Source organism: Lepus europaeus, chromosome X (genome assembly GCF_033115175.1).
Source record: "Lepus europaeus isolate LE1 chromosome X, mLepTim1.pri, whole genome shotgun sequence".
In the NCBI taxonomy this organism is placed as follows: Eukaryota; Metazoa; Chordata; class Mammalia; order Lagomorpha; family Leporidae; genus Lepus; species Lepus europaeus.
The window spans coordinates 128,756,037-128,885,803 of NC_084850.1; the positions used below are offsets into that span (position 1 = coordinate 128,756,037).

Below are 129,767 nucleotides of genomic sequence, written 5' to 3' on the forward strand. Positions count from 1 at the left end.
TGCCGTTAAGTGGTTTTGAGACCAGAAAATTGGAGAATTGCTGTGGTAGCCTAACACTATACTATAAATGATATAGTAGGTTCTAAGACACTATTTAACTGTACCTACCGGTTTTTAGGAAGTTAGTATAATAGAAAAAAAAACCCAGAAAACTACTTAATGTCATTTTTTAAAAAAGGCTCAGATATCGTATTCATGAATAGTCTGATTATAAAAATGCCAGCTCTCCCCAAATTAATTTTTTACTTCAGTATAATTCAAATTAATACTACAGCCAGATCTTCGAGTGGGGAGCTAGGAAAACATTTGGGATATGGGAATTATGAATGTCTAAGACAATTTTTAAAGTGCAAAGAGGAAACTAACAGATAGTAGGTTGCTCTCTATAAGCCATAATAGATAGGAGGTCTACTCTGTCATTAAAAAAAAAAAAAACAAACAAACAAAAAAAAACAATGAAGGTAGATTTGTAAACATGGAGGAAAATATTGATGATCTTGGAGCTAAGGGGTGTGTATTAAACAAGACCTGTTAAAGCACAGACCATAAGGTGAAGATTTGATGGGTTTTTATCATTTTATAATTGTCATGAGAAAGATTGGATCAAGCGAGCCAACAGTGGATGTTCAGATTTGAGAAAAGTTTATTTTTTAAGATTTATTTTTTATTTTTTGAAAGGTAGAGTGAGAGAAGGTTAAAGGTCTTCCATCCACTGGTTCACTCCCCAAGTGGATGCAATGGCATGACTGGGCCAGGCCGAAGCCAGGAGCCTGGAACTCCATCCTATCCTCCCATGTGGGTAGCAGTGGCTCAAGTACTTGGGCCATTTTTGCTGCCTTCCTAGGCGCATTAGCGGGGTGCTGGATGGAAAGTGGAGCAGCCAGCACTGAAAGCAGTGTTCATATGGATGCCAGTGTCACAGGCTGACTTCACCCACTGCACCACAACACCAGCCCCAAGAGAAATTTTATTTATTTGAAAGGCAGAGATGTTCCATCTGCTAGTTCACTCCCCACATGCCCTCAACAGCCAGAGGTAGGCAAGGCCAACACTGAGAAGTGGGAACTCGGTCTAGGATGGGGGTGGCAGGAATCCAAGAATTGGAGCCATCACCAGCTTCTTTCCAGGGTGTGTATTAGCAGAAGCTGGATTTGGGAGAACAGGGCTAGAACCTGGGTGCTCTGATACGGGATGCATGTGTCCCACCCAGGTGGTGTCAACCATTGCCAAATACGCATCCCTTTGAGATGAAGTTTCAACAATGACTTTAATGTGCCTCCCCAGAGCTTACTTATTGCAAGGGAGAAACAGTACCTCTGCAGTGGAGACGCTGGAGAAGCTGGCAGCCAGTTTGGTAAGATTAGCTTTTTTTTTTTTTTTGACAGAGTTAGAGAGAGAGAGAGAAAGGTCTTCCTTCCGTTGGTTTACACCCCCCGCCCCCAATGGCCGCCACAGCTGGCGCACTGCGCCAATCCTAAGCCAGGAGCCAGGTGCTTCCTCCTGGTCTCCCATGCGGATGCAGGGCCCAAGCACTTGGACCATCCTCCACTGCCCTCCCGGGCCACAGCAGAGAGCTGGACTGGAAAAGGAGCAACCAGGACACAATCCAGCACCCCAACCGGGACTAGAACCTGGGGTGCTGGTGCCGCAGGCAGAGGATTAGTCTAGTGAGACACAGCGCCGGCTAAAATTAGCTCTTAAAATTTAGTGGAGTTGGTAAGTAGTGTGGTTGGTCATGTAAGACAATGTCTTTAATCTCAGGAAAAACACTTGGAAGTATTTGTATATAACATACTGTCAAAAATCGAGGATAAAAAAAAAAGACGTAGGTAGGTAATAGACCCAATGATAGAATTAAAATATTAAAATGATTTTGGATAAAAAAGGGAAATTTGCTGATCTTATAAAAGCTTAATTAGGGTGAAGGATCTGCAACACTTAGCCTCACAGGAAGTACCTAGAATATAGGGAACTCCTGGAAATCAACAACAAGAAAAAAAGTGTTAAACTTTTTACTTGGTGGAGCATTAAGCCCTTGACTGTAATGTAAATTAAAAATGTCACTGCAGGAGGACGGCCCAAGTCCTTGGGCCCTGCACTCGCATGGAGACCAGGAGAAGCACCTGGCTCCTGGCTGCAGATCAGTGCGATGCGCCGGCCGCAGCGGCCATTGGAGGGTGAACCAACGGCAAAAAGGAAGACCTTTCTCTCTGTCTCTCTCTCTATCACTGTACACTCTGCCTGTCAAAAAAAAAAAAGTCACTGCAAAAATTAAAGTGGGGGAGGACAGAGACCTGGAAGAAGCTCCTGGTTCCTGGCTTCAGCCTGGCCTGGCCTCCCCCATTGGGGCCATTTGGAGAGTGAAGCAGAGGATGGAAGCATTCTCTTTCTCTCTCTCTCTCTGGGTATCTCTGCCTTTCAAATAAATAGATAAAATCTTTAAAAAAGAAAACAGATGCCTATCTTCACAACACTGTCTTTCAAAACTAGAGCCTCACAAATATGAGAAAAGGTGTTTATGACTAGGGAGAGGGAGTAAAAATAGAAAGTAAAAGCAGATTATTTTTTTAAAGTAAAGCTAGGGAAGAGGATGGGTGGTTGGTCTAAGGATAAGCTGCTGGTTTGAGATGCCCATATTCCATATTGGAGTGCCTTGGTTGGAGTACCAGCTCTGTTCCCAATTCCTGCTCCCTGTTCTTTGGCAGGCAGCAGGTTAAGGCCCAAGAGCTTGGCTGTTGTAGACATGTGAGGAATCACATGGGATTAGCAGATGGGATATTCCCCGCCTCCCCCGTTTTCAGCTCCCTCTCAAGTAAGTAAGTAAATATTCTAAAAAGTATAGAAGTATTTACTGGGGCCGGTGCCGTGGTGCACTAGGTTAATCCTCCGCCTGTGGCACCGGCATCCCATGTGGGCAGCGGTTCTAGTCCCGGCTGCTCCTCTTCTGATCTAGCTCTCTGCTGTGGCCTGGGAAAGCAGTGGAGGATGGCCCAAGTCCTTGGACCCCTGCACCCTTGTGGGAGACCTGGAAGAAGCTTGTGGTTCCTGGTTTCGGATCAGCATAGCTCCGGCCGTTTCAGCCGTTTGGGGAGTGAACCAACGGATGAAAGACCTCTCTCTCTCTCCCTCTCACTGTCTAACTCCACCTCTCAAATAAATAAATAAAATCTTTAAAAAAAAAAAAGTATTTACTGAGATGTCAGCAGGCCATGAACTTCAGTTGAAAGAATTAAATTTAGTACCCAATATCCCTAAGAAAAGGAAGGTAACAGTGATAGTACCTATTGTCACATTGACTTGACTCTATCTTACTGGGTTAGAAACTGAACTGAACATTTCAACTCCAGGCACGAGCCCTGACTTGCCCGTTTCCCTGCTAATTTGTGTCTATCTTAACTCCCTTTTTGGCTTTCTCACTACAGCGCTCTATTCCAGGCACACCTCTGGGTGTGTCAGGAACACATTAATCACAGAAACATTTTTGTGCCAGAAAGGAACTGTTTCCAAGCTTTTTACTGAGAGTCCGAATGCTGGTTCCTGAGAGTTGCAGCTTCATTTTTAAGAAATTGAAGGGCAGGTGTTTGGCACAGCAGTTAAGTCATGGCTTGGCATGCCCATATCCCATATTGGAGTGCCTGGTTTGATGCCCAGCTCCGCGGCTTCCAATCCAGTTTCCTCCTGATGCGCACCCTGGAAAGATGCACCGGTGTGTATATGCACTGTGTTTGTTCGGCAGTGTGTCAGGATGCATGTGCGCGCTGTGTGAGGACTGCTGTGCCCACTATATATGCACGCTATGCGCGCGCTGCATAAAAACCCAGTACGCACATCGCACATGCACGGCCCGTGTGGGAAGCCGTGCGCATGCGGGTGCGCGAGGGTCCGGTGCGCCGCGGTGGGCTGGTGTAAGGACGGCGCTCACCGTGTGAGAGCGCTTGCGCATGCGGGCGCGCGCGGGTCCGGTGCGGCGCGGAGAGCCGGGCAGTGCGCCTGTGCGGCCGGCGCAGCCCGATGGAGCGCGGTGGCGGCATTGGGTCAGGAGCCCGAGCTGAGGTGGCTACGCGGGGCACCTTGCTCCTGGGAAGGTTGGGCGAACCCAGCGCGGTGCGAACCTCGCCTCCCAACCAACGGCCACCTGGTAGGGCCCTCAGAGTTCCCTGAGCGCGTGCGGGCTTCGGGCCCCCAGGGAGGCGGGGCGGGGGGGGGTCCTCGAAGGTTGGAAGCGGGGGCGGGGCGTAAACGTCCTTTCCCTGACTGGGGTCGACGGGGCGCGGGACCGAGGGCCCCTCTTGTCGCTGTGCGAGTCGCGCGGTCCCCGCCTGGGGTGGCTTGAGTGAGGGGGTGCCCTTGAGGGTGGCTTAGGATGGATGGGCAAGAGTGGGATGGAGGTGTCGAGGCCCACGCTTGGTGCCTTAAAGGTTTGAGGCGTGGAGGGTTGGCCCCGCTCCTCGAGGAGCAGCCGCCGTGTGGGGGGCTGGGATGGACCTGGCGGGCTCCAGGGGGTCGCCCCAGCCTGCGCGCGCCTTCTCTGCATCCTGGGAAATGCGAACGTGAGGCAGCCGCCGCCCGCCGCCCGCCGCGAAGGTGGCGCCCCGGGGAGCGGGGTGGGGGGTGGGGGCGCCACCGGCGCGGACGGGCGGCGTGTGCCCCGGGCTGGCGCTCCTCGGTCTCGGGTGTGATGCCCAGGTGTCTGGCCCGGCCGCGGCCCCCTCACGTGCAGCGCGGCGGAAGCGTCTCCCAGCCAGTGAGGCTGCAGCCATGCCGAGCTAGCTGGTCCCCGTACTGGCTGCCCAGAAACCTGCGAGGCCGGGGTGAGATTGAGATCAGATTCGATAGAATTTGTTTTGTAAATTTTTGATTAATAAGTCATACTTGGATGTTTTATGCGGTACAGTGCAGCATTTCAGTACATGTAAACCAAATTCGGTAGAATTGAGAAGCAGGTCTCCCAGTCTTTTGCTTCTCTGTAAAGTGATTGCAGGTAGTGTGGAGGGAAACCAATTTCATGCTATTTTTTTTTCCTGGCAACATTTTTTTTAAGTTAATGTGCACTATTTTTAAACATTGTTTTTACTTCAGTCTTAACATGCACCCCATCCAAAAAAAAAAAAAAAACCCTGCAAAAATCTTAGAAAATTGATGAATTATCACATAGAGAAGATATGAGTATTTTTTATAAAGTGAACGGAGTAATGGAAAGGAATCTAGGGAAATGTTTTTAAAAAGTAGATTTTGTAAGGGCTGGTGGGCATCCCACATGGGCACCATTTGGTGTGCCGGCTGCTCCACTTCTGATCCAGCTCCCTGCTAATGTGCCTGGGAAAACAGTGGAAGATTGCCCAAGTGCTTGGGCCCCTGCACCCACGTCGAAGATCCAGAAGAAGCTCCTGGCTTCTTTCTGGTCCAGCCCCGGTGTTGAGACCATTTGGAGAGTGAACCAGCAGATGGAAGACTTCTGTCTGTCTTTCCCTCTCTCTATAACTCTACCTCTCAAATAAATAAATGAATCTTTAAAAATACACTGTGTGAAGATTTATTTGTTTTACTTGTTTGAAAGGCAGAACTCTAGAGAGAGGGAGAGACAGAGATCTTCCATCTCTGCTTTACTCCCCAAAGCTCCACAACAGCCCAGCCCAGGGGGAGCCAGGAGCCTGGAACTCCATCTGGGTCTCCCCCGTGAGTGTCAGGGGCCCAAGCTCTTGGGCCATCGTAACCATGACTGCCTTCCCAGGTGCATTAGCAGGAAGTTGGATTGGAAGTAGAGCAGCGGGGCATCGAACAGGCATGGCAGCTTAACCTGCTCTGCCGCACCTCTGGCCCCAGGGAAGTGTTCTTTAGTCGTTTAACCTGTCCTTGCACCATTTGTAGAAGGAAGGGATGACTAAAATCACTTACAGTTTGTGTTTTTCGTTGCATTTTTTTTCAATGGCAGAATTCCATAAATACTACAGATACACATAGCTATTTATTAAATATGTACTTCTGTTTTCATCTGTTTTACTTGAAAAACTTGATCTTCATTTTGCTGGGGAAGAACCCAGAACCCACCCAGCAGAGCTAGCCCTCTCTGGCAGAGGGACCTTATAGAATAAAATATCAGGAAAGAGAGGCTGCAGTTTTGTTTGTTTGTTAAAGATTTACTTATTTTATTTGAAAGTTAGGGTTACAGAGAGGCAGAGGCAGCGGCAGAAAGAGATCTTCCATCCACTGGTTCATTCCCCCAAATGGCTGCAACGGCCAGGGCTGGGTCAGCCAGGAGCTTCATCCAGGTTTCCCACATGGGTGCAGGGACCCAAACACTTGTGCCACCTTCTGCTGCTTTCCCAGATGCATTAGCAGGGAGCTGGATCAGAAGTGGAGCAGCCAAGACCTGAACTGGAGACCATATGGGATGCTGGTGCTGCAGGTGGGAGCTTTATCTGCTGTGCCACAGTGCTGACCCTACAATTTTGTTTGGTTGAGAATTTAAATAGTAGGTTATTTAGATTTTTGTCAAACTAATGAGAGGAGGGGGCCTCTATGAATAGACTTTTAATATATCTGGAATTTAAATTTGTTTAAAGGAATTTGAAGGGGAATTCTTACTAAATTAGGTTTGAAAACTTTATTATAGAATCATTTAATATACTCTGCTGATCCTAAGATTAGCTTGAAGCTGTTTTCTTTCATTGAAATTGGAAATATGCAAGAAGGTGTGAAGGTATAAAGCATTAAACTTCTCTGTACATTAAGGTTGGTGTGGCAAAATTGGAGCATTGCATTTAAGTACCACAACTTGTTCTTTTGAGGGTTAGTGAATCCCAGGTACTTAGAAAAATGTAATCCTCAGAAAAATCTTGATTCTTCAAGTTTTATTATAATCTGCCCAGGATACTGATAATTTTTGGTCACCCAGAGTCTTACATTTGGGATCCATTACTAATGAGAATTAGCCTGTGTTTCTAGAGATCAGCTATTGTTTGTCAGGCTCTGCTGAGTGCTATAAGGGCTGCAAAAGACAGAAAAGCCTGAGATGTTTAGGCTGAATGACATATTGGTACAGTTTGGGCGTGTGAGTGGGTGAGTGATTTTCCTGGGTGCTTTTGTGGACAAGATTTTTTTCCTCTAAGAACAGGTTCTTGCCATACATACATATATACATACAGCTTGTTCCCTATTACCTCTGGGAGGTACCTATTATTTCCTTTTAGTTACCTATGGGATGGAAATTACTGAATGTGTCGTTCTTTTTAGTACTTGTTTTATATGCACAGTGTAACAAATGAACGAATGCTTGCTGTTTTGGTCTGTTTAAATACTTATAACCTGGGCCAGTGCTGTGGCATAACAGGTAAAGCTGCCACCTGCAGTGCCAGCATCCCATATAGGTGCCGGTTGGAGTCCCGGCTGCTCCACTTCTGATCCAACTGCCTGCTAATGTGCCTGGGAAAGCAGTGGAAAAAAGCACCCATGAGGGAGACCTGGAAGAAACTCCTGGCTTCAGACCTGACCATCTGGGGGAGTGAACCAGCAGATGGAAGACCTCTCTCTCTCTGTCTCTACCTCTCTCTGTAACTCTTTCAAATAAATAAAATAAATCTTTTTTTAAAAAAAAATCTATAACCAGCATTTAGGATTGCTAGATAGCAACTGTCCTATCAGACTACATCATTGTTACACAGTTCTTAAGCTCTCCTCAACCTGAAATGCCTTTTTCTCCCCTATCCCTTCAAGGGTTCACCTGTTCTAGGCTCTTAGTGACCCTGGAAGTGAATGAACTTTCTCCTGTCTTTGCTTGTAGTATCTCCAGGAAAATATGTTTTATTCTGTCTGTGTTATAGTAACGTTTGAGTTCTGCTAGGTGGGTGTTCATTGAGTGCCTACTGTGTGCCAGACTGTGCTGGTGGTTATCGCTGTCACTAAAGCTGAGTAAATTGAGGTCCAGCCTGTGATGCGAATGTCAGCTTTCCCCTTCTACTGTTTCAGACAGGGAGGCAGAGGAAGCAGGTGAATCACCTGGAGATAACACTTCCTGTTATCCAGCACTTACAGCCGGGTGGGGAACATCTGGCCTGCAGGCCATGTAAGGCCTGTGAAATCATTTGGTCTGGCCCTGCCATGACAACTGCCTGTGGAACTTGAAATTCAGTAAATCCGTAGAGGCTAATTTTTAAGTTTATAATTTTATATGGCCTGTGGATGATGTTATAAATATCTAAATGACCCTTGGCAGAAAAAGATTCCCCTCCCCGACCTACAGGATAAGGATTTGATTCTTGCTCTGAAGATAAACAGACACTACTCCCCCACCCCGCCTAAACCAGGCTTATATCACTTTAGGGGGCCAAGGCTGTTCTAGATTGACCTAGGGCTCATTATATGTTCATTGTAATAAATTAGCATGTGAAATGATGCACCTACCAGCTGCCATGACAGGAAATGTCAGAGCATATAAGGAGCGAAAAGGGGTGGGAGCTAGATTCCAGGAAATATTCCTCCCCCTCTATAGAATATACCTTCCATTATTAGAATATACCTCCCCTTTTATTGAGCAACTCATATAATAGTAAACACAATTTGCAGACAGGGCCACTTCTCTCCAAGTAGGCCCCACTCTGTGGAGTGAGTATGTTCTTTCTTGATAAAATGCTTGTTGCTTGCTATTCACTATTCTCCAACTCAGTCCTGAATTCCTTCCTGAAGTTGAAGTCAAGGACATGGGTGCCAGATGGTCCTCACTGTCCAGTGCCACCTGCAGGGAAGTTATTTGACATCTCTGTGCTTCAGTTTTCTCACCATTAAAATGAGCTTCAGAACAACACTGGGAAACAGAGCACTATCCTAAGGATAGGGAGTCATTATCTGTAAAATAGTGTGACACGTAGTAAGTGTCCAAGCTGGTTAACCATTATTAGCTGCGTGCATCTTCTCTATCAGATCATTAGTTTGAGGACAAGACATGGATCCAAGTTACAAGGGTCTCCCTCAGTGCCACCTGGTGCAGAGAGTGACTGGATCGTCATCCTATCTCTCTTCAGAGTTTCCGCACACAGTAAGTGTGCAGTGTTTGATAATTATATCATGGTGGGATATTTGCCGATTGCATTTTGCTAGGAGCAGCTACATTGGGTTGAGTACTCAGTAAATACCCATGAGTTGAACTAAAGAAGTGGTACCAGTCAAGAAGTTTGAGATAACAGAACTGCAGGCATGTTTTCTGAAGCCTGTTGAGCTTTCCAGTATATTCTGCAGGTAATTATTTTCTTTTCTTCTTTCTTTTTTGAGATTTAAAAGGACTTATTAGAATCAAAAACCTCCAGCCTGAGGGGCCTGGAGGGGGGATAATTTCTTACTGAGTGAAACTCATTTGCCCATTGTTTGCTAAAAAAGGAGGGAATTGCTTTGAGGCAAGATGAGGTTGCCAGTTCTCCTTCCACCAGCGTGTCTCTTATCCCCTGCCTTGGAGCCACAGGATGTAGGCAATACAAACGAAGTTCAGAAAAATCTCCCCCAGGAGTTCCAAGCAGGGTGGGGCCAGCAGCAAAGGCTGAGAATTAGATCTCTAAGAAATCAGAGTTCTTGGGGCCAACGCTGTGGCGTAGTGGGTAAAGCTGCCGCCTGCTGTGCCGGCATCCCATATGGGCGCCGGTTGGAGACCCAGCTGCTCCACTTCTGATCCAGCTCTCTGCTATGGCCTGGGAAAGCAGTGGAAGATGGCCCAAGTCCTTGGGCCCCTGCACCCACGTGAGAGACCTGGAAGAAGCTCCTGGCTCCTGGCTCCAGGCTCCAGATCGGCGCAGCTCCGGCCTTTGCGGCCATTTGGGGACTGAACCAGCAGATGGAAGCTTCTCTCTTCTCTCTTCTCTCTCTCCTTCTCCCTCTCTGTGTAACTATGACTTTCAAGTAAAATAAAATCAGAGTTCTTTGTCCTTTTTCAAAATTGTATTTAAAATCTTTCTTGGGGCCGGCACTGTAGCATAGCGGGTAGAGCTGCTGCCTGCAGTGCCGGCATCCCATCTGGGCGCCAGTTCAAGTCCCTGCTGCTCCACTTCTGATCCAGCTCTCTGCTATGGCCTGCGGAAGCAGTACAAGATGGCCCAATGCCGATTTGTGTCCCGGCTGCTCCACTTCCAATCCAGCTTTCTGCCATGGCTTGGGAAAGCAGTAGAAGATGGCCCAAGTCCTTGGGTCCCTTCACTCACTTGGGAGACCCGGAAGAAGCTTCTAGCTCCTGGCTTTGGATCGGCGCAGCTCCGGCTGTTGCCGCCAACTGGGGAGTGATTCAGCGGATGGAAGACCTCTCTCTCTCTCTCGCTGCCTCTCCTCTCTATAACTCTGACTTTCAAATAAATCATCTTTATTTAAAAAGAAGAAAAAGATGGCCCAGGTACTTGGGTCCCTACACCCACGAGGGAGACCTGGAGGAAGCTCCTAGCTCCTGGCTTCAGATCAGCACAGCTCCGGCCATTGTGGCCAGTTGGGGAGTGAGCCAGCAGATGGGAGACCTCTCTCTCTCTGCCTCTCCTTCTCTGTGTAACTCTGACTTTCAAATAAATAAATAAATCTTTAAAAAAAAAACCTCATTTTTTTTTTAAAGATTTATTTATTTGAAAGGCAGTTACATAGAGGGAGAGACAGAGAGAGAGAGGATGAGAGATCTTCCAACCGCTGGTTCACTCTCCAAATGGCTGCAACAGCTAGGGCTATGCCTTGCTGAAGCCAGGAACCAAGAGCTTCTGGGTCTCCTACGTGGGTGCAGGGGCCCAAGCACATGGGCCATTTTCTGCTGCTTTCCTAGGCCATAGCAGGGAGCTGGATGAAGTGGAGCAGCTGAGATTAGAACCAGCGCCCACATGGGATACTGGTGCCACAGTGCTGGCCTCACCCATTTCTATTTCTAATCCTTCTTCCTCTCAAAGGATGTTTTCCTATCTTTCAGGTGCCCCATCTTCTGTAATGGTTAGTTTTTTTAAAAGAATACTTCATCTTCTGTAATAGTTATACTGAGAGACTTAAGTGGAAGGATTCACGGCTTAATTTGGGCAGGAAGAGATAGACATTTCTAGGAGATGTTGTTAAATATTCCCCAGATACTAGGCCTTGTTGGCAGGATTTGGGTTCCTTTGATATTGATACAGTGGCATTGCCTGGTTTTAGGGGCCATGTGTGTGTTGTTTTGGGATTTTAGAACTTCCTGAGGCCTTGCCCTCCGCCTTCTTTTGAAAGGAGTTAAAACCAGAAGAAGAAAGAAGATAGTGGTTGAAGGTGGCTGCCCTTGGGGTCTCCTGGCTTAGGAGAGGGTTTGCACGCTGTCTACCTCACATAGGAGGCAGCCTTCGTCTGTGGAGGCTGCTGTCTTATCTAATGATCTGGGGTGGACTAGACGTTTGGATCCTCCACAGCTGCCTCTGAGGTCAGTGTGAATGCAAGCCTTGATCTACTTTTCTAACGGGAAATAATTGTTTTCTTCTTGCCTAGGACTATTTTGCCTCATTAACAACAACAACAAAAAGCTACATCTCCCTGTAACTCTGTCTTCCAAATAAATAAAATAAATCTTTTTTTAAAAAGATTTAAAGGCCTAGTATCTAGGGGATATTTAACAACATCTCCTTTTTAAAAGATTTATTTATTTGAAAGGCAGAGTTACAGAACGAGCTAGCGAGCGAGCAATCGAGAGGTCTTCCATCTGCTGATTCACTCCCTAATTGGCTACAACAGCCGGAGATGGGCCATTCCTAAGCCAGGAGCCAGGAGCTTCTTCTATGTCTACCACGTGAAAGTAGGGCCCCAATACTTGGACCATTTTCTGTTGCCTTCCAGCACATTAGCAGGGAGCTGGATCAGAAGAGGAGCAGCCAGGACTTGAACCGGCACCCATATGGGATGCTGGCGTTGCAGACAGTGACTTTACCTGCTATGCCACAGCGCTGATCCTAAGCTTTGTGATTTAAACAAAAGGAAAACAGACATGAGTAAGCTGTACACAAGGGTTTGAGGAAACAGTAGCCATGCCAAATGCCTAAGATCATTTAGAGTGGCAGGATCTATCCCTAGGATTCATAGCTTCTTGCTAGCACTGGGTTCATTCACCATCTGAAAATACCTACTTTTCCACTTGCTGCCAAATAGGATGGGGCCTTGTAACCCCAAGATAACCCTTTGGAATACTTTGTGCTCCTTTGTCATCTCAACCTGTTTGTATCTGTGCCCCCCCCCCCCCCCCGCTATTTCTTTAGTAACAGCCTTATTGAGATACAATTCATATTCCAATCATTTTCACCCATTTAAAATGCATAGTTCAGTGGTTTGTAGTATAATCAGAGTTGTACAGACATTACCATAGTTTTAGAATGTATTCATCATCCCACAAAGAAACCCATACCCATTAGCCATCATTCCTCATTCCCCATCACCGCAAAACCAGTGATCTACTCTGTATGTAGAGACCTCTAGGCTTCTGTCGCAGCAGTTTTCAGCCTTTCTTGCATACACACATTGCAGTGACCTAGAAGTCTGTGGCTCTTCATGCATCAGAGGTTTAGAAACCATCATTCTATACACCCTATCCTGGAGATCTGAGACTTGAATTCACCCCAAAGCCTTGCCTTTTCGCCTGCTTGCATCCTTACTCTTCAAGGCCTGCAAAATACTTCAAACCTGAGTGTAACTTTCCCCAGCAGTATGCAGTCATATGCTGCACATGTGTTAATTATAGCTCCCCAAGAACTAATGGCTGCTAATTGTTGAGCAATTGTGTGCCAAGCACCTTTATAAGCACTGGTCATACATTATTTTATTTATTTATTTATTTATTTATTTATTTATTTATTTATTTATTTATTTTTGACAGGCAGAGTGGACAATGAGAGAGAGAGACAGAGAGAAAGGTCTTCCTTTTTGCCGTTGGTTCACCCTCCAATGGCCGCCACGGCCTGCGCGCTGCAGCCGGCGCACCGCACTAATCGGATGGCAGGAGCCAGGTGCTTCTCCTGGTCTCCCATGGGGTGCAGGACCCAAGCACTTGGGCCATCCTCCACTGCACTCCCTGGCCACAGCAGAGAGCTGGCCTGGAAGAGGGGCAACCGGGACAGAATCCAGCGCCCCCACCGGGACTAGAACCCGGTGTGCCGGTGCTGCTAGGCGGAGGATTAGCCTGTTGAGCCACGGCGCCTGCCTGGTCATACATTATTTTACTTTCTTTCTCACAGCCACACTTTGCACACTATCCTCATTTTAGAGATGCTTCAGTTACCTATACTGTGTAACCACTCTAAAATTTATTTATCCCAATTCTATGGGTTGGCTGGGCTCAGTTGAGGTCAGCTGGAGTTACTCATGCTACTTACTGCAGTCAGCTGTGAGCTCATTTGGGCATGAAATGTCCCAGATAACATCTCATTATCCAGGTGTGTAATCATAGGAGGTCTGTCCTGGACTTCTGCACAGTGTGGTAGCCCTGTTTCAAGGCTAAGGAAGCAAGCAGAACTTGCCATTTGTCTTAAGGTCGGGGCATAAAAGTCCCAGAATGTTACCTTTGCTGTATTCAGTGGTCAGAACAAGTTACCATGGGGCAGGCATTGTGGCATAGCAAACAAAGCTGATGCCTGCCATACCAGCATCCCATATGAGCACAAGTTCATGTCCGGACTGCTCCAGTTCCGATCCAGCTCCCTGTTAGTGGCTTGGGAAAGCAGTGGAAGATAACCCAAGTCCTTGGGCCCCTGCCACCCATCTGGGAGACCCAGAAGAAGTTCCCAATTCCTGGCTTTGACCTGGTATGGCCACCTGGGGAGTGAACCAGGGGATGGACATTCTCTTTCTGTCTGTCCTTTTCTCTCTGTAACTCTTTCAAATAAATAAATAAATCTTAAAAAAAAAAAAAAAGAAGTAACCATGCCAACCCGGATTCAATGGGAGGTAAAATAGAGTCTACTTTTTGTTTTTAATTTTTCAAAAATTTTAATTGACATGACAGTTGTATATATTTATGAGGTACACTGTGATTGATGCATGTATATAATGTGTAATGATCAAATCAGTATAATTAACATTTCCATCTCCTTAAACATTTATCATCTCTTTTCTTTGGGAACCTTTAAACTTCTCTTCTAGTTCTTTATAAAATATATAACAAATTGTTGTAAGCTGTACAGACTCCACCTCTTGATGTAAGGAGCAGCATGCACCTACTGGGATAAGAACACTTATAGTGGCCCTTTCGGAGATTATTTACCGCAGCAGGTAAATGTATCAAACTATAGTGTCATGAATATTTGTAGAATGACTACAAAGTAAAAAAATTCATTCAAAGAAAAACACTACAGGGCTGGCGCCCTGTTGCAGTGGGTTAAGCCACTGTCTGTGGCACTTGCATCCTATATGGGTGTGGGTTCAAGTTCCGGCTGCTCTACTTCTGATCCAGCTACCTGCTAATGCACGTGGGAAAGCAGTGGAAGATATCCCAAGTGCTTGGGCCCCTGCTGTCCACATGGGAGACCCTGGTGAATCTCCTGGCTTTGGCCTGGCCCAACTCTGGCTGTTGGCAACCATCTGGGAAGTGAACCAGAGGATGGAAGATCTCTGTCTCTCCTTCTCTCTGTAACTCTGCCTTTCAAACAAATAAATAAATCCTTTTTAAAAATAGTAAATAATAGTGTAGGTTGCTGTTGGCTAATCCAAATAGAATGCTGGGGCTGGCGCTGTGGCGTAGTGGGTAAAGCTGCCACCTGCAGTGCTGGCATCCCATACAGGTGCCAGTTTGAGACCCGGATGCTCCACTTTCAGTGCAGCTCTCTGCTCTGGCCTGGGAAAGCAGTAGAAGATAGCCCAAGTCCTTGGGCCCTTGAACCCACGTGGGAGACCTGGGAGAATCTCCTGGCTCCTAGCTTCAAATTGGCACAGCTTTGACCTTTGCGGCCAATTGGGGAGTGAACCAGCAGATGGAAGACCCCTCCCTCTCTCTCTTTCTCTCTCTCTCTTCTCTTTGTGTAACTCTGACTTTCAAATAAAATAAAATAAATCTTAGAAAACAAATAGAATGTTGGCACCATATATAAATCTTAAATATTCTGGTAACCACATTAAAAAAGAAAAAAGAAACAGGTAAAATTAATAAATACAATGCATTTAACCAAATATATCTAAAATAGTATTATTTTAACATGTAATTAATATAACAAATCATGAAATAGGTTGTTTTTCATGCACTAAGCCTTTGACACCCAGTGTATAGTTTACTCTTACAGCATGTCTCCATTTGGACTAGCCGTGTTTCCATTGCTCAGCAGTCAGCTGCGGCTACTCTCTCTCTCTCTCTTCTTTTAATATTTACTATTTATTTATTTATTTATTTGAAAGGTGATTGTTGGGGTGGGGGGTTGTAGAGACAGAGACAAAGATCCTCCATATGCTGGTTCATTCCCCAAGTAGCCTCAATAGCCAGGTCTGGGCCAGGCAGAAGCCAGGAGCATGGAAGTCCATCTGGTTCTTCCACGTCAGTGTCAGGAACACAAGTACTGAGCTGTTACCTGCTGCCTTCTCGGGCTCATTAGCAGGGAGCTGGATCAGAAGTGGAGTGGTACATACTTGAACCAGTATTCCAGGATATGGGATGTTGGTGTCACAAGCAACCTCCTACACCACAGCACTGGGCAGAGTGGTTGCTGTCTTGTATGCACTCATCTAGAAAGTTTTCATCATGGCCAAGAGTTCAGTTCCCTAGATTGAGCCTTGTGAGCACTAGTGTACTGTGACATTTAAGTATGATTTCTGTGTTGTGGACTATGGTGTGAAGTACAGCATGTGCTGTTATAGCAAGTCAAACTTGGATCTCTTCTGTATGAGTGAAGTTAGTAGAAATGAAAAATTACTTTAATAGAATGGACTCCCCTGCAGTGAGACAATGCAGGCCTAGATCCACAGACTCCTGAGAGGAGAAGCAGGTTTTGGTTTCTCCATTGTGAGAAAAGGGAATGCACTAGCGCTTTGACTAGTAGGGTCCTTGGCACAGATGGTTGGCTTGGGGATCTGTCAGTGGGCTTGACTTCATGTTACTTGCTAAGCTGTCCTTTAAAAAAAAGATTTATTTTATTTATTTGAAAGAGTTACAGAGAGAGGTAGAGACAGAGAGAGAGAGGTCTTCCATCCACTGGTTCACCCCCCAGATGGCTGCAATGGCTGGAGCTGCACCCATCTGAAGCCAGGAGCCAGGAGCTTCTTCCCAGTCTCCCATGTGGGTGCAGGGGCCCAAGGACTTGGGCCATCTTCTACTGCTTTCCCAGGCCATAGCAGAGCGTTGGATCGGAAGAGGAGCAGTCAGGAATCGAACTGGCGCCCATATGGGATGCTGGTGCTTCAGGCTAGGGCTTTAATCTGCTGCGCGACAGCACCAGCCCCTAAGCTGTCCTTGATAGAAAGCATGTTATGGGGCCAGCGCTTTAAAAAAAAAAAGATTTATTTATTTGCTACTTGTAAGAGAGAGTTAGAGGCAGAGGCAGAGAGAGACAGAGAGGGGTCTTCCATCTGCTGGTTCACTCCCCCAATGGCCGCAATGGCCGGAGCTGGGCTGATCCAAAGCCAGGAACCAGGAGCTTCCTCTGGGTCTCCCATGCGGGTGCAGGTTCCCAAGCACTTGCACCATCTTTCACTGCTTTCCAAGGCCACAGCAGAGAGCTGGATCGGAAGTGGAGCCAGCTAGGTCTCGAACCAGCACCCTTATGGGATGCTGGCACTGCAGGCTGTGGCTTTACCCACTATGCCAGAGCACTGGCCCCTAAATAAATAACTCTTAAAAAGACAAAAAAAAGAGCATGTTATAAAAAACTGTGGGACGGGGTCGGCACTGTGGCGTAGCAGATAAAACCGCCGCCTGCAGTGCCAGCATCCCATATGGGTGCCTGTTCAATTCCTGGCTACTCCACTTCTGATCCAGCTCTCTGCTATGGCCTGGGAAAGTAGTGGAAGATGGCCGCAGTGCTTGGGCTCCTGTACCCACGTGGGAGACCCGGAAGAAGCTTCTGGCTTCGGGTAGGCCCAGCTCTGGCCATTGTGGCCATTTGGGGAGCAAACCAGCAAATGGAAGATTCTCTCTCTCTCTCTCTCTCTCTCTCTCTCTCTCTCTGTCTTTGCCTCTGTAACTCTTTCAGATAAATAAATAAATCTTAAAAACAAAAAAAGAATTGACTATTGGTTAAGCAGGTCAACCAGTGTGGTATCTCAATTACTATGGTAGATACATTGAGTTAATTTCCTTCTCAGCTCAGTTTTTCTTTTCTTTTGACATGCAGAGTGGACATTGAGAGAGAGAGAGAGAGAAAGGTCTTCCTTTTTGCCATTGGTTCACCTTCCAATGGCCGCTGCAGTAGGCGCGCTGCGGCCGGCGCACCACGCTGATCGATGGCAGGAGCCAGGGGCTTCTCCTGGTCTCCCATGGGGTGCAGGGCCCAAGCACTTGGGCCATCCTCCACTGCACTCCCTGGCCACAGCAGAGAGCTGGCCTGGAAGAGGGGCAACCAGGACAGGGATTGGTGCCCCGACCGGGACTAGAACCCGGTGTGCCGGCGCCGCAAGGCGGAGGATTAGCCTAGTGAGCCACGGCGCCGGCTACAGCTCAGTTTTTCTATCCCTACTCTTTTTTTCCCTTACTTGCCCACTTTACATATTTATTTCTGTTTTATTTATGCAGCAGTATTAATCCCTTGTTGAAGCAAGGAGGGGGGTGAGCATAACGAATACCTGAAATTAATAAATACAGACCAACAAGTGTTCTTGGAGCTGGAGTCTGTCACTAGGATGCCCAAGTCCCTTTATTAAGCAGTTCTCTGTATCTCTGCTTTAAAACTGCACCTTAATATGTGCCATTAACTTGAAATAACCATCTAAATTGTAAAATGGGCAAAATAGAATTCTGCTGTGTTTATTTTTTTAAGTTCCCCACCATGTCTCCCAATGTGATTCCTGTATGTTTTTTTCCTTCAACAGCTAGGTGTGCATTTTCAGAACTTCACATACTAAGGAGGGAAGCATTTATATTTTTTAAAATTTTTTAAAAAATAATTTTTAATTTTAATTTTTTAGCATTTACGTTATTTGAAAGGCAGAGTTAGAGAGAGAGAGAGAGAGGGAGATACACACACAGACACACACACACTCAGAGAGAAAGAGGGAGATCTTCCATCTGTTTCTCCATTCTCCAAATGGCTGCAGTGTGCCACGCTGAAGCCAGGAGCTCAGAATTCCATCTGTATCTCCCACATGATGGCAGGGCCCAAGTGCTTGGACCATCCTCCATTGCTTTCCTAGGTACAGTAGCAGGGAGCTCGATGGGAAGTAGAGTAGCTGAGACTGGAACCAGCACTCATATGCATTGCTGGTGGAGGCTTAACCTGTTGTGCCACAGCACTGGCCCCAGCAGGGAAGCACTGTATATGGGAGTAGTATCACCTCTTAGGGGGTTTGCTCTTTTCTACCTTATTGATCATACTGTTCAGTTTTCTTAGTGCCAGTCAGAGATGACATTTGGTGGTAAAATATCATGACAGATCTCAATGGTTGCTTTCCTTGCACTTGGGTAATTTTTCCTCCAGTGGAGATAGATATTTTTAAATTATTTTTATTTTTTAAAATTTTATCTAATAAATATAAATTTCAAAAGTACAACTTTTGGATTATAGCTGCTTTTCTCCCCATAACCTCCTTCCCACCCACAACCATCCCATCTCCCACTCCCTCTCCCATCCCATTCTTCATCAAGATTCATTTTCAATTATCTTTATATACAGAAGATCAACTTGGTATATACTAAGTAAAGATTTCAACAGTTTGCACCCACCCAGATACACAAAGTGTAAAGTACTGTTTGAGTAGTAGTTTTACCATTAATTTGCATATTACAACATATTAAGGTCAAAGATCCTACATGGGGAGCAAGTGTACAGTGACTCCCGTTGTTGGAGATAGGTATTTTGAACAAAATGTAATGGTGATCATTTTCCTTAGCTAGATAATCAATAGTATTTAAGCACTTTTAGTTACTGCTTTTGTACTACTAATTCTAATTGCCATTTTCTTCTTTTTTGAGGTCTAGTTATTTATTTGAAAGTCAGAGTCATAGAGACAGAGGGAGAGAGAGAGAGAGACTTTCTATTTGCTAGTTCACTCCCCAGATGTCCGCAACAGCCAGGGCTTGATCAGGCCACAGCCAGGAGCCAAGACCTTTATCTGTATCTCCCATGTGGGTGGCAAGGGCCCAAGCACTTGAGCCATCTTCATCTTCCACTGCTTTTCCCAGACCATTAGCAGGGAGCTGGACTGGAAGTAGAGCAGCCTGGACACAAAGCAGCACCCATGTGGGATGGTGGCATTGCAAGTGGCTAGGCTACACCACCAGTCCTCCCATTTTCTTCGTAGAAAACATTTTCCTGCTGTCCTTTACCTCCCCTCTTCACTCACCGAAGTTTCCACTTCACTTGATTTTATTTTTGTCAGAATTTTTTTCTAAAGAATAATTGCGTCTTACTAATGGCCCATTAATTTCCACATACACTTAGTCTTCTGGGATGAGATTAACCCTTTTATTAGAACAATTAAGTGAGAAAAATGGGCTGTTTCACTCTACCTTGTTTAGCTTTAATTTCTCTTAGTTTTACAGTTTCTCTCAGTTTTAACCAAGAGGCCCAAGGGGATTCTGTCTATCTACTGAGGAGTGTTGACTGTCCTTTGTAGTACATAGTATAGTCTTTACTACTTTAGCATTGAAAAGATTCTTTGTACTTTTGCATGCAAAGATGATTTCAGAGTGAGTTGCTCTTATAATCAATTCAGGTGGGAAATAAGACATACAAGGTACAGTGCTCTGCAACAGAACATTCCATGATGATGGAAATGTTCTTGGTCTGAACTGTTCCATATGGTAGTCATTAGTGGTTTCTGAGCACTGAGAAACTGAATTCTTACTGGTCTCTGATGTTTAAAAATATACATTTATATAGCCACATGTGGTATTGGCTCCCATATTGGGCTGTGCAGTTAACTAGATGTTTACTAAACTTGCCAGATTAAGAAGATCAGACATGAGAAATTAGTTTAAGACCTCAAACAAGTTACTTCAGACCCATCTATTCTTGGTTTCTCCCGTATGACTCTGGTAGTTGGCACTTACCATTCAGCTTCTTGCAAATACTCATAGACCATCAAGAACAGAACTGGCAGTTAGCTCCTGAGGTCCATATCAAGTCTGTAGGGTGATGATGGGACTATCAGACAAGATGTATTTCTGGCTCTTTCTGACTTTGGGGTGCCCACAGTCAGCCAACCTTTTTCTCTCCCTGTCTCACCTTATCAAGTTGGCGTCACTGAAGAGTAAAGACTGAAAACAGGTTCTGTGGTTACACACATGGACTTGCAGAGCCTTACCAAACCATTAGATGAAACCATTGACTATATGGGATTTGAGTAAGCTGTGGAGAGAACTTTTCCAGCAAAATGTTGGCTGGGACAGCTGACAAAGACCGGACCATGGGCCTAGGCCAGAGAACCCTGGGGTGGGAAGTGAGATTGGTGAAGGCATTTGGAGTCGTTGAGCACCACAGCTGAATTAGTCATGTTCCCTGTTCTTTAGGATGTGCTTCCTAAAGTAGATAAGCCTCAGCCTCCTCCTTTCAGCTTGCTCCTTACACACTGTGGCCTCAGGCGTGGCCATTTTTTTTTTTTTTAAGATTTATTTATTTACTTGAAAGAGTTACACAGAGAGAGTAGAGGTAGAGAGAGGGAGAGAGAGAGGTCCTTCATCAGTTGGTTCACTTCCCAGATGATCACAACGGTTGTGCTGATCCGAAGCCAGGAGCCAGGAGCTTCCTCTGGGTCTCCCACGTGGGTGCAGGGGCCCAAGGACTTGGGCCATCTTCTACGGCTTTCCCAGGCTGTAGAAGAGAGCTAGATCGGAAGTGGAGCAGCTGGGACTCGAACTGGTGTCCAAATGGGATGCTGGCACTGCAGGCAACAGCCTTACCCGCTGTGCCACAGCACCAGCCCCCATGGCCCTTCTGACTCAGCTGCTTTTCTAAAATGAGATGGTGCAAAAGGTGATCTCACTATTGATTACCAAGTCTGTGATGCTATGATCTGTCATGCCAGCCTTGAAGACTGAGGAAGGATGTATGTTAACACATCATGTTAGTGGAATTAGCAACCAAGTAGGTTTGGAACCCCTAGCCCTCTTCCTTCTCACAGGCAAGCAGAGAATTCTGCCTCTTTGTCTCTCATGAGCTCATCTCTGTGGCCAGTGCCATATATCAGACACTGTCATCTTGAGCGTGAGCAATATCATAAGAATTTTAGGGATCTTTGCCCCTTTGTCCTGGTTACGCTTCCCTGTCTTGGATCAGTCATGTCATTCTCTTTAGCCTCCTCTGATATCCACATGATGCTTTCTAGAGAATATAGTTAAACTATGGGGTATTGTCTTACCTGCTTATCTGTCCACAAAACACCCCCAACTCATAGTGTTTAGTGTGCTTCACACCCACTTATACATGACTGTCCATGTGTGCTATTCTCTTTGCCCAGAATTCCCTTCCTCTCTCTGTGTCTGCCATCTTTGTCCTTGTTTCCACTTTTCATCTTTCAGTACTTGGCTCACATCTCACCTCTTCCCTGAAGCCTTTTCTGATCACATATACTTCTGATTTTTTTCCTCCATCATTTTTCATTATAGTTTTGACTATGTTAATACAAGTAAAGTAAATCATGTGCAAATAAAATTGGGGCTGCCATTTAGAGGGTAGAGTGCATAAATCCTACATGTACAATCTAATGAATTTTTGTATATATCCATATAACAACCCCAGATGAAGGAATTAAATTTTATAGTACTCAGAAGGCTCCTCCGTGCCTACTGCAGGACAGTGTTTCCTTTCAAAGATAACTACTGTTCTCACTTCTTTTTGTCATAGATTAGTTTTGCTTGTTTTTGAACTTAATTGAAATAGATTTGTATAGTACATACTTTTTTTTTTTTTTTTTTTTTTTTTTACAGGCAGGGTGGACAGTGAGAAAGAGAGAGAGAGAGAAAGGTCTTCCTTTACTGTAGGTTCACCCGTTCACCCTCCAATGGCCGCTGCAGCCGTTGCACCGCGCTGATCCGAAGCCAGGAGCCAGGTGCTTCTCCTGGTCTTCCATGCGAGTGCGGGGCCCAAGGACTTGAGCCATCCTCCACTGCACTCCCAGGCCACAGCAGAGAGCTGGCCTGGAAGAGGGGCAACCGGGACAGAATCTGGCGCCCCGACCGAGACTAGAACTCGGTGTGCCGGCGCTGCAGGCAGAGGGATTAGCCTGTTGAGCCACGGCGCTGGCCTAGTACATACTTTTTTTAAAAAAAGGTTTATTTATTTGAAAGTCAGAATTAGAGAGGAGGGAGGGAGAGAGAGAGAGAGAGAGAGAGAGAGAGAGAGAGAGATCTTCCATCTACTGGTTCACTCCCCAAATGGCTGCAGTGGCCAGGCTGAAGCTAGGAGCCAAGAGCTTCAACAGGGTCTCCCAAGTGGGTGCAGGGGCCCAAGCACCTGGGCCATCTTTCACTGATTTCCCAGGCACATCATCAGGGAGGTGGATTGGAAGTAGAGAAGCCAAGACTTGAACCAGCACCCATATGGGATCCCAGCACTGCAGATGGTGGCTTAACTCACTGCACCACTCTGCCAGCCCCCATACTTTTTATTATTATAGAATATGTATAATATAAAATTGACCATTTTTAAGTGTACAGTTCAGTGGCATTAAGTGCATTCAGATTGTTGTGCAACTGTTACCACATAATATCTCCACAACTTTTTCATCAAGTATATGCTTTGATGTGTGTGTTTAATTTTTATTTATTTATTTTCACTGATTTGAAAGGCAGAGAGACAGAAACAGACACAGGCACAGAGAGATTTTCCTTCTGCTGGTTCACTCCCCAAATGCCTGCTGAGGCTGGGCCAGGCCAAAACCAGGACCAAGGAACTCCATCTGGGTCTCTCACATGGGTGACAGGGAACCAAGTACTTGAGCCATCACATGTGGTCTCCCAGGGTATACATTAGTAGGAAGCTGGAATCAGTGGTGTCTTTAACTGCTGTACCGAATACCTGCTCCTCCTTCCCCTTTTTTTCCCACTCAGCTTTATGTCTGTAATATTTACCCATGTTGTAACAAGTATCAATGGTTCATTTCTTTTTATTTCCTAGTGTTAGTATAATGTGACTGTAGCACAGTTTGTTTCACTGAATCTCTTGCTGATGGGTTATTTCAAGTTTTTTATTCTTTTGATTAAAACTGCTATGAACATGATGCTTGTATACATCCTGGTGCCTATAAAAATGCATTTTTTAAAGATTTATTTATTTGAAAGGCAGAGTTACAGAGAAGCAGAGAGAGAGAGAGGTTTGCCCCTCTGCTGGTTTACTCCCCAAATGGCTGCAATGGCCAAAGGTGCGCCGATTTGAAGCCAGGAGCCAGGAGCTTTTTCTGGTTCTCACACGCGGGTGCAGGGGCCCAAGGACTTGGGTCATCTTGTACTGCTTTCTCAGGCCAAAGCAGAGAGCTGGATCGGAAGTGGAGCAGCCAGGACTCAAACCAATATGGGATGCTAGCACTGTAGGCAGTGGCTTTACCCACTACGCCAAAGCACCGGCCTCACAAATGCATTTTCTTAAAAAAAAACTTTATTTAAGAGGCAGAAAGAGAGACAGATGAACAGAGAGTGAATCCCCAACTTCTGGTTCATTCCACCAATCCCTGCAGTGGTCAGGGCTGGGTCAAGGCTGAAGCCAGGAGCTGGGAATACAATCCAGGTTTCCAGTGTGGGTGGCAAGAACTAATTACTGAGCCTCACCACTGTGTCCCAGGGTCTGCATTAGAATAAAGCTGGAGTCAGGAGCCAGAGGCAGGTGTCAAACCCAGGCACTCTGATGTGGAACATAGACATCTTAAGTGCTAGGCCAAACTCCCACCTCCATAGAAACACATTTTGGTTGGATATTTATGTAGGAGTTAATTGCTGGGTCATAGAATAGGCATATGTTAGCAGATGTTGCCAAACTTTTCCAAAGAGGGTTATATTAGTTTCCTATTGCTGCTCTAACAAATTACCACTAACTTAGTGACTTAAAGCTAAAGAAATTTATTATCTTAAAATTCTGGAGGTCAGAAATCCTAAAATCAAGGTGTTAGCAGAGCCTTTCTGGAGGCTGTAGTGGAGAATCTGTTTTCTTGCCCTTTCCAGCTTCTGGAGGTTACCTGCGTGCCTTGACTCATGGTCCTCTCCCTCTGTTTTCAAGGCCAGCAGCACTGTATCTTCCGATCTCTGTCTCTGACCTCTGCTTCCATTGTCACATGTTTTCATGCTTAACTCTCCTTCTTCCCTTGTGATTACCTTGAGCCCACCTAGAAAATCTTGGATAATCTCCCCATCTAAAGAGCCTTAACTTAATCACATCTGCAAAGGACCCTTGTGTCACAAAGTAGCATAGTCATGGGTTCTAGGTACTAGCATGTGGACATCTCTGCGCAGCCATTATTTTGCATTCTTACCAGCAGTGCTTGGGAGTTCCAGTTCTTCTGCATCCTTGTCAGTACTTGGTATTGTCAGTCTTTGAATTTGTTTTTTATTTGAAAGAGAAAGTGACAGAGGAGAGGCACACAGAGATCTTCTGTCTGCAGGTTCACTCCCCAGATGGCCTCAACAGCTAGATCTGGGCCAGGATGAAGCCAGGGGCTAGGGACTCCATCTGGGTCTCCCATGTGAGTGGCAGGGATCATAGTACTTGGGCCATCTTCACTGCTTTCGCAGTCACATTAGGAAGCTGGATTGGAAGCAGAGGAACTGAGACTCAAGCTAGCACTCCAATGTGGGCTCTATCATTGCAAGTGGCGGCTTAACTCTGTGCCACAATGATGCCCCCTTCTTAATCTGTTTTTTAAAGATTTATTTATGTATTTTCAAAGTTACAGTTAGACAGGGAGGGCAGGGGGAGATGGAGAGAAAGATCTTCCATCCACTGGTTCACTTCCCAGATGGCTGCAATGGCTGGGGCCAGGCTTGGCTGAAGCCAGGAGCCAGGAGCTTCTTCCAGGTCTCCCACGTGGATAGCAGGGGCTCAAATACTTGGGTCCTCTTATGCTACTTTTCCCAGGCCATTAGCCTGATGCTGGATTAGAAGTAGAGCAGCTGGGACATGAACCCATGCCCATATGGGATGCTGGCATCACAAGCAGCAGCTTTACCCACTATGCGACAATGCTGCCCATGCTGCCCCCCTTATCAATCTTTTTATCATAGTCACCCTAGTGCCCAACGTGGGAGCACATCCATGGCCACAGTCCCAGGCAGTGTATCTTCCTTTGTTGCAATAATAGCATTATTGGCGGTTATCAGCATTCTATTATGGATATTTGTTTACATGACTCTGTCTTGGTCAAGGTGAACCTGCTTCATGAGACAGGGTATATGGTAGCTGATTTAGTAAATATTTCTTGGATGCCAAGCTCTAACTGAGGGCAGTTTTCAGCAGAGCTAAAGATGTAAATTAAAGCCCATGCTTACAGTCTCATCTACTTCAGTCACCTGGGTCTGAGGTAAACAAGGTTTTTCCCAAATAAAAATAGGACCAGAAAAAAGAAGCTGGTTTCTTGCTTTTGCACACTTGTTATATTTCACAAGATAAGTTAATGTATAGATGAGTAATGCCCTAGAAGGATATTCGGGCCTCAATTCCCGAGGGCGTTGGTTGGAAATGACTTCACTGTATATGTAAATGAGTGGAAAATGCAGTTCTGGCAGGCTTCTGGGGAGCGTGATCTTGGACCTTTCTTAGGGACTCAAAGTTTCCTTTTTGCTGAACTCTGCTCATGTAGCAACACATTGCAGCTTTTCACTCACAGAAGAAAAGACTGCAAGGTAAGTAATACTTTTTTTGATTCTGGGAGTTTCATATGTGTAGATTTAAACCCATCTTGGAAACTTAGGGCTGGAATGTCTATGAAAGGTGATACCAGAGTAGAAGTGAATTTCTGATGTCCCTGTATAGTGGTGGGTGCAGATGTCTTGGTGTTCAAAAGAGAAACCTGGGAGGTAGGATTAGTGTTAGACAAAAGGCAGACAAGATCATGGTTTCCTTTGGGAACATCTTGATGTTAGAAATCATTTTCCATGTCCGTTTTCATTCCCTAGTTCAACTTTGCTGGGCACACACCTGGTTTCATGAGGACTATAAGGTTTCAGGGCTTTAGTCTTATCTTTCCAGGCACAGAGGTGTTGGCAGTGTTCCCTGGCTTGGCATTACTTTGACCCTTCAGGGTGTGGTTGTGTGTGTGTGTGTGTGAGAGAGAGAGAGAGAGAGAGAGAAAGAGAGAGAGAGAAGGAGGGAGGGAGGGAGGGGGAGAGAGAGGGAGAGAGAGACTGCAGTATGGCAGGGGACTTCCTTCCTTCCTCACAGGAAATCTGTGTGGTAGACCAAACCTGGCTGGTTGGTATTTGAAACAAAAGGGAATAAATCTTTGGAGAAAAATATTTCAGGTTAGGAGATTCTATGATGGGTCTATGCAGGGTTATTATTTTTTAAAATTAAATACTTTTATTTGTAAAAGCCAAAATGAACAAAACAACCAATATTATGTGTCAAAATTACCAAAGCAGATAATCACTAATAAATGGTGTGCATCAACACAAAAGTTTTTTAATGAATTGGGCAGGGTTATTGATCTCTCTTTAAAGACATTGACAGTGTCATGGCTTTAATGATCTGAATAATTTACGTGTATGACTCACACACAGAATGATCCGAAACATGCCAGAATGGAGGCATGGCTAGACCTTGCGCTGTGTAGTGGGTACACATACCACAAGGGTTGGGACAGGCTGAGCTGGACTGTGGCTGTGTGTTTGTGAAATCCTTATGACTTATACGTTCATTCTTCTCAGTGTATTGTATTTGACTTGTGAAGGTCAGGTGGCTGCATTCATCAGGACAAGGAAAGGACAGTGGGGAGACGCCTCTGAGAAGGATCATGTCATATGCAGAACCTTTCTGTATGTGCAATGCCTTTAGCCTTTATATGTTCCTCTATGGGTTCCACTCTGCATAGAGTGGGTTTTTTTTTAAGATTTATTTATTTATTTGAAAGGCAGGGATACAGAGAAAGAAGGAGAAGGGGCGGGAGGAGAGAAATGAGAATGAATCTTCCATCCACTGGTTCACTCCTCCAATGGCTGCTCTGGCCAGGGCTGGACCAGGTCCAAGACAGGAGCTTCTTCCAGGTCTCCCATGTGGGTGCAGGAGCACAAGCACTTGGACCATCTTCTGCTGTTTTCCCAGGTGCATTAGCATGGAGCTGGATTGGAAGTGGAGTAGCTGGGACTTGTACTGGTGCCCATATGGGATGCCAGCACTACAGGCAGAGGCTTGACCTTCTATGCTACAGTGCTAACCCCTAGAATGAAGGTTTTAGAGTAAATTGGGCCAACTAGAAAAAACTCAAGAAAGTATTTTACTCCAGTAACTGTTTTTATCTTTTTTTCCTTACATTCGGTGACCATCTCAGCTATACATGGTGTATGGAACCATCATGCCCTTTCCTTAGCAAAGAGCTCCCAGTTTTGAAATGTCAGAAGACTGATACTATGCTTAATGGAAGTATTTGCTTTATTGATGAGCAAAACCTCAGGTTACCTTGGGAACATATTTGCCCTTCCTGTTACTATAAAAAGGGATGCAGTGACTACAGTTGTGAAGCAACCTACATTTTACCTGTTCTTTATGGTAAAAACATTCCATAGGGGAAATGCTATACTTTTTAATAATTTTGATCACTTAAGACTTCCTTTTCATAATAATCAAATAAAGTAAACCCAGTTTTCAAATGCTTATGGGTTTTTAAAGGATCAAAGCTGTTTCCATCCCTTTCTTCTCTACAGTGCCCAAAATAAGTGGACAGGATATTTGTTAGAACACACAAAGTGAATTGTTTCCATGTATAGGGTTTATGACTAAGGATATAATTTGTATTGATATCCTTCATTGCAGTTTCTTACCATAGTTTTACTGTATTGCTATCTAGGAAAGTGGAGTTGGGGCAGTTTCTTCCATAATGATTTTTTAAAGATTTATTTATTTATTTGAAAGGCAGGTTTACAGAGAGGAGAGTCAGAGAGGTCTTCCATCTGCTGGTCACTCCCCAATTGGCCACAACGGCTGGAGCTGTGCTGATCCTAAGCCAGGAGCCAGGAGCTTCCTCTGGGTCTCCTACGTGGGTGCAGGGGCCCAAAGACTTGGGCCATCTTTCACTGCTCTCCCAAGCCATAGCAGAGAGCTGGATCAGAAGTGGAGCAGCCAGGACTCGAACTGGCATCCATATGGGATGTCAGTACCGCAGGTGGTGTCTTTACCCACTACACCATAGTGCCAGCCCCCATAATGATTGTTTAAAAAAATTACCACTACTGTTAAAGCATTTAGTCATAGTCCTTCCTAGGGGAACAAATTATGCCCATTGGTGTTATCAAACACTTATGTGAAATTTATTAATTCTGTCTTTTGATAAAGAAATTAAAAACATGAGGATATTTCTATGAATTGCTACTGTTTTAGCAAAGTTGTACTAATGGAAATAGTGTTTATCATTTTCTAGCCTTTCTGCTTACCACTGTGATAAGATATATTTGCTATAAAGAAGATTTTCTATTTGTCACATGCAGTATGGCTTACTACAGCAGGCTTTGTCACCTTTGGCACTACTGATTTTGCAGGCTGGATGATTCTTTGTTAGTGGAGGCAGGACTGCCCTGTGAATTATAGGATGTTTAGGAGCATCTCTGGCCTCTACCCACTAGATGCCAGTCACACTACCCCCTAGCAGTTGTGATAGTTTATTTTTTTATTTTTATTTTTTTAAAAATGGAATACTTCATGAATTTGCGTGTCATACTTGCGCAGGGGCCATGCTAATCTCTGTATCATTCCAATTTTAGTATATGTGCTGCTGAAGCAAGCACAGTTGTGACAGTTTAAAATGTCTACACAATCTGGGAGAGCAGCAAGATGGCGGAATAGGAAGGGAGCACATTGATAGTCCGGGCAGAGACACTTTAATAAAAGTGGAGATACTGCAGGTTCAAGGAAGAGTAGGGAAAGAAACAGCAGAGGAAACTCTTCCGGAACTAGTGATTCACAGTGGACCTGCGTGGAGAGCGTGGGAGCCCAAGTTCGGGACACCAGCGGCAGACTCAACACACCAGCGCTGGAACGCGAGGTGAGCCGAACCTCAATAGCCCGAGACACCAGCGGGCAAGCGGAAAGAGGAGACTAGAGGGAACGAGGCTTGAAACTCTGTGGGGAAAAGTTCACCAGGCTAACTAGAAGAGAGAGAGAGGGAAAAAAAGTGACTGATACGGACACAAGTTTCTCTCTCTCCGCTCACCTCTCAAAGGCGAGCAAGACAAAGAGCAGGTGCCATTTTGGACATACGTCATAAGCAGGGCGACCTCAGGTCTGTACTGGCCTTGAGCCTAGCAGAAAAACCTGACTCTGGGGGGGGGGTGAAATAACAGGAGATTAGGATCTAATGAATGTGTGGTGCTAATGAACTGAGACTGAGAAAAAAGAGACGGTGGGGGAGAGAACTCACGGAATTCACGTGAGTACTCTCCAGAGACGCTACAATTCGGTAATCTTGGCAACCCAGTGGGAGTCTGTAGGAGAATTGGAGCCTACACTGAGGGCAGCACAGATTCCCTGTGTGGCCCTTGGGAAAGAGCTTCCGATCTCTGGCACCTGTGGGTATATCATTCGCCTGCTAACTACCTCCAATTCCATTCAGCTGTGTGGAATTACTTCCCTTTTGAATAAAAAAAAGAGAGATTTACCACGCCTAACCTGGGAGTGTCACCTTTGACACACCCTCAACCCTGAGGAACCAAACAGAGCTCTCAGGCCACACCCATCTCAAGTCTCTAAGGCTCCATCAAAAGCAGACAGTCCACTTATTCTAGGGTCACAGTATAAAAAGAAAAAAACACCACAGTGAAGAAACCAAAGAATATCTCCAGTATGTCAAACAACAAACACAAAAACCATGGTAACAAGAACAAGGAAGACACTATGACGCCCCCAAATGAAAAAGACACCCTAATTCAAGATTATGAAGATGATGAGATAGAAGAAATGCAAGAAGCGGATCTCAAAAAATTGATAATAACATTAAGAAGTTCTCAAAAACAAATTCTTGAACTACAGAAATCCTTAATGGACAAGATAGAAAATCTCTCGCATGAAAATGAAATATTAAGGAGGAATCAAAATGAAATGAAACAACTAGTAGAACAAGAAACTGTGATAGTGACGAGAAATCATAATGAAATGAAGAATTCAATAGATCAAATGACAAACACATTAGAGAGCCTTAAAAACAGAATGGGTGAAGCAGAAGAGAGAATATTGGACTTAGAAGACAGAGCACAGGAAAGTATAAAGTCAAACCAAAGAAAAGAAGAGGAAATTAGAAATCTAAAAAATATTGTTGGGAATCTACAGGATACTATTTAAAAACCCAAAATTCGGGTTCTAGGAGTTCCTGAAGGCATGGAGAGAGAGAAAGGATTAGAAGGTCTTTTTAGTGAGATACTTGCAGAGAACTTCCCGGGTTTGGAGAAGGACAGAGACATCCTAGTACAGGAAGCTCATAGAACCCCTAGTAAACACGACCAAAAGAGATCCTCACCACGACATGTTGTAATCAAACTCACCACAGTGAAACATAAAGAAAAGATTCTAAAATGTGCAAGAGAGAAACGTCAGATTACTCTCAGAGGATCTCCAATTAGACTCACAGCAGGCTTCTCAGCAGAAACCCTACAAGCTAGAAGGGAATGGCAAGACATAGCCCAGGTACTGAGAGAGAAAAACTGCCAGCCCAGAATATTATATCCTGCAAAGCTCTCATTTGTGAATGAAGGTGAAATAAAGACTTTTCATAGCAAACAGAAATTGAAAGAATTTGTTGCCACTCGTCCTGCCCTGCAAAAGATGCTTCAAGATGTGTTACACACAGAAACATGGCCATCAATATGAAAGAAGGTAAAGGAAGGAAACCTCACAGCAAAAGATCACAGGAAGCTCAATTTCTCTTTGACATAAAATTAAAATCTGATTCTCTGTTAAAGCAATGTGTTAAAGTAATCTATTAGGTTCTCTTGATGTCTGTTAAATTCTAATTGTTCAAAATCAGCTGAATTTTTATTAAGAGCTATGGATTATTTAAATATGTTCTTATTTTCAAAGATTTGAATAATCACCTTGTAACAATGATCAGATTTGGTCTATGTTATGTCATGATTTTAAGGAATCTTATTTCAACCAGATATTTTGGATTTTGAGCCTTCTTGGCATTCTTGACAGGCATTCAAAAAATCAAAGTTTCAAACAATCTGGACTCTAAAATTTCCAGTAAATCTTGGACTTTGGTTTTTCCAGTTTGGGCCCAACTGAAAAAATCGAAGGACCTATGTCTCTCATCTTATAGAGACACCAACTAATCAGGCTATTTGGATTATATTAGAAGGACTGTCAAGATGTGACGTGGTACTAAATTTTAAGTTTCTATAATGGAAAATGCTATTAATACAAATGTTTGAGAATTAAAACGTCTAATGATCTTGTGTTACTAGACATGATAGTTATCTTAATGAGAAAGCCCCAGAGGCCTAAAGGGTTAAATACTTGTAAAATCCTACAGGTGCTTTCAAAAATACTGTGAAGTAAGCAAGTGCCTCTTGTTGGTTGATGCGTTTATAATTTTAAACATGGCAACTTAAAGTCTTTTGTCATCCACAGTTATATATGATTTGCTGCTCATAAAACTAAAGCGTTGTTGGTTCTGTGTTTGGCTGTCCTCCTATAGGTTCCTATGGACTTTTTCCAGCCACTTCTATTGTATTCAGTACTTTGGGATGGCTCTGTAAACAGATGAAGCCAATAATGTATTAACAGTACCAACTGAGAGAAAGTATGGTTAACTGAGGTTACTAAAAACAAAAAGCAATTCAAATCAATTGGCAATCTACAAAAAGAGTTAAAGATTTTAAAAGCTATTATTAAAATTGCTATATCGGTCTATTATGTTATGTTATATGTGTGTACATATTGTATGTCCACATGGGAAAATTTTATTAAGAGTTTTAATTGGCTTATAGATAAGATTGTCCATAAATTTAAGCTGCTAAAATTAATCAAAGATATGTTTTAATTCGTGTGACCTGAATCTCTGCATCATATGTTTTATATTTGTTGGTAAAAAGAAACTAAAAACATTTTATGTGGTTGTGCTTAAGTTTACTGGTTAAACAAACTACACCATGTTAGATATTTAAGAGGTGTTTCCAAATACATGATTCTTAAAATTTATAGAAGGCATTGGACCTTCTGGTAAATGTTTTCTTAAGTTGTTATCTAATGGTTGAAACTGTTTGCTAAGTTTTCATGTGATATTGCTATTGTCAGCAAGTGATCTAGGACTTGCTCCCTCATTTAAGCCCAACTTGTTCTTTCATTTCTCTATTCTCCTAAAGGTAGGAAACTGATTCTATTATGAAGGAATCTGTAGGACGCACAATTAAATCTTTAGACCTTATAAAAGAGATGGCTAACATTTTTCTGTAATAGCATAGTCAAAATAAGAGCTTAAATTATAATCTCATAGCTAGATTTACTTCGCCATCAGCGAAGTAAACAGTAAGTAGAAAAAAATACCTCCCTTTCAGACCAAAGGGAAAGAAAGTTTTAAAGTGAGAATATAATTTTCCTCATGGGCATTGTCTACCTTAGAAAAACTACTACAGAACATGCCTGTGACTATAGACTTGTAGTTCAGGCCACCGAAGATTAGAGATGGGACTTGGGCACTCCCTTGACTTGCATCCTCTGGTCTGCTTGAACACAAACCAGGAGGAAAAGAAAGCTCGGCATCAGAAGCAATGGGTGGCAGGCCTATTAATGGCTGATCTGTACAGTGATCTGCCCTGAAGGAGACCCAACAGGCCAGTCCACTGCAGTGGCTTTCAATGTGGTAAGCCTGGGCTTCAGCAGAAGTCAACTTTGAAGAGCCCTGGCAGCTCTGCCAAGAGTTGGATCACTGGAAATGGACCTGCCCTGGAGTCGAAGGATGCCCAGGTCAGAGCCACATATCTTATTGGCTCTAAGCTGAAAAGCCCTTCACTCGGCCCAGCTTCCAAAGTGACCACTGCAGCTGAGGGGATGGCCAAGTAGGGTCAGCAACATTGCAGGCAGAACTGTAAATTTCTTGTTAGAGATGCCACCTGCCTTTACCTGGCCAGCTCTCCTCCCAGGCCAGCCAAGTAATGAAAGTCAACAGAGTGCCTTCCTTCAGGTGGTTCACACCTCCCTTAGGATGTACCCCATGTGAAGAGATAGATAGGTCTGGGCCTCTTAACTTACAAGGCCTAAAGCCCAACAGATTATTATCAAGCCCCTTCTGTCAGGTTCTATTTGTCTCTCAATCAGAAAACTTAATTGTAGCTTAGTACCTTTCTTAGCTCCTCTAATAATGACTGTGTCCTTTGTTCTAGACCCTGTCTAGCGTACTTTGGCCTCATTCCTTTGTAATCACAACCTCTCCTCTACCACCAGTGGCTCTACTCCCAACCTGTGTGTACTGATGGTCCTCTTCCCCATTAATGCTGTATAATTGTTCAAAATTTCTCTACAGACAAACTCCTCTACCTACAAAAGATGAGTGACTTTTCTCCCAGTCTTGGCTGGAATCAGCTTTCCGGTCTGTTGGGTGTTCCCAATAAACCCTTTCCCTTAAAAAGAAAAAAAAAAAAAAGAGGGAGGTGCCTTTCTCTGAAGGGAGGAGAGAACTTCCACTTTGACTATGACCTGTCTAAATATGATCAGAGTCGGCGAACTTGGAAGGCTTCCGTAGCCTTGGCAACTCATGACAGGAGCCTAGGGTGGTTACTGGCGCCATAAACTAGAGTGTCAATTTGTTGGGTCAACAACAGGAGTCACTGTGCACTTGCCCCTCATGTGGGATCTCTGTCCTTAATGTGCTGTACATTGTGATTTAATGCTATAACTAGTACTCAAACAGTATGTTTCACTTTGTGTGTCTGTGTGGGTGCAAATTGTTGAAATCTTTACTTAATATATACTAAATTGATCTTCTGTATATAAAGAGAATTGAAAATGAATCTTGATGTGAATGGAAGTGGAGAGGGAGTGGGAAAGGGGAGGGAAGGTATGGAGGGGAAGCCATTGTAATGCATAAGCTGTACATTGGAAATTTATATTCATTAAATAAAAGTTAAAAAAAAGTTGTGGGAGGCTTTCTGGGGGAATTTTGTGGCCTTCTTGGGCAGATGGAAGTGACTCTGTAGCCTGGGACTCAAGGGCCCAGTGAGCATGTGCCACACCTTGTTTGGTGTTCTCATATGTCTTCAGAGGAAGGAAACCAACTATGAATTCTCCTGCAATGCCAAGCATTTTTACAGTGTCCCACCCAGTCCTGGAAAGTAGATAGTAATGTTATTGTTTTGTAGAAGAGGAACTGGAAAGCTCTGATATGTTACAGGACTTACCCAAGGTCCCTTGACTGGGATACAGGTGGGTATAGGCCATATAGTTGGAGCTCACAAGAGGCCCTCAGAGCCAAGGGAGCTGAGTTTTATGGGTTAATGGAGAGGCAATTCAGGAACAGTTTAATGGAAGCTGTAGCAAGAATGAGACTGGACATTTGCAACTGGAATGTAGTATGGGGATAGTCATGGGCATGAGAAAGGCAGATTCACAGTGGCCCTGGAATACAGTGGTTGTGAAGGAAGGGTTCAGAACCAAGAAACCAGCTTTTTTAATTAATTAATTTGAGACACAGAGAGAGGGAAAGACAGAGAGTCTTCTATCTTCTGGTTCACTCCCCAAATGGCTGCAACAGCCAGGAACCAGGAGCTTCTTCTAGGTTTCCCACATGGATGCAGGGGCCCAAGTACTTGGGCCATCTTCCACTGCTTTCCTAGGGCATTAGAAGAGAGTTGGATCAGAAGTGGAGTAGCCAGTGCTCAAACCAGTGCCCATATGGGATGCTGGCAATGCAGGTGGAGGCTTAACCTACTACACCACGGCAGTGGCCCCAAAACCAGCTTCTAAGACCTCCTTATCTCCTGGATTCTACCAGCAAGGTTAGGGCTTTTTGCCATACTCTTCAAGATCACTGCAGCTAGGGCCAACATTGTGGCACAGTTTTTGGCACTAGCATACCATAAGAGCTCTGTTTCAAGTCCTGGTTGCTCCACTTTAGATCCAGCTTTCTGCTGATTCACCTGGGAAAGCAACAGATGATGGCCCAACTGCTTGGATGGAGTTCTAGGCTCCTGGCTTTAGCCTAGCTCAGCCCCAGCCATTACAGTCACTTGGGGAGTGAACCAGCAGATGGAAGATTCATATTCATTCTCTCTCTCTCTCTCTCTCTAACTCTCCCTTTCAAATAAATAAAATAAATCTTATAAATCACTATAGCTCCAACCAATCCCTGGCCTTTGTAGATGAATTTAGTTCCCATGCTGACTCTGGTGAGGCGCAAACCTCCTGTTTCTCAGTCTGGTCTTCAAATCTGAATCCCCCTACCTCTTCATAGATCCACGATAAAGACACGCTTACCCGAGAGATGCAGGATTATTCTTTGTAGCTTTGGGCACTAATGACAGATAGTAGGTCACCTGCCCTGAACGTTGCTTTCTATCTCTCTCTCTATCTCTATCTCTCCTTCTATGTATTTGAAAGGCAGAGTTAAAGACAGATCTTCCATCCACTGGTTCACTCCCCAAATGGCCATAACAGCCAGGACTGTGCCGGGCCAGAGCCAGGAGCTTCTTCCGGGTGTCCGATGTGAGTACAGTGGCCCAAGCACTTAGGCCACCTTCCACTGCTTTTCGCAGATGCATCGGCAGGAAGCTGGATTGGAAGCAGAACAGCCGGGACTTGACCTGGCTCCCATATGAGATGCTGGCATTGCAGGTGGTAGCTTTACCCACTGTACCACATTGCCGGCCCTGATTTTTGCCTTTTCTACTTGTTGCAGTTGTCCTTTTTTTTTTTTTTTTTTTTAATTTGAAAGGCAGAGTTACAGAGAGGCAGAGGCAGAGAGAGAGAGAGAGAGAGAGAGAGAGAGGTAGAAGTCTTCCATCCACTGCTTCACTCCCCAAATGGCCACAATGGCCAGAGCTGGGCCAATTTGCAGCCAGCAGTCAGGAGACCCTGCTGGGTCTCCCACACAGGTGCAGGGGCCCAAACACCTGGGCCATCTTCTGCTTTCCCAAGTCATAGCAGAGAGCTAGATTGGAAGTGGAGTAGCCGGGACTTCAACCAGTGCCCATATGGGATGCCCACACTGCAGGCAGTGGCCTCACCTGCTTCGCCACAGCACCAGCTTCTGTTGTAGTTGTTAATAGCTTTACAAATAGGTATAATTTATGTATTCTACCATGCACAGATTTTAAGTGTACCATCTCTTGAGTTTTATTTTTATTATTTTTATTTTTTGACAGGCAGAGTGGATAGTGAGAGAGAGAGAGAGACAGAAAAGTCTTCCTTTTTGCCATTGGTTCACCCTCCAGTGACTGCTGCAGCCGGCGCATCTCACTGATCCGAAGCCAGGAGCTTCTCCTGGTCTCCCATGCGGGTACAGGGCCCAAGGACTTGGGCCATCCTCCACTGCACTCCCGGGCCATAGCAGAGAGCTGGCCTGGAAGAGGGGCAACCGGGATAGAATCCGGCGCCCCAGCCGGGACTAGAACCCGGTGTGCTGGCGCCGCAAGGCAGAGGATTAGCCTGTTAAGCCACGGCGCCGGCCAATCTGTTGAGTTTTAGCAGATACTTTTGTTGCCTTTGCCCAGGCCCTCATGAACACATTAGTCCCCAAACTGTTGGGAGCCCAACCTGCCAGGGCCCTAGGCAGGAAGCAGAAATTGAGATGCCTGATGAGTCCTCTCACTAGAGGCTTGGGGCAAGTGAAAACAATGCTGAATGAAAGCAGGATTTAAATATCAGGGAAAGTCAAAGGCTAGCTCTCCACTGTAGTATACATGGTGGTGTGATAATGCTAATGGTGTTGCTTTCTGAGTGCTTGATATGTCCTAAGCACTTGGCATATATGTTGTCATTTAAGAACCTTTTCTGGGCCGGCAGCACGGCTCAATAGGCTAATCCTCTGCCTGTGGCGCCAGCACACCGGGTTCTAGTCCCGGTCGGGGCGCTGGATTCTATCCCGGTCGCTCCTCTTCCAGGCCAGCTCTCTGCTGTGGCCCTGGAGTGCAGTGGAGGATGGCCCAAGTGCTTGGGCCTTGCACCCGCATGGGAGACCAGGAGAAGCACTTGGGTCCTGGCTTCGGATCAGCGCAGTGCGCCGGCCACAGCAGCCATTGGGGGATGAACCAACGGAAAAGGAAGACCTTTCTGTCTGTCTCTCTCACTGTCCACTCTGCCTTTAAAAAAAAAGAACCATATCTCAACCAGTAGTGATGGCGATGATAATGATAGCATTAGCATTTATTTGGAATTTAATATGTGCAAAGAGCTTTACATATATAGTTGGCCCTCTGTATCCACAGGTTCTACAAACACATATTCAACCAATTTTATTTATTTATTTTTTGACAGGCAGAGTTAGATAGTGAGAGAGAGAGAGAGAGAGAGAAAGGTCTTCCTTCTGTTTATTCAACCAACTTTAAATCAAAAATATTTTTACTGTGTCTATAATAAACATGTACATATTTTTCTTGCCATTCTCTAAACAGTATCTTAAAATAACATGTATGTAGCATTTATATTGTATTAGATATTATAAATAACCTGTATATGATTTAAAATATACAGAAGGATGTGCATACATTATATGCAAATACTGTATCATTTTGTATGAGAGACTTAAGCATCTTCAGATTTTGGTATCCACAGAGTGTCCTGGAGTCAATCTGAGTGATGATTATCTTCATTAAGCTCCACATTACTCTATGATGTAGGTTTTATTATTATCCCTGTTTAACAGATGAGAAAATTGAGGCTTAGTACCTTTCCCAAGAGTCACACTGTTAATACATGTTGAGCAGGGATTTGACTGAGCTGGGAAGGGCCCATTCGTTTTTCTTAATATCTTCCTTTGTGCATTCCTATAAGAATAGCTACCAGTTTCCAAACACCTAGATCCCTAGGTCAGTGCTCCTTCCTTTAGTCAGCCTTCCTTCTCAGTATTGATCAGCCAGACTGGCCTCAAATCCAAGCTTTGATCTTAATGGCTATATGACTTTGGACAGATTTCTTAACCTCTCTGATTCACAGCTTCCTCATCTATATCATGAAGGTACGTCCTACATCCTAGGATCATTCTGAGCATTATATAACATTTGTAGAGCTAGCACCTAGCAGGATATATATATATATATATATATATATATATATATATATATATATATATAGGAGTGATACCTTTGGATTAGAAAAAGACAGTTTAGGGGCCGGCACAGCGGCATAGTGGGCTAAACCTCTGCCTGCAGCCTGAGAATCCCATATGGGTGCCAGTTCATACCCCAGCTACTCCTCTTCTGATCCAGCTCTCTGCCAAGGCCTGGGAAAGCAGTAGAAGATGGCCCAAGTGCTTGAGCTCCTGTACCTGCGTGCAAGACCCAGAAGAAGCTCCTGGCTCCTGACTTCAGATCAGCCCAGCTCCAGCCATTATGGCCATCTTGGGGCTGAACCAGTGGATAGAAGACCTCAGATGGAGGTCTTAAAAAAAAAAAAAAAAAGGTAACCTGATTGGTTTCCAAGCATGTGTGCAGAAGACTTATTGGTGGAAGATGGAGAGTAATGAGTAGGAGTATGTGCACTGGAAGAGCTCCATTTGTTGAGATCCTACTGTGTGCTAGATACAGTTAAGCAGTTCCTAAGCTATCTCATTTATTCTCACTCAACACTCTTATCTCTGATTTATTGAAGAGGAAGCTTAGAGCAGTTCTTGGGGGGCTTTGCTGTTATGTGTTTTTCTAACAACCCTATACAGAGAACTTTGTGGCAGATAGGCAATGATTGCATGCCAGATTTGGGGGCAGGCAGAGTGGCCCATTCTTGTTATTATTTGACCTTGATGTCAAAGTGCTGTGCTCTTTGTATTGTTTTGACTTGACTCACTTTTTACTTTTGGGAGGAAAAGGCAAACCTCATTCTTTTCTTAACTGTACAATTATGATTTAAGAAAAGATTTAAGAATCATTTGAATTCTTAGTAATACTCTTAACACATCTGAATTTTTCTGGAAAATAATTTAGTTAGCTGTTTTCAAAGGAAACCTCTAAGAATTTAGTGAGCATATTTTATTAACCATAATGTTATAGATCTGTGTATATTTTAAATTAATATATTCTGTTTATTAGAGAGAGGGACAGACAGAACTGCCATTTGCTAATTCCTCCCTAAATGCCTGTCATGGCTGGGGCTGAGCCAGGCTGAAGCCAGGAGGTTGGAATTCAATATGGGACTCCTGTGGGGTGGGTATCAGGGTCTGGACTACTTGAGCTATCACTGTTGCCCACCAAGGTGTGCATTAGCCTAAAGCTAGAATTGTAAATGGAGCCAGGACTCTTAACCAAGGCACCCTTGTATGAGATGTGGATGTCCCAAGTGGCATCTTAACTGCTACTCCAAATGCCTATTCTGATTTGTGTGTATATATATATATATATTTTTTAAATTAATATATCATTAAAAATTTATTTTCATTTTATTTGGAAGGCAGACAATCAGAAATCTCCCATCTTCTGGTTTACCCCCAAGTGCCTGTAACAACCAGGGCTGAGCCAGGCAGAAGCCAGGAACATAGAACTCCATCTGAGTCTTCCACATTGGTAGCAGGGGGCCAAATACTTGAACCATCACCTGCTGCCTCCCAGAGTGTACATTAGCAGGGAGCTGGATCAGAAACGGAGGAGCTGGGACTCAAACCAGGCACTCTATTATGGGATGTGGGCATCTCAAGAGGCATCTTAACTGCTGTGCCAAATGCCTGTTGAAATGTGTTTTCTTAAAGTACTTCCCTATTTCTCCAATTATTTGTTTTCCAGGACTTTTTGACATCTGTATTCATGTTCACAAAAATGCATTTTGATACCTCAGTGTCTACACCTTTGTTTTAGTAATTAGTAACTACTGAACTCAACTGCAGATTGCAGTCCTGCTTCATTCAAAAGTACAAATTACGACATCTTGCCTGAAAAGAGGTATGTTGGAAGTAATGAACTGAGTGGTGATAGTGCCTTTTTCTCAAAATCAATTAGAGAATTTAAGCAAATATAATAGATGACAAATAGATTAATGGTTCTCAAAGTATGGTCCCCAGATCAGCAGTATCAGCATTACCTCGATATTTAGAAATAAAAAGTCTCAGGCCCCACCTCAAAACTGCTAAATCAGAAACTCTTGGGGGTAGAGTCCAGTATATGGTTTTGGGCTTTTGTTTTATTTTTTATTTATTTGAGAGACAGACTGTGACACAGCTGGTTCATTCCCCAAATGCCCACAACAGCCTGGCTGGGCCAAGCCTAAGCCAGGAGCTCAGAACTCAGTCTGGGTCTTCCACGTGGGTGGCAGGGTCCTAAATACTCATCACCCGTTGTTTCCCAGGGTACACATTAGCAGGAGGCAGGAATTGGGAATGGAGCTGGGATTCAAACCCAAGCATTTCAACATAGGATGCAGGCATTTCCAGTAAAGCTTTAACCTCTTGGCTAAATGTCTGCCCTCCGGTGTCTGTTTTTCTCTCTTTTTTGGTTTTCATCTTTTTAAAAATTTTTTTAGGGAATTTGTTAATACATTAGAGTCCCCGGGCCACAGCAAATGAATGATTACTGCAATATAATTCTCATAAAATCTCACATTAATGTAACATTAATACAAAGAGAACAAAATCAATGTACTTCATAAATACAGTTATAAGAATATAGGGCCGGCGCCGTGGCTCAACAGGCTAATCCTCCGCCTTGCGGCGCCGGCACACCGGGTTCTAGTCCCGGTCGGGGCACCGATCCTGTCCCGGTTGCCCCTCTTCCAGGCCAGCTCTCTGCTGTGGCCAGGGAGTGCAGTGGAGGATGGCCCAAGTGCTTGGGCTCTGCACCCCATGGGAGACCAGGATAAGCACCTGGCTCCTGCCATCGGAACAGCGCGGTGCGCCGGCCGCAGCGCGCTACCGCGGCGGCCATTGGAGGGTGAACCAACGGCAAAAGGAAGACCTTTCTCTCTGTCTCTCTCTCTCTCACTGTCCACTCTGCCTGTCAAAAAAAAAAAAAAAATTAAAAAAAAAAAAAAGAAAAAAAAGAATATAGGCTCACTTGGCTAATCCTCCGCCTGCGGTGCCAGCACCCCGGGGTCTGGTCCCGGTTGGGGCGCAGGTACTAGTCCTGGTTGCTCCTCTTCCAGTCCAGCTCTCTGCTGTGGCCCGGGAGGGCAGCGGAGGATGGCCCACGTGCTTGGGTCCCTGCACCCGCATGGGAGACCAGGAGGAAGCACCCGGCTCCTGGCTTTGGATTGGCGCGGCGCTGGCCGTAGCGGCCATTTGGGGAGTGAACCAATGGAAGGAAGAACTTTCTCTCTCTCTCTCACTGTCTATAATTCTCTATTTCTCTCTCTCACTGTCTAACTCTGCCTGTCAAAAAATTTAAAAAAATAAAAAATTAAAAACAATATTAAGTCTTTCTATCCTATAATCAGAAATAGTTGGGCTGGCGCCGCGGCTTACTAGGCTAATCCTCCGCCTGTGGTGCCAGCACCCTGAGTTCTAGTCCCAGCTGGGGTGCTGGATTCTGTCCCAGCTGCTCCTCTTCCAGTCCAGCTCTCTGCTGTGGCCTGGAAAGGCAGTGGAGGATGGCCCATGTCCTTGGGCCCTGCACCAGTGTGGGAGACCAGGAGGAAGCACGTGGCTCCTGGCTTCAGATTGGCGTAGCTCCAGCTGTAGCAGCCATTTGGGAGGTGAGCCAACGGAAGGAAGACCTTTCTCTCTGTCTCTCTCTCTCTCTCTCACTGTCTAACTCTGCCTGTCAAAAAAAGAAAAAAAAAGAATAAAAGAATATAATGATATGTCTGTCATTCTGTTCTCCTTCCTTCCTTCCATTCTTTTTTAATTTTTTGAGGTAACATTTTTAATTTATATTATAGTCAAAGGCTTCATGCTCCACTAAATAGAGAGTTCAACAAGTAAAAAGTAGAAAGGCCTTAGTTCATTGGGAATATAGGCAAAGGCTATAAATAGGAATCAAATGAAACTATGACTTTCATTCATATATATTAAATTGCAAAATAGTCACATATCTCCAAAACTGTAGTAATGTATCATTCTTAAACATTGGCTTGACAAAGAAAAAGCAGAGTTTGACATACCTAAATTTGCAACAATACTGATACACACAAGCATTTCTCTGTTTTTGTTTTTGATTCTTTTTTTCTCTTTAAATTTTAGCTCCCACATAAAAGGGAGAACATGACGATATTTGTTTTTCTGTGTCTGGCTTATTTCACTCAGGATCTATTTTTAATAAGATCTCCAAGGGTTTTCTGATGTTTGTTCAAGCTTTAGAATAGCTGGTTTAGAATCTACCCCCAAGAGGCTGGCGCTGCGGCTCACCTGGCTAATCCTCTGCCTGCGGTGCCGGCACCCCGGGTTCTAGTCCTGGTCTGGGTGCCAGATTCTGTCCCAGTTGCTCCTCTTCCAGTCCAGCTCTCTGCTGTAGCCCGGGAGTGCAGTGGAGGATGGCCCAAGTGCTTGGGCCCTGCACCCACAAGGGAGACTGGGGGAAGCACCTGGCTCCTGGCTTCGGGTCAGTGCCGTGCACTGGCCGCAGCGGCCATTGGGGGGTTGAACCAACAGAAAAGGAAGACCTTTCTCTGTCTCTCTCTCTCACTGTCCACTCTGCCTGTCAAAAAAAAAAAAAAAAAAAAGAATCTAACCCCAAGAAAAAATTATCAGGAGAGTTATTAACCTATGGTAAAAGAAAAATGACACCTTCTGAAACACAAAATTTTTTTTTTAATCTGAAACACAAATTTCAAGTGGAAGCCATCTGTACAGACAATGGACTGCATGGCTACTTGCAGTTCTTTATAACCCTGAGTCTCCTAAGGTTAGTTTCTGTCTTGGTGTTTGTTTCTAAAATAAATATCCCAAATAGATACTTCCTTCTCTCCTCCACCCATGCAGCAATTGCTTAAGCTGATTCACTTCTTGCAGTCCTGAAACTTTCTATCCACATTATCTGTTTGCATAGTAAAAGCCCAAGAATGATTCACCTTCCTAGATGGGCATAGTGGAAGAACCCAAGAAGATAAAGGTGGAGTTCTCTTTTCTTAAAAAAGATTTATTTATTTATTTGAAAGAGTTACATAGAGAGAGAGGGAGAGACACAGAGAGAGATCTTTCATCTGCTGGTTCACTCCCCAGATGGCCACAATGGCTGGGGCTGTGCCAAACCAAAGCCAGGAGCCAGGGGCTTCTTCTGGGTCTCCTATGTGAGTGCCTAAGCAGTTGGGCCATGTTCTGCTTTTCCCAGGCCATTTGCAGGAAGCTGAATTGGAAGTGGAGCAGCCAGGACACAAACCAGTGTCTGTATGGGATACTGGCACTGCAAGTGGCTGCTTTACTAGCTATGCCACAATGCCAGTCTCTGGAGTTCTCTTTCTGATGGGGAGAGAGATGGAGCAAACTCATCTCTCTGGCTGAACAGAGCTCCTGAGTGCTCTTCCTGGAATTCTGAGATTTGAGATTTTCAAAGGATCAATAATATATTAAATTGACTTCCTAGAGTTTTCTTTTTTTGTGTATTGCACATTGGTATGAGGAAGCCCTGATTTTATTATGATGAACCAGCATATAGAATATCTCTCTCTCTCTCTTTCTCTAACTCTGCCTTTCAAATAAGTAAATCTTTAAAACAAGAAAAGGTTCATCCGTTGACAGGCCTTCTGGTCATGCTGCTGTGTAACAGACTACCCCTGGTTCAGCAGTGTGCAGTAGCACATTCTTTCTCAGGGTTCTGTGTGTTGCCTGCACTTAGCGGGGTAAGTCTCACTGGGGTCTGTCCTGAGGTGGCAGTGGGAGTTGGACCGTGGTGGTAGCTGTTGGCTCAGAACTCAGCTTTGGCTGCTGATGGAAGCTGTTCTCCCAGACCTGCAATCCCACAAGACCTGTGGCACGAGGCCTTCTCACAGCATAGTGATGCATTCCAGAGGGTAGGTCCCAGAGCTAGTGTTTGAAAGCAGCACTGTCATCCTTCTTTTAAATATGGAAAACTGAAGCTTCAAAGATTTAAATAAGGGGATGGGGTTATACACATGCGGTGGGGTAATAGTGCTTGTCACAGGATTGTGGGAAATAAGGAAATGTGTCTGAATACTTAACTTTGGGCCTCGTACATAGTAGCTGCTCAATGTGTGTTACTGTTACTCCTTCTTGACCTCAGCGTTTATTGAGTGCTGACTGTATATAGAATACATTGCCAGGACTTTTAGGGACTCCAAGAAGAAACGGGACATAGGCCCTGCCCTTACGACGCGTTTGTCCTGATGGATCCGTGAACTCTATAGGAGGGTGCGCAGAGAGAGCTCACGGAGCACGGCGGTCTCTGTGTTTGAAGACCACGAAACAGAGAGAAAGGACCTCAGTGCGAAAGGGAGAGGAAAGAGGGCTGAGTGACGGAGTACCGTGCGAGAGATTCAGAGATAAGGCAAGAGCTTACAGGGCAAGGGTCAAATGAACAGGCCCTGACTGGAGCATGTGGGGCAGGAAGCACTGTGACTACGTATGGGCAGGAGGTGGGTTGATCATTCCTTCTGCAGACAGGTTTGGAGACCCTCGCTGTTAGGCTCTGGACATACAGAGAGGAGCTGTGGGAGAAGGGCTTGTTCTCTAGAATCAATGAGGGCTGAAACACTTGTCAGCCAGCTATAGGCCCTGGACCAAGAGCATCAGCCTCACATGCTAGCTTGTTAGGAAAGCAGATTTTCAGGGTGGCCCTGTGGCGGAGTGGGTAAAGCCGCCGCCTGCAGTGTCAGCATCCATATGGCCGCTGGTTTGAGTCCTGGCTGCTCTGCTTCTGACCCAGCTCTCTGCTATGGCCTGGGAAAACAAAAGAGGATGGCCCAAGTCTGTGGGCCCCTGTACCCACATGGGAGACCTGAAAGAAGCTCCTGGCTCTTGGCTTCGGATCGCCCCAGATCCAGCTGTTGGTGGCCATTTCGGGAATGAACCAGCAGATGAAAGACCTCTCTTTCTCTCTTTCTGCCTCTATCCCTATAACTCTGCCTTTCAAATAAATAAATAAATCTTTAAAAGAAAGAAAGGTAGGGACTGGCGCTGTGGCACAGCAGGTTAATGCCTTGGCCTGAAGCACTGGCATCCCATATGGGTGCCAGTTGGAGACCCGGCTACTCCACTTCCTTTTTTTTTTTTTTTAATTGACAGGTAGAGTTATAGACAATGAGAGACAGAGAGAGACAGAGAGAAAGGTCTTCCTTCCTTTGGTTCACTCCCCAAATGGCCACTACGGCCAGCGCTGTGCCATTCCGAAGCCAGGAGCCAGGTGCTTCTTCCTGGTCTCCCATGCGGGTACAGGGGCCCAAGCACTTGGGCCATCCTCCACTGCCTTCCTGGGCCATAGCAGAGAGCTGGACTGGAAGAGGAGCAGCCAGGACTAGAACCTGGTGCCTATGTGGGATGCCGGCACCGCAGGCGGAGGATTAGCCAAGTAAGCCTCAGCACTGGCCCCATATGGGCACCGGTTCGAGACCTTGCTGCTCCACTTCCAATCCAGCTCTCTGCTATGGCCTGGGAAAGCAGTAGAAGGTGGCCCAATTCCTTGGGCCCCTGCATCCACGTGGGAGACACAAAAGAAGCTCCTGGCTCCTGGCTTCAGATCTGTGCAGCTCCGGCTGTTATGGACAATTGAGGAGTGAACCAGCGGATGGAAGACCTGTCTCTCTCTCTGCCTCTCCTCTACTCTGTGTAACTCTGACTTTCAAATAAATAAATAAATCTTTTTTTTTTTTTTAAAAAGGTAGATTTTCTATCTTGTCCCACACTCATTCTGTCAGGAACTGTGGGTGATGTTCAGAAGTCTGTTTTCACAAGCCCTCTTTGTAGTTGTATTGCACACTCAAGTGTGTGGAGCAGTGGACTGGGACCGTTTTTTATTAAAAAATATTTATACATTTTATTTGAAAAAGTTACAGAGAGAGGGAGAGACAGAGATCTACCATCTGCTGGTTCACTTCCCAAATGGCCACCATAGCAGGGACTGGGCCAGGCCTAAGTCAGGAGCTTTATTTGGGTCTCCAAGGCGGGTGCAGGGGCACAGGGACTTGGGCCATCTTCCGTTGCTTTCCAGGCACATTAGCAGGGTGCTGGATTGGAAGTGTAGCAGCAGGGATTCGAACTGTCACCAAGATGGGATGTTGGCACTGCATGTAGTGGATTTACCCTCTATATCACAATGCCAGCTCCAGGACAGTTCTCAGGCCTGGCTATCCATTAAAATTCCATGGGGCACTTTTAAAGCACTAAGGCCTAGGCTATACCTGTAACTGAAGAGACCAGAATCTGAAGGAAGACCCAGATATCTGTATTCTTTTAAAGAAAATCTTCCCATATGTAGCCAGAGTTGAGAAATAGTAATCTCCATATGCTTAGAAATATCGTCATAGTTACAAACAGCATCACTGCTGGATGACAGAAAGTCAGTGTTCAAAGCCTGGGGCTTGAGTGTGGTTGGCAGCTCCTGAAGGAGCAGGGGAGGGCGCCCCAGATGAGGTACATGGCTCTCATTGCACTTCCTACTGGATGAAACTCTTCACCATTGGTTTCCTTCCTTTTCTCTGGACATTGCAGTTGCACACACGTGAGTGTGACTGGGAAGATTTTTCAAGTTAGTCACGTTTAACTCTTAAAGTTAAATACAGCTGGCTTCCCTTGAAAACTTTGTATTTCAATAATTTTTTACAGTACCATGAATAATTGACTAATATTATCAGCTCATTAATATTCTTTTTTAAAATATTTGTTTATTTACTTGAAAGAATTACACAGAGAGAGAAGGAGAGGTGGAGAGAGAGAGAGAGGTCTTCCATCCACTGGTTCACTCCCCAGTTGGCCTCAATGACCAGAGCTGTGCCAATCCAAAGCCAGGAGCCAGGAGCTTCCTCTGGGTCTCCCACATGGGTGCAGGGGCCCAAGGACTTGGACCATCTTCTACTCCTTCCCAGGCCAGAGCAGAGAGCTGGATCGGAGGAGGAGCAGCTGGGACTTGAACCGGCACCCATATGGGATACCAGCATTCTAGGCAGTGGTTTTACCTACTACGCCACAGCGCCGGCCCCAGCTCATTAATATTCTAATAGGAGAAACCTTCAGTATAATAAAATTCATTTAAAAAATTAATTTAAAAAGTGTTGCCCAAGTATAAACAGGAATTCCAACGAGAGCAACTCAGCAGAAGTATGAGATATGCTGTTCTGTTAACATAAAATGTTTTTTGCCTACTCAGTATCCCTGTTTTTTTTTTTTTAACTTTTATTTAGTAGATATAAATTTCCAAAGTACAGTTTATGGATTACAGTAGCTTTCCCCCCCCCATAACTTTCCACCCACCCACAACCCTCCTATCTCCCGCTCCCTCTCCCATTCCATTCACATCAAGATTCATTTTTGATTATCTTTATATACAAAAGATCAATTTAGTATATATTAAGTAAAGATTTCATCAATTTGCCCCCACACACAGAACACAAATTTCCAAATACTGTTTGAGCACTAGTCATATCATTAATTCACATTGAACTACACATTAAGGACAGAGATCCTACATGGGGAGTAAGTGCACAGTGACTCCTGTTGTTGACTTAACAAATTGACACTCTTGTTTAAGATGTCAGCAGTCTCCCCAGGATCTAGTCATGAGTTGCCAAGGCCATGGAAGCCCCCTGAGCTCGCCAACTTTGATCTTATTTTGACAAGGCCATAGTCAAAGTGGAAGTTCTCTCCTCCCTTCAGAGAAAGGTACCTCCTTCTTTGATGGCCCGTTCTTTCCACTGGGATCTCACTCACAGCAATCTTTCATTTAGGTCCTTTTTTTTTTTTCCAGAGTGTCTTGGCTTTCCATGCCTAAAATACTCTCATGGGCTCTTCAGCCAGATCCGAATGCCTCAAGGGCTGATTCTGAGGCCAGAGTGCTGTTTAGGACATCTGCCCTTCTATGAGTCTGCTGTGTATCCCGCTTCCCATGTTGGATCGTTCTCTCCTTTATAATTCTATCAGTTAGTATTAGCAGACACTAGTCTTGTTTGTGTGATCCCTTTGATTCTTAGACCTATCAGAGCCATCGAATATGACCTGAAATTGATCACTTGGACTAGTGAGATGGCATTGGTACATGCGACCTTGATGGGATTGTATTGGAATCCCCTGGCACATTTCTAACTCCACCATTTGGGGCAAGTCAGCTTGAGCATGTCCCAAATTGTACATCCCCTCCCTGTCTTATTCCCACTCTTATATTTAACAGAGATCACTTTTCTGTTAACTTTAAACACTTAAGAATAATTGTGTGTTAATTACATAGCTCAACCAATGGTATTAAGTAGAACAAACAAAAATATTAAAAGGGATATAGTATTAAATTGTACATCAACAGTGATGATAAAGGCTGATCAAGTCATTGTTCCTCATAGTGTCCATTTCACTTCATCAGGTTTCCTTTTTGGTGCTCAGTTAGTTGTCACCGATCAGGGAGAACATATGATATTTGTCCCTCTGGGACTGGCTTATTTCACTCAGCATGATGTTTTCCAGGTTCCTCCATTTTGTTGCAAATGACCGGATTTCATTGTTTTTGACTGCTGTATAGTATTCTATAGAGTACATGTCCCATAATTTCTTTATCCAGTCTACTGTTGATGGGCATTTATGTTGATTCCAGGTCTTAGCTATTGTGAATTGGGCTGCAATAAACATTAAGGTGCAGACAGCTTTTTTGTTTGCCAATTTAATTTCCTTTGGGAAAATTCCAAGGAGTGGGATGGCTGGGGTGAATGGTAGGGTAATACTCAGGTTTCTGAGGAATCTCCAGACTGAGTTCCATAGTGGCTTAACCAGTTTGCATTCCCACCAACAGTGGGTTAGTGTCCCTTTTTCCCCACATCCTCGCCAGCATCTGTTGTTGGTAGATTTTGGAATGTGAGCCATTCTAACCGGGGTGAGGTGAAACCTCATTGTGGTTTTGATTTCCATTTCCCGGATTGCTAGTGATCCTGAACATTTTTTCATGTGTCTGTTGGCCATTTGGATTTCCTCTTTTGAAAAATGTCTATTGAGGTCTTTGGCCCATCTCTTAAGTGGGTTGTTTGTTTTGATGTTGTGGAGTTCTTGATCTCTTTGTAGAGTCTGGTTATTAACCCTTTATCTGTTGCATAGTTTGCAAATATTTTTTCCCATTCTGTCGGTTGCCTCTTCACTTTCCTGTTTCTTTTGCAGTACAGAAACTTCTCAATTTGATGCAATCCCAAATGTTAATTTTGGTTTTCACTGCCTGTGCTTCTGGGGTCTTTTCCAAGAAGTCTTTACCTGTCCCTATATCTTGCAGGGTTTCTCCAATGCTCTCTAATAATTTGATGGTGTCAGGTCGTAGATTTAGGTCTTTAATCCATGTTGAGTGGATTTTTGTGTAAGGTGAAAGGTAGGGGTCTTGCTTCATGCTTCTGCACATGGAAATCCAATTTTCCCAGCACCATTTATTGAATAGACTGTCCTTACTCCAGGGATTGGTTTTGGATCCTTGATCAAATATAAGTTGGCTGTAGATGTTTGGGTTGATTTCTGGTGTTTCTATTCTGTTCCATTGGTCTATCCATCTGTTTCTGTACCAGTACCATGCTGTTTTGATTACAACTGCCCTGTAGTATGCCCTGAAATCTGGTATTGTGATGCGTCTGGCTTTGTTTTTATTGTACAGGATTGCTTTGGCTATTCGAGGTTTCCTGTGTGTCCATATGAATTTCAGCATCATTTTTTCCAGATCTGAGAAGAAGGTCTTTGGTATCTTGATTGGTATTGCATTGAATCTGTAAATTGCTTTTGGGAGAATGGACATTTTGATGATAGTGATTCTTCCAATCCATGAGCATGGAAGATTTCTCCATTTTTTGGTATCCTCTTCTATTTCTTTCTTTAAGATTTTGTAATTCTCATCGTAGAGATCTTTAACGTCCTTGGTTAAGTTTATTCCAAGGTATTTGATTGTTTTTGTGGCTATTGTGAATGGGATTGGTCTTAGCAGTTCTTTCTCAGCTGTGGCATTGCCTGTGTATACAAAGGCTGTTGATTTTTGTGCACTGATTTTTATATCCTGCTACTTTGCCAAACTCTTCTATGAGTTCCAATAGTCTCTTAGTAGAGTTCTTTGGATCCCCTAAATAAAGAATCATATCATCTGCAAAAAGGGATAGTTTGAGTTCTTCCTTCCCAATTTGTATCCCTTTAATTTCTTTTTCTTGCCTAATAGCTCTGGCTAAAACTTCCAGAACTATATTGAATAGCAGTGGTGAGAGTGGGCATCCCTGTCTGGTACCAGATCTCAGTGGAAATGCTTCCAACTTTTCCGCAATCAATAGGATGCTGGCCGTGGGTTTTTCATATATTGCTTTGATTGTATTGAGGAATGTTCCTTCTATACCCAGTTTGCTTAGGGTTTTCATCATGAAAGGGTGTTGTATTTTATCAAATGCTTTCTCTGCGTCTATTGAGAGAATCATATGGTTTTTCTTCTGCAGTCTATTAATGTGGTGTATCACATTGATTGATTTGCAAACATTGAACCATCCCTGCATACCAGGGATAAATCCCACTTGGTCTGGGGGGATGATCTTTCTGATGTGTTGTTGCATTCTATTGGCCAGTATTTTATTGAGGATTTTTGCATCTATGTTCATCAGGGATATTGGTTTGTAATTTTCTTTCAATGCTGCATCTTTCTCCGGCTTAGGATGGTGGCTTCATAGAAAGAATTTGGGAGGATTCCCTCTTTTTCGATTGTTCTGAATAGTTTGAGAAGAATTGGAGTTAGTTCTTCTTTAAATGTCTGGTAGAATTCAGCAGTGAATCCATCTGGTCCTGGGCTTTTCTTTGTTGGAAGGGCCTTTATTACTGTTTCAATTTCTGACTCAGTTATGGGTCTGTTTAGGTTTTCTATGTCTTCTTGGTTCAATTTAGGTAGGTTGTATGTGTCCAGGAATCTATCCATTTCTAATAGATTTCCCTGTTTGTTGGCATACAAGTCCTTGTAGTAATTTCTGATGATTCTTTTTATTTCTGTAGTGTCTGTTGTTACGTTTCCTTTTTCATCTCTGATTTTATTGATTTGAGTCTTTTTTCTTTTTTTTTAGTTAGTTGGGCCAATGGGATGTCAATTTTGTTTGTATTTTCAAAAAACCAGCTCCTCGTTTGGCTGATTTTTTGTAATGTTTTTTTGGATTCAATCCTGTTGATTTCTTCTTTGATTTTAATTATTTCTCTTCTCCTACTGTGTTTGGGTCTGGTTTGCTTCAGTTTTTCTAGATCCTTGAGATGCATTGAAAGCTCATTTATTTGGTGCCTTTCCAATTTCTTAATATAGGCACCTATTGCTATAAATTTTCCTCTTAACACTGCTTTTGCTGTATCCCATAAGTTTTGATATATTGTGCTGTTGTCCTCATGTACTTCCAGAAAGTTTTTGATTTCTCTTTTGATTTCTTCTATGACCCAGTGTTCATTCAGGAGCTTGTTGTTCAATCTCCATGTGTTTGCACGTGCTCTAGGGATTCCCGAGTTGCTAATTTCCAATTTCATTCCTTTGTGGTCTGAGAAGCTGCATGGTATGATTCTAATTCTTTTGAATTTGCTGAGACTTGCTTTATGGCCTAGTATGTGGTCAATCCTAGAGAAGGTTCCATGTACTGCTGAGAAGAATGTAAAGTCTTTAGATGTAGGATGAAATGTTCTGTAGATATCTGTTAGATCCATTTGGGCTATAGTGTCATTTAAATCTGCTGTCTCCTTGTTGATCTTCTGTCCTGTTGATCTGTCTATCTCTGAGAGTGGAGTATTGAAGTCCCCCAGAACTATTGTATTGGTGTCTAAGTCTCCCTTTAAGTCCCTTAACAAGTCTTTTAAATAAACTGGCACCCTGTAATTAGGTGCATATACATTGATAATCGTTATATCTTCCTGTTGAATGGATCCCTTAATCATTAAATAGTGCCCCTCTTTGTCTCTCCTAACAGTTTTTGCGTTAAAGTTTATTTTGTCTGATATTAAGATGGCTATGCCCACTCTTTTTTCATTTCTGTTTGCATGGTATATCTTTTTCCAGCCTTTCACTTTCAGTCTGCACGTATCTTTGTTGGAAAGATGTGTTTCTTGTAAACAGCAAATAGATGGGTTTTGTACCTTAACCCAATCAGCCAATCTGTGTCTTTTAACTGGAGAGTTGAGACCATTAACGTTCAATGTGACTATTGATAAGTAGTAACTTTGCCCTGCCATTTTCCCAAAGATATTTTCTAATATATGCTTTGAACTTCCTGTGATCTTTTGCTGTGAGGTTTCCTTCCTTTACCTTCTTTCATATTGATGACCGTGTTTCTGTGTTTCTGAGTGTAACACATTTTTAAGCATCTTTTGCAGGGGGGCTGGACAAGTGGCAACAAATTCTTTCAATTTCTGTTTGCTGTGAAAGGTCTTTATTTCACCTTCATTCACAAATGAGAGCTTTGCAGGATATAGTATTCTGGGCTGGCAGTTTTTCTCTCTTAGTACCTGGGCTATGTCTCGCCATTCCTTCCTAGCGTGTAGGGTTTCTGCTGAGAAGTCTGCTATGAGTCTAATTGGAGATCCTCTGAGAGTAATCTTGCACATTTTAGGATCTTTTCTTTATGTTTCATTGTGGTGAGTTTAATTACAACATGTCGTGGTGAGGATCTCTTTTGGTCGTGTTTACTAGGGGTTCTATGAGCTTCCTGTACTAGGATGTCTCTGTCCTTCTGCAAACCCAGGAAGTTCTCTGCAAGTATCTCACTACAAAGGCCTTCTAATCCTTTCTCTCTCTCCATGCCTTCAGGAACTCCTAGAACCCGATTGTTGGGTTTTTTAATAGTATCCTGTAGATTCCCAACAATAGTTTTTAGATTTCTAATTTCCTCTTCTTTTCTTTGGTTTGCCTGTTTCCTTTCCTGTGCTCTGTCTTCTAAGTCCGATATTCTCTCTTCTGTTTCACTGACTCTGTTTTTAAGGCTCTCTAATGTGTTTGTCTAATGTGTTAAGTGGACTTTCTGCTTTCGGAGGAGCCTTAGAGGCTTGAGGCTTGAGGTGGGTGTGGCCAGAGAGCTTTGCTTGGTTCTTCAGGGTTAAGGGTGTGCCAAAGGTGACACAGTCAGGTTAGGCGTGGTAAATCTCTCTCTCAATTTAATTATTTATGTATTTTTTGATTCAGGAGGGAAGTAATACCGCACAGTTGAGCAGAATTGAAGGTAGTGAGTTTCCAATCTCTGCCTTCTGTGGATATATCATTCGTCTGCTTTTCCCCCAGGACCACACAAAGAATCTGTGCTGCCCTCAGTATGGGCTCAAATTCTCCTGCAGTCTCCCACCGGGTTGCCAAGGTTACCAAATTGTAGCGTCTCTGGAGAGTACTCACGTGAACTCCGTGAGTTCTCTCGCCCACCGTCTCAGTTCATCAGCTCCACCCTTTCACTAAATCCTAAACTCCTGTTATTTCTCACACACACACACACACACACACACACCCGAGTCAGGTTTTTCTGTTTGACTCGGGGCAGGCGCAGCTCTCAGGTCATGCACAGCCCTGAGGTCGTTGGCCCACCTTTTATGTAAGTCCAAAATGGCTCTTGCTCTTTGTCTCCTGCTCGCCTTTGCGAGGTGGGCGGAGAGAGACTGTACTGGTCCTTTTTTTTTTTTTCCTCTCTCCTGTAGTTAGTCTGGTGAACTTTCCCCAGCGGGGCTTCAAGCCAGTTTCCCCGCCGATGTCTTGGGTTACAGAGCTCACCTCCCCTTCCAGTGCAGATGCGTAGACTCCGCTGTTTGGCTTCCGTGGGCGTCCTTGCTCTCCCCGCAGGTCGTCCTTGTCACATCCACTAGATCCGGAAGAGTTTCCTCTGCAATTTTTTCCCTGAGCCTTTCATGAGATTACCGTAATTCCACTTTTATTAACCTATCTTTTTCCGGACTATCAGTGCGTGTCCTCTCTATTCCGCCATCTTGGTTCCGCCACCCCAGTATCCCTGTTTTTAATTTCCTGTAGAAATGAATTTCCCAGGAAAAAAACCTCTACTTCAGAGGTGACATTCATCTGATTTTTTCCCCTGGAAGGCATTATCGTGCCAGTTGTGGTACAGGTGTGGCTCTGACATGGCTTCCCAGGTCCCTTTCCTGGGTTGGGAACTTCTGTGACAATGTGCCCTACTGTTTGTGTTCAGGTCCTCCCAGGGTTTCACACTTGATCCTGTTTTTTTTTTTTTTCCAGTTGATGGGGGCAGGGGGAGGGAGAAAGGAAGAAAGCGAGCTCCCAGAATTTCACACTTGATCCTGGCTTTTTTTTTTTTTTTAAGTTGATGGAGGCTGGGGGGGGGGAGGAGAAAGGGGGAGAGAGAGAGAGAGAGAGAGAGAGAGAGAGAGAGAGAGAGAGAGAGAGAGAATATCAAGCAGAGAGCTCCCACTCATTCGTTTACTCCCCAGATGCCTACAATGACTGGCTCTGGGTCTGCTGAGGCTAAAGCAGGGAGCCAGGAACTCAATCCTGGTGTCTCATGTGGGTGGCAGGAACCCAGTTGTCTGAGCTGTCATCAGCTGCCTCCATGATACATGTTAGCAGGAAGCTGGAATTGGGAACTGGAACTAAGATTAATACCCTAGCACTAGGATAAGGGATACATGCATCCCAAAGGGTGTAGTAACTGCTAGGCCAAACGTCTACCCCCCAAGGTGTTTTTTAATAATTTTCTATTTTGAAGTCATTGTCAATTCACATGTACCTATAAGAAATATTAGAGAGGGGGCAGCCTTTGGTACAGTTAAGATGCTACTTGGGACACCCTCAGCCACCCTCATCCCAGGAGTACTTCGATTCAAGTCCCAGCTCTGTGTTGATTCCAGTTTCCTGCTAATACATATCTTGGAAGGCAGCATAGAGTAGTTCAAGTACTTGGGTCACTGCCACCCATGTACGAGCCCTCTATTGAGTTCCTGGCTCTTAGCTTTGGCCCAGCCCAGCCCTAGCCATTGTGGGTCTTTGGGGAGTGAACCAGCAGATGGAATAGCTCTCTTTTTCTATCCTTCTGTCTATGTCTCAAATGAAAACAGGTAATATAAATCTGAAAAAAAAAATAGATCTCTTCTCTGCCTCTCCTGTCCCCTTGACCCCTGCAAGCATGAATGTATTCTCCACTGGTTCCCAGGTTCAAAGACAAAATTGGGTCCATGGTTTAAAAAGAGAGCATATGAGACAAAAATGATTGGGTAGGAAAACGAAACCCTTTGGAATTTCAGGCTATACAGAAAGAAGGCTTCCTTTGGAACCAAATTCAGCATTAATGCTGGAGTATACTGTATCTGAGAGGTTGCCTCCTGGTGTTAGTGCTCATGATAGTCTGCCGCACTTCCTCCAGTATAAGTCAGGCTATGTTGTGGTAATTGGCAGTAGCTAATCAAGGTAATGTCCCCTAACAAATAGGGGCTGTCCTTTTTGAACTCCAACCTTCTGTGCCTCCAAGTGAGTCAGGAGCCTCTCTGTAACCTCCAGAGGTCATCAAGAATCAGAAGTTAAAAGCTGAAAATGTGATTTAAATATTTGGCCCTTCTTGGAATGGACATTCTTGGAATGTTAGCTTGACAGTTCAGCATGAGAGGCAGTTGCTATAAGGAAGAAAGGAGGAAGCCCTACCTCAGCTGTACGCACGCAGCAAAACTTAATCCTGATGGAACTCTGTGATCTTCTTTATTCACATCTTCCCCAGAGCAGCCAAATGTGAAGGGAGAAAGTCACGTGAGTGAGCTACCAACTTCTCAGTCAACATTGTGCAGTATGGTAGCCACCAGCCCCATGAGGCTAAGGGCCTGAAATGTACCTTACGTGACTGAGGAACTGAACTGCTAATTGTATGTAATCTTGATTACTTTACATAGTCTTGTGTGGCTCACGACTGCCACATGGACAGCACTGAGATTCGTGGTTACCCGTGTTGCGTTGTTCAAGTCTCTTGACCCTTCTCAGTGGGGCAAAGCTGAATTGCTTGGCATAAGCAAGAAGAGGCCTGTAGTTTTCCCCAGGGTCCTCTGGCACTATTCTTCACGACAAAACATCAGCCTCTCTCAAACAATTATTGAGCATCAGTTTGAGGAAGAACAAATAATTAGCCTGCCTGGGAAGTTCCTGGCATCTGTGCCCAGCTGGGCCAGTGCTTAGATCACAGTACTGCTTACTTCATACTTATCTAATGAGTTAGACTTGTACTTCTGCTTTCCAGATTTGCATGCTCATTTTCAAAAGAGTTATTTGTTTATTTCCATTTTATTTGAGAGGGAGAGAGAAAACTTCTATCCACTGGTTCACTCCCTCAAATACCTGAAACATCTAGGGCTGCACCAGGCCAAAGCCTGAAGTCCAGAACTCAATCTGGGTCTCCTTTGGGAGTGGCAGGGACCTAATCACTTGAGCCATAACCTTCTGCCTCTCAGGGTGTACATTGACAGGAAGTTGGGCTTAGAAGCAGAGCTAGCACCCAAACCCAAGCACTCTGACAAGGGATGCAGGCTGCTGCTTCCTTTTGTTTAAGATTTATTTATTTATTTGTTAGATCTTCTATCCACTGGTTCACTCTCCCCAAATACTTGCAACATCCAGGGCTAGACCAGGCTGAAGCCAGGAGGCAAGAACTACATATTGATTTCCTATATGAGTGGCAGGGGCCTAAGTACTTGGACCATCTTCTATTGCCTTCCCCGGCACATTAACAGGAAGCCAGATGAGAAGAAGAGCAGCCAGTACTCAAACTATCTCTCTGATATGGGATGCCAGTATCGCAAGCAGTGGCTTAACCTACTATGCCACAATGATGGCCTCTGATGCATGCATATCAACCACAGTGCCAAATGCTTGCTCCTGCAGTCTCGTTCTTAGGACCAGGATGGAATTTGTTCCCTGTGTGTACTATGCGGTTATAACACAAATAAAAGGGTGTGACACTTCTTGCTTTGATGAAGAATATCCAAAGGAAAGCAGCAGTTAAGAGTGTAGGGGCAGGCATTGTGGCACAGTGGGTTAAGCCACTGTTTGGGACACCTGCATTCCATATTGGAGTGCCAATTCAAGTCCTGGCTACTCCATGCTTCTGATTAAGCTTCCTGCTAATGTGCATGGGAGGCAGCAGATGATGGCCTGAGTGCTTGGGTCCCTGCCACCCATGTGGGAGACCCAAATGGAGTTTCTGGCTCCTGACTTTGGCCTCTCCCAGCCCTGGCTGTTGTGGCCATTTGGGGAATGAACCAACAGATGGAAGATATTTCTCTCTCTCTCTTTCTTTGTTTCTTTCTGCTTTTCAAATAAAGAATATATATTTGTTTAAAGAATGTAGGTTCTAGACTCAGATTCTTATCTTGACATCTGGCTTTTCTATTTTCTCACAGAGTAACCTAAGACAAGTTAATTAATCTCTTTGTGCCTGTGTTTCTGTGACTACTTATCTAAGACAAGGATCATATTAGTATCTCTGTCATCATAGGGCAGTTAAGCTGAGCCACAATAACTACTTGATTGTTACCTCCTATTGTTATGCTACTGATGATGACATGTTTGAGCTGAAGCCAGGAGCCAGAAGCTTCATCCAGGTCTCCCTCATGGGTGGCAGGGGCTCTAGAACTTGAGCCATCTGCTGCTGCTTTTTCCAGGCCATTAGCAGGGAGCTGGATTGTAAGTGGAGTAGCCAGGACTAGAACCGGTGTCCCTATGGGATGCTGGCATTACAGGTAGCACCTGTGTCATCGCTAGCGCTGATGGTAAGGATTTTCTGGAAATGATTTGAAGGTGTGACTCTTCCATTTGCCACAAGGGGGCAGCCTGAAACCATGCATATCTGTGGAATAAGCAGCCTTCTCTTGTAGGAGCCAGCATTGTAGCTTAGCAGGTAAAACTGCCTGAAATGCTGGCATCCCATATGGGTGCTGGTTCATGTCCCAGCTGTTCCTTTTCCAATCCAGCTCCCTTCTGATGGCCTGGGAAAGCAGTGGAAGATGGACCAAGTGCCTGGGCCCATGTTATCCACATGAGAGACCTGGAAGAAGCTCCTGGCTCCTGGCTTCAGCCTGGCCAAGCCCCAACTCTTAAAAAAAAAGACACCAAGGTAGTGTGGCAGTTTCAATTGTGCTTGACTATTTTTTCTCTGCTTTTCTTTTTCCTGCTTGAAGAACACTCTCAGCAGTTCTCAGGCTTACCTTCATTATGGAGTGAGCCTATTAATATCTAGAGGGTGCGTGGGCAATACAGAGCAAGTTCAGGTCCTACTTGGATGGGCAAGTTCGTTTTGGTGTTGATGAGAGCATACGTCCAGATGTCCTAGGCTTTTCTTTCTTTCTTTTTTTTTTAAGATTTATTTATTTAAGAGGCAGACAGAGGGAGGGAGAGACATAGAGGTCTTCTGTGCACTGGTTCACTCCCCAAATGGCCACAATGGTTGGAGCTGGGCCAATCCGAAGGCAGGAGCCAGTTGTTTCTTCCAGGTCACCCATGTGAGTGCAGGCACCCAAGGACTTGGGCCATCTTCTACTGCTTTCCCAGGCCACATCAGAGAGCTGGATTGGAAGTGAAGCAGCCGGGACTCAAACTGGTGCCCATATGGATGCTGGTGCCACAGATGAAGGCTTTAACCTACTACACCATAGCACCAGCCCCTCTTTGTAGCTTTTCACACAGAGGTAATTCTTACTAATCAGACTTGAAGTAGATACTAAAACTAGTAGATACTAGAAAAGAGAAACCTAGTCTTCGCTCCAGGCTCCCCTTCCACTGACTTTGTGCCTGCCTTTGAGCATTGTGCGTACCTTGGGGCCACCATGTGAGGGCCAGTGGCTGGAGCTCTCAGGCAGATCCAGAAATGTGTCAGCCACACATTCTAGATCCCCTTGGGGGAGGCAGAGTTACAGAGTGGCAACTCTTTTGGAAAGCAGAATGAGTATGGGGGACTTGTGGGGTTTAGGAAGCAGTGATATGAGCCAGTAGGTGTGTGGGAGAAAAGGCAGTGCTGTGGTCAAGTTGGAAGGTTTAGAGTCAGATTGTGGGTGACCTGCAATGAGCTGAGTTCTTGGGTCTTTAAATTCTTTTTTTAAAGATTTTCTGTATTTATTTGAAAGATAGAGTTACAGACAGAGAAAAGGAGAGACAGAGGTCTTCCATCTGCTGGTTCACTCACCAAATGGCCACAATGGCTAGAGCTGAGCTTATCCTAAGCCAAGAACCAGGAGCTTCCTCCTGGTCTCTCGTGGGTGCAGGGGCCCATGCAGTTGAGCCATCTTCCACTGCTTTCCAAGGCCATAAGCAGAGAACTGGATCAGAAGAGGAGCAGCCAGGACATGAACTGGCGCCCATAAGGGATGCTAGCACCACAGACAGGCTTAGCCTATTACGCCACAATGCTGCCACACATGCCTCCGCCTTTTTTTTTTTTTTTTAAGATTTATTTATCTGAAAGAGTTACACAGTGGAGGGGTGGGGAGAGATCGGAGAGAAAGAGAGATCAACCTTCTGTCTGCTTGTTTACTCCCCAGATTTCTACAACATCCAAGGCTGGGCCAGGCCAAAGCCAGGAGCTAGGAGCTTCTTCTGGGTCTCCCATTTGGGTGGCAGGGGCCATAGTAGTTGATCCATCTTCTGCTGTTTTCTCCAGGCCATTAGCAGAGAGCTGGATTAGAAGTTAAGCAGCCAAGATTCAAACTGGTACCCATATGGGATGCTGGCATCACAGGCAGTGCCTTTACCTGCTGTGCCACAATGCCAGCACCAGGGGTCTTTAAATTCTTGATGACATTCATATTATTGGTAGCATCATAATTATTAATGGTTGACTAAAAACAAATATGAAGAATGGCACCAAAGGTTGATTTTCTTGTACTTTTCTCTTGAGGTTTAATATCCATACTATGTAGTCCTGGCTGTAAAATGAGAGACATCTGGGAAATTGTGACAATCTGGTGTTTGTCATGTCATTCCCTTTCCACATTCCTACTGTTTACAGTGTAGGCCAGATTTCTGGGCCCCTCTCCTGGACATGGCATGAATCTCCCTGGAGAGGGAGTGCAGGTTGCTATGACAGCAAGGCACACTGTGAAGTCAGCAGAAGATGCTTCCAAAGAGGAAAACCCGGGTGCAGGGAAAGTGAATCTGATTGTGTTACACTAAAATTGATTTCTCCAGAGCAATTTGCTTATACATTATGTAGATAATCCTTGTGAATGACCAATTATAACAGAGCACAGTAAATTATCTCTAATCCTAAAACTACACGAAGAGGGGCTGGTGCTGTGGCGCAGTGGTTAAAGCCGCTGCAGGCAGTGCCAGCATCACTTACAGGCGCTGGTTCGAGTCCTGCTGCTCCACTTCTAATCCAGCTCTCTGCTCTGGCCTGGGAAAGCAGTAGAAGATGGCCCAAGTCCTTGGGCCCCTGTGCCGGTATCAGAAACCTGGAAGAAGTTCCTGGCTGGCTTCATATTGGTGCAGCTCCGACCGTTGTGGCCATTTGGGGAGTGAACCAGCGAATGGAAGACCTCTCTTTCTCTTTCTCTGCCTCTACCTCTGCCACTCTGAAACTCTGCCTTTCAAATAAATAAAGGAGTCTTTTTAAAGAAACTACATAAAGATCCATTTGATTTTTTTTTTAAGATTTTATTTATTTGACAGGTAGAGTTACAGACAGAGAGAGGGAGAGACAGAGAGAGGTCTTCCATCTGCTGGTTCACTTCCCAAAATGGCTGCAATAGTCTGAGCTGGGCCTATCCAAACCCAGGAGCCAGGAGCTTCCTCCAGGTCTCCCACGTGAGTGCAGGGACCCAAGCAGTTGGGCCATCTTCCATTGCTTTCCCAGGCCATAGCAGAGAGTTGGATCCCAAGAGGAGCAGCTGGACATGAACCAGCACCCACGTGGTATGCTGGCACCGCAGATGGAGGTCCAGCCTACTAGGCCATAGTACCAGCCCGATCCATTTGATCTTTGAAGGTCATTTAGAGTCCCGCAGTGGTTCAGTAGAGATGTGGAACTTCAAGGATATTTCCTGGACATTTTGGAGGAAGTTGCCATCTGTTCCATTTTACTTGTTGCAGACATTTGATAATAAACAGGAGTATATTATATTGCTATCTTCTTAGCAATTTTAGCATAGTAAGGTTGTCTTCTTCGTGATTTTAGCATACTGAGATTAATGTTGGAGGGAACTTGGCAGATTGGGTTCAAACTTTAGTGTTAAATTTCACAGTATTCACCTTAAGAGCCTTTGTGTATCTACCTGTATTTTCCTCCTTTCAGAAAGTGAAATGTTTTGTATCTGTGTATAATTGATATTTAGAATTTTGTCTACTTGTGTGCCTCTCTGCTCCCCAAAGTGGTCCTGCCTCAGGTCTGGGCACCAAGCTGAGGGAAGCCTGGTGAGGATCTTTATACAGTCAGACTTCACTATCCCTTTCTGTGCTTTCTGACCCTTGCAGGGTTAGGAAAGGGGACAGAGAACTAGAGAAAGAGCTCGGTCCTCTGGGTCTGGTCTTGGAATCACTACAGCACAACTTGGCAGGTATGGAGCCCTGGCTGCTGCCTCTTGGCTATTGGCTGCTGACTATGTGTGATGGAAGGTGTTAGACTGGACTTCCTATAGGTGAAGTGTTCATGATGGATGACATGTACTTGCGGCCAGACCTAGAGTACCTGCCCAGCTACCTGTAGCATTCAACATGTAGGGAAAAGAAAAGAAAAATCATCATATTTTCTCTCTTGTAGGTATGGATGGATTTTTAAAATCAGATGAGAGACAAAGATTAGCCAAAGAAAGACGGGAAGAAAGAGAGAAATGTCTGGGTAAGTTGTGCGCTTTGTTTAAGTCCAAGGGATTTGAGATGTGGCAGTGTCTTTTCTAAAGATCCTTAGATTAATGAATGGGCAGAGAACTAGGGTAATTGCTGGATGAATATGAAGAGTAGGTGATCCTATGCTGCAAATGCCATATTTATACATAATTCTCAGAGCAGTTTCTTCACTCACTTAGCAAGCTCTGAACCTCAGCTGTGTTCTAGGTACTATGTTTGTCACCATGGATGTGGTGGCAAAGAAAAAGACACAGTTGGTTCCCCTAAGCTAGGGAAATCGTGGTGCCCTCAGGAGTCTACTATGTGCACTCACTTGGATTCTCTCTTGGGCACTAGAAAGGCCATCCTTTGGAGAACTGAGAAAGTTGACACTTAAGTCCATTTCTGTATGAGAGCAGGGAGCCCTGTTTGAAAAAGGCTATCTTACCTTCTGCAAGATATAGGCAGATAAGTAGAGTGTTCACCACATGGTACTGTGAGAAAAATAGTGATTTTACCACCATGCCTGGATCAGTGTCTGGTGCATGGTGAAGTCACAGTTATTGATATACTCTTACAAATATTTTTCCTCAATCCAGCAATTGTTTTGACTTAATGATAGCAGTAGTCATCATGGTTCCCATATATGGGAGCACTTAATCTGTACTTTACATGAGTTGTCTTGTTCAATCTTCGCAACACTGTAATGTAGCAGACATGGCTGTCTCAACTTCGTAGAGTAGCAAACCAAGACAGAAGGATTATATAGTTCACAAGACCAGGATTACCCAGCTAGGAGCAGAGGTGCCAGAGCCCTTTATCTTAATCAGTGCATCCTAGGATCTTACCAGGCTCCTTTTTGGTCTACACTGTTGGTTCTTTGTTTCTGATCTTAATCCAGACAGCATGGGATGCTCTGAGAGTGACACATCTCTTTGGCTTTCCTTTTCCAGCTGCCCGGGAACAACAGATTCTGGAGAAACAGAAAAGAGCCAAGCTCCAATATGAAAAACAAATTGAGGAACGATGGCGAAAATTGGAAGAGCAGCGTCAGCGGGAGGATCAGAAGAGGGCTGCTGTGGAAGAGAAGAGGAAGCAGAAGCTCCGGGAGGAGGAGGTGAGGTCACTGGAGCTCCCCACCCCCACTCCAGCCATCTCGCAGCTCACACCACGTTTAGTGCTCAGGGTACCCTGCATGGCTCTGGGGTTTGGGAAAAACTCCCACACCTTCTCCCCAATGGCTTACCATGCCTTCTTTCAGCAGCATGATCCAGGAAATTGGAAGCAGCGCTGTAATAGGAACCTGTTCAGCTCAAGTGCTAATTTGCCCTGTAACCTTGGGCAAACTGATTGACTTCTCTGGGCCTTGATTTGCTTGTCTTTGAAGTGAGGGGGTTGCATTTGTTGGTCTCCAAGGCCTTTTGGGACTAACCTATACTCTAAATTAAGGTTCATAGGGAATTATGAATAGGGACTGGGTGGTGTAGATGTAGACCTGGAGGTGGCCAGCAGTCTGTGCCTCCAGGGCAAACACAAGGTCAGAACAAGAGCTATGAAGGTTGAGAAGAATATGATCCTGTTAATCACCACTGGAAAATAAGTCTGTCTTCAGATACAAAGATACTAGTGTATTTAAATTTTAATGCAGTTTCTTGCTTTAATCATCTTTTCTTTCTAGTTACCTTTCTAACAGGAAATGAAATGCAATTACCTCTACAAAATCCTATTATTACTAAACTTTCAAAATTGTATTTAGAAAACATATTTAGATAATACATTTTCTTTTTTATCACTTTAAGTTTTAATTAATGAATGCATTTTTTCATAGATAAAACTTTAGAAATATAGTGGTTCTTTCCCTCATATCCATCCTCCCACCCTGACTCCCATCCCACCTCCCTCTTCCTCTCCCATCTACTTCATTATGGTTCATTTTTAGTTTGATTTTATATACAGAGGACCAACTCCATGCTAAGCACAGATTTCAACAGTTTGCACCCACACAAACACACAACATATAGAGTACAGTTTGAGAACAAGATTTGCAGTCAATTCTGATAGTATAACTCATTAAGGACAGAGGTCCTACATGGGGAGTAAGTGCACAGTGACTTCTGTTGTTCCTTTAACAATTAACACTCTTAGATAATACATTTTCTTAACAAGTACATTTTAAGGATAGGATCATATCTTGTATCCGATAATGATCATTTTTATTCATAGGTATGACTCATCTTTTAGTATGAACAACAGAGCAGTTGGGTAATCTACAGCACCATAGAATATGAACATGCTCATATAGATTTACTATTTTTTAAATCTATAAGCAGTTGTTTATCACTACTTAAGGGTACTTTAAAAAGTTCATGGAAAATGGAATTAGATGATATTTGTTTTGGTACAAAAATATTTGAAATCAGTACATACTTTTTTATAGTATGTATTTCCATAACCTTTTTGAAGAACTCTCATATATGTTTACTCCTTCCTCTTTCTTAATTTAAAAAGTAGATACACAAAATTAGGCCCATCTTTTCCTAGGAAGCCACCCATTTATAATCTTTTTTTTTTAAATCTCTTAGTGAGTAAAGGACTAAACAAGAGTCTTAGCTGTGATTTGCACCTACTGGCTGCAGTCTGATTGCTGTGGCTTCATCTCTCAGTTCACATCCCAGCTCCACCACTAAGCACCTGGTGGCGTGGGGCAAATCACACAACCCCTCTAACTGTCCTTAGCCCCAGACAGAGTTAGTTACAGGAATTAAAGAGGGTGACTTTTGTGAAAGCATCCAGTAAAGCACCTAACACAGAGTAATCACACAGAAATATTAGATGGCCTTGAGTTACTTCAGCTGACCTTGATTGAGGCAGGATTAAGAGGTGGCTGCCTGAGCTGGCATTGTTGTGTAGCAGGTTAGGCTGCTGCTTGGGACGAGTGCATCCCATATCTGACTGCCCCCACTTGAGATCCAGCTTTCTGCAAATGCAGACCCCAGGAGGCAGCAGGTGAGGACTCAAGTACTTGGGTTCCTGCCACCCCCATGGGAGATCTGTATGGAGTTCCTGGCTCCTGGCATTGGTCTGCCCAAGCCCCAGCTATTGCAGGCATTTGGGGAGTGAATCAGCAGATGGAAAATCAATTCCTCTGTCTGTCTCTTGTTCCCTCCCTCCTCCCTCTTTTTTTTTTTTTTTTTAAGCAAAGAGGAGTGCTACCTAGAAAAGATAATGGCACAGCCTATAGAGAAGGGTGGGGACATTTGATGTGATTAAGATACTGCTTGAGATGCCAGCGTCCCATATCTGACTACCTGGATTTGAGTCCTGGCTCTGTTACTGATTCCAGCTTCCTCCTAATACACACCCTTAGAAGCAGCAGATGATGGCTCAAGTGCATGGGTTCCCGCCACTCATGTGAGCAGTAGAGATTGAGTTCCTGGCTTAGGCCTGTCCCTTCCTGGCTGTTGTGGACATCTGAGGAGTGAACCAGTGAATGGGAGATCTCTGTCTCTCTGTATGTGTCTCTTTGCTTTCAAATAAATTTTTAAAATATTTTTAAGAATTGGTAAGAAAAAAGTCATAGTGTGATAGATGATTTCAGTACGTTGGGAAAGATTACCTCTTTCCCGGTCTGTGTATTTGTCATGAATCATTGGACTTGCCCATTTTCTTCCCATCTTTTCTTCCTTGATGACTTAGCACTTATCTTCTTCATCTCTTGTGTTTCCATTTTGATTCTTGACATCCTATAGAAATTGCTGATTCAAGAGGAAGTTTGTCACTTCTTCCAGGAAGGGGCACTGTAAAGTCATATAGGCACCTCCTGTGCTCCCACACATCCTACAGTGTCCTAGGGGTCTCCTTTTTAGGTAGTTCCTATCTGTTCATTTTCTTTTATAGAATATTAGTAACTGAGGCATGTTAAATTAAGCAGGCAGACTCCCCCTTCTTGCAGATGATTGGTCCCGATGCAGCTGGATCCTTAGTGCTTTGGCTTCTAGATAATTTTCGTTTTGGTGCTGGGCTTCCTTGCACCCTTAATGTGGTGATGGTATTGGTGTGGATGCTGCCTGACTCGTATCAACACACACATAAGCTGAGCTTGCTTTCTTCTCCCTGGGCACAGCAGGGCAAGACTGAGAGCTGGGGCCTCGGGAGACTCAAAAGTAGCATAGGAATTTTATACATACAGGCTTGCCTGTTTAACTATATTGGCGTGGGTATTGTCAGTGCAGAGGCCTGTTTGGCATTATCATAGGTGATATTTAGGAAGGAGAGATAGGTGTACACTGTGGAAGTCCTTCGCTGAGGTTGTCCCCCTGGTTCTCGGAGAGCTCTGAGAGGGCTGCTGCCTGCTCAGCAACTGGCTACGGAGTTTTTCAATCATGTCCATGCCAGATTTGAGTTCTTTGTGTCACACTGTGTCTCTGTCAAGCAGAGAAAAGCTTCAGCAGGAAGATTGTGCATCTTGTTTGGGTCATTTTCTTCTCTAGCCTGTTGGCTATTGTTTGTGTTGCCCAGTAAGTCCTGCCTCTCTTGCATCTGATATTTAGGTGCCCCTAAGAGGGCAGTGACCCCACTACCACCACTTCTAACTACTACCACTACCCAGCCCTGTCCTGCCTTCATGTCATTATGGTTGCCATGATGTCACTCTTGGTAACCCCCTATGTCTGTACTATAGCAGAAGTGAGTATCACCTATGGCATGGATCCCAGAGGTCTTAAGAAGTGGCAGTAACATAAGCTGGTCAGGCCTATACCAGGGAAAGGGTGTCCACTATCCACTTGAGACCTGACCTTGAACTCATTCTTTTGCTGAAATTCTCTTCTCCTTAAGATAGATTCCTACAATCCTCCCATGTCTCAGAGCTCTCCAGTATCAAGGTACTACAACAAGCTCCTGTCTGTCACCTAACTGAATTAATGCTGACAACACTGTGCTTACATGTTCTCCACTCAGCCAAATGTTGCTTTCTAACCGGTGGCCTAGAAGTGCAATTTGGAGAAGCCACCTCCGTGTTCTTCAAGGGGTAAAACGAGAAATTTCTGAACTCAAGACAACAAAACATCACTCAGCTTAAGGCTGACTGTCTCTGAGGACACTGGCTGGCGAAGTACCATACTGAATAATTAATAATTGGCCCTGTGCTCAGGTATGGAGGTCTGTGGAGAGAAAGGCTCCTCATGGAGCTCTCCTGAGGACTACTGAGGGCTTATGCTGGGTCTTAGTCCACCCGAACGAGGATGGACTGTACACTCATCATCAGTTGTCACCTCCCCTGATGCTGCGCGGCCAATCAGCTTTGGTGGTAAGCAACTTTGGGTACCGCCCACCTTACTTCCTTTGGGCGCCATCTTTGAATTTCGACGTGTGCCTAATTTCCCTGCAGGTGCCATCTTTGAATTGCCTCCTGTGCCTAATTTCCCCACAGGCTTATCACTGCAGTGTCATCCCAGAGCATGTATAGTAAATGCAGTGGAGAATGCACAGCCACTTCTACTCTGCTCTCCTTCCAGGGAGTTCTGTCTGGAGAACTGTGTCTAAGGCTATGCCCTGTTGGAGGCCTTTTATACTGCTTGATCACCTCAGTGGTCACCCTTGGTTATGATTCTGCAAGTTCAGCCAGAAAGTTGGAGATCCAGAGCTCAAAGGGTAAAGAATGAGACCCTCTCATTCTTTCCACTAAGCCTCATCCAATGGAGGGAATTTTAGGAACAAAAATTTGTCAGGGGCCAGTGCTGTGGCACAGTGGGTTAACGCCCTGGCCTGAAGTGCCAGCATCCCATATGGGCGCCGGTTCTAGTCCCGGCTGCTCCTCTTCCGACCCAGCTCTCTGCCATGGCCTGGGATAGCAGTAGAGGATGTCCCAAGTCCTTGGGCCGCTGTACCCACCTTGGAGACCTGGAGGAAGCTCCTGGGTCCTGGCTTTGGATCGGCAGAGCTCCGGCCATTGCGGCAATTGGGGAGTGAACCATCAGATGGAAGACCTCTCTCTCTCTGCCTCTCCTCTCTATGTAACTCTGACTTTCAAATAAATAAATAAATTTTAAAAAAATTGTCTTACCCTTCCCTCATCCTTTCTTTTGACAGGAAGAGTTAGACAGTGAGAGAGAGAGAGACAGAGAAAAGTCTTCCTTCCACTGGCTCACCCCCCAAATGGCTGCTACGGCCGGCGTGCTGCACAAATGCGGAGCAAGGAGACAGGTGCTTCTTCCTGGTCTCCCATGCGAGTGTAGGGCACAAACACTTGGGCCATCCTCCACTGCCTTCCTGGGCCACATCAGAGAGCTGGACTGGAAGAGGAGCAACTGGGGCAGAACCGGTGCCCCAACTGGGACTAGAACCCGGGGTGCCGGTGCAGCAGGCAGAGGATTAGCCAAGTGAGCCGTGGCGCCAGCCAGTACAGTGTTCTTTCCTCTAAGTTGCCAACACATAACAAGACAGCAGCTAGCTTTATAAACACTGGTTATCTTGTCAAAGTGGCACAGCTCTCTGCTGTGGCCTGGGAAAGCAGTAGAAGATGGCCCAAGTCCTTGGGCCTCTGCACCCACGTGGGAGCCCTGGAAGAAGCTCCTGGCTCCTGGCTTTGGATTGGCGCAGCTGTGGCCATTGGCGGCCATCTGGGGAGTGAACCAGCGGATGGAAGACCTCTCTCTGTCTCTACCTCTCTCTGTAACTCTGTCTTTCAAATAAATAAATCTTTTAAAAAAGTTTAACAATTAAAAAGCAAAAAGACCTTAGTTTAGTAGGACCATAGGCGAGGCCTATAAATATTAATTGATTGGAAAAATGACCATTTCACCCATATACAGTAAGTTCTAAAGCATTCACAGACCACTGAAGCTGTAGTAGTATAACATTATTAACCATTGGTTTGACAAAGGTCTAAAACAGAGTTTTGGGGCCAGCGCTGTGGCGTAGCAGGTAGAGCCACCACCTGCAGTGCTGGCATCCCATATGGGCGCTGGTTCGAGTCCCGACTTTTCCATTTCTGATCTAGCTCCTGCTGGTGCACATGGAAAGGCAGTGGAAAATGGTCCAAATCCTTGGGTCCCTGCGCCAATGTGGGAAACCTGGAGGAAGCTCCTGGATCCTGGCTTCAGATCAGCCACGCTCTGGTCATTGTGGCCATTTGGGGAGTGAAGCAACGGGTGGAGGATCAATCGAGGATCTCTCCCTCCCTCCCTCCCTCCCTCCTTCCCTCCCTCCTTCCCTCCTTCCTTCCCTCTGCCTCTGCCTCTGCCTCTCTGTACTCTGCCTTTCAAATAAATAAATAATTCTTTTTCAAAAACAGAGTTTTACAAAATTATATTTGCAGCAGTATTGATACATATAGGCATTTCTTTCTCTTTTTGTTTTTTGTTTTTCTTTTTTGCTTTTTTTTCATTTTAGCTCCTACATATAAAGAACATGCAATTTTTTTTTTGGACAGGCAGAGTGGATAGTGAGAGAGACAGAGAGAAAGGTCTTCCTTTTTGCCATTGGTTCAACCTCCAATGGCCGCTACGGCCGGCGCATCGCGCTGATCCGAAGCCAGGAGCCAGGTGCTTCTCCTGGTCTCCCATGCGGGTGCAGGGCCCAAGCACTTGGGCCATCCTCCACTGCCTTCCTGGGCCATAGCAGAGAGCTGGCCTGGAAGAGGGGCAACTGGGATAGAATCCGGCGCCCCGGCTGGGACTAGAACCTGGTGTGCCAGCACCGCAAGGTGGAGGATTAGCCTGTTGAGCCACGGCGCCGACCAAGAACATGCAATATTTGTCCTTCTGTGTTTGGCTTATTTCCAATGTGGTGTCCTCCATTTGCATCCATTTTGATGCAAGTGGTAGAGTTTTATTGTTTTTTTGTAGCTGAATAGTATTCCACTTTGCGTATATTGCACATGTTCTTTATCTGTTCATCTGATGATGGACATCTTGGTTGATTCCAAATTTTGGCTGTTGTAAACAGTGCTGCTATAAACATGGTGGTGCAGGTATCTCTTGATACCACATGTATCACATGGAAAGTAGAGCAGCCGGGTCTTGAACCGGCACCCATATGGGATGCCGGCACAGCAGGTAGCAGCTTTACCCACTATGCTACAGCACCGGCCCTTTTATTTTTTTTTAAAGATTTATTTATTTATTCGAAGGTCAGAGTTACACACAGAGAGAAGGAGAGTCAGAAAGAGAGAGAGAGAGAGTTCTTCCATCCATTGGTTTGTTCCCCAGTTGGCCGCAGTGGCTGGAGCTGCGCTGATCTGAAGTCAGGAGCCAGGAGCTTCTTATGGGTCTCCCACGAGGGTGCAGGGGTCCAAGGACTTAGGCCATCTTCCACTGCTTTCCCAGGTGCATTAGCAGGGAGTTGGATCAGAAGTGGCGCAGTGGAGACTCAAACCAGTGCCCATGTGGGATGTCAGCACCGCAGGCGGGGGCTTTACCTGCAGTAAAGGGGGCCACAGTGCCACCCCTCTATTTCTAGTTTCTAAGAAATCTCCACACTGCACTAATTTACATTCCCACCAATAGTGTATAAACATTCCCTTTTGTCCACATCCTTGCCAGCATTTGTTACTCTCATGTCTTTTGGATTTGAGCCATTCTGACAGGGGTAAGGTAATATCTAATTGTAATTTTGATCTACATTTCCATGATGGCTAGTGATGTTGAGTATTTTTTCATATATTTGTTGGCCATTTGTATTTCTTCTTTTGAGAATTGTCTATTGAGGTTCTTTGCCCATTTCTTAACTGGATTGGTTATTTTTTGTTGTTGTTAAGCTTTTAAAGTTGCTGAGATATTCTAGATATTGTCAGATTGATAGTTCAAATATTTTTTCCCATTCTGTTGTCTGTCTCTTCACTCTATTGATCCTTTCCTTTGCTGTGTATAAGCTTCTGAGTTTTATATAGTCTCATTTTTTTTTCTGCTTTTGTTGCTTGTGTGTGCTTTGGGAGTCTTGACCAAGAAGTCATCCCCTACACCAGTGTCTTGGAGTGTTTCCCTTACATTTTCTTCCAGCAACTTCATAGTCTCAGGTGATAAATTTAGGTCATTGATCCATCTGGAGTTGACTTTTTTTATATGGTGAGAGGTGTGAATCTAATTTCATTCTTCTACATAGATACATTCAGTTTTGCCAGTACCATTTATTGAAGAGATAATCCTTTATCCAATACATAATCTGGCACTTTTGTCAAAAGTGGATTAATTTTTGTGCTCTGTTCTGTTCCATTGATCTATGTGTCAGTTTTTATGCCAGCACCATGCTGTTTTATTTGCTATAGCATTGTAGTATGCTTTGAAGTCAGGTGTTGTGATGCCTCCAGCATGATTTTTCTTGCTCAGGATCACCCTGTCTATTCTGGACCTTTTGTGATTCCATATGAATTTTAGGATTGTGTTTTCTAATTCTGTAAAAAATGTCACTAGTATTTTGATAGGTATTACATTGAATCTGTAGATTGCATTAGGTAGTATAGACATTTTAATTATATTGATTCTTCCAATTCATGAACAAGGAAGATCTTTTTTGTGTGTCCTTGATGATTTCTTCCATCAATGTTTGATAATTTTCATTGCAGAGATCTTTCAGTTCCAAGAATCTGTTTTAACAAGCCCTCCATGGGATTCTGATATATGCATGTTCAGGTTTGAGAACCACTACTCTAAACTGTCTTTTTTAATCCTCCTCTTCAGATTCAATTAGCATTGGTTTAGGGCCTGAACACATCAGGTACTGTGCAGAGCCTTAGAGTGATCTGGTGATGTAAGTACTATGTGGGGTCTTCAGAAAGTTCATGGAAAATGCACAGTATCTTTTAAATTCACTTTTTTTGAAAAAAGATTTATTTATTTTACTTGAAAGAGTTACACAGAGAGAGGAGAGGCAGGAGAGAGAGGTCTTCCATCTGCTGGTTCACTCCCCAATTGGCTGCAATGGCCCGAGCTGCGCCAATCCAAAGCCAGGAGCCAGGAGCTTCCTCTGGGTCTCCCATGTGGGTACAGGAGCCCAAGGACTTGGGCCATCTTCTGCTGCCTTCCCAGGACATAGCAGAGAGCTGGATCAGAAGAGGAGCAACCGGGACGTGAACCGGTACCCATATGGGACACCGGCACTGCAGGCGGCGGCTTTACCTGCTATGCCACAGCGCTGGCCCCTAAATTCACTTTTCGAAGTATCTATGTATCATCCCATTTTATAGGTGAGAAAACTGCAGCTGAAGAGTGTAAAATGACTACATCAAAGTTATGGGCAAAAAAGTGGCAGACAGAGATAGAATTTAAATCTGATCTCCTGACTCTAAATCTATAAATATTTCATTTCATCACATGCACAGACAGAAAGGTATGAACATTAAGCAATATTGACCTATAGTGGACTGGCCTCTAATAGGAGTGTAGAGATGAGTTTGAATCACTCCATTCTGACTTCTTTAGGTTCCCTAAGTCCCTTCTCTTAGAGCTTGGTTACCACTTGTTTTTCATCATCTGTCCAGAAGTAGGTGATACAAAATGATTGTATTTATACCCCTTAGATATGAAGCTACTCAGTGGTAAGACTGGCTCCATGAATTTCAGTCTTTGTTCTCATTGATCTCCTCATAGATGAAGGACTATCTTGTGAGGTCCATCTGGCACATAGGAAATTGACCATAAACTACCTCATGGTAAAACCATTCCAGGGTGAAAGATTTCAACATTTGTGTTAGGCCATTCATTAAATACTTTTATGTTAAATCCATATAATGAAGTACCATTCTGCTCCAGTCTTGAGTGACCCTACTTCAGGCATCAAATGGTGGAGAAGTTCTGTTTACTCTAAGCTCTAACTTTTTCTTATTTTTACTTTTAAAAAATTTATTTATTTGTTTGAAAGGCAGAGTTACAGAGAGAAGAGGGGGAAGGAAAGAGAGGGATATCTTTGATCAGTTGGTTCACTCCCCAAATTGCCACAATGGCCAGAACTAGGCTGGGCCAAAGCAGGAGCCTGGAACACTATCCAAGTGTCTCCCGTGGGTGGTAGGCCTAAGCACTTGGGCCATCTTCCACTACTTTTGAAGGCCCATTTTCAGGGAGCTAGATTGGAAGTAGAGCAGCCACAACTGTAACTGGTGCTCATATGGGATTCTGGTACCACAGACAGCTTGACCCACTGTGCCACAACACAGGCCCCCAGATCATAACTTTTATCTGGTAGACAACCAGGGTTGGTCATCAGAATTTAATGGGCCAGGATCTTGAGGAGAGGACCCTGTCAGGAAATGCAAACTCATGGTAGGTTCTTCAGCCCAAAACTAGAGCACAGGTAATAGCCAATAGAAATCTGAGACTTACCAGAGGGGGGAAAATCCCCCTTCCTGCTCACAAGCTCCTGGGCAACTCTTGGCAAAAGTCTTTTAGCAAAGTGCTGTTCAGAGGAAAATTATGCAAAAATGTTCATCTTATCCTTCTAGTGTAGATAAAAGGGGTAAATCCAGACAATCCAGATACCTGATGAGTGGCCTTTATGTGTTTCTAGTAACTGAAATGAAAGAACCTTTTCCTGGTCCTTAAGTCATGGTTACCTAGGTGATATTGTCCTGAATTAACTTGGCTTGGTTAGTTTTTGAAGCCTTGAGCAAGTTGTAGCTTTTTGTTTCGGAGTCAGGCCAGAATTAGCCCAGTTCTGTAGCACCTCAGGATTTTTTTTTTGGACAGGCAGAGTGGATAGTGAGAGAGACAGAGAGAAAGGTCTTCCCTTGCCGTTGGTTCACCCTCCAATGGCCGCCGTGGTAGGCGCACCACGCTGATCCGAAGCCAGGAGCCAGGTGCTTCTCCTGGTCTCCCATGGGGTGCAGGGCCCAAGGACTTGGGCCATCCTCCACTGCATTCCCGGGCCACAGCAGAGAGCTGGCCTGGAAGAGGGGCAGCCGGGACAGAATCCGGCGCCCCGGCTGGGACTAGAACTCGGTGTGCCGGCGCCGCTAGGCAGAGGATTAGCCTGTTAAGCCATGGCGCCAGCCAGGATTTTTTTTTAAGATATTTTTTTTTTATTTGAAAGGCAGAGTTATGAAGAAAAAGGGAAAGAGAGAAGAGAGGCGAGAGAGGAGAGATCTGGGACTCAAACTGGTGCTCATATGGGCTGCCTGGCATTGCAGGTCGAGGTTTAACATGCTGTGTCACAACGCTGGCCCCAGGATTGGGTTTTATGAAGACTAAATGGTGTCAGTGAAGCTTCTAGCCCTGCTTCAGGCCTTCTCTAGTGGAGGCCCAGAGAGGAACTGGTATTTGCAGTGTCATTAGGTGGTGGAAATGCAGAATTAGAGCACCTTCACTTCAGTGCCAAGGACAACTTTATGAAAGTAACGATTTGGCTAATGCAAGAGAGTGCTTTTGATAATTCCTGTTAAAAAGCAAGCTTGATTGTTGTTTTTCTCTTCTGATTAAGATTGTTTGGTTCTTCCTTCAATCCTCAAACCTACCCAACTCTGGAAAGCATGAATGCTTTATTTTGTGGCCAGAATGTTCTGTACTCTTGTATCTTTTAAATTTTGAAATGTGCAGTGTCATCCCCAGAAAACTATGTGGCAGAAAAATGTTACAATGTATAAAACAATTGATTCCCCTTTAAGAAGTTCTAAGATGAAAATAGGGCTTTGCAAAATAGATTTCAAAGTCAGTATCACCCCAAAAAGTTAGGTTTAAGGCTATAAAAACTGAAACTATATTATAATTTAAATTTTCTCAGATCAGAATGTTCTGGGCTTTCACCTAGATGGTATGCAGTTCATTTTGGAGCAAAATGCCAGTTCTGCTGAATGGTGAAAAACTGGCTTGAGACAGGCCTCAAGGAGTTAATGCTTGTCCAGCTTTATTCTTAAACAAATCAAGGCCTGGCTCAGCGGAAGCTTCTCTCTAGGGAGGGAGGGGACAGAGAGGGGGGAAAGGACAGGACCAGGACACAGCGTTCACATTGAGGAGCAGTGGCTAGCCTAACTGCATTGTTTATTCTCCACCCACTAAGAAAAGGAGCTGGTGTAGCAGAGGGAGCACGTGTGCCTGGGTTTGGAGGCTGAGCACAGAAAGCTTCATTTGGTGACTCATCCTGCGCAGAGGCAGCAGTGCAGTGTTGGGGCTGGGTGATTGATCTGGTTCTTCGTTGACACTGACGCTTGGCGTGAACTGGGCAGGAGCGGCTGGAGGCGATGATGCGCCGGTCCCTGGAGCGCACACAGCAGCTGGAGCTGAAGAAGAAGTGTGCATGGGGAACATCCCTGGCTGCAGGGCCTGGAGGACGTGATGGTAAGTTCAGGGCTATCCCTGCATTGCAGGACCCTGGTGTGGAGAACATAGGCACAGCTCGGGTCTGGGGATGCTTTTATACAGTTCTACAGAATCATTTTCAGGTGTGATATTTAAAACTGCCAAGCCTCCTGTGTATACATTTCTATAAAATGGAACTATGCATTTCTTCTTGCTAGCAAACAGTGGTTGATATAATTACTGGGCTTTGAGGTTGAGCCAAAACAAAGAAAAAAATGTAAAGAAAGTGAATGCGGAACCTGGTTACTCAGTGGGCAAACCCGGGGGTGATCTGATTTCAGGGAAAGGAAATGGCAGGAGGCTCAGTCACCGCTCCAGCCATGCCCAGAAACAGCAGAGCAAGGAATAGGCTTTTTCCTTTCTCATTATGAATTTTTGTTGCCCTTTTGATTTTTGTTTTGAAGGTGACTTATTTATTCATTATCCAGTTCATACTCATCTTTAAATTTTCAAATGTTTAATTTACTGTAAGTAGTTTCTGTGTGGCCTTTTCCTCTTTTCAGTGTTTGACTACGTTTCAGTGATCTCAGCGTTGTATTATGCAGGAGTTATATACTAGCTCTTTCTGAGAGCAAATGTTTAGAGTCCAGTTTTTTCACTTTGCTGAATTGTGCTTTTAAACCTTTTGGCAGTGAAAAGACTTTAGTTCTTCTTCTTTGAGAAGTTAACAATCCATTTCAGTTACTTTTCTAGTTTACTAATTAGAAACTAAAATACAATAAATTGGAACATTTTTCTTTTACCTCTCTTTGCTCTGATTTTTTGCTGTGTAGGTGAATCAGAAAATACCCCACCCCCTCCTCTAGGTTTAGCAGCCAGCACTGTCTCTCCGGATGCAGGGACTACTGCCACCGCTGCCGAGTCCGCCAACGGTATATCCGAGCATCACCATGCCATGGCGTTTTGTGATAACTGTTCTGATCGCCCTCTTTCATCTCTGTGTCTGTCTAAAGCACTTGTACAGTTGGTTTCTTAGTCTGATCTCTTAAAACTTTTTTCTAGAAATGTGAATGACATGCCCATATTTCTTTGTTCTTCTGTCATTATGGAGCTGTGCATGCTTTACATCTTAGTGCCCTGGAGACATTTCATCCTCAGCTCGATAATTTCTGCCTGGAAAAATCTTGTCAGTATTTGATTTTTATATATTTAGCTCTTTAATAATCTCATTAATCATCTGTCTTAGGCATTAAGTAGTAGGACATTCCCATCACTTCTGGTTACCAAAACTTGTCATCACAGAGTTCTGAATGGAATACATGGGCTTGGTGTTAATGTAATGAATGAAGAAGTGTTTGAGAGGGAGTGATAGGGAGACTATCACTACTAAACTGGGAATTCAGTAGTTAGATAATTTGGCTTTGTATTTGATTTCATCTCTCTAATAGGCTATCTGTTTTGGATACAGACCTGGGAAGTTCTTAAGGTCTACATCAAGGACAGAACTGGCAAAACTTTGTTCCTATTTAATAATGACTTTAGAAATGCAACACATCTTCAGGTGGCAATGAGAAAATAATATGTAAAATTAGGAATGCAGTATTTACCAGCAATGTAGGTCATATTGGCAGTGAGAATAAATATCCTTAGTTTCTGGCGTTCCTTTGACAAAGAATAATTTGTTTAGTAACAGATTTTGCTGCATGGGCCAAGTTAAATATAGTGTCAGCCCTGGCTTTCCCCTACAGAGGAGTGCAGGTAGAGTAGAATTGCTGGCTGGAACAGGGTGAGGTGAGTGTTTAAGGAGGCAGCAAAAATACAGTAATCAAGATCAAATAAATTTTGGTGTGATATTTTTCAAAAAGTTAATGCAAAACAACCAATAACAAAATACTGAATTTCAGCAGACCAATCCTGTGCAGATCAGAACTTGAGTCAAAAGGGAAAATGTGCATTCCTGTATACATATTTTTGTGTCATTTCTAATGATTAATTTTTCCCCAGAACATCAAAGTAGTTAAAAATATTGGAAAATTGAAAAGTAGGAATGTTAAATTCATGACATTTTTTAAAGATTTATTTATTTGTTTGAAAAGCAGAGTTACAGAGAGGCAGAGGCGGGGAGGGGGGAGAGGTCTTCCATCCACTTGTTCACTTCCCCCAAATGGCTACCTGGAGCTGTGCCAATCCAAAGCCAGGAGCCAGGAGCTTCTTCCAGGTCTCCCACATGGGTACAGGGGTCCAAGGACTTGGACCTTCTTCTGCTGCTTTCCCAAGTGCATTAGCAAGGAGCTGGATGGGAAGTAGAATAGCCAGGACTCGAACCTGTGCCCACATGGGATGTCAGCATTGTAGGCAGTGGCTTTACCTGCTACGCTACAGCGCTGGCCCCAACCCCATCTTTTATAAGAGAAGGAAAACCAACTGCTAAAGGTCATTCTATTGTAAATACAGCTTCTTGCATTACAAATTACATCTCTCTCCAACCTGAGATAACCTACAGGAAAAGGTCAGTTTCAGCTGTCTCAGGCCATAGAATGTTTTCCGTTATTTATCTCTGGGTCCAAGTTAGTTTCATTTTTGTGTATTGTTAATATATTACAAAATCCTTGGACACAAGGGAATGATTTGCTGGTGGGATCAGCATGTCTTCAGTTGAACTCTCTAGCAAGGTTGAACATTTGAAATTGAAGAGATTTACACAGTGGAGAAATTACAGAGAAGATCTTGCTGCACACCAGGGGACAGATATGGTGGAAGCAGAGTGTGCTGCTGTGCGCAGATATGGTGGTTAGAGAGTGTCTGGATGAGGACAGGAAGGACACTCGGAGATGTGTGTTTCTCAGTCCACAGTGCTACGAGTATCAATGTTTTCAATGCATTTCTCTGCAGCAGGTGACAAACTTTCAACATCAACTATGAATTTGCCAAAGCAGACGGAGCCTCCCATGAGTAAGCGCCTGTCTTCATCCACTGCGGCAATATCCTATTCCCCAGATCGAGGCAAGTGAACGTGTAGACCTGGTCTCTCCAGTTTGCTTGGTGTTAGCGTCTTAACGTTGGCTTTTGTGAGAGCCCTCTCTTGAGCTTTCTGCAGATACTACCCTTGTGGTTTGAATGTGGGAGCCCAGGGTCTCACAAATAGAACTTTGGAAAGTGGCATTGCTCCTTAGATCCAGGTCATTGTTAAATAAGGACAGTAAATAGTGATGCTCTCTTGGTCTGAAAGAGATAGTTTTACTTTCCACAGTGCATTTGGGAGTAATCCTGCCCAGGAATTCATTAAGCAGTGGGTAGGTGTGACTGTTAATAAAGTAGCTGGTCAGTGGCAGAATATAGTTGATTAGCCAGAAAGAGCAGAATTTATGAGTCAGTTACATGGGAGATATAGATACATGAAAAATTGGGGATATTGCCTGTGGTTTGTAGCTGTTTTATAAATGAAAACACAAGCACAGAACTGACATAAGGCCTCTAGAGGAGGACAAAGATAGGTGGCCATTTCAGGCACTCTGTTTTGAGGTGGGACATGATGAGAATAGGACATGTGCCAGTTCAGAACCTTGAATGGATTTGTGTTCCAATGGAGGCTCAGATAAGCAACTGAAAGTCTGGATTTATCCCTTTCAGAGTATGTAGGTTAAGGAATGGAGGAAAGCTCTCCCACCATTAAATATATTTTTAAAGTATCACCAAAGGTGTATCAAGTGCCAGTGGAGAACTTAGCAAATGAAGCTGTCACCAAGGGCACACAGGAGGATGTTTGTGGCTTGGAAGAGGCCTGCGTTTCTTCCTGGTTGTTGTTTACTGGCACTGACCTTGCCCCTTCATCCCAGCCAGAGGCATGACATGTATGTCAGATATTCTGTGAATGTCACAGTGCTGCTGATCTCAAATGCACTTCATAAGTAAATGCTGGGAACCTTGAAGTAATTAAAAGCTGGATGAGAAAGCACCTACATACTCTTAATTCTATATTCCATTAATGAGTGTATGCCAGATATTTTCATTAACTCACATGGCTAAAGATTGACATTAAATTCATTTTTCATTAATTACTATGGAAAAATGATGCTGTTAAATATTATTGAAAACTGAATTATCTACTTGTGGATGATAAATTGAAAAATCTTAATCCTCAACTATTTGCTAGTTAATAGGCACTCAAAAAAAAAGTAATGGAAAAGTTAATCTGTTGCCATATAATACATTCCAAAGCCATCCAAATATTTTGGTCATTGAATTTTAGATTAGGAATATTACTATCTTCCACTAAGGCTTATAGTCAGTTGGCTGTTACTAGTTCTGTGCTTCTCATTTTTTGCCCTTATTTACATGGGAAAAGTATGAAAGAGTATATTTTGGTGCTATTATAAGATGACACATTTCATTTTAGAATTTTATGTTATAAATATTTCTTAACAGAGGACCTAAAATAAGGGTTTTGTAGGTATAATCTTTTTTTTCAATGTTAGATCTGGTTGGTGAGTAAGTGGTTTCATGAGTTTGTGTTACATCTAGGGAAGTAGGCTAATTCTCTTTGATTGATACAGGTCACTGTACTTTAATAGCGTATTGTATGGATTCTAGCATCCCAAGAGAATTAGTGCACTCTCCCAAACTCTAAATAACATATCATTTGTCTTCTTTTACTATGACAGACTCCATAGCCATCCTTCATTAAGATATTTTTATTTTCTACACTTGTTTTGCAACCTCAAATTTAATTTGCATCTTGCACTATATCATTTAAACATTTTGTTTTATTTTGATTTTGCTTTTTAAAATTTTCATTTGATTCCGTCCCTTAGCTCATCGCATGCACCTTAGTTCCATGGAAAGCTTTCTTGTTATGCGACTGTTGACACCCACACAGGCTTCTTTAGCCAGAAGCAGAAGTACACTCATGTTCTCTGAGCAGGCCAGTGATTCAGGTAAAAGAGGCCAAGCTGGTGACACCAAGGAAAATCCCCAAAGCGGTGTTGGTGGGCCTGGGGTTTATTCCTCAGTTTTTTCTTTTGCTTCCCATTTGCTGGCTTTGTGAAATGTCTTCATTGATTAATAACATTTTTTACCCAGCAGTATTTTTGCTGTTGCCATTTCTTTTAAGTGTCTCAAAGGTGAGTAAACTCTTTTGTGACTGAGGGCATGTATATTAGAGGAAAAATTCACTTGATAAGCTGTGGAAGTTAGTATATTTTTCTTAAATTATTTGGCTGTATAGCCTTTAGACCAGTCTCTGAAGTCCCATAGACAATTGTACCATTCACAAACTTTTACCAGTTTCAGTAAGTTAATTAACTTCTCTAAGTCTTTTGCTCATCTGTAAAATAGAGTTATTTTAAATTATTGTGAAGATTAAATTATCTAATGTATGTAAATGAGATAACACAATGATTGGCCCAGAGTAAGAGCTCAGCAAAGGTCTAGAGCCTTATTACTCATAAAGTGATCTGTGGGACAGCAGTGGTGGCATCCTCTCAGAGCTTAGCTCGGTAGGATGACTTGCTTTCAGACCTGCACACGAAAGTCTGAGAAACACCATCGAAGCCCTTCCTTTACCAAAGTGGATCAAGTGAGTATGTTGAGATTAACAAACGCTGGCAAGACACATCATATTTAGGTATTAGAACAAAATCCTGAAGTTTCAAAACATTTCAAAATAGATTTTAATCACTTTCCATTCCTTTCAACCTGATCCATTGATCCAGAAAGTAGAGCTGGACTCTTAGTCCGTTGTTATAAACTGCAGCTACTCCAGAAAGTCAAACACAAGATGTCAACAGCAGGGACATGTTCCCCAGAAAGGGTGGAGTTCAGTCTGTGAGGAGTGCATAAAGGGATTGCATTGCCTGCGATGTTCCTTGCCTAATTTGCAGCTGTTCCAAGAATTGCAAGCTGGGAATCTAATAAGGATCTGCATCAGAAATATAGGGCCAGTGAGCATCTTGATTTCTGATGAGTCCATCAGAAGACAAGCCCTTTCCTGTGAACACTTACATGTGACCTAGACAGTTCAGCAGCATCCAGGATGTTTTCACAGCTTACGGACCTGTGGAGAGGTGTTCTATATCTGCAATGGTCCCTAGTTGATTTTTAAAATTCAAAGTGTATCTCTGCCTGGAAATTGCCTGACTTTTCATATCTCCCTTTTTCTAGAGGTTCTATTAGGCCAGAGTCATCGAAAAATATTATCAGTTATGGAGACTTATTTGGGTTGTAATACTCGGAGTTCAACTTCCAGCCCACCCACTGATGGCAAAAAGCCAAGAGGGTGTGTCCCACTTTTACTTGGAGGACAAAACAAAAACCAAGGGCATTACGAGGACTGCACTTTTTGCTCATTTTATCTAGCATTGCCAGTATCAACCAGTGAGTCGCTTGAACCAAGTCTCTTGGAGTTTCATCAGATACCCTCAAGTCCCGTAGCTAATTTTACCTCTCAAAACAGACAGTAAATTGGCTTCCATTTTATACCATAGATGGCTCTAGGCACCCATGCACCACAGGTTCATTGTCCTCTGCCCTTTTATCATTTCTTTTCCCAAATAATTCTCTAGGATCATTTCTAGTGATTCACTCTCCTGACATCGTTTGTGTAAGTGATTCCTCAAGACCCCTCTTCCCAGGGTTTGATGGTTCACTAGGAGTGCTCAGACAACTCACCATAGTCACACTCGTGGCTGTGAATTATTATAGCAGAAGGATATACAGCAAAAGGAAAAGGCACATGGAGCTAAGTCCAGAGGAAGTCAGGTGCAAGTTTCCCAGAGGCCTCTCCCAGAAAAGTCACAGAAGACATGCTTAATTCTCCAGCAACGAACTGTGATGTGTGTGGACAGTCGCTAACTGAGGAAGCTCATTAGAGACTCAGTGCCCAGGGGTTTTACTCAAAGCTGGCCATGTGGGCCCTGCTGCTAGGCACCTATCTAAATTCCAGACTCCCAGAAGCAAAGCAGGTATTCAGCATAAACCATTTATTTACACCAGCAGTTTAGGCACTTACCAGTTAATAGTGGAAACCTCCCAAAATGGAAGTTCCCATATGCCAGTCAAGGGCCAGCCTTGTAAGCAGACCTTGCCAAGGAGAATATTCAGGCCTGCCGTGTTAAGTTTTCCTGCACAAGGAAATTGAGATTTAGAGAAGTTAAATAACCTGTTCAAGGTGATCCAGTTATGATGTGACAGTGCTAGGTCTGTCTGGCTCCAAAGCAAAAGATTTTTACCCTTGAAATGAACTTGACTTTAGTATTGGGAACCTTTTTTAGGGTAGGATTAATTTCTATCATATGCAATAGAAAAAGTACTGAATTTTGAGAATGTGGATTGCTCATGTCACATTTTAATAAAGTGCCGATGTTCTTCCCAACTACCCCTGCTTTGTCCATCTGCACTCCCTGTCTTTCTGGCTGCTTTACTGTAACTCTCTAGTGTTCCCTACCTGTCCTCGTTTAGCTCCTGCTGGCCCTTTAAAATCTTCTTACAAATATTCTCCCACTCGAACAATTGAGAAGAAGGCTATATCTACATCTGGCGTTGGAGATGCTGAGAAAGGAGCCCCCGCGGGAGCAGAGGCCTTCCCGGTAAGGTTTAAATCACCTGCTCACCCTTCTGGATTGTGGTTTATATGGGGAGTGAACCAGCAGATGGAAAATCTCTTTCTCTCCCCCTTTCTTTATGTCACTCTGCCTTTCAAATAAATAAACTTTTAAAAAAAGTTTTGGTGAAATGCTGGCACTGTCAGGTACAATGGATGTTGAATAAGTACCTCCAATTATGTATACAAGTATGCATACTTACTTAGAAATTCTGTGTGCCATAACTACTTTTGTTATCAGTTGCTACATAACAAATTACTCCAAACCTTGGCAGATTTAAGTAACAGACACTTTCTCAGAGGCTCTTTGGTTCAGAAATTGAGAGTGACCTAACTGGGAAGTTCTGGTATAGGGTCTTTCATGAGGGTGTGGTCAAGATGGTGACCCAGGGCTGCATCCAGCATCTGAAGCTTGGCTGGGCCTCCTCTGAGATGCTCACTCAAATGGCTGTTGGCAGAGGCTTCAGTTAGTGCCTGGATGGGCCTTCCATAAAACTTCTTGAGTGTCCAAGTGACTTGACAACTGGCTTCCCCCAGAGCAAGTGATTCAAGAAAGGAATATGTGGGAGAAGCAGTAATGCCTTTTTTTTTTTTTTTGCCCACCCTGTCACATCTACCACATGCTATTAAAAACAAGTCACTAAGGTCAGCCTACACTCAAGGGGAGAAGAATTAACTTCTACTTGTTAAAGTGAGAAGTATTAAGTAACACGTGGACTTATTTTTAAACTTCTGTATCACTGTACTATTGAGCATTTTATAATACCAATTTTTTCCATTGTGGGCCTGCAGCTCTTCAAAGAGGAGTGAATATTCTGACTTAGATTTTATTGTGGGATAGAAAGCTGCAGAAAGGGGCTGTGGAAGTGGATGTGGGATCAATTAAGGGTTTTTTTTTTTTAAAGATTTGTTTATTTATTTGAAAGGCATAGTTACAGAGAAAGAAAGGAAGAAACGGAGCTTCCGTCCTCTGGTTTACTCCCAAATGGCTGCAATGGCCAGCGCTAGGCCAGGCTGAAGCTAGCAGCTTCATCAGGATCTCCCATGTGGGCAGCAGGGGCTCAAACACTTGAGCCATCTTCTGCGTTTTTTTTTTCTTTTGACAGGCAGAGTGGACAGTGAGAGAGAGAGAGACAGAGAGAAAGGTCTTCCTTTGCCGTTGGTTCACCCTCCAATGGCCGCCGCTGCTGGCGCGCTGCGGCCAGCGCACTGTGCTGATCCGATGGCAGGAACCAGGTGCTTCTCCTGGTCTCCCATGGGGTGCAGGGCCCAAGCACTTGGGCCATCCTCCACTGCACTCCCGGGCCACAGCAGAGAGCTGGTCTGGAAGAGGGGCAACCGGGACAGGATCGGTGCCCCGACCGGGACTAGAACCCGGTGTGCCGGCGCCGCAAGGCGGAGGATTAGCCTGTTGAACCACGGCGCTGGCGTCATCTTCTGCTTTCCCAGCTGCATTTGTAGGGAGCTGGATTGGAAGTGGAGCAGCCAGGATTCAACCCAGTGCCCATATGGGATACTGACACTACAGGTGGCAGCTTAAGCTGCTGCAATAGAGAGGGAAGGGGACTAACTATATGGAATGCCTTTTCAGGCCAGGCACTGATGCCCATGACCTTCTGCCTTCTGCTGAGGGAGGCAACAGGAAAAACAGGAATGGGTGGACTTGGAGTCCTCATTATATCATGTGTGCTAGTCAGGGTGCACAGCTCACTCATTGTTTTGCATGTTATAACCACACTTTCACCCATCTGTAATTTCCATGGTAAGGATTGTATCTCTTCGTATTTTTTCTAGTTCCTATATTTCTTGGACCATAATATGGTTCTATTGTTACTTCTTTGCAGCATAACAAGGAGAAGGAAATCTTTTCAGTTTGAGGCTCAAAAGAATTAAACTGGGTAACATAATGTGATGACCCCATGGTGCCTCCCTGCAAAGATCCCCATTATGTGAAGCTTCATATGGAGGCCTATAAAAGAAAGCTAAGTGGGCCGGCACTGTGGTATAGCAGGTAAAGCTGCCGCCTGCAGTGCCAGCATCCCATATGGGTGCCAGTTCAAGTCCTGGTTGCTCCACTTCCTATTCAGCTCTCTGTTATGGCCTGGGAAAGCAGTACAAGATGGCCCAAGTGCTTGGGCCCCTGCACCCACGTGGGAGACGTGGAAGAAGCTCCTGGCTCCTGGCTTCAGATCAGCACAGCTCTGGCCATTACAGCCAGTTGGGGAGTGAACCAGCAGATGAAAGACCTCTCTCTCTCTCTCTCTCTGCCTGTCCTCTCTCTGTGTAACTCTGACTTTCAAATAAATAGAAATAAATCTTTTAAAAAAAGCTAAGCACCATTTTCATTGGGAGTATTGTTAAAAATTTTGAAAGTAGTATCAGTCATGGGAAATGACTGTCCTGTTCTTTGTCCTGTACAGGTGGACAAGGTGAAGAGAGGGCAACGAGTGACAACTTCGGTTCCCACCAGTGGCCATGGATCCCCTCTGAGAAGATATGATTTTCCAAAAGGAATTTCTGAGAGGCCATCTTCTCCTGTGATATCCAAGTAAGCATCTTTCCCTTTGCCAGTCTGATGACCAAGAATGATGATGGGGCTTGTGTTCTCCAGTATTGCAGCTCCTGCTTCCTCATGAGGCATGGCCAGGCAGAGGAGGTGAGCGGGAGAAATGCTGGCCTTTGAGCCATCTCCTTTGACTCTGTATCTTCTGGGTAACTGGTAAGCTGCTAATGGGTTTATTGCCTGGTAAATATAGGACTCTTACTTACTGAGATGGTGTACTCAGCATTTTCTCTTTAGGTTTGTGAGGATTTAATTGATTGCACTGTGTTTGGGCACCTGCCTGTACTACCCCATCACCTTGGCTGTCTTTCAGGCAGACAGAGAAAATAATAATTTGTCAGTTGTGAACAACACTATGGTTTTTGTTTGCTTGTTTTTTATTTGCATTTATTTGCACATTTTTATTTATTTGAAAGACAGAGAAAGGGAGGGAGGGAGAGGGAGGAGAGGGGAGGCGAGTAAAGGAGAAGGGAGGAGAGATATATTCCATCCACTGGTTTACTTCCCAAATGCCTACAACCACCAGGGCTGGGCCAGGCAGAAGTAGGGAACCAGGAACTCAATCTCCTAAATGGGTGACAGAGACCCAACCATTTAAGCAATCACCTGCTGCCTTCCAGGGTATAGATTATCAGGAAGCTGGAGTCAGGAATAAAGTCAGAACTCGAATCTAGATGTTCCAGTGTGGGATGCAGATATCCACAAATGCCCAACTACAAATACCTGTTATTGATGTGTCCATCTCCCAAAAGGAAAATCCTCCCATTGCACATCACTGAATTAATAGTATGGTTTGTTTGTAGTTCATTATATCTTTTCTGGTCTAGTATTGCCTGTCTTTGTTTATGGTATCACTCTCATGCATATTGTTTAAGTTTGTAATGTTGGTTCAACAATCTTTACTTTTCATTGTCTTATTTCTGAGCCTTTTCAGCTTCTAGCTGTATTCTGTTGTTAATCTGGGACCTTTATATTAACAGAAAGGAAAGGCTAGTTTATCCTGGGGCTTTTTTACACCTTCTCTTTTTCTGGAAATTGATTCAGGATCCCAGGGTGGATAGTAGCTTGCAAATTTCATCATTATTGTTGTAAATTTCACTGAATTGAACCATGGGTGTTATTGCCTTCAATAGAGATGAGAATTTGAAATTGAAAATCTTAAGGAAGATTGTGTTTCTAAAACTATCTTGTATTTTAAAAGACATTATTTTTGCCACAGGTGGCTTACCTCAGTTCTTTCTCCCCAGCAGAGTAATGAATTACAGTTTGGAGAGATGAAAGTAGGGATAGTAAAGCAAAGTTTATTCAAGTATATTCCTGGGGCCAGCACTGTGGCACAGCTGGTTAAGGCACTTCCTGAGCCAACAGCATCTCGTCTGAGCACTGGTTCGAGACCTAGCTGCTCAGCTTCCAATCTAGTTCCCTGCTAATGTGCCTAGGAAAGCAGTGGAAGATGCTACCCATTGTGGGAGACCTGGATTGAATTCTAGGCTCTTGGTTTTGTCCTGGTCCAGTCCTGGCCGTTGCATCCATTTAGAGAGTAAACCAGCAGATGAACAATCTCTGTCTCTCTGCCTCTCCCCTCTCTCTGTAACTCTGCATTTCAAATAAAATAGATCTTGAAAACTAACAAACAAACTAACTAAAGTACGTTCCAAGGGACAAATGGACCAGTTGAGAAGAAACATGGCAATATTTTCCCCTGGTTTGGGGCTTTATCCCCAAAGTGTGAGTGTTGACTGGTGATGCAGCTCTGATGCCTGTAATTGGCATTTTTCATTTACATCTGGGGATTACATACCTTGAGCTCTGCAGCTCTCTGTGCCTGTGGCTTCACAGCATGCATCAGCAATGCTCACAGGGGTGGGTGGGTAGGGAGTACCTGGGGCAAAACCGCAATGCCCAGTGTCAAACTGGGTCTCACTGCACGTGTGCCATCCTAGACTTTTCTGGTTTGGCTGAGTTCTCGTATTATCAGAACACCTTAACCGCAAGGTAAACCGCCAAGTGGGCAGTCTTGGGTAGATCCCTACAGAGAACAGGGTCCTTGATTTCACCCCTGGATGAGGGTTGTGTAGCCCCTCCCCAGTCACTCATGCCTGATTATCTGCCTGACAATTTGAGTTTTTTTTTTTTTTTAAAGATTTATTATTTGAAAGGTAGTGTTATAGACAGACAGACAGAGAAAGGTCTTCCATCTGCTGGTTCACTCCCCCAAGTGGCCACAACAGCTGGAGCTGGGCCGATCTGAAGCCAGGAGCCAGAAGCTTCCTCCAGGTCTCCCATGCAAGTACAGGGGCCCAAGCACTTGGGCCATCTTCCACTGCTTTCCCAGGCCATAACAGAGAGCTGGATCCGAAGTGGAGTAGCTAGGACTTGAACTGGTGCCCATATGGGATGCTGGCACTGCAGGCGGTGGTTTTACCCACTACACCACAGCACTGGCCCCCAACAATTTGAGTTTTATCAAAGCTCTCCCTGTCCAAAGAGGCTTCAATAAAATCCCAAATTTTTCTTACACAGTTTAGGGAAAATTTTTTAATTTCCATTGTATCTAGTAATAGTAATCAACACATAGTAGGGTCTTTAAATATTTGTGGAATTAATGAGTGCAAGTCACTGTGCTCAGTACTGAGAATCCCCAAATGAGTGAGAACTATTTCTGCTTGAAAGAATCATGAGTGAGGTAGGAGGGAGATATGTACACAATGAATATAATGGAGGCCCCAGCCCAGAGGGCTTCCCAACTTCTTTTTTTGGGGGGAGGGGTGGTTAAAATAACCTTTATTTTCTCAGACATAGTAAGTGCACCACAGGAAACTTAAAAACACAGGAAGCAAAGAACAAAGTCATCCACAATCACAAGCAGTTGAGTTCAACACGTCCTTCTGGGTCCCGTGTGTGCACACACAACATCTGCTTTTATGTGGCTGAGATATGGAATACATGGATCATGGTTTTTCATACTTCATGAATATTTACCAATTCAAAATCCCAAAGCTGTATGAGTATTATGATAACCAGAAATATACATCAACTCAATCTGTTAGGAAAAATGTAATTGATTTTCTTGGAAACAAAAATTTTGTAAAAGACAAAAATAGTAACAGGACTCTAAATACAGGTTCTATCCGAGTTACAATTAAGACACTGCATTCCCTTATTGCCCTACACTGACACACACAGCAACGCTGCATACTAAGTGTTCTGTTTCTAAGAGAATTCGTGACCACATTGGTGTTATCAAAATATTAGCAACAAGGCATGTTTGCATTCACTTACTTAATGTACTCCTACAGCGCAGCCAAAAGAAATGCACATCCACCAGTGGCTATCATCAAAATGTAGATAGGCTACCTCTCGCTTTGTACTTCCTTCTGCCCCTCTGCTGCCAGCCCAGTGAGGAAGTTCTGATACACGCTGACTGCTCAGAGGTGGTTTAACGATTCCAGGTCCAGGAGGCATCTTTTCTATCAATTATAGCAAAAAGATACAAACTGCCTAATTCACCATCTCTGCTTTTTTTTTTTAAGATTTATTTATTTATTTGAAAGTCAGAGTTACAGAGAGAAAAGGAGAGGCAGAGAGAGAGAGAGAGAGAGGTCGTCCATCTGCTGGTTCACTCCCAAGATGGCCACAATGGCTGGAGCTGCACCGATCCAAAGCCAGGAGCCAAGAACTTCTTCCAGGAAGCTCTGCTTTTTATCATACATTGCCACCCCAAGACATCTATAAGGTATAGCTGTTGTAAAGAATGAACTTTGTCCACAATAAAGATGGGTATTTACCAAAAAACGCACATATACACCTACTGGCCTAATCTAAAAGCATCTTCTAGATATGGAGATACTAGTAGTAATGAGCCCTTCCCTTCACCTTCCCCTTCCACCATTCCAGTGACCAAGCCCAGGACTGTGACATCTCCCTCCCAGAGGAGGGCTAGCAAGGGTCACTCCCAGCAGATAGTCCTTCCTAAAAACTACCAAAAGGGCCATTTATATAGGGATTATCTTATTACCTCTGCCTTTAACATACTTTGGACACTAGGACTTATGTATCTTTTTTTATTTAAATTGTCTTGTTGTCATTCTGTTTTTTTTTTTAAGACTTATTTTATTTGAAAGTCAGAGTTACACAGAGAGAGAAGGAGAGGCAGAGAGAGAGGTCTTCCATTCGCTGGTTCACTCCCCAATTGGCCACAATGGCCGGAGCTGTGCCGATCCTAAGCCAGGAGCCAGGAGCTTCTTCCAGGTTCCCACATGGGTGCAGGGGCCCAAGGACTTGGGCCATCATCCACTGCTCTTCCAGGCCACAGCAGGGAGCTGGATAGGAAGTGGAGAAGCCAGGTCTTGAACCAGAGCCCATATGGGATGCCGACGCTTCAGGCCAGGGCGTTAACCCTCTGGCCATAGCACCGGACCCAGGACTTATGTATCTTTAATACACAGCAATAATAACTAAAATGTATGTATATGACAATGGACAATCGGAGAAATCTAACAGGAAGGTAACCCTTCTATGCATACTTCCTCACAACCCTCCCCACCCCTGCCACCGCCGCCCACCACCCAGTGACTTTAGCATTCTCTCCAAGATGTCGAGTTTAATGCCATTCCAAAAATGCAACCACTGCGATGACGTAACAAACTACTTAAACAGGTGTTACTTTTAAACTCCTAGAGACCAGAGGTTTCCAGTATGGACTTCAGTTTCCCACTAAACATGCAGTAGCCCCTAAAAAACCCACACATGTAACATGTCTTCTCAACAAGAACATTCTGGCCTAGAAGCCTTTCCCTTCCCATCTCTACCAACCCAGTGGACAGGTAGAAGCACCTGTAATGCTTACAGGGAATTTTAGCAATTTCACTTCCATAAGTGGTTGTAAGAACAGTGTTTCCTTTGAGTTTTAACGTAAAGTTACTAACTCATTTACTAACTTTACTTTTGTCATACACCAGCAACCTTTTTAACATCTAGGGAGGCTAGATGTTGTAAATAGGACTTGTTTGCCCTTTATGTATACATTATGCACACAGCGAAGTAAAACAGCATGACAAACAGGCTGCCCAACTTCTAATCCCTCAGGACTCACACTTTCTAAAGCTTCCAAATTTGAATTTACCCCCTTCTCTGTGTTCACATAGCATCATGTGCATACCTCTACCATTCATTCACTTGACCTATAGAGTGCCTTCTCTGTGTCTGGTGCTCTTCTAAAGGCTGACAATGCAACAGTGAAGGTGGCAGGTTTCTGCCCTTGTGGAGCTTACATGACAATGAACAGCAAGTATAATATCAGGCGATAAGTGCTATGAAGAAAAATTAAACTGGTGCAGAGGACACAGTGGTGGGGGGGAGTGAGTAGCTAGCTGCTGTGATCAGCAGACTTCCCTGAAGGGATGGGTGATGTTGGAGCAGAGTCCTGCATGTTGCGCAGGGTAGGCTACACTGATCTGTGCCTCATCGCAGTATACCGATATTAGCATTTTACATTCGCTTAGTGGTCCTGCTAGATTGCCTTGAAGATCAGGACTGTCTTGATTTATCATTGCACAGCAGGTGCTCAATATGTGTCTGTCTTAGTAAATCCAGGCTACTATAACAAAATGCCATAACCTGGTGGCTTATAAACAACAGAAATGAATTCCCATAGTTCTGGAGGCTAAGAAATCCAAATCCAGCAGAGTTGGTGTCCTGTGAGGGCCTGTGCCCTAAGGGCATAATTGACCATGTTCTTGTTGTATCCTATTTGGAGAAAGGACCAAAAGAGTTCTCTGGGGTGTCTCTCTCTCTCTCTCTCTCTCTCTCTCTCTCTCTCTTTTAAAGATTTATTTTACTTGAAAGTCAGTGCTGCAGAGAGAGAGACAGACAGACAGACAGAGAAGTCTTCCATCCTCCGGGTCAGTACCCAAATGGCCGCAACAGCTGGAGTTACACCGATCCGGAGCCAGGAGCCAGGAGCTTCTTCTGGGTCTCCCACACGGGTGCAGGAGCCCAGTGACTTGCACCATCTTCTGCTGCTTTCCCAGGCCATAGTAGAGAGCTGGATTGGAAGAGTAGTCAGTACTCGAACTGGTGCCCATATGGGATACCAGCACTACAGGCGGCAGCTTTACCCGCTACGCCACAGTGCCAGCCCCAGTGTAGTCCCTTTTATGAGGGTACTAAGCTGCATTCATATGTGCTCTGCCCAATGATAAAGTCATTTCCTGAGGGTGCCACCTCCTAATACCATCACTGTAGACATTAGGGTTTCACACAAGAATTTTAAGAGGCACAGACATTCAGATCAGGGCAGTGTCTGCAGGATGAAAGCAAGAAAGGAAGGAGAGCCTAGGGGGTGGGAATGAGGTCAGCTGCCAGATAGGGGAAATGGCGGGGCCCAACCTGGGCTCTGGCCCTTTGCCTTCCCTTGTCGTCTGGGCCATCCGTCAGCTTATTCTGCTCAGCAGTTCCTTACACATTCTCTTTTCTGGGCTTAGTATTTCACCTAGGGACTTTTTAAAGAATAAAGGTTCTGGCGTCTGTTCTGTGCTGCAAGGTTTTCCTACCACTTCAGCAAAGAGATGTTAATGGAATGGCCTTTATTTTCAAAGCATGTCGTCTTTGATACAAGCAGGACAAAATAGTCATTGAGCTGGCTTCCTTGTATACCATGAAAAACACGAGAATCTGGGGATAGAAGTTGCTATATGACCTCTAAATTAGTATTACTGAGTTGAGATGTCAGAGGAGAAGCAAATACTTCTTGATTTTAAAATGTTCAGAAAGAAAGACAGTTTCCTCCTGGGTAAAAATTAGTGGTTGAACCACATTGAGTATGGACCAGTTCTGAGAAACATGGGATCTAAATAGAGCAAATGTCAATTCTGAAAAATTTCCAACTCTATAGTGGTGAAAAACAGTGGATTGCCAACAACTTACATGGGTGGATCTCAGCAAAGTAGTGTTGAGTAGAAGAAGCAAGTTTCAGAAGTTCAGCAGAATCATTACATTTATGTTGAGTTTTCAGTTGTGCAAACCTAAATAATGTGTATTTAAAAATATAAATGTGATTAAGTTATTTTTATAAAAAGAAAGGAAATGGGGCAAATGAAATTCAGGGCATTAATGGCCTCCAGTGGGGAGAAGGGGATTGAATAAAGGAGGGACACAAAAGAGATTCTGGAATAATGATAATGTCTTTGTTTTGGATTAGGTGATGGGTGGACATTTGTTATATCATTCTTTAGTCTTTTGCATACTCGATATTGAAGAAAGACAATAAAAAAGATACACTTGATTTTTAAAATGGTGTCACAAAAAAATAAACCCCACCCAAACGCGTTTTTGATGCTCCCTCTCTGCAAACAAAGTGTGTGATTTTTAAAGCACACTAGAAATGATGTGACTTTCGAAGAGGGTGTAAATAGCCCCTTTAAACTTTCATCCAGAAGCCTAGATGGATCATGTGATTAATGATCCCTTTACTGTGAACTCCAGTACATTGTTCTCCCTGATCTCAGATATATTAAGCCACAGTTGGGTGGCTGTGCATATTAATAGCATTGCTTTTTTAAGCATTGTAGTTTATTTTCATTGTTTGCATTGTTGGGTATTTGTATGGGTTTTAGAAAACTAGCTACAGCAACACTCTGAAAGACATGGATGGAGCATAGCTTTCTTCCTGTAACCTAGAGAGAAGAAATCAAGTGTAGCCAAGTAGATGTACCCAGCCTGCCTCTGCCTTTGAGTGTTGCTGCTGCCTTGTCCCGTTAGTTCTTCAGTGTGAACTATTCTCTAATAGTTTTTCTTTAGAGATTTATTTATTTATTTGAAAGAGTTGCGCAGAGAGAGAAGGAGAGGTGGAGAGAGAGAGAGAGATCTTGCATCCGCTGGTTTACTCCTCTATTTGCCACAATAGCCAGAGCTGAGCTGATCCGAAGCCAGGAGCCAGGAGCCAGGAGCTTCCTCTGGGTCTCCCATGCAGGTGCAGGGGCCCAAGGACTTGGGCCATCTTCCACTGCTTTCCCAGGCCATAGCAGAGAGCTAGATCAGAAGTAGAGCAGCTGGGCCTAGAACCAGCACCCATATGGGATGCTGGCACTGCAGGTGGTGGTTTTACCTGCTACGCCACAGTGCTAGCCCCTGTCTAATAGTTTTATATTCTTAGAAACAAATTCTAAGTCAGTTTGGTCATTTTGATGAGTAATGTTTCAGTTATCTATTGATGGTAAACTACCCCTCCCCCAATTTAGTGGCTTAGGATGATAGCTTATTGTTAATTATCACAGTGCTATGACTTGGCTTGACAGAAAGAGCGCCTCCTGGGGTCTTTGGAGCAGTAGTTCTGCGGGTTGACTTGGGCTCATTAGTAGTTCTCACCCAGGATCTTCCTTGCTGTTGCAATCCAATGTCAACTGGGGCTGCAGCTGAGCTGGAAATCCATGCTGGCCCATTCACCTGGCTGGCAGTTGATACTGGCTCTTGGCTGGAAGCTCAGCTGGGGCTGTCAACCAGAGTGCCTGCATGGTCTCTCTATATGGCTTAGGTGTCTCACACCAGTGGCTAAATTCCAAAAGGAAGTGGTGACTCCAAAGGTGAGCATCTCCCAGGACAGAAGCAGAAACTGCCAGGCCAGTTAAGGACTGTGTCCTTATAGGCATAGCATTACTTCTCTGCTGTATATTGTTATATTATTATTGGTCAAAGCAGTTGGGCCAACCCAGGTGCAATGGGATGGAGAAATAAAAAGATTACTTGTGATTGGAAAATGCAGTGTGCCAAAGATAATGATTTATGGAGAGTGTTCATAGCTGTCATCAGTTTTGTATCAGGAACCAAGTTTAATTTCATTTTATCATGTGCTAAAGACAAAACAGATACTCTATTTGAGGGGCAAAATTAGAATGAAGTTGTCTGGATGGCTCAAAATAAGTATCTCCTACTTTGCTTTAAATCACAGGCTCATAGAAGTTTACCAGACCCAGCTTCTTCCCTTTGTGGCTCAGGACATTTCATCACTTATTGATGGGTATCCTTCTCATAGGCTTCTCTAGTATATACATGGTATGGTTATTGCTTCCCTGAGATGAGCGGCTATGGTGGTTCAGGTCTTCCTATGCTAACAACTTGCTGGTTTTTTCCCACCAGTTTTATCAGAAGATAATTGAGTTTAAATAAATTGAGTTTAAGTAAATTTTTGGGCCTCTTTATTTTATTTTTAAATATTTTATTTTATTTATTTATTTATTTGAATGGCAGAGTTAGAGAGAGGCATCTTCCATCTGCTGGTTCATTCTCCAAATGGCTGCAATGGCCGGGGTAGGAGCCTCAAATTCCATCTGGGTCTTCATGTGGGTCACAGGGGCCCAAGTACTTGGGTCATCTTCTACTGTCTTCCCAAGCACATTAGCAAGGAACTACATTGGAAGTGGAGCAGCTGGGACCCAAACCACACATATGGGATGCCAGTGTTGCTCCCCAGTGCCAGTCCTGAGCCTTTTTATTTAGAACCTTTCAGTCTCCCAGAAGTGTAAGACTAGACCCCAAGGAACTCCTGGAACTCCTGTACACCTTCCATCCCCTGTGAACATTTAGCCACATTTGCGTCGTCATTCCCATCTTCCCATTACTCATTCATAGTCTATCACATTCACCCTCCATAGATGGACACACATACTTATACAGAGTTGTCCTTGGACTGCTTGAGAGTAAGTTGCAGGCATCATGCCCCTTTACCTCTAAGGACAAAGACTTTTTTTTTTTTTTTTTTACAAAACCATAGTAAATTATAAAATCTGAAAAATTTAGCTTTGACATGATATTGTTACTTAATTTATGGACTGTAAGCAACCTTTGCCAGTTGTCCCAATAAGATCCTTTTTGGCATTTTTTTTTCTGGTCCAGGATCCAACTCAAGGATCAACATTGCATTTAGTTGTCTAGTTGCTTAGTCTCCTTTAACCTTGGAACAGTTCCTCTTTGTTTTTCATGACTTTGACCTTCTTAAAGTACATAGACCTATAGTTATTTTGAGGACTGTCCTTCAATTTGGATTGGTCATGATTAGATTCAGGTTGTGCAGTTGAGGCAGGAATCCCCTACTACAGATGTTGGGTCCTTCTCATTGCTTCATGTCAGGAAGCCATGATATCAGTTTGTTTGATTACTGGTGACGCTAACTGTGATCTGGATTAAGGTGGTACCCAAGGTTTCTCTGCTATGAAATTGCTTTTTCTCTCTGGAAAGTAGTAGACTTTCAGAATGTTGGCTGAGCTGTGTTGGTAAGGCCACAGAACCCTCCCATCAGTGGGTGGTCTTTCACCGAGCATGGAAGGAAGCATGTTGCTTTGGAGAACACAGAACTAGATTCTAGGATATGGAGGAAGAAAGGCTTTTTGGGTTCCACTCTTTAGTCTGCTCACGTTTAAAAGCGTGATAGCCTTCTCCCGAGAGTCTTGCCACTCCGTTTACAGAGGTGTTTGTTCATACTTTCTGCTGGTCATGGAACTTAAAATGATATAAAATCCTTCTTCATGCTCTTGGAAGGCCTAGTTCTACCACCGCAAACTAACCTTATGAATCCTCTTTGTTATATTTCTAATTGAACCTGGAAGAATTAAAATGGAAAAGCCAAAAAAACCAAGGCAAAGGACAGATGGGTTGGGTGCCAGCTCTGGCACTCTTGCCTATTTGCATCTCTTAGGGAAAGGTTATTTAAAGCACTTAGGACTTGGTTTTTCTCATCAAAAATACAGTTAATAGTAATTTCCTACTTACTTTACTGAGTTATTGTGGCAATCAGAAAGACAAGAAGGTACTTAAAAATAAAAATCTATAAAAAGCACAGTGATTTACCCTGATTAATTTACATCTTATTTCTTTCATTAGCCAAGATACCTATTTCCGGCAAATTAAAAAAATTACTTTGGCAGACTTCCTTTGCTCACGATGGGATGAGCAGGGCTGGCTAGAGAGCCATGGGGCCTGCCAGACCCACATTGCCTTGTTCAAGATGCCTGTCCTAACAGCTCTTACAAGGCAGCTTGCACAGTGCTGAGTGCATGTAAGCAAATGACAAGGCAGGAGGAGCAGGAAACTACAGATAGGTAGCTAAAATTTAGAACTTTGAAGATTTTTAGTCATTCCCTGTTAGAAAAAAATCTATGACTTGGTGCACATTTCTCTAATTTGAAGGTCATATTTGTTCAAGGGGACTTAACATTAAGTTCGTGGAAAATGAAAATAAAAGATAAGTTTAGTTTGGTGCAAAAATTTTACATCTATGTGTAATTTTTCCATTATATGCCTTTTCATGAGCTTATGGAAGACCCCCTCATATTGTATGTAAGAGTGATTGTGTCTATACCTTTCTGTGTATTTTCGAATTTATTTTGTTATTCATGGGTAGGGGAATGTAAACACTTCTTAATGAGTTTTATCTTGAATAATCCACCATTACTTCTCAGTGAGAAGTTATTCTTAAATGTGTGCTCATGAGTCATTGGCCTAGTTTTATTTGGAATAGAACTTTGCAATATGGTAGAACTGAACCTACATATGACTATTGTGTTAAAGTAAGTCGAAGCAAAGCTGCTCAGGGCCATAGTGACTTGAGGCTGTCAGAACCTCCCCTGCTCAGGCCAACCTGACCTTTTCTCCCTAGAATTATCCTCCTGACGTTTCCATCCATAGGCGTCTTCAAAAAAGTTCATAGAAAATGCATATTATGAAAAACCTGTGCATGGGTATAAAATGTATTTTGTACCAAAATAAACTTATCTTTTAATTGTATCTCACCACAAACTTTTTGAAGTACTCTCATCCTTAAATGGATCTAACAGAACCTTCAGGCTCCCACCACACTGACTGAAGATGTGAGTTCATCACGGTCCATTACCTTCTTCTTTTTTTTTTTTTTTTTTTTTTGACAGGCAGAGTGGACAGTGAGAGAGAGAGAGACAGAGAGAAAGGTCTTCCTTTGCCGTTAGTTCACCCTCCAATGGCTGCCGTGGCCAGCGTGTTGCGGCCGGCGCACCGTGCTGATCTGAAGCCAGGAGCCAGGTGCTTCTCCTGGTCTCCCATGTGGGTGCAGGGCCCAAGGACTCAGACCATCCTCCACTTCACTCCCTAGCCACAGCAGAGAGCTGGCCTGGAAGAGGGGCAACCAGGACAGAATCCGGAGCCCCGACCGAGACTAGAACCCGGTGTGCCGGCGCCGCAAGGCGGAGGATTAGCCTAGTGAGCTGCGGCGCCAGCCCATACTGGGAATCTTGAACACATTACACTAAGTGGAATAACCCTGACACTAAAAGACAAATACTGTATGATTCTACTTACATAAAGTACCTGGAATAGGCAGTTTCTTTTTTTTTTTTTTTAGATTTATTTATTATTTATTTGAAAGTCAGAGTTACGCAGATAGAGAAGAAGAGGCAGAGAGAGAGAGAGGTCTTCCATCCGCTGGTTCACTCCGTAATTGGCCACAATGTCCAGAGCTGTGTGGATCTGAAGTCAGGAGACAGAAGCTTCTTTTAGGTTTCCCACGCTGGTGCAGGGGCGCAAAGACTTGGACTATCTTCTACTGTTTTCCTGGGCCATAGCAGAGAGCTGGATGGGAAGTGGAGCAGCCAGGTCTCGAACCAGCGCCCATATGGGATGCTGGTGCACTTCAGGCCAAGGTGTTAACCCGCTGCGCCACAGCACCGGCCCCTGGAATAGGCAATTTCATAGAGACAGGAAGTAGGGGGAATGAGGAGTTTATATTTAATGGAGATGGATGGTGGTGATAGTTGCACAGCACTGTGTATGTCCTTAATGCCACTGAACTGTCCAATTAAAAATGGTTAAAATGGGGGTCCAGCATTGTAGTATAGTGGATTGGGCCGCCTCCTGAAACTCTAGCATCTAATGGCCTGGGAAAAGCAGCAAAAGATGGCCTAATTGGTCCCCTGCCACCTATGTGGGATTCCTGGAAGAAGCTCCTGGCCCCTGGCTTCAGATTGGCCCAGTGCTGGCCATTGTAGCCATCTGGGGAAGTGAATCAGTGGATGGAAGATTCTCTCTCTCTCTCTCTCTCTCTCTGTCTCTCCCTCTGTCTCTGGAACTCTGACTTTCAAAATAAATTAATTCATTATAAATGGTCAAAACAGTAAGTAAAGTTATATATATTTTATCACAGTTTTCAAAAAAGGAACCCATTAGCCCATTGCTGTATGTGGAAGCCAGATCCAACCCTTGAGTTCATATAGAAAGAGGTGGTGGATATACAAAGAACTCAAATCAATAACAAAAGAAACAACCCCATTTTTAAAAGCCAGTAGATCTCAACAGACGTATCTCAAAGAAAAATGTACAGATAGCCAATAGGTATATGAAAAAATAGGCTCAACATCATTAATCATCAAACAAATGCATATCAAATGAGATATCACCTCATTCCAGTAGATTGGCAAACCCACTACTGGGTATGTTTCTAAGTGAAATGAATTACCCTGTTGAAGAGACATCTGCACTCCCATGTTTATTGCATCACTATTCACAGTAGCCAAGAAATGGAAACAACCAAAGTGCCCATCCATTGACAAATGGATTTAAAAAATGGGATGCAGTGGAATATTACTGAGCAAAAAAAGTATGAAATCTTGATATTTGCAACGTGGATGGAACAGGCAATCATTATGTTAAATGAAGTAAGAAAATCACAGAAACACAAATAGCGCATGTTCTCACTCATATGTGGAGTCTTGAAAAGGTGGCCTCGTAGAAGTTGAGTATAATGGTACCAGTGGCTGAGGAGGGAAGATGGGAGAGAATTGGGGAAAGATGATTCACAGGTACTAAGTTATAATTAGATAGGAATAAGAAGTTCTGGTGTGCTATTGCATAGTCAGGTGACTAAAGATAATGTTAACATATTACATATTATCCTGTGACAACTGCGAGAGGGGCAGGTAATTGGTACAGCAGTTAGGACACCACTTGGGATGCCTACATTCTATATCAGAGTGCCTGGTTCCAGTTCCAGCCCCTCTGCTTCTGATCCAGCTTCCTGCTAATGCACACCCTGGGAGGCAGCAAACTCTGACTCAAGTAGTTGTGTCCCTGCCACCCATGTGGGACACCCAGACTGAATTCTGAGCTTCAAGCTTTGGCCTGGCTCAGCCCTGGCTATTGCATTTATTTTGAGGAGTAAACCAACTAATGGAAGCGCTGTCACTCTCTCTCCTGCCTTTGAAATAAAGTGAAAATAAATTAATTTTGAAAAGAAAAGAAAAAAAGTGGTGGAAAAATGCCTGACACTCCATCTATCTTAGTTGGTTTTCTGTTGCTATAACAAAATACTTGAGACTGGGTACTTGACAGAGAAAAAGGGTTTATTTTGGCCCACAGTTTTGGAGGCAGGGAAATTTAAGAGCACTGTACTAGCATCTGTTAGGCTTCTGATAAGGGCCTCATGCTGTGTCATCTCATGGCAGAAAGCAGAAAGAAAGTAGGCACAAGACAAACCGAAGAGCATGTGTGAGACCAAGGTAGCTAACCTAAACCCATTCTCATAACTAACTCAGTCCTACAAGACCTAACTTACTTCCCCTAGTGACCTAATCAACTCTCAAAGAATTAGCCAAATCTCTCAAGAAAGACATCCATTCATGAAGATTAATTAATGAATGAATCCATGTATAAGTATTAATCCTAATGACCTAATCACTTTCCAGTTGGCCCCACCTCTTAAAGATTTGACTACCTCTCAGTATTGTTGTATTGGGGACCAATCTTCTAGCACATGTAACTTTAGGAAACAAACCATATCCAAACCACAGTACTCATCCTTAGGTTGTGGTCGAACCTAGGTGAGATTAGGACATGTTCTCACCAGCTAGTCTTATTACAATACTTCCCTTTCTACCAGAGCTATCTTATAAATACTGTATGTCCCGGTAAGGTAAGAAGACTTTAAAGACTTTTTGAGTATGTGCTGAGCCTTACATTTGTTTCTCCAGAAGGATGAAGTTATTCCCCTTTGTGGAACCAGGTGTCTTAAGAACATAGAGATCTGTGGTGAGGCCTGGTAATCATCTCACAGCATGTTTTTGGTTTTCCAGGACAACTTCAAAAGCATATCCACCATCTCCAAAAACGATGAAGCCACCATACCTAGGGTCTCCCGTGAGGTACCGCTTTCCTGCCCTTCCCAGCCAAGAAGTGCTCAAGAAGAAAGCAGAGAAAGAGAAGAGCAACAAGGAAAGGGAAAATGCCTTGGGTCAGCAGGTGGCTGCCCTGCACATAGAGGATGCCCCAGAGAAACACATAGCAGATAAGCATTCCAGCGAGAAGCACGTGGCCGACAGGCGCACCAGCGAGAAACATGTGGCCGATAAACGTGCCAGCGAGCAGCACGTGGCTGAGAAACACATCAGTGAGAAGCACATCGCAGACAAGCATGCAGGAGGAAAGGCCGAGACTAGCACAGGTAGACCTTTGTTGACGCTACCACTGGCCCTAGACTTACCCTAGATGGTTCTCCCTCTGACACAATGCACAGGCCATTCTCTCATATTAGGGGGGCAGAGAGGAATTATCCCCTGGAACAACTTCATTACCTCATTCTTCTTTCTCAGGCGTGCCTGTTGTTTCTGAGTCCTTCTCCTGAGTTTCCTGAGAACCCCCCAGAGGAGACCTAGGAGCTGACTCTACTCTTGGCTGTAAAAGCTCACAGAGTGTTAAGACAGGCTCATCCAGCCATCATCTGTACTTCCTGATAATGAAAACTGCAAAAAGAAACACTAAAGAAGATAATGGCCCTCTTTAGTCCTTAACACTTGCCTCTATGATGCAGTGAGTTGACTCAGATAGTGGCTGCTGTGGTACATGCCGGTGACCTTGTCTCTTCTCACCTTTCCACTACCCTCTGCTGTGAAATTTGTCCAGGGCTACAGCCAAGCTATTGCAGCTTCTCCTGCTCCATGACTGACTGTGCTGGTCCTGGCAGTATTTCCCTTCATCACGCTGGGATGGATTTTTCATGTCCCATTGGCACATTCTGTGTGCGTGGAATCATTAGGTTTGTTTTCCTTGATCGTTTGCTCTTGATCCCTCTCCTCTGACACAGCCTTGGGGAAGCCCACAGCAGGCACCACTGATGCAGGAGAGGCTGCAAAGATCCTGGCTGAAAAACGGCGACAGGCCCGGCTGCAGAAAGAACAGGAGGAACAAGAACGACTCGAGAAGGAAGAACAAAACAGGTACACGAGTGCTCGGAGTTTTGTCCTGGTCTTGTGTAAAGGCTGTGCTGGAAAGAGCAACTTGTGCTTCTTTATACAGTTTTGGTAATGCTAAAACCTGAGCAGAAATACCGGAACCTAAAGGGAATCTGTATCATATCTTAGATATAATTATCATATATATATATTAGATATAATTATCAGCAAGGGAACTTCACTGTTTTCAGAGAACCTGGAAACTTACAGCTCTTGGATCTAAATATTGGACTTTGAGACCCAAAGTCCTCATAAAAGCTTTTAGGGGGATTTAAGCTTTGTTTACAGATTAAGATTTTCCCTGGAAAGATAGGACGTTCTGTATATAGAGGTCTTGATTCTGCTCCTCAGATTGTTTTCTCCCCCAATTATCCTATTTTGCATTCCAGAGCGACAGGGGATGGGGGGCAAGGGGGACAGTGTCAACCTCATAGTCCATGAGCAGTGAGCCAAGAAGAGCCATCCTGGAGCCAGGTAAAAGACATAGCAGTGGTTCCTAAACCTCGGAAGGTATCAGAATCATCCCAGGGGACACAGTGGAAATACATGGGCCTGAACCCTGCCCTATTTCAGGAGCTTGCCAGTGCTTGAGAAGCACTGCAGTGTTGTACAAGGGCACTTCGTCACCATCCGGTCTTGCCTTTTCTGGGGTCCGTATTCAGAAGGGAGTACTGAGTGCTAGTGAACAAGGTAGATTTTTATCATCAAATTGGTAAAGGAAGCTCTTAGGATAATCATAGAGTACAGTCAGTACTATTTAGATAATCAGCATGATAGCAAGTGATACTGTAGCACTTCAAGGCCAGCACTAAATTTAGAGTGATCCTTTAGTGGCCTAGGCAAGTCTTTGTGGTCTCTGAGTACAGGTTTGTTGGTGAATTTCTTTAAAAGGGTGAGAGGTAACTCCCTTCTGCAAATTCTAGACTTAGTATTTTCTCACTTCCAGGCTTTTGGTCAATATTGGTAGATTTTTATTTTGTTGTGTAGTATATTTCAACTGGTTTGGGTAGGCCATAGATGTGTAAAAGGGAGGACACAGGAGATGAAGATGAATCACTGGACCTCCAGTGACAGGCCTTGGTAATCACAGACTTTGGAGATATTGTACAGGCTCTAAGCAGGTGAGTAACTTGATTGTTGCTGTATGTTGAGGAAGGTGAAGTTCTTTGCCTTCCAGCTACTACATTTCCTTTGCACCCAGCTCCTGAATTGATTGTACATCCTGTCCTTATTTCCTCAGCTCACATTCAGTGTTTCTCACACCTGATATTCTTCCATCTACTGAACTCCTAATTGATTTCTTGATTGGCCTTGATCATGTCAAGCTTGCCATTGTTCCTCTAGCCTCTCAGTCTGCTCTCCTCACTCTTTTTTAAATTATTTGACAGGCAGAGTTAGACAGTGAGAGAGAGACAAAGGTCTTCCTTCCGTTGGTTAACCCCCCAAATGGCCACTACGGCCAGCACTGCGCCAATCCGAAGCCAGGAGCCAGGTGCTTCCTCCTATGTGGGTGCAGGGGCCCAAGCACTTGGGCCATCCTCCACTGCCTTCCCAGGCCACAGCAGAAGCAGAGAGCTGGACTGGAAGAGGAGCAACCGGGACTAGAACCCGGTGCCCATATGGGATGCTGGCGCCACAGGTGGAGGATTAACCAAGTGAGCCATGGTACCAGTCCCTGCTCTCTTCACTCTTCATCCCTTTAAATGTTGTCTGGGCTCCTGGCCCTCAGTCCTTGACTAGCTTCTTGCCTGACAAGCCCTCCCATTACTCCTTCCTGCTCTGCCACTGTCTCTGCTGTGCTACCAGTTTCCTCTGGCTTCAAAAGATCTAGGGGGTCACTTCTCATGCAACAGTTTACTGTGAATCCTTTGATGTGCTGTGCCAACTCTTCCCATCTCCCTTCATACCTTCATTTTCCCTTTGCTTCATGTATATCATCTATTTCTGAAGCTAATTGCAGCTTACTTTGTAAACCTTGTATACTTTCTAGGAAAAGCAGGGTCCTAAATAACACTTGCATATTGATGGATGTCTCCCTGACTCTGTGGCTATGGCCTGGGCTCTGTCTAGAGCTGTACTGTCCACTACCATAGCCTGTAGGCACATATGGCTACTAAAATTAAATTAAGGAAAACTACGTAAAATTCATTTCCTTCAGAATACTAGCTGCATTTCAATGCTCAGTAGCTACATGTGGCTGGTAGCTACTGTATTGAATGGTGCAAGTCTATAGAACAATTTTCTCATCATAGAAAGTTCTATTGGATAGCACTAGGGGGAGTATATGGACTTCCATAGCTCAAAAAAAAAAAAAAAAAGCAGTCAGGAGACTGGCATTGTGGCATAGCAGGTAAAGCTGCCCCTGGCATCCCATATGGGCCCTGGTTCATGTCCCGGCTGCTCCACTTTCAATCCAGCTTCCTGCTAATAGCCTGGAAAAGGCAACAGAAGGTAGCTCGAGTGTTTGGGCTCCTGCTACCCCACATGGGAGGCCTGGATAAAGCTCCTAGCTTCAACCTGGCCCAGCCCTGGCCATTTTGGCCACCTGGGGGTTGATTCTCTCTCTCTCTCTCTCTCTCTCTCTCTCTCTCTCTCTCTCTCTGTCTCCTCCCACCTCACCCCATAACTCTGAATTTCAAAGTAAGTAAATATTTAAAAAAAGAAGTTGGGAGGTTCTAAGTTAATGTTAAGGTTTGATTCTAAGGACTTAGGAGAATGGTATACTCAATAACAGAGGAAGGAAGGGCAGGAGGAACTGATTTTCAAAGATACAGAATATCCGTTTGATTTTACGTAAACTAAATTTAAGGTGCTTACAGAATATCCAGGTGATTGGAAATGGAATTGAAGCCTGGGACAAACATAAAAAAAAATGAGTGCAATACACTTGACCCAAAATCAGTTTTCCTCTCTCTTGCCAGAATATGAAGCCTTGGGAGGTGAGAAAGCAAGTGCCAGACAACCTGGGGCTGGAACACAGCGGATTCCTCTTGGAATAAGATCATCCTCACACCTGTTGCATGTTTAGAGGCAATCGTTAAAGCCACAGAAATGTGGTTGCCAGATGAGAGAATATAGTGAAAAATAAAGATACTTGAGCCAAACTGTGGAAAGCCCAATTATTATCACCAGCTGGTGAGGAAAGTGCCATCCAAGTCAGGGATAGAAGACACTCCCCTTAATAGAAGGACTGACCAAGAGTCTGAACAACCAGGCCCTAAAAGCTAGTCCATTTCCAACTAACAGTGACATCAGGGCTCTCTCAGAAGCACACAGAGCAAGGTCAGCCCCTGGACTTAAGGGTGACCCAAAATATAAAGTACAATTCTTAGAGTTGAGATAACAAACTTGAAGTTCCAAGTCTACCTGGGGAAGGCAGTGGCAGAAATTAACAAGCAAGAGATCTTACTGGGATTCAAAGATCACATTAAATGACATGAAGAAGCCAATATCTGCTAGGGGCCCACATCAAAGAATATTCAAGTAAGGCAGCCCCTATGAGCAACATCACATAGCCAGGCTGATGCTCAGTATCGAAGCAAGAGTTAGCCCCAGCTTTGGAACTGCAAGCAGAAGTCCTCAGGGCTGCTCAGACCTTCTCACTGGCTGAGCTTCCAGGTAACAGGCGGTTTTGGTGTGAGCTAGAGCAGGTAAGGGCCCATCCCATTTGTATTAGGAGGGAGGCAGGGTTACATGGCATTCTGCTGCACAGGGCTATAGAGAGGACCATATGGGGGGGATGTTCAGTGCTCTTGGCACCTGGGAGACATGGCGAGGCTGTAAAAAGGCTATTGGTCTTGCAGTTCAGGAGATGAACAGACATTTTGGAGGGAAATTGTTGAGAAGAGGAGACATAAAGCAGCTTAAGAGAGGTAAGAGTGTGGAGGCCCTGAATATAAAGGGAAAGCAGGTGAGAAAAGATAAAGATGGTTCATTTGGATGCCTGAGATCTGTGTATTTTGGCAGGCCATGGAATTGTGCAAGTAGAAAGGTGAAGCTGGCAGAGGGGGCTAGGAGGAGGAACATGGAGTGGCAGGAGGATGTGGAATTCATAGCACACATGGTGGCGCTTGTGATCCTTTGCATCTAAGCAAAGGGAAAAGGGAGATTTTCTGAAAAGTAATCCTACAGAGAAGAGAAGTTTATGAAACTCAGATCAAGTCCCCTCTGTCTTCTCTACAAAGTGGTCTGGTGATACCATCAACAAAGAAGACAAACTAGGATGACAAAAATGAGAAAAGGTGGTGGCAGTTTGGACTGTTGGATCCAGGGGATGTGGATAAAATGCTGGCATGTGTCAGCTGAGACTAAGGGACACCGGGTTGCTGAACCCTGTTTGCACCTTTCTGTAACCAATGCTTGGCAGCTCAGGAAGGGCATGAGTCGTCCCTGTGACCACCAAAGCCTCGAGTTGAACATCAGAGTGATCTCTGTGCCACCTAAGAAATGCTGGGAAGGGGATCCGAAACTTGGAGGTCACTGAGAGAAAAGAGCGTAGTAGACACAAGTCAACTTCATGGCATTAACCAGAGACGGTCAAGGAGAAAAAGATGGAAGAATGTAGTGAGATGAGATTAAACAAGGTTAATGTTGATGGTTATGCCTTTTTAAAAATTGACTTTTAAGCACATAGGAATAAAGAAGAGACCAGTGAAGCCCACATACTCATCTACCAGATTGAACAAGCCAAAGTGGAGCACATGTCAGTGATATGAGCAAGGTACCACAGGGTGTGACAGAAGAGGGAGTGAAGATGAGAGGGCCATTATACAAAGACCCCCCACCAGTCACCAGTGACAGGGACAAAGAATACATCCATTAAGTACCAAATGATGACACTGATGCACAGTTTTATGGTATTTTTTACTTAGTCGGTGAGAAAGCAGGGATGGGCTTGGGGAATGACAGGATGGAGAGGGTAACATCATTGCACGTAGGTCTGGTGAACTCTAAAAGGAACTTAGTAATGATGGCAATGGCAGTGGACTGGTTGTGGCCTATGGCAGACGACTGGTGGGGAAAATGATGAAATAATATTCTCTCTGGTTTCTTAAGCAGGCAGAAAAACAATGTTCATCTTTGGAGAGGTTTGTGAGGGACCTGATTTCACATGGGGAAAGCCAATTTTTGCTTAATTTGAGAGAAGCAAGGTGTGGTTAAAGGAGAGAAATTTCCAAAAGGACAGGATTTCCATAGAGGTACCATGGAAAAGACAAGCAGGGGCTGAAGGCCTGTGGGGAGGGATTTATGTTTAGGGTGATAATGAGAATTACAGAGATTTAGGGGCCATAAGGGTATACTGTGTGTATATGTGTCTGGGCACCTCTGAGGTCCTGAAGGTAAAAATGGAAGAAACTGGATTCTCAGATCTGGGAGATGAAGATAACAGATCCTTTGTGAAGTAGTTTGTGCATTAATTTCTCTAAGACAATCATAGATCCTTTAAAAAAGGATAAGAAGTGAAACAATGCTGTGATTCACTTTTGGATAAATCTTGTTATCAACACAATTATTTTTTATAAGCCTGTGTTGGATGAGTTTCTTTCTGATTAGGTTCAATAAAGTTCTTCTCCAGAATATCTATGAATACTTTGAATTGTTTCACAGTGTTTGTAGGCACTGTGATCTCTGTTAACATAGGGCATGTTATCACTTACCATGATGGCTTTTATTTCTCTGATGATGCATAGGCTATTAGCTTCCATGATTCCTGAAGCTGACCATTAGGATGGAAGGATATTCTTTTTAAGTCTTGACCTGTTTATAACTATAAAACGACACCCCAATAAGTCAGTGACACATGCTTTCAAATAAAGGTAATTTCTAAAAACCATACAGATGTTTAGATTGTACTTAAGGACTTTGGAGGTTGGAGGGAGGATTTGTTTTAAATCATAAAATAAGCTAACATTTGAGAATCTTTTAGAACCAGGCATTCCCATGCACTGTTTCATTTAGCTTTCACAGTATTGCCATGGAGTAGTAGTATAACTATTCCCATTTTTTAAAATGGGCATCAGAAATGTTGAGTGACTTTCTAAGTGTGACACAGTGAATTGGCACAATCGGAATGCAGTTTAGGTCTTCCCCATACATCATATTACTAGTGATTACCCAAGGAAAGTAACTCACATGTGAGCAAGAAGAACATTAGAAATATAAAAATAAACCTTGCTTAGACTTTACAGAATTTTCCCTCACTACGGTTTATCATTACATCAGGAACCATTCATCTATAGATGAAAATGTGTAAACATCATTTGATTTTTTTTGGATAGCAAGAATAAAAGCCAAAATAGATTTTAAAGATTGCTGAAACAAATTGGAAATCATGCTTTGATTTCTGTATTAAATGTCAAATTTTGTTGAGTATTTTCTCCCATTTTCTGCTGCAGAAGTCATATACCAGTTAGAACCCAAAGTGAATTTTTTTGTGCTTTATAGTCCCTGCTCTTACATTGCTGGCTAGAACATTTGTGGCCATCGTGACACTTCCTATTTTATCTAGATTAACTTGATGTTAAATATTTATTCTGCTTAGTTTTTATCTTTAAGAATTATTAAAATAAGAATAATGGGGCGGCTTGACTTCTTGGCTTATTGTGGTAATTTCTAGATTGACTAGAGAGCATGTGTGTGTGTTCACTACAGCATATTTTCCAAATCAATACATCCTTAAGTCTTTGTGTTACACAATTAAAAATCAAGCCTGATTAATATTTTTGGTAACTATACAGGCAAATGGATTTCTGGGAAGGATGAATCATTTTATTAGGTGGATACGATTTCAAATGCATGTATTTGTTGATGTATTCAGCATTACTCTGCTGCCAGCACACAGTTCTTTGGCAGTTGCCTTTTGAGTGTGTCATCTTCTAACAACAATTATGTTCTCAAAAGGCTGGAGAGAGAAGAACTGAAAAGAAAGGCAGAAGAAGAAAGGCTTCGCCTAGAAGCAGCAGCCCGTAAGCAGGAAGAGGAAAAGAAGCAGCAGGAAGAAGAGAAAAGAAAGGCGGGAGAGGAAGCCAAGCGGAAGGCTGAGGAGGAGCTGCTGTTGAAAGAAAAGCAAGAACAAGAAAAGCAAGAAAAAGAAAAGCAAGAAAAAGCCATGATTGAAAAGCAGGTACTGCAGCTTCTCCTTGTTTTTCAAGGGCTTTAGTTGCTACTAGGAAAATCTTGTTAAATTTGAATGACTCAATATTTGACATTTTTTCTTAAACTGCTTGGGCTTGTTCTTAAATATAAGTTACTGAGACAGTCAAAGGGAAGTTGGTAATGCTTGTCATCTGTTGGTTTGGTTTCCCCAAAGGCAGACTCTGGGATAAGAATTTGGGTTCAGCACTTTTTTGGGGGAGGGAGTCCTAAGAAGCTGGTAGAGGACTGAAAGAAAAGTCAGTATCCGTGCACTGATGAGCGGATTACTATAGGCAGCTGGAATTCAAACCTTTTGAGACCCTCTTAAGAGGTTGTAGATAGGAGCAGGCATTGTGGTGTAGCAGGTAAAGCTTCTGCCCGCAATGCATGCATCCTATATGGGCACCAGTTAGAGACCTGGCTGCTCTACTTCCAATCCTGCTCCTTGCTAATGCGCCTGGGAAAGCAGTGGAGGATGGCCCAAGATATAAGATCTCACTCATTCTTCTTCTCTCTCTCAGATTCTGCCTTCAAATAAATAAAAATAAGCCTTTTTTTAAAAAGAGGCTGTAGATCATGGCTTAGAATTGTCCCTCTGTAGGATGAAGAAATGAGACTACTTAGTAGCTCCCATCCCTCACTGAAGAAGGTCGCTCCTTAAGGAATTAACTCCCCGAAACTTCTACCCACATGCACACTTTATGGCCAAAGTCTGCCCACAGACACTGAAAGATATCAGCCATCTGTGGGAACTGTCTGCAGGTGCTTTTGCATGGTGGACCAAGGGTACATGAATGAGGCCCAACTATGTCTTCTGTGTCACAAAACAGATTGTATAAATCCACATTGAATATCGGAGCAGGTGATAAGGTAAAGGAACATTTGCAAAGTCCAGGGAATTACTGTGCCTTGGTTTCCTTGTTTCTATCAGAAAGAAGCAGCAGAAGCAAAAGCCCAGGAGGCAGCTAAGCAGTTGCGTCTAGAAAGAGAACAGATCATGCTGCAGATTGAGCAGGAGCGACTGGAGAGAAAGAAGGTAAGGGATGAGGGATCAGGAGGATGTGGGATGAAGCAGGAGCAGGAAGGGCATCCAGTTCTGTTCCGCAGTGATGGGAGAGAGTGCTCTTAGAATTGTGAATGGAGGCCGGCGCCGCGGCTCACTAGGCTAATCCTCCGCCTTGCGGCGCCGGCACACCGGGTTCTAGTCCCGGTCAGGGCACCGATCCTGTCCCGGTTGCCCCTCTTCCAGGCCAGCTCTCTGCTGTGGCCAGGGAGTGCAGTGGAGGATGGCCCAAGTCCTTGGTCCCTGCACCTCATGGGAGACCAGGAGAAGCACCTGGCTCCTGCCATCGGATCAGCGCGGTGCGCCGGCCGCAGCGCGCCTACCGCGGCGGCCATTGGAGGGTGAACCAACGGCAAAAGGAAGACCTTTCTCTCTGTCTCTCTCTCACTGTCCACTCTGCCTGTCAAAAATAAAATTAAAAAAAAAAAAAAGAATTGTGAATGGAGGCAAGGATGTGGAGAGTGGTCACACCTTCTGTATCTTAGCTCTTCTCATCTTGGGGTCTGAGTTCCTGAGAGATTAGTGTTTAAAGCTCTATTGTAATGATGGATTTGTCTATTTCTCCTCTCAGTTCTATCATTTTTTGTTTCAAAGTATACAAATACTTTGAAGCCCCATTGTTAAGTAAATATACATTACAGGTTATTATATTTTTCCTGTTCAATTGACCCCTTTATCATGAAATGGCCTTCTTTATCTCTAGAAATACTTCTTGTCTTAAAATTTGCCTTTGCGGGGCCGGCACTGTGACGTAGTAGGTTAATCCTCCGCCTGCGGCGCTGGCATCCCATATGGGCGCCAGTACTGGTCCTGGCTGCTCCACTTCCAATCCAGCTCTCTGCTGTGGCCTGGGAAAGCAGTTGAAGATGGCCCTAGTGCTTGGGCCCCTGCACCCGCATGGGAGACTGGGAAGAAGCACCTGGCTCCTGGTTTCAGATTGGCGTAGCTCCGGCCGTTGCGGCCATTTGGGGAATGAACCAACGGAAGGAAGACCTTTCTCTCTATCTCTCCCTTTCACTGTCTGTAACTCTACCTCTCAAATAAATAAATAAAAATAAAATAAAATAAAAAAATTTGCCTTTGTGACCTTTCTATGATTAGTATCTGCATAATAGATTTTTACATCCTTTTGCTTTAAACTGTATTTCTTTATAGGTATATCTCCTGTAAGCAGTATATATTTTCAGGATTTATTTTAATCTAGTTTGACAGTATTTTTCTTTTGATTGGGATGTTTGTTCCATTTAAATTTAATGTACATATAGATAAAGTTGGGTTTAAGGAAGTGGCTGATTATAAAGGTCCATTATGTGTCCTGGGCCCTGCTTTGGGTTTGTTTTGCTATAGGTCTAGGATCTGGGAGACCAGCATGTGGGCTGCCCTCCTGAGCTGCACCCCAACTTTGCTTTCTGGAGGTTGTTCCCCTTGAACAGTGGGTGATGATTTGTTAGTTTATAGTGAACCTAAGAAGAGGAAGAAGAAAGATGGGCTATGAGTTAAATGTTGATTCTTAGATATACACTGCTTCACTTCTCAAGCATTTGACAGTGTGTGTAGGGCCAGAGGTGGACATCTGCAAAAACCCATGGAAAACCTTTTTGTACTTTTTGTCTTCTGCTGACATTTGTCTTGTATGAGTTTTCTGAGAAATGTGGAATTGCCTATAGATCCAGCTACTTGTATATGTTTTTGGTCTGATGGACATATTACTTGATTCTTTTTGCTTTCCAGAGGATAGATGAAATCATGAAGAGAACAAGGAAGAGTGATGTATCTGTAGAAGTAAAGGTAGGAATTCAGTTGTCCATTTTAATAGTTTATGCACTGACTAGAAAAGGAGAGCAGGATAATACACTGAATGAAATTGTAGGTCTCAGAATTAGCCAGAAAAAATGGACTCTACCTTCTTTGTTCCTGACTAGGTTAAGGAGTATATTTGTGCCTAAAAGGGAATTTTTCAGTTTCAGTTATGTGAAAGAGCTCAGAGAAATAAGGGTGGGGTGGCAGGAAGAGCCACCTTGGCCCTTGAATAAAAAGGAGATATGATAGCAAGAAATTACCATAAAACAGGATGATGCTCCAGTAGGGCTCCAAATATACTCTGATGCTTTTAAAAAGCACTTTGGGACTGGTGCTGTGGTGCAGCGGGTTGAAGCCCCAGTCTGCAGCGCTGGCATCCCATATGGGCGCCGGTTGGAGACCTGGCTGCTCCACTTCCGATCCAGTTCTCTGCTATGGCCTGGGAAAGCAGTAGAAGATGGCCCAAGTCCTTGGGCCCTGCACCCATGCGGGAGACCTGGAAGAAGCTCCTGGCTCCTGCCATTGTGGCCAATTGAGGAGTGAACCAGCAGATGGAAGACACTCCCCCCCCCCACCTTTCTGCCTGTCTCTCCTACGCTCGCTGTGTAACTCTGACTTTCAAGTGAATAAATGAATCTTAAAAAAAAAAGCACTTCAAAAAATTCTGTATAACATCAGCCTTCCCTTTTGTCATCCACCATCTGTTTGGTTTCAGAAAGAAGAACCCAAAATAGAGATTCAGCCTCCTGTGTATGTGGAAAATAAGATAAAACCAGTTGTCCCCAACAAAATAGGTGAGCGATGTGTGCTGTTTGGGTTCTTCCTTTCAGCGGTGAGCGGTCAGAAGATTTCTGGTAGGGAAAGCATCTTTGAATCCCCAGAGTGACTGTCAGCAGGGCCCTGCAGTTTTCCCTTCTGGGGCGTCTCCTCAGCACAGGGCTGTCAGCTCCATTTGAGAACCACAGGGTTCCTCAGTTACTCTAACAACCCCAGCGTCAGAGGCCTGCTCTCTGCTGGCCTAGGGTGCTTTTCAGGGGCCTGACTGCTGCTCAGGTTTTATTGAGACGTGGCTCTGCTCTTCTCCAGGGCCTCCACACACATGCTGATGATGTAACTGGTTCTCTTCCCCTGTGTGAAGCTGATGATGTGGATTATTTGTGGTTCTTTACACAAAAGATGTTGCACTGTCGGTGATGCAAAGGATTAAATGAACTGTCTTGACGTGTATTTCCTGTTGTTTCATTGTTGTGGATATTTTATGATTGACATGAGAACTTTGTGTTCTCAATCAGAAATCAGTGGGTTGAACACCTGCCAGGAAGTTGATGGCATAGGGCACACTGCCCCAGAAACTTTTCCTCAAGACATTTTCTCAAATGGGATTAAACCAGTTGGGGGACTCGTCCTTCTGGATGCCCTTGATGGAAAATCAAACAGTTTAGATGATTCAACTGAAGAAGTTCAGTCTATGGATGTGAGGTATGTCAACTTTTTTGCATTTCATTAAGCTTTACTACTTCTCTAAACACTGCCACTGTCCTTTAAATTGGTTTCTTCATCTTATACAATGAAGTCACCTAAAGCGGGTTTGGTTGACAGTACAGGAAAGCTATCAGCAGTATAATGCCAGTGTCTCGGGTTAGATTTCCTAGAAGCAGAGCCTGGAATAGAGTTTCTAGGCACGTGGTTTATTGGAGGAGAACCCTCAGGAGAAAGGAGAGGGAGGGAAGTCACCAAGCAAACATCCTATATGGAGCTCTGGAGGATGACTTTCCATCCAAGTATTGTCAGATTAAGAATAAGGGAGGTGGCTTTTGCACCACTGTGTCTGTCAGTCATTTGCTGTGCCCCCAACCCCCACCCCAGGGTAGGAGATGCAGGTCAAATGTTGTGGACACAGGGTCCCCCATCAGCCAAAGGTGGTTGTCCGGAGGAAAGGTGACAACTTTTGGGTCCTGAGCAGTCAGTTCTCTCTGAGGTGGGGTAGCAGAATGGGGGTAGGTATTGGATGCATAAAGGTAAAAGGGTATCTGCGTGAGACACCAACAGGGTCCACTGTGCCCTGTGTCTCGTGTTTAATAAACTTGTCATTGGAGGCTTAGTAAAGGAATTGATTGGCTTCCAGATCCCAAAATCTTCAGGAATTCTTAAACTTGTATTATACTTGTAGATGACATGACCTGGGAATGACTGGGACAGAGACATTGGAACGGACAGCTTTGGGAAAAGCATTTGGAGTGCGGGTTGGCTGTCTCAGTCAGGAGGGAATGACAGTATTTTGTAAAAACTCTGCCAGAGTTCCAGCCTGCTAGAGCTTAACCTCTTCCTGGCTCTGAGTTCTCAGCTTTGTACCTGCGTAGGTCTGTGCTTGCTTCCTGTAGCATGCTGTTTCTAGGTACCCACCTCATCTACCCTGGATTTGAGCCAGACACGTGAAAATCCAGGATCCAACAGACCCATTACCAGTAGAGCAGTTCCTGTGCAGACTGAGAGTAGGCACATTGAGCTCTTAGCTGGATCTTCTACCTGCCATCCCCCGCATTGTGACATCACAGCAGGCTTACCTTACTGGTGCTACTTTGCCCCCAGTAGAAAATAACTCTGGCACCTTAAGGGTTAACACAACATGTCCTCACCCCCATATTAAGCCAGCCATGCCTGTTTTATGTTTTAGGGGAGGGAGAGAGGGGTAAGACATGGCACCACTGGCCCAGCATTCAAGAAAGTGAAAGGGCTTTCTGTGTTAACTGTGTTCTCACTTTTGCCACCTCTTAATTTAGAGAGAGGTAACTTCTAGAGGCATACTGTCTTCCCCATGCTCTGATCAATTGTTCATTGTGGAGAATGGAAGTGGAGAAAGGGGCAGATGTAGCTGGTGTTTCTGCTAATGAGGCAGTGTGCCCAGCCTCTGGATATCCCAGTGGTGTTAGGTCAGCTTCTGCCCCTTAACCAGGCGTAGGTGCCAGGGAGATAGAGCTTCTGAGCTTCTGCAGGTCAGCTGGTTTTTCTAGATTCTTCTCCAAGATCTTGTCAAGGAGGAAAAGAAGCTGGCAGCAGCCTTACTCTGACTGTTAAGGGACATCTGGGGACAGGCCCTCAATTCCCAGCCTACCATTCTGTGCCTGGATTAGCTCTTGGTAGGCCTGTAACTGATAAAGTGGGTGAAATGCCTCCTTTCATCTCTAGGGATAGAGGTGGGACAGAGAAAACCAGGCTGAGCTGGGTAGGAGCTGGATAAGTCAGGGTGGATTGAAAGCCTGGTTTTACAGAGGAAGCAGTGAGATTCACTCTGCAGATGACTAGATGGATGTTACCTTAACTGAGCACTTCCTTTGGGCGGTTCCACATAAACTTTCCAGCATGAGCTCATTCATACTCACAGGAGCCCTGGTAGGAATAAATGATGCTAGAATTCTTCCCATTTTACAAGGGAGGAAACAGCCAGGAGGGCACCCAGGAAAAGCAGCTTCTCCAAGGTGGCACTGCCAGAAATGCAGCACATGAACCCCACCTGCCCCTCACTGTTCCCTTCCTCACTTTCTGTTGAACTTTCAGCATTTGCCCTCTGTTTGAATGTCTTGTTTTGAAGGTTCTGGAAATGCCTTGCTTCTCCGTATAGAATGCTAGTGCCTCTGGGGTTTCTTCCTTTTACCCTTTGGCTTTCACAGCCCTGCTTAATCTGCTTCCCTTGTTCTCATCCTTGGAGGCATAACTTCACAAATGTGAACCCTATTTTTTTACAGTGTATTACACTGTAAAAAATATATGTTCTAGAAGAGTATTTTAACACAGTATTACACATGGAATAATAGGATAAATATGTTGTACTTAGTTCTCATGTTTCTCTCTCCCTCTCTCTCTCTCTCTCTCTCTCTCTCTCTCTCTCTCTGTGGCATATATGTCTATGTCTGTCCTGTTTACTAGTCCTGTTTCAAAAGAAGAACTTATATCCATACCAGAGTTTTCACCAGTGAATGAAATGATTCCTGGGGTGTCTCTAGACCAAAATGGAACTGGTAATGCCCGTGCACTTCAAGATCTCTTAGATTTCACTGGGCCCCCCATGTTCCCCAAGCGATCCAGTGAAAATCTCAGCCTGGATGACTGTAATAAAAACCTTATTGAAGGATTTAACAGTCCTGGCCAAGAAACTACTCTGAACACCTTCTGTTGACTAACGCAGCATCCCTTTAATGAAAGGTACAGTCTTTTGATCTTATTCTAAATCTCCAGCTGGGGTTTGTAAAGATAGGATTGGTATCGCTGAGCCTTCTGGATGGTCAATCTATGTGAAAACTACAAACACAAATATATTATGGCATATACTGTGGCATATATAAGAACTGAGATAACTTTCAAGTAGTTCTTTTGTATGGGAGTCTTCAACACTGTGCCTGAGCTGCCTGCCCCTGCCTTCTAGGGTGTGTGGACAGGGAGGTTGAGAAGCACTGGCTCAAGGCTCAAGGTTCAACCACTCCCTGACTAGAGTAGCACCTTTTTTAAAAAGATTTATTTATTTATTTGAAAAGCAGAGTTACAGAGAGGCAGAGGCAGAGAGAGGGAGAAGTCTTCCATCTGCTGCTTCACTCCCCAAATGGCCACAATGGCTGGAGCTCGGCCAATCTGAAGCCAGGAGCCAGGAGCTTCTTCTGGGTCTCCCACGAGGATGCAGGGGCCCAAGGACTTGGGCCATCTTCTACTGCTTTCCCAGGCCATAGCAGAGAGCTAGACCAGAAGTGGAGCAGCCAGGACTTGAACCAGCACCTATGTGGGATGCGAACACTGCAGGCTGCGGCTTTACCTGCTATGCCACAGTGCCAGCCGGCCCCGAGTAGCACCTTTTTTAAAGCCAAGGAGAGATTGCTCTAATGGTGTTGCAAGTAAAATACATTTCCATCCTTAGTTTCCTCAGTGATATCCCACATTTCTTCTAGAATCATTGATAAACATTGAGGAATGTTGAACCATATGATCTACTGTTCTGTTGATTCTTCCAAAGCAGACATCAGTTCTTTGGTCATACCTGAGGGAGGCAAAGGAGAACTGCCACCTGCAACACCAGCATCCCATATGGGCACCAGTTCAAATCCTAGCTGCTGCACTTCCAATCTAGCGCCCTGCTAATGGCCTGGAAAAAGCAGTGAAAGATGGCCCAAGCATTTGGGCCCCTCTCACCCATGTGTGGGAGACTTGGAAGAAGCTCCTGGCTCCCCTGGCTTCAGCCTGGCCCAGTCCCAGCCATTGTGGCCATCTAGGGAGTGAACTAGTGGATGGAAGATCCTCTGTGTGTCTGTCTGCCCCTCTCTCTGTGTAACTCTGACTTTCAAATTTAAAAAGATTTATTTATTTATTTATTTATTTGAAAGTCAGAATTACAGAGAGAGAGGAAGAGACAGAGAGAGAGAAGGGAGAGATCTTCCATCCATTGGTTTACTCCCCAAATGACCAGAACTGCCAGGGCTGGGCCAGGCCAAAGCCAGGAGCTTCTTTCAGGTCTCTCATGTGGGTGCAGGGGCCCAAGGACTTAGGCTATCTTCCACTGCTTTCCCAGGTGCATTAGCAGGGATCTGGATCAGAAGTGGAGCAGCCAGAACTGGAAGCAGCACCCATATGGGATGCCAGCACTGCAGACAGCAGCTTGATCCACTGCACCACAGCGCTGTCTCCTCACCACATCCTTTTATAGCTTAATTCCAAGTGGTATTCCTATGTCAAACTCTTTTTAAAAATATTTGTTTATTTATTTATTTGAAAGAGAGAGGTGGGGAATCTTCCATCTGCTGGTTCACTCCTGAAATGGCTGCAAAGGCCAGGCTGAAGCCAGGAGTCAGGAGCTTCTTCTGGATCTCCCACATGGGTGCAGGGCCCAAATATTTGGGCCATCCTCTTCTGCTATCCCAGGCACATTAGCAGGAAGCTGGATTGGAAGTGGAACAGCCAGTCTCAAACCAGTGCCCAGATGGGATGCTAGCATTGCAGGCAGTGGCTTTACCTGCTATAACACAGCGCCAGTCCCTCATGTCAAACTTTTAAAAACATTTTTATATTCATAGCATTCTTTGTCACTTTATATTTTATGATGCTCTACTCCTGTAGTAAGAAAAATTTGACTCCTGAAATGATTTAATGTAACCTTTTTAATTCTCAGATGAGGAAATAGGTTGGGGAGATCCCATTGCCAAGGTCACTGTGTTTCATGTACTTATTTGTATCTGACCTCAACTCTTGCCTGTTGACAGACTTTAGAATATACTTTTCTTGGTTCTCTGGAAGGTGGTTGCAGTCTTTTGATATGTGAGGGAAAAGCATGACAAATGAATTGAGGGTGAACTGTATCCCTGGTTTGGAAAAGCAGCTGCCTTCTTGGATACTGAAAACATTGATTCATCTGAGAATTATTTTTCTCCCACAGTTCCATGGCTTATGGAGCAGTCTATTTTGTGGTTAACATACCTTGATTTAATTAGTTTCCCTTGCGTTCACTTACCTCACTATCCAATAAGAACCAGAAAATCCACAAAATTTAGGAGAGTATCCATAGGTCTTCAGATTTATTTCCTACATCTCTAAAAGAATTGCAAAATGCTTGTCCAAAAAGAAAAAAGATCTTGACTAAATCATTTTATTCACACTACTTACATATTTTCATTTTTTATTTAATCTAGTTCTCAAATTTTCAAGTGTATTAGGGGGCATATGGAAATGTATTGGTGGTTTTTGTTGTCACAATGGTTGGAGGCATTCTGAAGGCAAAGCTTAAAACGTTAACATCTGCAGGTTTTAGGAAAGTCTCAAACAAGGAAAATTTGACCCACCTAAAAGAATAATCCTATGTCAAATATTGTTTGTTCTCTGTTGAGAAATACTGTATGAGCCAATGAAAATAGAGAGACAGTGAGTAACATACTTTGTGTCAGTGAGAAAGAATAGAGGCTACAAACTGCAAAATACTCAGTTTCTTCATTAACTGTACCTGGTTTTGTTTTCTAATTAACACAGGTGGTGTTTGGAAGCTGTGAAGCTCCTTGTGTCATCTGAAGAAGCTGCTGTCATCCTTAACCTCTGGATTCCCAGCTATTAGATGGGAATGTAACTGTCTTCCTAGGTAGTATGTCAAACACTGGCCACTCTTGGTAGAAACCTTGAGACTTCCGCCTTGTTGGGCTTTAGCAGTTTCACTTTACAGTACTATTTACAAGCTTCTGCTGCTGCTAAGGCACTTCCTGTACTTCTCTATTATGGTAGTGCTCTCTGAATAACCTGAGTGATTCGAGCTCAGAAATCCTCTTTATAGCCATGCTTCTTCCCAAAGTTGGAGCACATCAACATTTAGATGTCTTTTTCCATAAAATATTCTAGACATTTGCCCAAACTCTAGTTAAAGATATACTCAACTTGGGCTGCGTATCTCCCTGTCTTTGTTTAGAAGGAGACATTCAGGAGCTTTCTCCCCTCCCCTAAGCTGCGTTGGCATGGGGGTTTCTCTGTTGAAAGGTGCCATCAAGAAGCCTTTTTTATTATTAAGCTTTGCCACCTGCAAAATGCATTGCCTCACATTACTCTTTTGGGGGTTAAAGTAATAAGTCTGGTTGAGTAAGGAAGTAAGCAGTATGTAATAATTTCTGTTCTCTTAGGTATATTCTTATATACATGGGCAACTGAATCTAGCCAGAAGCCTTTCATGTCACACCTAAAAATCTGCAAGCTGTAGTCCCACACTATCAAGTGGCTGTCCAACTGAGCAAATCATGTGTCTCATGTGCAGGTGGCTAGTTTTCCTGTTTTTGCTATTTATCTATTGGGTCTTGGGGGTTTTAATTGTTTGTTTGCTCCTGTGCTTGCTCAACTATGATGAAACCAGGCAAAAATGAAAATCATAGTGCTCTGGAAGAAGAGGACCTCAATTTGTCTCAGTATATCACTTTGAGAGACTATAACATGAAGAAAAAATTGAATAGGGATAAAAATTATACTAGAATGTATACTCTGCAAATTTTATGCCATATAATGCTGTTTTCTAAATTTTGTTTCTGGTGAAATGTGACTCAGCTTAAATGACCTTTTCTTAATTGAAGCTTTTTTTTTTTTTGACTTCTGTAGTAAAGAGTTTGGAAAGATCTATAGTTCTGAGGGAAGTTTGCAACCCGGAGATATGAAGAAGTCTCAATAGTAATCTTATTCATGTGCTCTTAAAGCCAGCTATAGTTTAAAATTATATCAGTTATGGAAACTTGTGTATGTCTGTGTATGTGTATATACTAAATAAAAATACATGTGCCTCCCTTAATGCAGTGCCACTGATCTTGATGAATATCAAGGTGAAAATCCCTTTTATGACAAGCACACAGAAAAGATAGCATGGTCTGATTTTCAAAATATGCCTTGCCATTTTTCTTAGAGCTTTATTTTGCTAAATGTCCCATTTGTTGTGATCTGTTGTACCTCATAGCACCATTTTCACTGTGGTAATGCCTCATTTGCATGATGTATACATTCTGTCTAAATGTGAAATACATTTTCATTGAAGAGTCTAATGGCTTGCTAGTAGTGTCTTGTTTGTTTCTGTAAGCTCCATGAAGAAGTGCACTGAAACCAAACCAGGTGGGTGTTTTTAAATATTAAAGCACAGAGCTCCGCCCTGGTCTTACCATGTGAGTAGCAGAGGCCCAAGCACTTGGGCCATCTTCTGCTGCTTTCCCAGGTGCATTAGAGGGAGCTGGATCAGAAGCAGAGCAGCAAGGAGTTGGACCTGTACTCTGATATGGGATGCCAGCATCGCAAGCAGCAACTTAACCCACTTTGCCACAATACCCGCCCCCAAGCCGACATTTTGAAACTCTTGTAGAGGAGCAGACATTAGCCTAGTGGTTAGGACATGCAAAGCCCACTTTCGGAGTACCTGGGTTTGATTCCTGACTCCCCTCCTGGATCCAGCTTCCTGCTAATGAAGAACCTTGGAGGCAGTGGTTATGACTCAAGTAATTGGGTTCCTGCCACCTACATAGGTGACATGGTTTGTGTTCCCAGCTCCCAGCTTCAACCCTTGCATTTGGGGAGTGAGCTACTGGATTGGGGGGTGGGGCAGGGCTCACTTGCAGCTCGCCCGCCCTCCCTCCCTCCCCCTCTCTCCCTCTCCCTCTTTCCCTCTCTGCCTCTCAAATTTAAAATAAAATCCATCTGGTAAAAACTCCCCAGATCTTCCATGGGTGTCCTTTCCCTGTGAATTTTTTTTTTTTTGACAGGCAGAGTTAGACAGTGAGAGAGAGAGAGAAAGGTCTTCCTTTTTCCATTGATTCATCCCCAAAATGGTCACCACAAAGGCCAGGAACCAGGTGCTTCCTCCTGGTCTCCCAAGCGGGTGCACGGCCCAAGGACCTGGGCCATCCTCCACTGCACTCCCGGGCCACAGCAGAGAGCTGGACTGGAAGAGGAGCAACCGGGACTAGAACCCGGGGTGCCGGCGCCACAGGTGGAGGATTAGCCTAGCGAGCTGCAGCGCCGGCCTCCCTGTCAAATTTATTAAAAATTCATCTGTTGCTAGTGACAAGTTGGATATAAGCTTATTAAGTGATGGCCTGTCCCTCAAACTTCTAAGTACCACAAAATTCTTGTACTGATGGAGGGATTTCTAGATAGCTAAGACACAATTAACCTGGGTATAATCTATGAGAGCATTTCACATAATAATTTGACATTTAAACAAAATTATAATGGAACTGTTGACCCTTATTTTCAAGTAAGCTGAAACCCAGACCAGCTATTTCTGTATCTAACTCATTGCCTTATCTGCTGCCTGGGAGGCAGTTCCAGCCCAGGTCAGGGGCCAAGTGGGCAGGACCAGAATTAGGAAGTCTCATGGTAACTTCTGGGTTGCCATCTCTGAAGCTGAGGGCCCAGTCTGCCCAACCTCCCAGAACCCTCTGGTGAGGGCACAGGAGTGGATTCTGTTTTCATAGGCAGGCCTCTGACAGAGATTAGAAGTAGCTTATGTTGTCATCATCTCTAGCCACTGGTGGCCAGTCATTCTGAAGGAGAATTTCTAGTTTGTGAACATTGTAAATTTTTCTTAAGTGTAGATTTCCTCTTACTCAAATACTTCGTATGCTAAATTTAAGAAGCAAAGGTAAGGAATTCATTTGTTTCGAGAGGTATACTCGTTACACTGTGAAGCAGCACAGGTCAGCCTCCATCCCTGCTCCTCAGCACGGTTCAGGAAGCATAGTTATGTAAGAAAAGGCAGTGAGAACTCTCAGAAATCAGAATCTCTCCATAGAAACTCTGGGGGGAAAACCCAGGGGAAACAACTGAAAAACTCTTAGAATTTTATAAGGGGAGGAGGACAACTGTGAAAGATAAATCCGTTTTCTTACACATAGCAGTAAACAGGAAATAAATCCCAACAAAAACCATACATTTCCTAGAAATAACCAACTATATCTGAAACTTGACCAAGGGTTGTTAACACAGATTTAAATGGAAAGACATGCATGTGAGGAGGGCTAATAGGCAGCGCTGACATTGGCCCCAACCAGTGTGGTGCTCCGCTTGAACATACGTCCCCTTTAGTGCTGGGGTATTCGTCCTACAGATGTCTCCTTCCAAGATGCTGGGGAATAGTCAGCGAAGCTTGTCAGTGGAGTTCCTTGGCCGCAGGAGGCTGCTCCCTTGAGGTTAAATCTGCGGGGGCAGCCTGTATCTAATGACTGGATAACCCAAGTGTACAAAGACCGTTTCTTTAAAGCTGGGCAACTTAGAAGGGGCTGTTGCAGCATCAGTCACCTGAGGCCTTCACTGTGACTGCATTGCAGCCTAACTCCTCCCTTCTGCCTCCCTCACACCTGCCATGCACTCTGAAAACACATCCTTCGTGCTAATTGGTTTCAGAGTCTATTTGCTGGAGATCCTGCCCTGTAGGCATTGTGCTAAGGACTTTTCATTCCTTGTCTCCTAACCTCCAAAACAACCTTCTGAGAGAAGCATAGTTGTTTAAGACTCACTTCAGGGTGAGGTGAAGAGTCAGGCTAAGTATCTTATTCAAGGTCACACACAGCCAGGAAGTTCAAAGCTGGGATCTCAACCGAAGTTGCCCTGGCTCACTCCAGCTCAAAACTCCTGTTTGGGGAGATCAAGCTGACCCAGCCCTTGGAGGTTCTTGTGGTCTACCCAGCTCCTACCTACATTGCAAGTCTCCCCATAAACCTCGCCAATCAGCAGCTTCCCTCACCAGAAGTGTTGCTGACTTTGCAAATCCTTGAGACTCTTCTACTGAGGGCGTTTAATCCATCTTTGTATGGCTTGCCCCAGCAGAGTATATGTAACTTTCCATCTGGGAGCACAGTTACATGACATCTTTTTTTCCTCATCTAGGAGGCAACCCATTTCATAGAAAACTTCACTTACTAAGCAACTATGAATGAACACCTAGTGTGCCAAATGTTTTTTTAGGCATTTTGTTAGGCATGGGGATGGAACAAGAAACAAGACTAAATACTGTCCTCCTGGAGCTATAGTCTAACAGGAAGAGAGACAGTAGCTACGTGATTTAAGAAGTTATTATTTGCTGTTGTGATGAGTGTGAATGTCAGATCTCTTACACATTTTCATATTACAGCTTGGTGAGACACTTGTGGGATTCTTTGATTAATGTCTCTTTCTTTCCCTCGCCATAAGTCTTGTGTAACAGCAGGACTGCCATACTCCTGTCACCCAGTACACATATCCAGTAAACATTTGTGAGTGAATAAACACAGTTGCTGCTGAGGAAATCTGTGAATTAACATTCATAGCCTCTGGTCTGCATGTCTTTCTACCAGACTCACATTCTGTCACAAGGAAGGGACCTTGGTTTTTATTTTTGCCTTTAAATCCCCAGCACCTAGAATGGCACCTGTCACAGAGTAGACATGATAAATGTTGGTTGAATGATTAATCTTAAAAAATTGAGTGTAAGTATAGTCTGGATAATGCTGCTAAACACACCAGAAAGTGATTTCACTATTAAAGGTGTCTGTCATACATAATAAATAACAAGCTCCAAAGGCCCACCCAATGACATCAGGACTCAGGGAGCATTTCTTTCTGTGTGTGGGCTCTGAAGAAGGTTGCAGCAGCACCAGCGTTTCATGTTCACACCACTATGGGCTCACACCATCATGGTCAAAGGCATGATGAAGTCAGTGGCAGATTGCGCTTTGTGCTGCTCCCTCCTTTTGCCGGGGAAGAAACTCACTCCCAGAAGACTTCTCATTCCTTCTTGTTAGATCTTAGACCTATCCCTAAGTTAATCACTGGCCAAAGGGAGTGAGATCACCACATGTATAAATTGAGGTAATCCTAGCTTCTATAACAAAAAAAACTCATGCAGAATGGCTCAAATACAATAAAATCTCCCCCCACCCATGTGAAGTCCAAAATATATGTGCCTGATTATAACTCTGCAGTGAGTGGTAATTCAGGAACCTGGCTCTTTCCATCCTGTAGTGCCATTAATCTTCCAATTTAATTTTGTGTTTTTATTCTTTCCAGGAAAAAGATTTATTTATTTATTTGAAAGAGTTACACAGGGAGAAGGAGAGATCTTCCATCTGCTGGTTCACTCCTCAGATGGCTGTAATGGCTGGGGCTGGGTCAGGCCAAAGCCAGGAACCGGAACATCCGGGTCTCCCACATGAGTGGTAAGGACCCAAGTAGTTGGGCCATTCTTGGCTGCTTTTCCTAGGCCATTATAAGGGAGCTGGATCAGAAGTGGAACAGCCAAACTGGTGTCCATATGGGATGCTGGCATCATAGGCAGCAGCTTTACCTGCTATCTCACAACACCAGCCCCTTACCATGTTTTTCAACATCAAGCTGACAAAAAGTATGTGGAGACAGACTGCCTCCCAACCATCTTGACCTGTAAGGGACACACACCACTTCTGCTCACATTCATCAGCAAGAACTAGCCACATGGCTCCACTTAGGTGCAAGGGATGCTGGGAAGTATATTCCCTGGCTAGTTTGCTTCTTACCAGAGATGCTGCTATGCTGTGGAAGGAGGGTATGTAATTTGGCCAATAGTTGTCTCTGCCATGCCATGATTTACTTAGACTAGCGCTGTCCAATAGGAATATAAGTCACAAATGTCATTTTCAGTTTTCTAGTAGGGAACCTGGTGAGGGAGGGGTGGTAAATATAATGATTGTAGTAGTATAAAATTGATCACAGAGTATCTTATATTCTCTCCTATGGGAGAGTAGGAATTGGAGTGAAAAATTTAGACATCTCAGGTACCTAGAAAATACAGAGTTGAACAAAGCAAATTTGTTGGATAAATGAAAGTTTTGAAAGATTAATGACTTTTGAATTGGTTTATGCATTGTCCCAGGATACCAAAACATAGTGTTTGTGATAGGAAGAAACACATGAACTGAATCTATCAAGGATTTGGGGGAAGAGCGTCTAGAGAGAAGGGTTGCAGAATGTTTAAATAAGAGGAATAACAAACTTTAAAGAAAATACTTCGCAGTTAAATTCAGTTTTAATGCTAATCTCATTGTTCCTTTTTACCTTGCATTAATGTAGATAGTCTACATCAACTGTTTTTCAAGATAATTGTTAAGTTGTGACATTGTTTTAAAATCACAAATATTATATGACTTCCTGAACCAGGACCAAGCCCATACACATATTACATTACAAAAGAGTTCACCAGAAATAATTTAAGGGACTAGAGGGTTGCTAACAGCTATCAAATTTCATTCAAGAATTCATCCTCTTTCTCCATAGGAAAACAGACATAAAGGCAGTGACTAGAATGAGCAAAGAGGAGCCTACAGGGTAAGCCTATCTGAAAACATCTTTTTCCAAACAGTATAAATCTTTTTTGTCTGTACTCTGCTGTTGACAGAGCCATTAAAAAAAAAAGGCAAAAAAAAAGACAGAGTCCATAAAAGATACCTAAATCACGAGATGGAAGAAAAGGAGGAAATAGGGCCAGCTAAGTATTATGCATCAAATTTCGTGAACAGAATTAAACCACATAGCTAACAAGTGAAGAGAAAAACCCCCTGATTTTGTCAGTCCACGATTATGTACTGGGTCTTCAGAACGTTCATGGAAAATGCATATGATGAAAAAACTATGTATAGATTTCAAAAATCTTTCACGCCAGTATAAACTTACTGTTTTAAATTTGTATTTCTTTATTTGAGAGGATTCGAGAAACAAAGAGACAGAGTGAGAGATCTCTCATTGGCTGGTTTACTCAGGAAATGCCTGAAACAGCTGGGGCTGGGGATGGGGCTGGAGCTGGCGCTGGCAGTACAATCCAGGTCGCCCACTTGTGTGGCAAGAAACCAACCACTTGAGCCACTACTGCTGCCTTGTGGGGTTTGTATGTGTTAGCTGGAAGCCGGAAATCAAACTCAGGTACTCTGATCTGGGATGCAGGTTTCTTTACTGGGCTAAGTGCCTGCTCCCATAAACTTATCTTTTAGTTCCATTTTGCCAGAAACTTTTTGAAGTACCCTCGTAAGTGCTAATGTTGCTGAAGGCAGAACTAACACAATCCAAAGTATAATCCAGATGAAAACCCTATGAAAAACCTGGGCTGACAGTGTTTTCAAAAAATAAAAAATATTTGTCCTACTTTTTTTAAAAGATTTATTTCTTTGAAAGTCAGAGTTACACAGAGAGAGGAGAGGCAGAGAGAGAGAGAGAGGTCTTCTATCCACTGGTTCATTCCCCAGATGACCGCAACAGCCGGAGCTGCGCTGATCCAAAGCCAGGAGCTTCTTCCGGGTCTCCCATGCAGGTGCAGGAGCCCAAGGATGTGGGCCATCTTCCACTGCTATCCCAGGCCATAGTAAAGAGCTAGATTGGAAGAAGAGCAGCTGGGACTAGAACCAGAGCCCATATGGGATGCCACTCTTCAGGCCAGGGCGTTAACCCACTGTGCCACAGCACCTGCCCCTGTCCTACTTGTTTATAACTTTCTTTTTCTCACACCAGTGTTTTATAAAGAAAGCTACACAGAAGGGCAGAGGAAATACCTGCTAGGCATTTGGTCAGTCTCCCCAGAGGCTTTCTGCCTCCAAAAAATGACAATGACAGCGGGCACTTGGGCTAATTCTGGATCAAAGCCTGAATCCCTCTTTTAAAATATTGTTACTTTTGTTTCTCATATACAGATTTAAAAGTTAGCCTGAATTTCATATACATTTTGTGTCCTCCTGCTGGCTTACAACTGTATCAGCAATGAAGTATTTCTCCAACCTAAGTGTGCATGTGAAGCGCCTGATAACTTGCTGAAACATACTTGGCCGCGCCCCATTCCCAGAGCCTCTGATTCAGTAGGTATAAGCAGAAGCTGTAAGATCTACTGCACGGTTCAGCCCTTGCGCCTTTTCTCCTGAAAAAACCCCAGTAGTGTCTCAGATAGGGTCAGTTCCTTCCGTCTGCATCCCAGGAAGAAGAACCGAAACAAATGCACATTTGTTGTTAAAATCTACCGAGATTTTAGAATTGTTATTGTAGCATAACTTACTCTAATTTTCTAAAAAAGGTTTTTTTAAAAAAGATTTATTTATTTATTTATTTGAAAGAGTTACAGGAAGGCAGAGGCAGAGAGAGAGGTTCAATCCCCAAATGCACTCAACAGCGAGAGCTGTTCCGATCCTAAGCCAGGAGCCTGGAGCTTCTTCCAGGTCTCCTCTGTGGGTAGAGAGGCTCAAGGACTTGGGCCATCTTCTTCTTCTTTTTTTTTTTTTACTTTTATTTAATGAATATAAATTTCCAAAGTACAGCTTATGGATTACATAATTTCCCTCCCACTCACACTCCCCCATCTCCCCTTTCCTCTCCCCTTCCATTCACATCAAGATTCATTTTCAATTCTCTTTATATACAGAAGATCAGTTTAGTATATATTAAGTAAAGATTTCAACAGTTTGCCCTCACATAGCAACACAAAGTGAAAAATACTGTTGGAGTACTAGTTATAGCATTAAATCACAATGTACAGCACATTAAGGACAGAGATCCTACATGATATTTTTTAAAAAATTGATTAATTTTCTATGCAATTTTCAATTTAACACCAAGTTTTTTTTCATTTTCAATTATCTTTATATACAGAAGATTGATTCAGTATATACTAAGTAAAGATTTCATCAGTTTGCACCCACACAGAAACATAAGGTGTAAAAATACTGTTTCAGTACTAGTTATAGCATTACTTCACATTGGACAACACATTAAGGGCAGATCCCACATGAGACATAAGTACACAGTGACTTGTTTTAACAATTTGACACTCTTGTTTATGGCGTCAGTAATCTCCTTAGGCTCTTGTCATGAGTTGCTGAGGCTATGGAAGCCTTTAGGGTTCTTGGGCCATCTTCTACTGCTTTCCTAGACCATAGCAGAGAGCTGGATCAGAAGTGGAGCAGCCGGGACTTGAACTGGCGCCCATATGGGATGCCAGCACTGCAGGCGGTGGTTTTACCTGCTTTGCCACAGCTCTGGCCCCTGAAAATATTTTTATTTATGTATTTGAGACAGAGACAGAGGGAGACAGAGATTTTTCATCTGCATCTCCCACATGGATGGCAGGGGCCCAAACATTTGGGCCATCCTCTGCTGCTTTCTCCAGGTGCATTAGCAGGGAGCTGGATCAGAAGTGGAGCAGCTGGGACTTGAACCAGCACCCATATGGGATGCTACCATCACAGGCGGCAGTTTATCTAATTTTTAAAAATTAACTAACTAATTTCACTTGAAAGGCAGAAAGAGACAAAGATCTCTTTTCTGCAGGCTCACTCCTCAGATTCCCCAAGAGCTGGGGCTAGATCAGGCTGAGGCTGGGAGCCAGGAACTCAATTGAGGTGTCCCATATGTGCGGCAGGGACTCAAATACTTGCGCCGTCACCTGCTGCCCCCACCCCCTCCCGATGCACATGGGCAGGAAGCTTGCAGACACTCCAGTATGGGGTGCAGGCATCCTAAGGGCTGGATCAGAAGTGAAGCAGCCTGGACTCAAACCGGTGGTGCCTGTGGTGAAGGCAGATGCTTAACCTCCTACACCGCAGCACCAGCACGGGAACTAAAGCTTGAGAAGCCATATCAGTATCAATACAGCAAATCTAATGCCCATTGGAATCCTAAAAAAGGTGTGGTGGTGATAAAAATGAGAACTACCACAGGTAATTGAACAAAAGGAGCAGAAACTTATTGTACAATGTTAGAGAACCTTCCTGGTCGAAGCTTATGTGGGCAGATACGCAGGCAGAGAAAGCATTATTCATTCTTTTTTCTTTTTTTTGACAGGCAGAGTGGACAGTGAGAGAGAGACAGAGAGAAAGGTCTTCCTTTGCCGTTGGTTCACCCTCCAATGGCCGCCGTGGCCGGCGCACCACGCTGATCCAAGGGCAGGAGCCAGGTGCTTCTCCTGGTCTCCCATGGGGTGCAGGACCCAAACACTTGGGCCATCCTCCACTGCACTCCCAGGCCGTAGCAGAGAGCTGGCCTGGAAGAGGGGCAACCGGGACAGGATCGGTGCCCCGACCGGGACTAGAACCCAGTGTGCCGGCGCCGCAGGCGGAGGATCAGCCTTAGTGAGCCGTGGTGCCGGCCAGCATTATTCATTCTTAAATCGCAAAAATGTCAGTGAGAAGGTAGTTCTGTTTTCCAGGTAGAAGCTTCATTCGAGGCCTTGGGCAACGGCTAGCGGTTAGGGGAATGGTCAGAGACTGAGCAGGCGGGCAGACGCCACAGAGGAGCGCACTTAGGTGGGCAGGTGTTGGAAAGGCTCTGAGGGCCCAGTTAGGGGCTGAAGGCAGAGGCCCATGTGCTCCCTGGCCATCTCTGACTCCTGCTACGCCCACCTGCCCAAAGCTGGAAGCTCCGAGAGCAAGCTCCGGCCTTTGAATGAGGGGCGACCTCCATCCCCCGCCCCTCAAGCCCCAT

The 129,767-nt window shown here is 44.1% G+C and overlaps 1 protein-coding gene and 1 non-coding gene across 6 annotated transcripts; one reads left to right on the forward strand and one right to left on the reverse strand.

Annotated features, from left to right (window-relative positions):
• Nucleotides 1-3,996: 3,996 nt before the first annotated feature.
• MAP7D2 (MAP7 domain containing 2) lies at nt 3,997-120,347 on the forward strand. Of its 5 annotated transcripts, none has more exons than XM_062183807.1 (17): nt 3,997-4,138; nt 62,133-62,210; nt 63,151-63,314; nt 75,348-75,459; nt 78,313-78,423; nt 80,232-80,354; nt 82,852-83,003; nt 85,438-85,565; nt 100,670-101,037; nt 101,677-101,809; nt 108,725-108,947; nt 109,890-109,994; nt 111,753-111,809; nt 112,537-112,615; nt 113,114-113,300; nt 115,746-116,021; nt 118,821-118,908. In XM_062183807.1, the coding sequence occupies exons 1-16, from the start codon at nt 4,012-4,014 to the stop codon at nt 115,993-115,995; spliced, it is 2,397 nt and encodes a 798-aa protein (XP_062039791.1). In that variant the 5' UTR covers nt 3,997-4,011; the 3' UTR covers nt 115,996-116,021; nt 118,821-118,908. The 5 variants fall into 5 exon arrangements, with proteins under 5 accessions (XP_062039791.1, XP_062039792.1, XP_062039796.1 ...); XM_062183808.1 differs by having other exon boundaries at nt 78,316-78,423; XM_062183811.1 differs by lacking the exon at nt 3,997-4,138 and adding an exon at nt 25,858-25,915.
• Nucleotides 28,905-29,008, reverse strand: LOC133753863 (U6 spliceosomal RNA). The gene has a single exon (XR_009865104.1). It is a non-coding gene; the product is annotated as a U6 spliceosomal RNA (small nuclear RNA).
• Nucleotides 120,348-129,767: the final 9,420 nt, after the last annotated feature.

Excerpts from the sequence above, each read along its gene's own strand:
- MAP7D2 (XM_062183807.1), top strand. The coding sequence starts at position 4,012 with ATGGAGCGCGGTGGCGGCATTGGGTCAGGAGCCCGAGCTGAGGTGGCT. Across the intron at positions 63,315-75,347 it reads AGAAGCTCCGGGAGGAGGAG|GAGCGGCTGGAGGCGATGAT; the intron begins GTGAGGTCACTG and ends TGAACTGGGCAG. Across the intron at positions 75,460-78,312 it reads AGGGCCTGGAGGACGTGATG|CAGGTGACAAACTTTCAACA; the intron begins GTAAGTTCAGGG and ends ATTTCTCTGCAG.